The sequence below is a fragment of the Schistocerca cancellata genome, chromosome 6 (assembly GCF_023864275.1).
Source record: "Schistocerca cancellata isolate TAMUIC-IGC-003103 chromosome 6, iqSchCanc2.1, whole genome shotgun sequence".
NCBI lineage: Eukaryota > Metazoa > Arthropoda > Insecta > Orthoptera > Acrididae > Schistocerca > Schistocerca cancellata.
The window spans coordinates 200,597,040-200,741,218 of record NC_064631.1 but is presented as its reverse complement, the minus strand read 5'-3'; the positions used below and the strand labels follow the sequence as shown (position 1 = coordinate 200,741,218).

At 42.9% G+C, this 144,179-nt stretch overlaps 1 protein-coding gene and 1 non-coding gene across 2 annotated transcripts; both read right to left on the bottom strand.

Annotated features, from left to right (window-relative positions):
- Positions 1 to 24,142: 24,142 nt before the first annotated feature.
- Positions 24,143 to 90,722, bottom strand: LOC126191342 (cytochrome P450 6k1-like). Its single transcript, XM_049932177.1, has 8 exons — positions 90,644 to 90,722; positions 84,864 to 85,090; positions 74,026 to 74,264; positions 43,195 to 43,457; positions 39,949 to 40,148; positions 36,065 to 36,286; positions 34,205 to 34,456; positions 24,143 to 24,407 (listed from the first exon to the last, which is right to left on the bottom strand). The coding sequence occupies exons 2-8, from the start codon at positions 85,081 to 85,083 to the stop codon at positions 24,241 to 24,243; spliced, it is 1,563 nt and encodes a 520-aa protein (XP_049788134.1). The 5' UTR covers positions 85,084 to 85,090; positions 90,644 to 90,722; the 3' UTR covers positions 24,143 to 24,240.
- Trnar-ucu (transfer RNA arginine (anticodon UCU)) lies at positions 37,761 to 37,834 on the bottom strand. Its single transcript has one exon. It is a non-coding gene; the product is annotated as a tRNA-Arg (tRNA).
- Positions 90,723 to 144,179: the final 53,457 nt, after the last annotated feature.

The following is a 144,179-nucleotide window of genomic DNA, read 5'->3' as shown; positions in this document are numbered from 1 at the left end:
TTAGCGATGACACTGAAATTGGGAAACATGCTATTGCATCATTGATCACTGTTGAAATTACTGTAAAATTGTTCACACTATCAACTGTGATGCTTATTATTATAGTACTTCGATGGTGTCTTTTCCATCTCATCTGTCCACTGGTGCGCTGTTGGTTACCACATACTGATTGACTGACATCGCTTGTTTGAGATGGAGTAAGAGTTTTGCTGGAGTGGCAGCACAGCTATTCCGCCACTGTAACAGATGTGTTTAAATATAGAGGTTGTGATCACCTTCGGACAGCAGTTTGGAAACGCTCCACAACCCTTCCCAACTCTTCCAGTTTCCTTATGTTGTAATTGTCTTTTATTTAAAATCATCCAGTGTCTGTGTGGTGTGTTACGTTAGCAGTAGCAACAACATGATTTACACTATGCGACGTTTAGTTTTCTGTGAGAAGCAATGGATCGAAACGTGTTAATGTCATTTGAGAACCTGACACAGATCTCAAAGTTGTGGCGGGAAAAAAAACGTATGGCAATCTACAAAGGGTTTCAAACAACAACAGATGGTGACAGTGGGTGTCTCTTGCGACTTATAGTTCGTCGGATATGGTCACCCTCCTACAGTACAGGCGATGCAACTTTACACTGATCTGTATATTGGATCAATACCAGTATATTCAATAGGGTCGTCACATGTGCTTGATACCAGCATGCAGACAGTATTTGTTTTCGATGTTTGGGAGGAGAAAGGTGTGGTAAAAACCTTACCAAGTTCCCTATCGGATGAAGTAAGTGAAATTTTTATAGGTCGTAATTTTTCTTTGTTGGGTGGTACATAATAACGATGATAGCATGTTGGGGTGATAGATATGAATGGGCCCTGAGGGACGTGTATCTGCAACGGACTGCAGTACCTGTATGTAGTTTGGGGACGCACCACAATGCAGTAGCAAAATCCTCGTCCTCCTCCCAGTTCCTGTACTGCCTTTTTTTGTACTACCTCATGTTGCAGGAGCTGGCTTCGTTTGGTGCTGACATTACACATTGTACACTGTTGGCGGAGCTATGACAACATGTTCCCATTTCCACCAAATGGTCAAAACACGGACCTGTCGCACTAAGTCAGGTCATTCTGTTTCTACACAGGTTGCAGGAGGTGGCAGATATAGCTCTTTCCGACTTCTGCTCAGTTCTGACTTAAACTGGAAAGATCTCATGCGCGAAGCTACACGAATGGCAGCAGTTGCAAGAGGCATAGGGACTATCTAAAATTTTACTGTAGCAGATAGGTTCGAAAAGGATGACTCCTTTCGAGATATGGGAGTGCCAAAATATGATTCACTAGTGGCTGTAATCATTAAAAGAATTCTCCATAGGATTCAACGCAGGTATGTAGTGGAATGGAAAGACTTGATTCCATATCGCAGACAGCATTTCTACCTGAAAGTGTAGCACTAGCCGTCTGAAAAGCCTGTATACATTTTACGACCTCAATCAGCACACCATCTGCTGTTTGTGATCATTCTCAATCAACCATCGCCTATAATCCAGTGGATATATTGCAGAACCTCTGACGTGGCACCAAGACAGAATGCATTACAAATACTGGAGGAATATCTAGCAGCGGCATGAGGGAGCTGCAGATACCGTCTTCATACTGCATTCCTTAGCCGAATCACTTTCTAAATTCGGTGATTTTATTACGAGCTTACACAGTCGGCGACTTGTGACCGCACTTTCGGTCTGTTAATATACGCTCCAGCGATCACCATCTATATTCTGTGTAGCGGTATTTGACTGGAAAATCCACTTCATTCGAAGGTAATGCCAAGCCAGTATAGGTTTTACTATGGATACTTGTGTGCACCTACAGAACCAGGAGCGATTGTGATAGTAACATGGTCGTTGCGATCGTGTTTTTTAACATATGGCGGTTTGTAAGACGATTAGGCACCTCTTTCTAAAACACAGTGGTACCACTCGCAGGAAAAACTTATGAGACATGTCCATCCATCGCTGATTTTCGGTCAGTATTATTTCGTATCGCCGGCAATCAGTTACTGGCGAACTATTATACTTAGTAGAAGGGGGTGCGTGATAGGTTTGCCATGAGTATCAGGCTTGTAAAGTATGTGTGTGTTTCCCGACATGTGCAAAGGAAATGACTATGTTCAGTCATAAGGAAGGTATGGATTTAACGTGGAATACTGCGATAGCAAAGTGAAAAGTATGTCAGATCATAAGAATGATACAGATATCTCTATTTCCTGAGCCACAGCCGTCAGCAGGGTGTATTAACGATACTTCACGCATTGTCGAATGTTGTCCAGTTGAGAATGCGATCGTAATATTTAATTGTAAGTCCAGTTATTAAATATGTATGTAGCCAGTTTTTCCTAAGACGATTCTGTCTAGGGGTGTGTGGCGTGCGGCGGCCATGGCCTGCGGCGGGAATGATTCACATTTCCCACTAACAGCAGGAGCCATTCGAATGGAAAGAGCGGTTGTGGTACAGGAATGTAGGTCACCTTACCATGTCATTCTCTATACAGCCGAATAACGAACTAACACTTAGTATGTGTTGGACTGCTTTCGTGATCACATGTAAATTTGAGAAGATTCAGTATGGACTTGTGTTTGCACTGGACCATTATTCCCTCCCATGTAAATTTTCTGGTTGACTGCTTCTGCAAATTTCGCGCTTTTATTTAGTTGAGAGAACACTGATTGTGGCGTGTACACGTAGCAGGTGGTATCAACCCGATGCGTATCCAGCACATTGTTCGCTGATGGCTAGAAATGAGTTGCAGAGACAATTCCCATATCGCTGGATTGGACGTGGAGGAGATGTGTCGTGGCTGGCTCGTTCTCCAGAGTTGACACCACTGGAGTTTTTCTTGGGGGGACCCGTAAAAGACATTGTTTATAAAAACCCTTGGTACACAACTAAGTTTGGAAGGAGAATGTGGGATTTTTACTAATGACTGTAATAAACGAAGTGCATAGAGGTGGGAAGGAGAGAATCAGAAGGAAGAAGTTGAGGGGAGATGTACAAGCTTCGAAAACAAACAGTAAAGTGCAGTCATAGGCAGTCAATGTCTGAGGCGTCTTGCACTCATAGTCGAAAGAGTTCATTCAGAGACACATTCATGCTGCAACAGCTTGTCAAAACAGGCCAGGAAAGTGGGCAGAGATCCAAAGCACATTGTTGTCCTCAGGACGGGAAAATACAGCTATAGACATGAGGATGCAGGAGGCAACGGAAACCACTGCATTAACCACACAACAAATTGGACATTTAAAGATAGAAGTCAGTTTAGAGAATGGCGTTGTAGGACAAGTAGAGCAAAATATGAAACTGGTGGTCAGTCTTGTATAAAACTGGCAACCTTTTAGCTGCACCTGCACAGGTGAGCCACTATGCAAACGTCTCTCACTGGACCCGCAGCTCTGAAAGCTACATGTCAGCCACAGTAAACATGTGCACGGCTAGATCCATCTTGCATGTCCTGTTAGGATCGCTAGGAATAATGCACCCAGTCTTATTATGGGAGGCATTGCAACAGATTTCTATAGTGTGTTCAGAGAGAGCGACATAGCTGTTATTTACGTAGACATGTGACATCAGTGTAACAGTGAGAACCTTACATATTTTAAAACTCACTAGAGGTTCTTGTATATGATGCTCAACACATTTCATTCTGAAACCGCCTGCAGTCGTCTATGTAAATATTTTACCAGTAAATTAAGTTCCTAAGGTTCAGACGTTTCATAGATGTACCTTTGTAAATATGTATGAACTGCACCAGAAAATTCCCACCCTCCTCATATTCATCAGCTAGACTCGACCACTACCCGGACGAACCTCTTTCTCTTAACCTTCATAGACCCCAAATCTTCTCTGAAGGTGATTATTGCCGACTCCCGCTTACTGATCCAAGAAATCCGTACATAAATCTATCTGACCAATCAGACAAGTGCTAATCTTCCGTCTTTCCTTTCGTCTCTTCTCCACAAATATAAACGTTGTTGCATTCCCTTTCACCTCCTACGTATAGCGGCCAAACACTCATAAAGAACTCTTGTTTCCTTCCACCCACAAAATCGGCACAGTACTCCTGCCACCTGCATTACCACGTTAGTACTGAATACAGTTGTTGTCACGTGTCCTTGCTGATCATGCCATTGGCTTTGTGTCATAGAGTTACAATCTATGAGTAGTCCACTTGTGACCATATTTTTTTATGTAGCACTGGTAAATGTTTTTCTCAAACCTATACACAATATCTCCAGAATGTAGGGCTACTTTCTAACCATGGAGACTTTTCCGCACCGTTTGTGCTACTGAGCATTTATTCTCCCTCTTACTGTTCTGTTACCTGAATCATTACACGGGACTAGAAAGTAACAATAATAATACAACTACATATTTTTATTTTGAATTTTAAACGCTTTTCCAATAATCCATATCTTCTATTTCTGAAGATGAGGTTAGATTTGTTTGTTTCTTCATCATAGCATATGTGATATTAACAAATTATAGCTGCATGGGATATGAAATCTGTTTGTTGGATAGGGTAATTTCTTATCGTGCCTCATGTAAATCTCTGCAAATAACTACTGATTAAAAACAGAGTTACTGCAATATATGAGGGTCACTCCAAAAGAAATGCACACTATTTTTTTAAAAATCCGTCTTTTATTTTACATGTTTGAAAGTTTTACAGTGTGTAGCTACATCCTTTAGGAACAATATTTTCATTTCTCCACATAATTTCCATTATTTCATATTTGTTCTTGAATAGTCTTTCAGTTTAGTCGGCACCACTTTTCTTTTACATTTATCCTTTGCAATTTGAGCTGATCAGATTCCATATTCGCGTCAAACTTGTATTTAACTTGATAACTTTTTGAAACAGTCATTAAAATTGTTTTCACTCTGGCTTATGTTCCTGGACAGTTTTATTTCTTTCATTTGTATACACCCTTGTATGGCATAAAAGGTGACGCACGTGTTGCATGTTCGTAATAAGTAAGACATTTAATCGGAGCAGCCATTATGCTGGTATATTTTGAGGTTGTGATACTGTCCATAACTTTCTTCCATTTTGGCTGCTGAATCTTAGTTAGTAATCTGTTGACAGGGGTATCAAAACATACTTTACCTTTTGCTATTCTTTTAATTTTTCATATTTCTGAATAAAAATGATATTGCTTTAATATGTTTCTTTATACTCTCTGCAATATAACAAGTAAGATTCTTAAAATGCACAATATTGTCAGGTGATGTTAAGCAGCTGAGAGAGTTTGCAGCTTGGTACACTATATGATCAAAAGTGTCCGGACACCCCCACAAACATACGTTTTTCATATTAGGTGCAGCGTGTTGCCACCTACAGCCAGGTACTCCGTATCAGCGGCCTCAGTAGTCATTAGACATCGTGAGAGAGCAGAATAGGGCGCTCTGAGGAACTCACCACGGACTTCGAACACAGTCAGGTGATTTGGTGTCACTTGTGTCATACGTCTGCATGCGAGATTTCTACACTCTTAAACGTTCCTAGGTCCACTGTTTCAGATGTGATAGTGAAGTGGACACGTGCAGTACAAAAGCATACACAGGCCGACCTCGTCTCTTGACTGACAGAGACCGCCGGCAGTTGAGGAGGGTAGTAATGTGTAATAGACAGACCTCTATCAATACGATCACACAGAAATTCCAAATTGCATCGGTATCTGTGGTATACACCACTTCTAACAAACACCGAACAACGTGCTCCAGTACGCGGCCGCCAAATACATCGCTGGCCGCACTTCTCTGGGCGGCCCGCTGCTTCCATCGCTGGCCGTCTTCACACGCACGCTCCCTTACGTGGCCGAGAAATACATCGCTGGCCGCACTTCTCCGGGCGGCTCGCGGCTACCATCGCTGGCCGCCTTCGCACGCGCGCATTTGTCAGCACACAGCAATTGGCTACGCCAGGAAACATTGCGATTGGTTTTCCCTGGAAAACAGCGACCCCAGCCGACGGCTCCATTGACTAGCAAGCCTTATATAAACCCGGCCGCCGCCGAAAACGACAGTTCTCATCGGGAAGTGCAGTACGCCGTGTTCCAGCTGCTTGTGGATGACTCGCCGCACCACTCGAGGTTACCTGGCTGCTCGGCGGAAAATCTCGCGACTTCACTTGGAGAGAACGAACTTCACTGGACTTGGGAATAATTACGGGACGTGCACCACACCATGCACGTTCGGACATTGGTATAACCAAACTTTAATTCTGCACTACTTCTGAGTGTGAGCCTGGGTAGACGCTTGGCTAACATAATTGTTAAAAAGTGATTTGTGATTTAATAAACCAGACTGAAGAGGTTATTGTGTTATTCCTGGTTATAACACAATAAAATGGTGACGAGCACGCACCAGGAGACGTTGGAAGCTCTCCTCAAGAAACTCCTCCAGCAGCAGGACGAGATCCACAGGCTGCTACTCAACACCCTCCAGCCACTTATACAAGGGTTCATGCAGACGCAGGTCACGCAGCAAGTACCGCCGTTTCCGTCTTTTCAAGAAACGTTAGAGGACTGGGAAGCCTACGAATCCCGATTGCTGGAACATTTCCATGCTTTCAAGGTAACTGAAGTTGGCCTCATGAAATCTTTGTTTTTGTCTTGGTCTAAACCTGAGATTTATCGGCTCTTGTGCAAACTGGCCCCCTTATCAAAACCTTCGGAGCTAACTTTTGCCGAGATTTGCTCGTTGCTCACTAAATATTACCAGCGCCATACCCATGTTATTTCATCTCGAGTCGCCTTTTACCAATGCAAGAAACAGCCGAATCAGACGCATCGACAGTGGGCAGCGGAATTGCAAGGCTTGGGGCGACGATGTCACTTTGTTACCTCTAAAAATAAGGACTCCTACGCCGAAGAAATGATCCAGGACATGATAATCAGGGGTACGCCAGACAGGGAGTTCCAACATGAGGCCCTTCAGCTCGTCGACCCCTCATTGGATAAAGTCTTGGACTTGGCACAAAGCTTCGAGGTGACCCGCGCAGCAGGCAAGAAACTAGGATCGTGGGTCGACATCGCAGCAGTCAATGTCAACACATCAGAGCCGGCGGCTAAGGCCCGCCCGAGTGATGATTCCGAAATAGCGATAGTGGGGGCAGGCCGCCGGTCCACTCAGCAGACCCGTCCGCCACCTCGCTCCAACCGCTCACACCGGTCGTGGGTGCCGAAACGTTCGCCCTCATGTCCTGATTGTTTTAAAAAACATCAACGAGATGACTGTCCTGATCGATGGGCCTTTTGCTACAAATGTTCTTCCGAGGGCCATTTAGCTTCTGTGTGTCGAAAGTCCCGCCGGCCGCAGCAACCCTCGGATCTTCCGATGGATGTTAATCTGATCGCCACTATTGATCATCAGGAGACCACCAATAGGCTTTTTATTGAAGTCCTGATTGCGGAAAAACCGATTCAATTACAGGTCGACACTGGCGCAGCCGTGAGCATTCTAAATTACGCCACATATTTGAGACTTGGCGCTTCTCCCTTGCACGACACGCAGCGGCGCCTCATGGCGTACGGTAAACATTCCATTCCAGTCCGCGGACAAGTCGACTTGCCGACGACATACCGGAACGTCCCCGCCAGGTCACCTTCATAGTCGTTAACAGGGATTCCTCTGAGAATTTATTTGGGTCGGACGCATTTCGGAAATTTGGTTTTTCAATCGACGATTCTGTGAATTTGGTGTCGGACGAGGTTCCGTACTCGGATCCGGACAGGCTTTGCCAGGATTATGCAGACCTGTTCACCCCCGGCCTCGGTTCCGCAAAGAATTTTGAGGCACACATCACACTGAAACGGAATGCGCGGCCTCGGTATTTTCGTGCCCGTGCCGTTCCTGTAGCTCTCAGAGATCAAGTGAAGAAGGAGTTGGACCGCCTCACGGCAAGTGGCGTTCTTGAGCCTATTCCTTCTAGTCAGTGGGCTACTCCCCTCGTCGTTGTTCGGAAGCCGTCAGGGCAGCGCCGTCTCTGCGGCGACTTTAAAGTAACAGTTAACGCCCAATCAGAGATCGAGACATATCCTATTCCAAAGCCGGAGGAGTTGCTGTCCAAATTGAAGGGTGGAAAATTCTTCTCGAAAATAGACCTCGCTGAAGCATACCTACAACTCACACTTGATGCCGCATCTCAGCAGTTCCTGACCCTCAACATACCGCACGGGTTATATCGTCTGAAACGCCTTATGTTTGGGATAGCCAATGCCCCTGCTATTTTCCAGCGGTTTTTGGAACAATTAGTCCTTAAAGTTGATGGATGCATTAACTATTTGGACGACATCGTGGTGACGGGTCGTACGACGGAGGAACACCTTCACAATCTGCAATCTTTATTCCATGTCTTACGGGAGGCTGGCCTAAAACGTAGGAAAGAAAAATGTTGTTTTTTCCAACCTGAAATTGAGTACCTGGGCCACGTCATTTCCTGTTCGGGTGTTCGTCCTTTAGAGAGACATATAGAAGCCATCATCAAGCTGCCACGACCTACAACGCTGACACAAGTTCGTTCCTTTCTGGGGAAGATTTCATATTACCGAAAATTCTTACCCGCGGCTGCGACGAAAACTGCCCCCTTGTCTCAGTTATGCAAAAAAGGGGTTCCTTTCGAGTGGACGCCAGCATGCGACAGCGCCTTCCGCAGGTTGATATCCCAATTACTGCAGGCCCCGTGCCTCGCACGTTTTGACCCTACTAAGCAAATCGTCATTGCAACGGATGCCTCGGATACAGGCATCGGGGCGGTCCTGGCTCACAGCGAGGCAATGGGTCGGAGCACCCTGTGGCCTATGCATCGAAAACATTAACCGATACGCAACGCCGGTATTCCCAAATTGAAAAAGAGGCGCTGGCCTTCATCTTCGCCTTAAAGAAGTTCCATGGTTTTGTGTATGGTACAAAGTTTCACCTCATTACGGATCATAAACCACTCATATCGTTATTCAACCCTGCAGCAAAGATCCCTGACCGGACTGCTCACCGTCTTCAGCGCTGGGCTTTGTTTTTGGCACGATACCAGTATGAAATCCACTTTCGCAACACAACCGAGCATGCCAACGCTGATGCCCTCTCCCGCCTTCCATGGGGACCGGATTTGGATTTCGACAAAGAGGAAATTCTGTGTTTTCACGTAGACGAAGAAGCACAGGCCGCAGTAGAGGCGTTTCCCATTACCAGCTCTCGGGTAGCGGACGCAACCAGTAACGACGAGGTGCTCCGACAAGTCTGTCGTCACGTGCGTAATGGATGGGCCGAACGACCGCCTCCCACGGCTTCTGCGGCGTTTCGTCAGTTCTTTACTGTCCGCCATCAGCTTCAGTTGGTTGACGGGGTCCTTCTACTTCTTTCGGACGACGGACATCCACGGGTCGTCATTTCGCAGTCTTTACGTCAGCACTTTCTGCACCTGTTACACCAAGGTTATTGGGGGATATCCCGGACGACGCTTTTGGCTCGCCGGTTCACATACTGGCCCGCTTTGACTGAGGAGATTGAACACCTCACGCAGACGTGTCCCTCCTGCCAACGCCGGCAGGCAGCTCCACGACACTCCTTTGCCTCTTGGCCACCACGTGCTCGCTCTTGGGAACGGGTGCACGTTGATTTTGCTGGGCCGGTGTTTAATGCCATGTTTTTTATTGTCGTCACGCATATTCCAGGTTTCCATACACTGTCCGCTGCAACTCCGTTTTCACCTCCACCACTATTGCAGCCTTAGAAAAAATATTTGCCATTGAAGGTCTGCCGGAGGTTCTCGTCTCGGATAACGGTCCGCAGTTCCGCAGTGAGGATTTTCGGGTTTTCTTGGCCCAGCATGGCATTCGCCACATTCCGACGCCCCCCTTCCATCCTCAGTCTAATGGCGAGGCAGAGAGGATGGTCCGCACATTCAAAACGCAGATGAAGAAATACCTCCAGGATCACTCCCTCGACGCTTCTCTTACTTTTTTCTTGAGCAGTTACAGGTCCACCCCCATCGGAGATAAAAGCCCGGCGGAACTTCTTCACGGACGGCAGCCCCGGACCCTCTTGAATCTGCTTCTGCCGACACCTCGGTTGGCTCTGTCGCTGTCTGCTTCTCGTTTCCGCCCAGGTACTCTGGTGTCGGCGAAGGGATTCGGCCGACAACCAGCCTGGATTCCGGCCACCATCATCCAGGGCAGGGGCAGGAAAGTCTTCCGGGTTCAACTTCCCGACCGGGAGGTTCTTCAACATGCCAATCAGCTTCACCCTCGCCTGCCTTCCCAATCGTTTTTCTCCTCCCCCCCCCAGGCATATTCTCCTCCCGACCCCTGCTTCCCCTGATTCCCCCCGCCAACCAGAGAAGGACACGCCAGGGTGGTCCTCACAGTTGGCCCCCGGTCGGCTCACGGACGACGCCTCCCAGTCAGAGCTTCTTTCCCCGGACGTGGACCAGACCCAGCCACAGCCAGCCGGGGACTCCGAGGTCTCCCCCGATCGCCACCCCTAGGTCACTCCGGATGCCGATGAAGACATGCCACTGGCTCCTGCTGCACTGCCTCCTCTGCTGCCGCGGTCCGCACGCTATAACCTTCGCCTCCGGCCGGGGCGTTTTCGCCCGTATCCTCCTGTGCCCAGTCTCACTGCCGACGCCGAGGTTTCGGAGGAGGAGGGCGCCATGGACGTGGCGTTCATTCGCAGCCAATGTTTCCTCGCTTCCCCACGGGGGAAGGGGTGTGGTATACACCACTTCTAACAAACACCGAACAAAGCGCTCCAGTACGCGGCCGCCAAATACATCGCTGGCCGCACTTCTCTGGGCGGCCCGCTGCTTCCATCGCTGGCCGTCTTCACACGCACGCTCCCTTACGTGGCCGAGAAATACATCGCTGGCCGCACTTCTCCGGGCGGCTCGCGGCTACCATCGCTGGCCGCCTTCGCACGCGCGCACTTGTCAGCACACAGCGATTGGCTACGCCAGGAAACATTGCGATTGGTTTTCCCTGGAAAACAGCGACCCCAGCCGACGGCTCCATTAACTAGCAAGCCTTATATAAACCCGGCCACCGCCGCAAACGACAGTTCTCATTGGTAAGTGCAGTACGCCGTGTTCCAGCTGCTTGTGGATGACTCGCCGCACCACTCGAGGTTACCTGGCTGCTCGGCGGAAAATCTTGCGACTTCACTTGGAGAGACTGAAGTTCACTAGACGTGGGAATAATTACAGAACGTGCACCCCACCATTCACATTCGGACATTGTTATAACCAAACTTTAATTCTACACTACTTCTGAGTGTGAGCCTGGGTAAACGCTTGGCTAACATAATTGTTAAAAAGTGATTTGTGATTTAATAAACCAGACTGAAGAGGTTATTGTGTTATTCCTGGTTATAACAGTATCCACTGCAAGTACTATGACAGTTAGGCGGAAGGTGAGAAAACTTGGATTTCTTGGTCGAGCGGCTGCTCATAAGCCACACATCACGCTGGTAAATACCAAACGACGTCTCGCTTGGTGTAATGAGCATAAACTTTGGACGATTGAACAGTGGAAAAGAGTTGTGCGGAGTGACGAATCACGGTACACAGTATGGCCATCCGATGGCAGGGTGTGGGAATGGCGAATGCCCGGTGAACGTCATCTACTAGCGTGTGTAGTGCCAGCAGTAAAATTCTGAGGCAGTGATGTTATGGTTTGGTCGTGTTTTTCATGAAGGGGACTTGCACCCCTTGTTGTTTTGCGTGGCACTATCACAGCACGGGCCTACGTTGATGTTTAAACCCCTTCTTGCTTCCCAGTGTTGAAGATCAATTCTGGGATGGCGACTGGATCTTTCAACACGATCAAGCACCTGTTCGTAATGCACGGCCTGTGGCGGAGTGTTTCTTTTATTCTGGTCATCTGTCTTCTGACTGGTTTGATACGGTCCGCCACGAATTCCTCTCCTGTGTTAAAATCTTCATCTCAGAGAAGCACTCGCAACCTACGTCCTCTCTTATTTGCTGGATGTGTTCCAATCTCCATCTTCCTTTACAATTTTTGCCCTCTACAGCTCCCTCTATTACCATGTCTTAACAGATGTCCTATCATCCTCTCCCTTCTCCTTATCAGTGTTTTCCAAATATATTTTTCCTCTCAGATTCTGCATAGAACCTCCTCATTGTTTACCTTATCAGTCCATCTAATTTTCAACATTCGTCTGCAGCACCACATCTCAAATGCTTCCATTCTCTTCTATTCCGGTTTTCCCACAGTCCATGTTTCACTATCATACTGTGCTGTACTGTCCGCCCACGGCAGCTGAGTGGTCAGCGCGACAGACTGTCAGTCCTAAGGGCCCGGGTTCGATTCCCGGCTGGGTCGGAGATTTTCTCCGCTCAGGGACTGGTGTTGTCCTAATCATCATCATTTCATCCCCATCGACGCGAAAGTCGCCGCAGTGCCGTCAAATCGAAACACTTGCACCCGGCGAACGGTATACACCACGGGAGGCCCTAGTCACATGACATTATTATTAGTATTGGTGCTGTACTCCAGATGTACATGATCAAAAATTTCTTCCTCAAATTAAGGCCGATATTTGATATTAGTAGACGTCTCTTGATCAGGAATGTCTTTTTTGCCATAGCTTTTGATGTCCTCCTTGCTCCGTCCGTCATTGGTTATTTTACTGCCTAGGTAGCAAAATTCTTTAACGTCATCTACTTCGTGACCATCAATCCTGATGTTCAGTTTCTTGCTGTTCTCGTTTTTACTACTTCTTGTTACCTTCGTCATTCTTCGGTTTACTCTCCGTCCATACTGTGTACTCATTAGACGGTTCATTCAGTTCAGTAGATCATGTAATTCTTCTTCACTTTCACTCAGGACAGCAATGCATCAGCGAATCGTATCATTGATATTCTTTCACCTTGAATTGAAATTCCACTCCTGAACCTTTCTTATATTTATATCATTGCTTCCTCGATACACAGATGGAACAGTAAGGGCGAAAGGCTACATCCTTGCCTTACACCCTTTTTAATACGAGCACTTCGTTCTTGGTCGTCCACTCTTATTATTCCCTCTTGGCTGTTGTAGGTATTGTATATGACCCGTCTCTCCCTATAGCTAACTCCTATTTTTCTCAGAATTTCGAACATCTTGCACCATTTTTCATTGTCTAACGCTTTTTCCAGATCGACAAATCCTATGAACGTGTCTTGATTTTTCTTTAGTCTTGCTTCCATTATTAACAGCAACGTCAGAATTGCCTCTCTCGTGCCTCTGCTTTTCCTAAAGCCAAACTGATCGTCATCTAGCGCATCCTCAATTTTCTTTTTAATTCTTTTGTATATTATTGTTGCAAGCAGCTTGGATGCATGAAGTGTTAAACTGATTGTGTGATAATTCTCACACTTGTCAGCTCTTGCGGCCTTCGGAATTGTGTGTATGATGCTTTCCGAAAGTCTGATGATATGTCGCCAGAGTCATACATTCTACACACCAGCGTGAATAGTCGTTTTGTTGCCACTTCCCCCAATGATTTTAGAAATTACGATGGAATTTTATGTATGCCTTCTGCCTTTTTTGACCTTAAGTCCTCCAAAGCTCTTTTAAATTCTGATTCTAATACTGGATCCCCTATTTCTTCTAAATTGACTCCTATTCCTATCACATCAGACAAATCTTCTTCCTCAAAGAGGCTTTTAATCTATTCTTTCCCCCTATCCGCTATCTCCTCTGCATTTAACAGTGGAATTCCCGTTGCATTCTTAATGTTAACACCCTTACTTTTAATGTCACCGAAGGTTGTTTGGACTTTGCTGTATGCTGAGTCAGTCCTTCCGACAATCATTTCTTTTTCGATGTCGTTACATTTTTCCTGCAGCCATTTCGTCTTAGCTTCCCTGCACTTCCCATTTATTTCATTCCTTAGTGACTTGTATTTCTGTAGTCCTGAGTTCCCTGACATATTTTTGTTCTTCCTCCTTTCACCAGTCAACTGAAGTATTTCTTCTCTTACCCACGGTTTCTTCGCAGTTACCTTCTTTGTACCAATGTTTTCCTTCCCAACTTCTGTGATGGCCCTTTTTAGAGATGTCCATTCTTCTTCGTGGTCTAGGGGTAGCGTCTTTGATTCATAATCAAAACGTCTTCGGTCCCGGGTTCGATCCCCGCCACTGCCTAAATTTTGATAAATAATCAGCATTGGCGGCCGAGGACTTCCGGCATAAGAAGTCAGCCTCTTTCTGCCAACGGCCTTGTCAAAGAGGGCGGAGGAGCGGATAGAGGTTCAGGGCACTCTCTTGTCCTAGGGGTGGGAAATTGCCCCTAAAGGCGGAAGAATCAGCAATGATCAACGACATGAGGATGCAGAAGGCAATGGAAACCACTGCATTAAAGACACGTAACGTGTATACACAGGACATGTGGCCTGTAATTGAAGAAATGTCATGACGATCTCTCCATTGACAAAAGATTCCGGAATAGTCCCCCATTCGGATCTCCGGGAGGGGACTGCCAAGGGGGAGGTTACCATGAGAAAAAGATGGAATAATCTACGAAAGGATAACGTTCTACGAGTCGGGGCGGGGAATGTCAGAAGCTTGAACGTGGTAGGGAAACTAGAAAATCTGAAAAGGGAAATGCAAAGGCTCAATCTAGATATAGTAGGAGTCAGTGAAGTGAAGTGGAAGGAACACAAGGATTTCTGGTCAGATGAGTATCGGGTAATTTCAACAGCAGCAGAAAATGGTATAAGTGGTGTAGGATTCGTTATGAATAGGAAGGTAGGGCAGAGGGTGTGTTACTGTGAACAGTTCAGTGATCGGGTTGTTCTAATCAGAATCGACAGCAAACCAACACCGACAGCGATACTTCAGGTATACATGCCGACGTCGCAAGCTGAAGATGAACAGATAGAGAAAGTGTATGAGGATACTGAAAAGGTAATGCAGTATGTAAAGGGGGACGAAAATCTAATAGTCATGGGCGACTGGAATGCAGTTGTAGGGGAAGGAGTAGAAGAAAAGGTTACAGAAGAATATGGGCTTGGGACTAGGAATGAAAGAGGAGAAAGACTAATGGAGTTCTGTAACAAGTTTCAGGTAGTAATAGCGAATACCCTGTTCAAGAATCACAAGAGGAGGAGGTATACTTGGAAAAAGCCGGGAGATACGGGAAGATTTCAATTAGATTACATCATGGTCAGACAGAGATTCCGAAATCAGATACTGGATTGTAAGGCGTACCCAGGAGCAGATATAGACTCAGATAACAATATAGTAGCGATGAAGAGAAGGCTGAAGTTCAAGACATTAGTCAGGAAGAATCAATCGCAAAGAAGTGGGATACGGAAGTACTAAGGAATGACGAGATACGTTTGAAGTTATCTAAGGCTATAGATACAGCAATAAGGAATAGCGCAGTAGGCAGTACAGTTGAAGATGAATGGACATCTCTATAAAGGGTTATCACAGAAATTGGGAAGGAAAACATAGGTACAAAGAAGGTAGCTGCGAAGTAACCATGGGTAACAGAAGAAATACTTCAGTTGATTGATGAAAGGAGGAAGTACAAACATGTTCCGGGAAAATCAGGAATACAGAAATACAAGTCGCTGAGGAATGAAATAAATAGGAAGTGCAGGGAAGCTAAGACGAAATGGCTGCAGGAAAAATGTGAAGACATCGAAAAAGATATGATTGTCGGAAGGACAGACTCAGCATACAGGAAAGTCAAAACAACCTTTGGTGACATTAAAAGCAACGGTGGTAACATTAAGAGTGCAACGGGAATTCCACTGTTAAATGCAGAGGAGAGAGCAGATAGGTGGAAAGAATACATTGAAAGCCTCTATGAGGGTGAAGATTTGTCTGATGTGATAGAAGAAGAAACAGGAGTCGATTTAGAAGAGATAGGGGATCCAGTATTAGAATCGGAATTTAAAAGAGCTTTGGAGGACTTACGGTCAAATAAGGCAGAAGAGATAGAAAACATTCCATCAGAATTTCTAAAATCATTGGGGGAAGTGGCAACAAAACGACTATTCACTTTGGTGTGTAGAATATATGAGTCTGGTGATATACCATCTGACTTTCGGAAAAGCATCATCCAAACAATTCCGAAGACGGCAAGAGCTGACAAGTGCGAGAATTATCGCACAATCAGCTTAACAGCTCATGCATCGAAGCTGCTTACAAGAACAATATACAGAAGAATGGAAAAGAAAATTGAGAATGCGCTAGGTGACGATCAGTTTGGCTGTAGGAAAAGTATAGGGACGAGAGAGGCAATTCTGACGTTACGGCTAATAATGGAAGCGAGGCTAAAGAAAAATCAAGACACTTTCATAGGGTTTGTCGACCTGGAAAAAACGTTCGTCAATATAAAATGGTGCAAGCTGTTCGAGATTCTGAAAAAAGTAGGGGCAAGCTATAGGGAGAGACGGGTCATATACAATATGTACAACAACCAAGAGGGAATAATAAGAGTGGACGATCAAGAACGAATTGCTCGTATTAAGAAGGGTGTAAGACAAGTCTGTAGCCTTTCGCCCCTACTCTTCAATCTGTACATCGAGGAAGCAATGATGGAAATAAAAGAAAGGTTCAGGAGTGGAATTAAAATACAAGGTGGAAGGATATCAATGATACGATTCGCTGATGACATTGCTATCCTGAGTGAAAGTGAAGAAGAATTAAATGAGCTACTGAACGGAATGAACAGTCTAATGAGTACACAGTATGGTTTGAGAGTAAATCGGAGAAAGACGAAGGTAATGACAAGTAGTAGAAATGTCAACAGCGAGAAACTTATCAGGATTGATGGTCACGAAGTCAATGAAGTTAAGGAATTCTGCTACCTAGGCAGTAAAATAACCAATGACGGACGGAGCAAGGAGGACATCAAAAGCAGACTCGCTATGGCAAAAAAGGCATTTCGGGCCAAGAGAAGTCTACTAATGTCAAATGCCGGCCTTAATTTGAGGAAGAAATTTCTGACGATGTACGTCTCGAGTACAGCATTGTATGGTAGTGAAACATGGACTGTGGGAAAACCGGAACAGAAGAGAATCGAAGCATTTGAGATGTGGTGCTATAGACGAATGTTGAAAATTAGGTGGACTGATAAGGTAAGGAATGAGGAGGTTCTACGCAGAATCTGAGAGGAATGGAATATGTGGAAAACACTGATAAGGAGAAGGGACAGGATGATAGGACATCTGCTAAGACATGAGGGAATGACTTCCATGGTACTAGAGGAAGCTGTAGAGGGCAAAAACTGTAGAGGAAGACAGAGACTGGAATACGCCAAGCAAATAATTGAGGACGTAGGTTGCAAGTGCTACTCTGAGATGAAGAGGTTACCACAGGAAAGGAATTCGTGGCGGGCCGCATCAAACCAGTCAGTAGACTGATGACCAAAAAATTCTTCTTCAACTCTACTGCCCACTGAGCTATTTCTTATTGCTGTATCGATAGCCTTAGAGAATTTCAAGCGTATCTTGTCATTCCTTAGCAATTTCATATCCCACTTCTTTGCGTATTGATTCTTCCAGACTAATGCCTTAAACTTCGGCCTACTCTTAATCACTTCTATATTGTGATCTCAGTCTATATCTGCTCCTGGGTACGCCTTACAATCCGGAATCTGATTTCGGAATCTGCGTCTGACCATGATGTAATCTAACTGAACTCTTCGCGTATCGCCTGGCCTTTTCCAAGCGTACCTCCTCCTGTCGTGATTCTTGAACAGGGTATTCTCTGTTACTAGCTGAAACTTGTTACAGAACTCAATTAGTCTTTCTCCTCTCTCATTCCTTCTCGCAAACCAGTATTCTCCTATAACCTTTTCTTCTACTTCTTTCTGTAGAACTACATTCCAGTCCCCCATTTAGCCGGGGTAAAAATTGCTGTTTTGAAGAGCGCGCCACAGCGCGTAGTGTGAAGCAGTCGCCCTCCGTTTCTGGCGGTGGCGCCGCTGTGGCAATCGCAGCTTTGGTGTCTCCCTCTGGTGGGAAAAGGGAAAGGTTGCCTGTTCACGTGCATTGAAGGGGCGCTATGAGCTCGCCAGTAAGTGAGTCTGGGTCAGACTCTCGTCCCCAGCTTGCTAGTCTGTCTCTCGGTCCGCATTTGTTAGGCAGTTAGTGTCTGTCTGTCGTTCGGAGTGCTAGTATGTCTGTCGTTCGTATCAACCTTTAAAGTCGGCAGAATGAGAGTCTTTCCACTCCGCCAGTAAGAGAAGTCAGCGAGTGGTCGCCCGGTCGGGGCTTAGTTCCTGCATCTGAGTCTGTGCGTTAGGCCGCCAGTCTGCTGGAGTTTGTTCAGGCAATGGTCATTGGCGGTTGGATCGATCGGTTGGTCGGTCGTGCACTGGGACGCAAGATGACTTGTCCGTCTTGAGCGTCGGCGCATGTGAGGTCGCCACGTCAGTCCAGCGGGCCGCGGCGTATAGTGAGGGGTAGTGACTTCGCGATCGACACGAGAGCAACAGGAGTCAACCCACGACACCGGTCTGGCCGGTGCGAGCTGCGACGCCGTGAGACGGGAGATCGGCGCGCCTTCCTGCGTCCATTGAAGCGGCTGGCAGTGGACCGTTCGCGAGAGCGATTTGGGGGTACTGCGCCAGGTCTTCTCGAGAATAGCAGTTTATTAGAAGTCAAGTGATTGGTGATATGTTGTTTGATTTGCTCTTGTTAAATTCTACTTGTGTTCAAGTGAGGTCACCAGCCGTTTTGCTTTTGGGTCGTCCCACCATTGTTCTTCGATTGCCCACCCGCGTGAAGGTGGTTGTTTATAAATTCGGTGGTCCGTTTTTCCCTTGTGGAGTAGGGGCGGTTAGAGCAACTTGCAGATCGGGTCGTTCGGTAATCTCCCTATCAATCTACCGTACGTTAGTAGCTGCCTCTGTCATGTTTGTCGGATTTGGTGTGTTAAAATTTATTGCTTGGAGTGTAACGGCCTAATATCTGAAATATGTTTTGATCTTTGAAAACTTTGATATTATTGCCTATGATCTTTAGAGGCGGTATCTGTGTACTGTAGATCATTTTAACTATTGTTTGGCCATCCTAGTAGAATTTCATATAAGATTGCATTTCATGGGCTTTTATTTAAATGATCATTTTAGTATATAAAGTTGCCATCCTTTCACCGTAAGACTTTTCTTAGAAGTTAAAATCAAGTTGCACCTTCGGTGACAAGGTTAATATTTTAATTGTTTGTGTTTTGTACCATTTCCATCCCTACTACGGGGGGTGCATAGTTTGTGTGCTTGTGTAAATTGTTAAAACTCTTAGTTTAAAGTTATGTGGTGTGTTGCAGATTTGCACCAGTGTAGTCTTTCAGAGGCTGTTGTGAATAGTCGTAACTACGGCCGTGTCAAAAGGGAGCGCCAAGGTTCTCTGCCCGAAAGTTCATACAGTCAAAACTTGTTTCTTTGTGCTTCTGAATAAATTGTAACTTTGGAATTTAGAGAGTGCTTTCTGATTATAATTTTAAATCTGTTTCTTTTAAAAAATGCTTTAGGCATTATTAAAGTGAATAAAATTCCCATTTGTTAAAAGGAATTTGGTTATGATTTCATCAGTTACTCCCTGGCAACTACTTCCATGCTTACGTAGTGTGATTAAATGTGTTAATGTTCTTGATGTATCGCTAGTAAATAAAATAAATTCTTAAGAATATTCTTTGAAAAGAAATCACGGTTCACTCATGACTATTATATTTTCATCTCCTTTTACATTATTGCCCTTTCAATATCCTCATACACCTTCTCTATCTCTTCATCTTCAGCTTCCAACGCCGGCATATATACCTGAACTATCGTCGTCGGCGTTGGTTTGCTGTCGATTCTGATAATAACAACCCTGTCACTGAACTGTTCCCAGTAACACACTCCGTGCCGTACCTTTCCATTCATAACGAGTCCTACTCCTGTTATACCACTTTCTGCTGCTGTTGATATTACCCAATACTCATCTGACGAGAAATCCTTGTCTTCTTTCCACTTCACTTCAATGACCCCTTTTATATCTAGATTGATCCTTTGATTTCCCTTTTCCGATTTTCTAGTTTCTTTACTACGTTCAAGTTTCTGACATTCCGCGCCCCAATTCACAGAACGTTATCTTTCCGTTGATTATTCAATCTTTTTCTCATGTTAACCACCCCCTTGGCAGTCCCCCCCCCCCCCCTGGAGATCCGAATGGGGGACTATTCCGGCGGGATCTTTTGCCAATGGAGAGATCGTCATGACACTACTTCAATTACAGGCCACATTTCCTGTGAATACACGTTACGTGTCTTTAATGCAGTGGTTTCGATTGCCTTCTGCATCCTCAACCGTTTATCATTGCTGATTCTTCCGCCTTTAGGGCAGTTTCCCACCCCTAGGACAAGAGAGTGCCCCGAATCTCTATCCGCTCCTCCGCCCTCTTTGACCAGGCCGTTGGCAGAACGAGGGTGACTTCTTACGCCGGAAGTCTTCGGTCGCCAATGCTGATTATTAATCAAAATTTAAGCAGCCGCTGGATTCGAACTCGGGACCGTTTGGATTAATAATCAAAGACGCTACCCCTGGACGAATGGTTACACGACAATAATATCCTTGTAACTGAGTGGGCTGCACGGAGTTCTGATCTGAATCCTGTAGAACACCTTTGAGATGTTTTGGACCGCCAATTTCGTGCCAGGCCTCACCGACCGACATCGATACCTCTCCACAGAGCAGCACTCCGTGAAGAATGGGCGGTAATTCTCGAAGAAACCTTCCAGACCTGATTGAACGTATGCCTGCGAGTGTAGAAGCTGTCATCAAGGCTAAGGGTAGGCCAACACCATACTGAATTCCAGCATTACCGATGGAGGGCGCCATGAACTTGTACGTCATTTACAGGCAGGTATCCGGATACTTTTGATCACATAATGTATGTCTTGAACTGATGATTGACCTTCCTGTAGGGGTTGTGAGTTTTAGGGTGAAACCGGTGAGATCTGTGGATCTACTGATCTGTTTATCACCTACAGAAATAAAATATTTGATAAACAACCTTCGTATTCTCTCTTGAGATTTTGCTGATTTACCTCATTTATCTTTCTTCATATAATAAACATAATTTTCTAAGACGAAACTATTAACTTATCCTCGTCACACATGATCATAACTGATTTCCATTTGTCAGCTATTGATCGTAGCGCCACGCCAACAGTCGGAAATGATATCTCATCTGTTCTGCATTTAATGTCAACCTTGTTGTCTTGCTAGGGTTATTTTAATTGTTATATTGCTGTACTTTCCTCAAACTGGAAGCTCAGCAATCGCTATTCTACTTTCTACACCTCTTTACAGATTTCCCCTTGCTTCTCCTCTGCCCTATGTCAAGCAGGCTATTCATTTCATTCAACTGTTCTTATGTATCTCGCTTTCTTTCAGCGGGGACCTTAGTATTACCATCTGTCCCCACGCACCCTCACTGTCAAATAGGATGTCTGCTACAGTTTCTGATCAGCTGAAATTAATGTTAGCTACAAGCTCAGAAAGCTCTAGACCAAATCAGCACAAAATTTTATTTCATTATCTTACGTACTGTTGCAGTGTTGGAGGCGCTATAAAATCCTTGCAAAAAATAAATTTGACGTTTAGTCTAGGTTTCAAAGAAAGATCAGAAGTATTGCAAGGCCCATTATGTCATAGAAAACAGTCTTCAGTTAATTCTGATCTCTTACCGTAACAAGACAGAATGAGTGTTTAATCACCTGTGATTTATTTTAAAGGTAATGTAAGATCCTACACTTTATCCTGCTTGTGCAGGTTAACGCAAGAGGCACTAGCTTGAAGTACACAAAGTTAATTCACACCAAGGTAGAACCTGTGCCGTGCATGGTACACGGTCCAATTTTTACATCGCTTCTACTGACATCCTGGCATTTGGTGGACTTCGTGCATTTCCGAGGCAAACTGTGTCATTTTGTCAATACTGTTTATTTATTGTAATTTCATCCCTTAGGTCACTGCTGGTAATTGTGCCGTTTGCCACTCTCCAGTAAAATGAATTGTATAAGTAGTAATAGATTTTTTAAACAAATAATAAGACATAAAATTGCAGTATATTTTAACACTGTGTAGGGAAGCAGCCTATTCACGCCATATGGAGTTCATGTGCTTTCCATTGTGTGTTGTGTGCCAGCGTAGTCCATTGTAACTAGCTATGACGTCACAAATGTTGCGCAATACCTTAAAAGTACAGTAAATGATCTGAAAAGTTAACAGCATAACAGGAGTGATGCTAAAATAATAATGTGTTAAGTTCCTAGTTTAGTAACTTAAATAGTTTTCGAAATTTGGACGTTTTACATAAAAATCATTGGCGCAACAGGAAGGAGCTAGAAACTTCAAAATTTATATTCGGATTGCTTTTTCATTGTAATTTAACGGAAACAGCATGCTGGATGTGACAAAGTAAAAATGTCGTTGAAATTCATGATTTTCTGTTTTTGTGTCCTAAGAGTAAGGAAGCAAGATAGATTAAGTAAGTTATTAGATAAAGCTACGATGTTTAGATTTAGGTAGAATGGAGATACGCTGTAATAGCAAATATGTGAGAAGTTTCCAAAAGGTAGCTATAAAACTATAGCTGTAGCGTCTCTCCAAAGGGCAAGTTCAGAGCGCATCTACTGCGTGCAGTGCAACTAAAATAATTATCTCGCCAAAAGTAATTAGCCTAGCCACATCAGAATTTTATTACAGATACTTACCGGTGTGCTGATAGCACAATTAAATTGGGAGCTTCATTGGCCTTCAGCGAATGAAGCAATTAATTATTTAGTAACTTGAAGTGGTGCTTTACGGGCAGAGCGGCTAGGCAGGAAGGTGAATGTTGTCGGCTGCGCCTTCGGCGGTGCCGCAGCGCGGCTATATAAGGGCGCTGCGAGCTAGAGCCAGGCTCCAGTTCTCTTCTAGATTCGCATCGGTGTGCACTCAGTGTTGGAAGCCTCGTCGCGTTGCAAGGAACAGCCTTGGATGCCATATTACGTAACTCGGTATGCACGTAACAATGAATTCACATTGGGGTAAAGTGTTAATTGCGGAACAACTCCAGTGATTTATTCTCAGTTTGCGTGTGTTGTATTTTCACGTGTCGCCGCAGGACAGACCTTCTATAATTACTAGCATGAGGTCTGATGAGTATTAACATCAAATTTTGCCGAGCATTCACTTTGAACATTTACATCGATAACGATTATTGAACAGTTTCGTTATCTAGTGATAATACGATTTGCGCAATAGACTCTGAACAGCTCTGATAGTACAATAGCTGATAGTAGCAGTGCTTGGTAAAACATTTATCTGGAATTTTACGCTTTATCATTTTCAGAATATAGTGAAAATTGTTATAGTGAACTGCATTTACTACGAATCCCAGACATCCTAAATCCTCAGAGTAACGAACTTCAATGATCAATAACTTTATTTCTCCATCAGAGTGGACACAGTGAAATTTAATTACAGGCATCACGTTTTTGCTAATCACTTTCTGGTTGCCAACATTGTAGTTAGAGAGAACGGCAACATATAATACAAAAAAATTAAAATTTTTCACCCGCCGCCCCACAGCTGGTAAAACAACAGTTCAGCACACATCGTACTGAGAACATCAGAAATATTACTGCTTCTTGGAAGTATGAAAATGCGAACTTCAGATCCTACATATTTTAGACAGCAGTTAAGTTATTCAGATTATTTCATTTGTCTGAATGTCTATTTCATAAAATCACCTCAAAATGCTCTTTTACGAAAGCATAGGTCTCTGTCTTCCTGATGTACTATTTCTATACCATAGAGGCATCTCAGCAACGCTATTGTCATCTATGGGATAGGTACTCAACTGGGAGCCAGTTGTATAAAGTAATCATTAGATGGCCACTGTGGTTTCCCTTTTAGAGAATATTACACAGAGCAGTTGCAGTAGCAATCATCGTCTTACAGTTTAAGTGAAATACGTAGTAGTGTGTTTATTTATTAAAAATAAGTGCACAATATGTGCTAAAAGTACAATATTGAATGCCAGTTGTCTGCATCTCACGCAATAGTAATTCAAAGAGTAAAGCCGTTGTGTAAGGATTATCTACGACCTACAATGCTTAATTACATAGACAACACAAAACACAGTAATTACAATTTCAGGCACCAATACTGATCACTTTGCTCGTGAAGATCATTCTTCTTTGTTGTCCTCCTAGAAACGCCTTACAAACTGAAGATGGATTCCACTTTTAGCCATGAGGACTGGAGACCGTGGATGGTAATCCAGGTTTGCTACTGTCTTCTGCGTGGTTCGCACGCTATACTTAGAGAGGATGTTCGTGAGGCCCACTTTGGTTTGCAACAGGCCCATCCGCATACCTGAAACATGTATACAGATCAAATTATAGAGCTGGGGGGAGTGATTTTAAATCAACATAAACTGTGCCTCCTCATTAGAAAGAAACTGCTTTTCTGTATCTTCCTGTCATCAAAAGTATCCGGACACCCCCAAAAACATACGATTTTCATATTAGGTGCATTGTGCTACCACCTACTGCCAGGTACTCCGTATCAGCGACCTCAGTAGTCATTAAACATCGTGAAAGAAAAGAATAGGGCGCTCCACTGAACTCACTGACTTCGAACGTGGTCAAGTGATTGGGTGTCACTTGTGTCATACGTCTGTACGCGAGACTTCCACACTCCTAAACATCCCTAGGTCCACTGTTTCCGATGTGATAGTGAAGTGGAAACATGAAAGGACAAGTACAGCACAAAAGCGTACAGGCCGACCTCGTCTGTTGACTGTCAGAGACCGCTGACAGTTGAAGAGGGTCGTAATGTGTAATAGGCAGACATCTATCCAGACCATCACACAGGAATTCCAAACTGCATCAGGATCCACTGCAAGTACTATGGAAGTTAGGCGGGAGGTGAGAAAACTTTGATTTCATGGTCGAGCGGCTGCTCATAAGCCACACATCACGCTGGTAAATGACAAATGACGTCTCGCTTGGTGTAATGAGCGTAAACATTGGGCGATCGAACAGTGGAGAAGCGTTGTGTGGAGTGACGAATCACTGTGCACAGTGTGGCCATCTGATGGCAGGGTGTGGGTATGGCGAATGCCCGGTAAACGTCATCTGTCAGCGTGTGTAGTGCCAGCAGTAAATTCGAAGGCGGTGGTGTTACGGTGTGGTCGTGTTTTTCATGGAGGGGGCGTGCACCCCTTATTGTTTTGCGTGGCAGTATCACAGCACAGGCCTAGATTGATGTTTTAAGCACCTTCTTGCTCCCCACTGTTTAAGAGCAATTCGGAGATGGCGATTGCATCTTTCAACACGATCGCGTACTTGTTCATAATGCAATGCCTGTGGCGGAGTGGTTACACGACAATAACATCGCTGCAGTGGACTGGCCTGCACAGAGTTCTGACCTGAATTGTATAGAACACCTTTGAGATATTTTGGAACGCCGATTTCGTGTCAGGCCTCACCGACCGAAATCGATACTTTTCCTCAGCGCATTACTCCGTGTAGAATGGGCTGCAGTTCCCCAAGAAAACTTCCAACACCTGATTGAACGTACGCCTGCGTAAGTGGATGCTGTCATTAAAGGCTTAGGGTGGCCTAACACCATACAGAATTCCAGCATTACCGAGGGAGTGCGCCACGAACTTGTAAGTTATTTTCAGTCAGGTGTCCGGATACTTTTGATCACATAGTGTACGTTTCAGACAGGTAAAATGTGGCCATTTGTATACTTTGACACATAGATACATTTACTCGATGAATTCCCTGGACTTGTTATAAACGTAAGCTCTAAACGTTACTGTTGTTTGTCCGCAAGGCATATCAGAATAAGTATCCACGGATAAGGTGTCATGTGCTGGTGCTATGTAGGCATATGCTAGGCTCCGTTTTCCTTCTTTTGGTCTCTCTCTCGTTTTTCCTTTTCTTTCTAACAACATTGGCGATATTTACTGACATCACAGAAGCCAGAGGTATCAGTTTTCGATTTTAAAATGTTTCGAGTTTCAGTATGAAACCAAAATGTTAAATGTCACCTGCTTGCTTCATCTGAGGAACTCAAGGTGACAATCGCGGAAGTAACTGCGGGATAGGATATTATCATGACTTATACATTAATATGCTCGTTCTACAATGTGGCTTTTGCATCAGAGATGGAGGTTTCTCAATCAGTTGAGAAACTATAATTGTGTTAATTGAGAACTGGTGCTGAAATGCACCACCGAGAAACCCGGTATTGGTTTTTAGTGTTTACATGGAATGACTTCAACAGAACGCTGCAGTGGGTCCTTTTTCAACTGGGCTACTGACCAGTGGAGGGTGAAGACAGGCTGGTTCCGAGCTCCCTCTTGGTGGCCCAGGCAGCCCAACACCCCCGGCCAGACCGGAAGCAAAGAGTCACACACCAGCCTGCCAAGACACTTCATCGTGCACGAAGGTAGGTGTGTTCTGTAATGTTCGAGAGTTGTGTGTTTGCGAGTAGAGGAAGTATGTGTAAAAAGTAAAAGAGGCTGCTTTCTTCACAGCATCATAGCTTGGTAATTAACTTGCTATCGTTTAATTGTCAGGCGAGGTTATAATAGTAATTCGAAATGAAGTAGCAATGTTTAACGTAATTCAGAGTTGACACAGTAGGAAAACAATGCTTTCTTTACCTCTAGTCTAGCGTAGCTCGTTCATACCTGCCAATCATTTAATTGATTCAACAGTGGGTTCTTGAAGAAACATTGTGTGTTGCATTAACTAACCGAAAGCCCTTTTTTAGTACACAACTGACCCCAAAATGGCAACCAACCATAGATAAACAAGCCATCCTCTTAATATATGTCCCAAGAAGGCTATGACCAGGGACGTAATACAATAAAAACAATAGCCATAAATACTGAATTTGAAATCAGCATTATTGACAAAATTCTCTACAAAACTTGTAAAAGCAAGCCAGATCACTATAGTACCCAGTGGACACTGTAGATAGACTGCAAAGGATATTTTGTAATTTACCTGTTACAGATAAAATTTCTAGTAGAATGAGCAAAATTTTAAAGGCAAAGGGTTTTTATTTGTCTTTATATATCCCACAGACGCTGGGTAGATGTTTCTTAAATTCAAAAGGGAAACAAAACAGCCTTAACGGGAAAGTGTGGTTTATAAGATCATCTATCAAGAGTGTTAGTCCTCTCGTATACTGGTCAGACTGGAAAGCCAATCCGTACGAGACTGAAAGTACAATATGGAAGCTAGAGATTAAAGAAGCCAGATTCATCCTTTGCCGAACACTGCTTAAACCAAAAACACAAGAATGTGGTAGATGTAGAAGGAGATGTAGAGGGAAAGGGGGTGAAGATTAAAAATATTATAAATTAAAAAAAACAGATGTTTGTATTCCCACATTAACTATTAAATGAGGAAAATAAGTTCAATTATTCAACCCTTTTAGACAATGTTACAAACTCTACGTGCGAGGAGAACCTGGGCGCCTCTTTTATAAAAAGATAATGACAATAAGTCTCATTTCTCTGCACATACCTCCACTTCAGTGTATGTTTATACGTAATTATTGTAAAAGGTGTTCTAAGAATTGTTTTTGGATGCAAATGTAACTATGGCAAAATTGTCAACAGAGGTAATTTTTATACTTTAAGTCAACGATCGGTCGATTAAGAAGTTGACGTGTTTATCTGTGCTTGGTTGCCTTCTCTGTGAACCGAGGATGTAGAATAATAACAACGTTTATCAAACACGACAAAAAAGCGTTTCATGTAGTTAAATGTAGTCAAAATATTGTAATTCTTTCAGAAGTTGTAAGGAAAGCCATGTCTTCTATCACACCCAAAAAACTGATTTACATCCACATCTATAGACATGCTATACAAGCCGCCGCACGATGTACGGAGGAGGGTTCCACGTACCACTTACTAGTCATTTCATTTCTTGTTCCATTCGCAAACAGAGCGAGGGAAAAGGACTGTCTAGAAACCTCCGCTCGAACCCCAATATCTCGCATCTCATCTTCGTGGTCCTTACGCGAAATGTACGTTGGCGGCAGTAGAATCGTTCTGCGATCGGTCTCAACGCCTACTAACTAAGTTTCCCGAATGTTGCATCACGAAAAGTTCGTCGTCTTCCCTCCAGGACTCCCATTTGAGTTCACGAAGCACCTCCGTAACACTTGCGTGCAGATCAAAGCTACCGAAACACATCTAACAGCGTGCCTCTCAATTGCTTCGTCGTCTTTCTTTAATCTGGCCTGGTAGGGGTCCACAACACTCGAACAGTACTGATGAATGGGTCGCAGTAGCTTTCTATACGATATCTCCTTTGTGGATGAGCTACACTTCCCCAAAATTCTCCCAATACAACGAAGTGGAACCTTCGCCTTCCCTACTACCAACCTGACGTGCTCGTTCCATTTGATATCGCTCTGCAACGTTACGGCCACGTATTTAATCGATGTGACTATGTCAAGCAGCGCGCTACTAATGCTTCATTCGAACGTTAGAAGATTATTCTCCCTACGCATCCGAATTAACGTACATCCTTTTTTATGCATTTAGAGCAATGTTCTATTCCTTATACGAATTAGAAATTCTAAGTCATATTGTATGCTCCTACAGTCACTCAACGACTACACCATCTTGTACACCACTGCGTCATCAGCAAACAGCCGTAAATTGCCGCCCACCCAATCCGTCAGATCATTATTCATGTATACAGAGAATAAGAGCAGTCCTATCACGCGTCCCTGGGGCACTCCTCACGCTGCCCTTGTCTGTAGTGAACAGTCGCCTTCAGGGACAACGAACTGGGTTCCATTATTTAAAACGTCTTTGAGCAATTCACGTGTCTGAGAACCTCAACTGTATGCTCCGACCTTCGTCTGCAGTGGGGCGCCGTGTCAGATGCTGCCCGGAAATCTAGGAAAATAGAATCTGCCTGTTGCCATTCATCCATTGTTTGTAGAATATCATGCGAAAAAAAGGGCATGTGGATACCAGCAGGAGCGACGCTCTCTAAAATCACGCTGATTTGTGGCCACATGCTTTTCTGTGTCAAGGAAATTTATTACGTTCTAGCTCGTAATGTGTTCAAGAGTGTTGCAGCAAACCGATGTTAAGGTTATTGGTCTGCAGGTCCGTTCTTTTACCTTTCTTATACACAGAAGTCAGCTGCGTTTTCCTCCATTCGCTTTGGACTTTGCGCTGGGAGGGGGGGGGGGGGGGGGGGAGATTCACGATAGATGGAAGCTTAATAAGGCTCCAGTGCAGTAGAGCACTCATTGTAAAACCGAACTGGGTATCCACCCGGACCTGACGACTTACTCGTTTCCAACAGTCCGCAGCTCGTGGTCGTGCGGTAGCGTTCTCGCTTCCCGCGCCCCGGTTCCCGGGTTCGATTCCCGGCGGGGTCAGGGATTTTCTCTGCCTCGTGATGACTGGGTGTTGTATGATGTCCTTAGGTTAGTTAGGTTTAAGTAGTTCTAAGTTCTAGGGGACTCATGACCATAGATGTTAAGTCCCATAGTGCTCAGAGCCATTTGAACCATTTTGTTTCCAACACTTTCGGCTGCTTCCCTAAGCCACAGATACCTATTTCCATGTCCTCTATGCGGGAGTTTGTAAGTCAAAAGACGTTATGTTTATATGATTCTCTTGCAGGAATGATTGCTTAAACGTGAAATTTAAAACTTCAGCTTCCTTTTTGCTGTTTTCTACACAACCAGACTTGTTGACGAGTGGGTGGACAGAAGCCATCGATCCGCTCAGTGATTTTACGCAGGACCATAATTTTCTCGAGTTCTTGGCATGATCGTTCGCTAAGGTATAATGATGGAAGGTGTATGCTTACCGCACTGATGTTGCTACGGGAGCACGAATTTCTATTAATTTTTGGCTGTCAACATCTGTGCGCACTTTTTTGAACCGAGAGTGCTACAATCTCTGTTTCCTCAGCATTTTCATTATCTGATTAAAACCACAGAGAGTCCTTTTCGTTCTTAATCCACACACGCCAGCATCACCGAGCCGTGTCATGCAGAATAGACTGAATTACGACGCCTCGTATCACATAAATAACTCGTGTTCTCCAGATAAAATTTTTGCTTAAGAGTATTACGCAAAGGACAGATCATTTTGAATCATGGTTAATACTAGAAATTATTTATTCATGGAAATAGAAAAGTTACGATACGATTCTCAACGCAAAATTTTTACAGTATTTGGTACCTTTGCAAATAGAAGAACAGTGACACAGAGAAGCAATTTTTATAGTGCAGTGTTTAGTGAAGTAAAAAAAAAAATGCTACCTCAGTATATCTGGTAGCAAGTTTTAATCCGTAGTGATATAATGACAGTTCCGATTTCTGCCAGTGACGTTGGTGGTAAGGTAACAGAGTTGAATTCTACCCCCCCCCCCCCTTCTCCCCACCTCCCTTCCACCCAGGCTCGATCGTGTTGAAAGATTCAGTCGCCGTCCCTGAATTGCTCTTCAACAGTAGGAAGCAATAAGGTGCTTAAAACATCAACGTAGGTCTGTGCTCTGGTAGTGCCACGCAAAAGACTCTTCCGTGAAAAACACGACCACACCATAACACCACCGCCTCCGAATTTTGCTGTTGGCGCTACACACGCTGGCAGATAACGTTCACCGGGCATTCGCCGTAGTCACACCCTGCTATCGGGTGGCCATACTGTGTATACTCTGTAATAAAGTATGACTGAATAGATGTTCTCTCGCATGGAAACCATGCATTTGCAGACATAAGTTCACTGGCCCTTTTTTGTTCCATATCCTCTCGTCGATCAATCCCTAGAGTTTGTATACGGTGGAAAAAGTCATCCTGTACGTTATATATTATCGCGAAGTTTCATAACGGTTGATACACTGGTGGGTTGATCTTTTCCGGTTTTAGCATCTAGGCTGGTGTGTTCAACGTCTGGATCGGCAGTAAAAGCAAGCTTATTAGCAACTGTGCTAGCTCCAATGGTTCTAAGCACTATGGGACTTAACATTTGAGGTCACCAGTCCCGTAGAACTTAGAACTACTTAAACCTAACTAACCTAAGGACATTACACACATCCATGCCCGAGGCAGGATTGGGACCTGCGACCGCAGCAGCGCGGTTCCGGACTGAAGCACCTAGAAGCGCTCGGCCACTGCGGCCGGCTGCGTCCAGCTAAAAAGTGGGATGATTGGGTGGGGAAGCGGAGGACATTGCACTGGCTGTAAACTTTGAGCCTAGCTATGTCACCTGCCACTTTCATAAATGTATTGCCCAACTGACGTTATTATCTGTCTCATGTGCACTGTAGTCTGATGGAACTCTGGACTCTAAACATGTTATCTGTGTATTACATCTTCTCTCAATATTACCTTATTTCTGTCAGAGGCATCTAAATATCGCGATATTAACATGAAATTGTTCATGATGTATATTACTGACCTTGCAGAAAATATTAACAATAACCTCAGCCTTTTCATATATGATGCAATTATCCATTATAGAGTACTCTCTGAAAAACTTGCACGAGTATTCAGTCAGATATTGGCAAGATTTTCAAGTGGTGCAATGACTGACTGGCAGCTTATTATTAATATAATTAAATGGATTTTAGAAAAGCTGAGTAGTCGCATACAAACAGGTTCTAGTTTTTTTGTGCATATATTCCAGTTGATATTTTTCTGGCTCTGCCCATCATCAGATTTACTGGTGTAAACACTGCAACAAATAATTAGTTATACATTTTTTTAAAACACCAAATGTTAACAAGGAAGCGCAAAATCGAACAAAGTGTTAGGACCAACACATACCATTTCATACCAGAAATAACTTTGACAGATTGTTCCTTAATCATACATTCACGAACCAAAAGGTGTGACATATAATTTAAACCTGTAAAAAGGGAATGTTGGTCGTGAGAAGGACTACGGAATACTGCTACTTCAGTGCGCTTGCAGTTGCTATGGAAACCACTCGGTGCAAGAGCGCACCACCTTACGGCATTGCCGATATGTTTATCAAAAGTCAAAACAGTAACCAATAACAAGTAAAAGTATATCTTATGTGCCTGCACATTGGCAAACACACATTGCAGTAGTACAAAGTACAGTACAAAATTGTAGAAGAAATGTTTTGTCTTGGAAAAGCATGACTTGTCGAAGATTACAAAAGGATTTGTCTAAATTGGAAAAGTACATTACAAAATTGCACAAAAAAGTATTTTGTTTTGGATAGACATGACTTGTCAAAAATTACAAAAAGAAATGTTTAGATTTGTAATTACACTTCTGCACTGTTCGTCAAACGTAAAATGTGAAGACATTTGTCCCACCCTATAATTTATTATTACGGTTGTTCATATGCCAATATGTTTACTGCCCGTTAAAGCAGTAAAATAAAAACGACAAAAACACGTGCACGTAAAAAAAATAGCAAAGGGACGGTGGTTGCCTGCCCACATTTAACCTCAGTAAAAGAAGCATCACTGTAATACCTGGGCACGAGATTGTACCTTTCAACAATTAAAAAATTATTTATCTTCAAAGAATAGCGTTACAAAATTTCAGAAAATTTGTCTTGATTCACTAATCAGAATGGTACATAGGGAAGGGACTGTACATTTGAAGGTTCAATGTTTTTATTCTTTTTAAATATTTTTATTATATTTTTACGTGGTATTTGCTAATCACTGTAGGGCGCAAAGAAAAATAGTAAAGGGAGAAGTGGTTGTCTATATACTCTATTTCAGAAAAGTGGTTAGGAGGGTGATAATAGTTTTTACGTGCCTCTCACAACAAATCGTCAAAATGACTAAAAACCATTCCCTACCACTACTGACTAGTTCTTTGATTAACAGCTCTCGAGCCACTTGACTGAATGCACGTATTTCAAATTCGCCGGCCAGAGTGGCCGAGCGGTTCTAGGCGCTACAGTCTGGAACCGCGCGACCGCTACGGTCGCAGGTTCGAATCCTGCCTCGGGCATGGGTGTGTGTGATGTCCTTAGGTTAGTTAGGTTTACGTAGTTCTAAGTTCTAGGGGACTGATGACCTCAGATGTTAAGTCCCATAGTGCTCCGAGCCATTTCAAATTGCTCCAAGATGTCGCAATTATTCCCCTTCCTCTCTGTGTGTAGGACTGTCATGCTACTTTCTAATTCTGCCTGAGTATGGCTTTTATCGTTCACATGGGGACGTAATGCGCTACTATCGCTAGCATACCCATGTTCTTTAAACCAGGATTTGAACTCTCGCCCTGTTTGTCCCACGTAAAAACATTCACATGATCCGCACTTTATTTTATGTACTCCAGTTTTACAAAACTTATTTTGCACGGATTCCAGACCGTGCCTCAACAGGTTCCCCAAATTGTTAACCGTTTGGAATCCTACCTGAACGTTAAACTTTTTGAGCAATTTTGCAATCTTTTGTGAAAGTAGTCCTAAAAAAGTTAACGCTATGTGTTTTGCTTCTTCTCTACGTTCCATTTTGCCTGCTGCAATCTTAGCAAACACTTTTTCACCTAGTCTCCTAACATTAGCTTCATGTTACTCATTTGACAGACCGATCTGTACAATTGTCCCGATTTCCTTATTTATACCAAAAAACAACTAGTACCTGTTTGTTTGCGACTACCCAGCTTTTCTAAAATCCAGTTAATTATCCCACTTATTAAGTTTCAAGAACTAACTTTAAGTGATCAGTCTGGGGATACATTATAATCCTGTAAAAATTGCTACTGTAAGATTCGTGTAGAATTAGACTAATTTACAGCACTCACAGAACGTTTAAGTAGTCATTCTTACCGCATTCTGTTCGTGGATGAAACAGGAAAAAGCTTTGGAAACTGGTACAGAGTACCGTCTGCCATGCACTTCACAGAGGTTCACAGAGTATGGATGAAGATGTAAGGTAAGGGTAGCTCAGAAAACGGTGTATATAGCAACAAAAGTCTTATTGAGACAGTCCACAAGTTTGGCTCCGGGCAGTGAATCACATCTCTTCTGTGACCATAGAGCGAGCGGCATTACAGAACACAACAGTACACGATCGGCCATACGAAAGCCGGTATAAGATGGTCATACTGGCAGCCTATGGCACCATGAGGTGACAATGTAACTTAATGCAGGAATCAGACGACCAAGTACTCACCTATGCAAATACGTGGACCCTCCCCGAAAGGCAGGTACACATAGGGGTGGCGCTTAGCTTTGGCCTCTTCGGAGAACCTCTCAGGGTCGAAGCGGTCGGGGTCAGGGAAATGCGTAGGATCCTGGTGGAGGCCCAGCACAGACAGCACTACTGGAGTTCCCTTCTCCAGAACGACGTCGCTGTCTGGAATCTTGTAGTCTTGGTTGCACTCTCTGTTCAGTACTGCTGCTGGTGGGTGTTTCCTGAGAGACTCTGGAACCGAAATGAAAAAATTATAAATATTGAAAGGCAGAAATGCGCTGAACTGATTCGAGAAAGTGATCACGAACAATATGACGGCGGTAGGTACTCGAATCGGCTACTTACGAATCGAGTACCACCGGCCTATGCGGAGTTGAGCGTCTGACGGAGAAAGAGCCGAGAGCTCAAGCCTTCAAAGTCAGTGTCGCGTTGGCGAGAGAGACTTATGAATTGCGTCCGATTGTTGCTGGCACTCATTGGCTATCATTATCATTAATTTCGTAGGGTGTTCAATAAGTAGTGCAGCACCCTCTATTTCTGAAATCAGGTTGGTTTTGTTCCCCCACTCCTTTCGCTACGAAACCGTATTTTTCAACATGATCTCCGTATCTCCGTTCAATGCGCCGGCTTCACGCCACCTTACTGTGCGGCGCGGGGGGGGGGGGGGGGGGGGGTGGCTGTATACCCGCATGGTAGGAGCCTGCTGGTCGACGTCAGAACCAACATCTTGCTGCATCAATAACCTCCCCATCATCCACCTACTGCTTCACTGTGTGCGTCCTTCATTGGGAGTCAGAAGGTGCGAGATCCACCAGGAAGCAGAGTCATCCATTTTCATAGTACATATTAACAATCAGAGCACAACAGTACAGAGACTGTAGCTGTACACGATTTTTAAATAAAAATTACTTAGCTAACATATGATTGAAAAAACGTTGATGACTGTTAATACATCAGACTGTCTTAAAGTTTCACTTACAGTGACAGCAATAAGATAAATAATACATAAGTTTGACCAGCTTCCAAGACCGGAACATAAGTGTACGAGAGGTACGGTTGCTGACCAATCATTTTTTTTTACATCAGGTTTATTCTTATGATGAACGAAGTATAGTAATGTTTTAGGTACGCCCGTAAAAATATAACTGAGAACACGACTACATACAACGATTTACAATGTTCTTCCACTTTCCTGAAAAATGTAAATTTTCGAAAAGGTCGGTTTTTGTAGTTGGTACTGTAATTGTAATCGATACGGGATTTTAGCACTGAGCGCTGCGAATCTGTGGATAGAGGCAGAGTACAAATATCGGTCCGGAAGACTCTCAGACTTCCGGATTGCTTCGCAAATTACTGTAATTTTACGCAAAATTTCCGCAGCTTCTTTAGCTGAGCTCTTAGCTGGGTCGAACACAGACTGAATCGTAACCAAATTCGGCAGCTGCTTTAGCTGACTTTCTCAGATGGGTCGAGCACAGTCTCAATCGTAACCACCATTTTCCTTAGATTAACTAAGCCGTAAATTCGAAAATCTCGACAGTTTATTGAAATCAGCTGCTATTGTTTCTCTTAATCCGTTTAATTTGGGGCCGGGATGCTTCCTCGAACAAGAACAAAGGTGAAACCCTTTCTCAAGAATTTCAATCGGAGTTAAAGTTCAGTCTCCAAGGAATTGCATGTTCGCAGAATTTTCATTAGTGATATTTATTCCTTCCTTCTTCCGCCATCTAATAAGTGTGTGGGTGAACCCATTGACTCTTCTAACGTGAATGATGACAGTCCATGATGTGGAAGGTTCGCACAACAAGCCAATTGAAACTGAAGATAGATTTTCCTTACCAGATACAACCTTGTCGAGGTAAGTCATTTTGCCGATGGCGTCGTAGGAAATTTCACCGCCGTTTTCCTCGAGCACGGCGTCAATTTCATCGTGCAGCTTGCTCTGTATGTCAGGGTTGAGCGCCAATTCGTGAAGCGTGAAGCTCGTCGCTGTTGAAGAAGTCTCGAAGCCTGCAGCGAAGAAGACGAATGCCTGCGCTGCCATGTCTTCCACCGACAACTCTATACAAAGATAAAAGAAAGTTAAAAGTCACAAAAGACTAAAACGTGAAATGTGAAAGGGAATATCATTGAATTATATAATAGTTTCATTGTCGAAGACTGTGTACCAAAACAAAAAGGAATGTTTTTGGAGTCTGAAATTATACTCTTCACCATATTTAGTTAACCAAATCAGACATGCTAGCGCTGGCAGCGAGGTAGTAAATGTATCAGTTGTTTCATTATTTCGCATTAGTCCCTTGAAAGTTGCACAATTTCTTTAAAATATGTGTTCAGCCATAAAGAATGGGGTAGTCATTTGGCATTGTTGGCAACGAGACACTAAGTAGTAGCTTCAACTGCCGGATTGTAAAGGCTTTTCTTTCTCTGTATCTACATACTAGGGTCGTTCAATAAGTAATGCCCCACACTTTTTTAAAAAGCCATTAATATGCATACACAGGCGTCCTTGTTGCTGCTTCACTTTTGATGTCTGTGCGCCGAAGTTCTGAACCGTTCTGGCAGGTGGGAGAGCTGTATTACAGCGTCAAAATGACGTCTACATACGACTCACGTGACAAGCAGCGTGCTGTTATTGAATTCTTGTATGCAGAAAAAGAAACCGTGGCGAACATCCAAAGACGTTTGTGCGCTGTGTATGGTGATGCTGCAGTTGATTGGAGTATAGCTGGGCGATGGGTAAAGAGAGGTGCAGACTCAGGAAGTGCAGAGACAGAGCTCCATTATCAGCTGCGCTCGGGACGTCCTGTCACAGCCACTGCTCCAGACATGCTGAATCGTGCGGATGCCATTATTCGCATCGACCGGCACATGTAAACTCGACAATTGTCTCTACACTTTGAAGATCATGAGAATGCCAGTCATGCAGTGAAAACACGGCTATGCCTACGGGACAAGATCTTTTACCAGCAGGGAATACATCTCTTCCACAACGATGGCGTACTGCCATAGAACGTGATGGCGTTTACGTAGAAAAATAGGACATAGACAACACATGTTGATGTATATTATCAACAATTTCTGAATCCTAATAATAAGTATGTTCTGAGAAAAAGAAATGTGGGGCGTTACTTTTTGAACGACCCTCGTACACAGTATGTAAGCTGCGTATGGTGCAGCGCAGAAGGTACTTTCTACCAATGCTTGTCTTTTCCTTTCGTGTTCCACTCGCAAATTGAGCAGGGGAAAATGACTGTCTGTATGCCTCAGTACGAGGTCTCATTTTACTCATTTTTTCTTTGTGGGCCTTGTCCGAGTTGTATGTTGGTGACAGTATAATGATTCTGCAATATATATATATATATATATATATATATATATATATATAAAGGTGGTATCTGATCTTTCGGGCATTTACGAAAGAACAGATACCATGAGTGACCATGCAGCTTGTTAGAACGGAATTACAATGAAATGAATACCGCTAGCTGCATACAGGCGTTGACATAAGTCAAGGGGGTCAGTTGAAAATGCGTGCCCCGACCGGGACTCGAACCCGGGATCTCCTGCTTAGACAGCAGACGCTCTATCCATCTGAGCCACCGAGGACACAGAAGTCTGCGACTGCCGGGTCTTATCTCTGGCACGCCTCCCGTAAGACCCACATTGCCAACTTATTTCCCGCACTATGTTCATAGCGCCCCTGCCCATTGTACTCATTAGTCGCGGCTTTTTGCCGATTCCTGAGCTGAGGCACTGTTTGTGCATCCGCACAGAAGAAGATGGTCAAATGGCCGGTGAGCCTTAACTATTTATATATATCCGAAGATGGTACCTGTTCTTTCGGACATGTCAGAAAGAACAGACACCATATCCATATAAGTATATAGTTCTGGCAATACCGGCCATGACCTCCTTCTTCTGTGCGGATGCTCACATATTCCTTGAACTTTTACGGGACTTGGTAAGAATGCCATCCACGAGTAATGAGAGTGTTCGGATGGGACACTACGAATGTAGTGTACACGGCGAGAATGTGGGTCTCGCGGGAGGCATGCGCGAGATAGTCCCTGCAGTGGCACTATTCTCTGTGCCGTAGGTGGCTCAGATGGATAGAGCGTCTGCCATGTCAGCAGGAGATCCTGGGTTCGCGTCCTGGTTGGGACACACATTTTCATCTGTCCCCATTGATATATATCAACGCCTGTCTGCAGCTGAAGGTATCAATACTAATTTAGATACAAATATATTGGGGAGATTGCAAGGTGCGCAGAGCCATGAGAGAATTAACGACCCATTAACAACAGTTGAGCTGATATTCTGGAATGTCTGCTTATTGCTATAGGAGGATTCCTACAAGTGTTAAACCGAACGCCAACGGCCTTGCCACCGTGGTAACACCGGTTTCCGACAGATCACCGAAGTTAAGCGTTGTCGGGCTGGGCCAGCACTTGGATGGGTGACCATTCGGTCTGCCAAGCGCTATTGGCAAGCGGGGTGCACTCAGCCTTTGTGAGGCAAACTGAGGAGCTACTTAATTGAGAAGTAGTGGCTCTAGTCTCGTAAACTGACATACGGTCGGGAGAGCGGCGTGCTGACCACATACCCTTCCATATCTGCATCCAGTGACGCCTGTGGGCTGAGGATGACACGGTGGCCGGTCGGTAACGTTGGGCCTTCCAAGGCCTGATCGGACGGAGTTTAATTTTAGTTAAACTGAATGCTAAACTGGTTCCATATAGGGAGGGGTCAGCAGAAGGAAGTACTAACCCACAAGAAAGTATGTTGCTTTTCTGCATGTTATATGTCTTGTTAAATTCAAAGTCAAGATCATAAATACAGTGAGACAAAACACTTTATCTAGTAGGCAGTAATTTATGGTGGTACTCATTACTAGCATGTCCTGCATTCGAAACCACAACAGATAACGCAATGACCCTAATTCTTACTAAATTGAGGGTTTAGGGTTATCTCTTTATTTCACTGACCTTTTCATACACACTACAGAATCACCGCTCACAAACAGTAGAAGACGGAATCAGCAGTTATATGATTCGTAGACACACAGAGAATATGATGAAATTACTATCATGTAACGAAGTCTTTGTACTGTTAGGCAGAGAGCACCTGTCCAGATAGCCATGCACGTTATGGCGTTGATACCAGGATAGGAGATTCGACGGCCCCAGATTGTTTCTGCCTGGCGGATTAATGACGAGGGTCGGTGTGCTGGGGAGCCTGGATGGGGATTTTAGGCAGTTTCCCACATTCGTCTTGGTGAATGACGGGCTGGTACCGAATTCCCGCCTCAGTTATACGATTCTCAAACATTTAGAAAACGTTGCTCACTTTAATGACGAGGGTCGGTGTGCTGGGGAGCCTGGATGGGGTTTTTAGGCCGTTTCCCACATTCCTCTTGGTGAATGACGGGCTGGTACCGAATTCCCGCCTCAGTTATACGATTCTCAAACATTTAGAAAACGTTGCTCACTGTTATGTGAACATCACTACAAACAGACAGTTGAGGAGGAAATATTTAGTCTTGGAGGGCTAATGGTATGATGACAGGAAGGGTATGTGGTAATCGCTCTAAATCCGTAAATGGATGTGCCGCCCCTGCGCCGATCGGGACAAAGGCACAAAAAGAAGAAGGCCCTAAGAAAGAGAGGGCGCTATGTGTGTGTAGGTAAACACTAACGAGAAAAAAAAGAAGAGGAACTTACTGTCGGTGGTGCTTACTCCTTTCTGCTGTCCATTCTCCACTGTCTCTCCTTTGTCAGGGTCGACGTATCCCTTGTTTTTGAGCTGAATGAGAAGGTCCATGAAGTCTTTCCTTCTAAAGTTGTTCTTCTCTCTGTAAGCGACAGTGTCTGCAACCATCTGCTGGAAATATTTGCTGACATTCGATCTTCCTCCTTTGATTCTAGAAAAGAAATATAACAGTTATTTATTATTAAAGCAAAAAAAAATTAAAATGGCTGGGAGCACTATGGGACTTAACTTCTGAGGTCATCAGTCCCCTAGAAATTAGAACTACGTAAACCTAACTAACCTAAGGACACCACACACGTCTATGCCCAAGGCAAGATTCGAACCTGCGACCGTAGCGGTCGCGCGGTTCCAGACTGTAGCGCCTAGAACCGCTCGGCCACACCGACCGGCTTAAAGCAAAGATTCTATCAACAATTCCTCCTTTTCCACTGTGGAAGAAGTTTACTTATCTAACATATCCCACATTTTATACACAGTGGCCAATGTAAGAGACAACTTACTTAGTTTGTGAAGATTAACAAGAAGCGAGAAAAGACTGTGAACCATTCGTACTACAGTGGCAGGAAGAACGATGTGTGCTGGCACATGACTGCTAGCAAGCCCATGTCCATTTGTTCCATAGTGTGGTGTCAAGAAAAGTCTAATCGGTAGATGGACGTAATCCAAGCAGATTTCTGTTGATAGTGTTCAGGTAAATCCGATAACAATAAACAAACGTCGGCTGTTTGAGATTTCATGGACGATTATGGTGAAGTCATGTGGCAGTTTTGTTTCCTTTAGCGATCTCTTAATACATTACTGACCACGAAAAGTGCATCACCAGGGAGAATGGCAAACGTACTCAGAGGATGTATATGACTTTAGCGTGTGCATTCTATTGTGAAGGACGCAAAAGGAAAACTAGGCTTTAAAAACCCATTGGCGACGAGACCAGCAGAGACATATAACTACTACATCCGTTGAGCATACTACCCCAGATGAACGTGACTTCATACACGAAAATTATGTAAGGAGGAAGCCTCTATAGCCGTCCATAACTACGAAGGTGTTGCTAGTGAAGGATTTTCTGCACAAACTGACCTCTCCATTATGTCCCATAAACGTTCGATAGGTAGCCATAACATTCGCTCGAACTGTCCATGACGTTCTTCAAACCAATCGCCAACAGTTGTGTCCTGGTGACATGGCACATTATCGTCCATCAAAATTTCTTCGTTGTTTGTTAACTCCGTGAAAGGCTGAAAATGGTCTCCAAGTAGCCGAACATAACCACTGTCAGTCAGTGATTGGATCAGTTGGAGCAGAGGACCCAGTCCATTCCATGTAAACATAGTCCATATCATTACGAAGCCACCGCCAGCCTGCACAGTGCCTTATTGACAGCTTGGGACCATGGCTTTGTGGGGTGTGTGCCACGCTTCAACCCTATCATCAGATTTTAACAACTAACATCGGGACTCATCTGAGAGAGCCACGGTTTGCCAGTCGTCTAGGGTCCAACCGATATGGTCACTGGCCCAGGAGAGGAGCTGCAGGCGATGTCCTGCTGTTAGCAAAGACACTCGCGTCGGTTGTCTGCCGCCACTTTTCGCTGGACTGTCCTAACGGATACGTTCGTCGTACGTCCTACGTTGATTTCTGCGGTTATTTTATGCCATCTTGTTTTATTTCTGTTAGCAGTACAACTCTACGCAAACGCCTCTGTTCTCGGTCGTTAAGTTAATGGCGTCAGCCATGCCTTGTCCGTGGTGAGACAAAATCATCAGAACAGAAAAGCAATTGCTGTAACACCAGGGCGGCTTGAGGACCATGTTCTGTTCATTCACCAGTTACGCCCCAAGACTGCAGCTGTTTGTTTCAATACAGTTTTAGCAGAACCACTGCCGAAGAACAGTTAGTGACTTGCAATCGGAAAGAACGAAATGAAAAAGGTAAATCGTCTCTGATCACGGTAATTGCAAAAACGTAGCACTCCGTCGCGCTGCACATCGGTCGATGCGAGTTTGACAATGCGCCAGAAGATGGATAAGAAAGTACGACACTTTCCAGTCAGAGATGCCCATGGAGGTAATCAAAAATGAAATGTTCAAATGTATGTGAATCTTATGGGACTTAACTGCTAAGGTCATCAGTCCCTAAGCTTACACACTACTTAACCTAAATTATCCTAAGGACAACACACACACACCCATGCCCGAGGGAGGACTCGAACATCCGCCGGGATCAGCCGCACAGTCCATGACTGCAGCGCCTTAAGACCGCTCGGCTAATCCCGCGCGGCGCCATGATGGTAATCGACAGAGATAACTTAATCTCTCGTTTCAAAGAAGTTAGCGCACCAAAGTGACCGACTACATATAGTTGAACAAAGATTTCAAGTGAGGAACCCCACTGAACATCAATACGGTCATATTCTAAGAGCGCACGAAATGGTAAAATGAGTGAAAGTTGCTTGTTTCACTCTCCTGATATATTCAATGACTACATGATGTTAACCACAAAGTATAGAACAGTTGAGTTCTTTGCTTTGTACAAACAAAGATTTGTAGGTTCTCATGTTCCACAGGCTGAGTTATCCCACAACACTTTTTGACTTCATAACTGTCGGCTTGGCTGTTTTTAGAATCTCAAACTGGCAGACTTGCTCTTGGCATCATTCTTGAATGTTTGGATCACTGTAGGCAGCGATACACAGTGAAGTAGTGCAAAGCCCTAAGAATTTACTTTTTCGAGCAAGTCCAGTATCTCCACGATAAGTGTATAGAAGCATTAATAGTACATGAAGACGTCGTGGAATGGACGTAACTTCAGCACATTACTTTTGAGACCCTGAGAAGTGAATTCGGCAGCAACACAATAGAGATGCGCCATGTTTGTGATATGCAGGGTGTTGTCCATCACATCCAAGCTCTGAAAGAGGACGATTAGGATTTAATGTTCTATTGACAAACAAGACACTACAGACGAAACGAAAGCTTGAATTGGGAAGCGATTTCAGACGTGTCTTTCTAAAGGAATCTTTCTGACGTTTGCCCTAAGGGATATAGAGAAACTACAGAAAAGCTAAATCTGCGTAACTGGGTGAGGATTTGAACAGGTACCCTCTGGAGCATGGTACTAGACTCTTATCCATTGCGCCTTGAGGCTCCTCATATCAAAGAGATTCCTCTGGTGGAACGGAGCGTTGCAGGTCTCACCTTAGATACTCCATTAATGTTGGGCTGACGAAGTTCAGAACGAAAGAGATGGCTGCTTGCCATGAAGGCTCAAAAATCTTGCGTCCCCACTGCCGGAACTCGTGGTCTGGGTTCCGCTGGCAGTTGCACTCCTGACCGAAGGCGACGGAGGAGATGACGTCAGTGGTGAACCGTGCTATCAGCTCGCGAACCTCCACCGACTCCCCGCGGTCCACCATCTCACCAATCACGTCCACCATCTCTTGCCCGCAGTCCTGGATCGTCTGTCACAGACACAGATACACTTCGTCAGTGTCCATAATAGAGATGAGTGTTTCAGCAAACTCGCACGTTTTTGTGACTGGATTCAAGATTTTTTTATAAGAAATAACTTAATTCTTTATTGTTAACGGTACAAGATCAACAGTATCGAAGGTTATCTCTGGAGTACCCCTGAAGAATGTTATAGGACCAGTACTGTTAACAATGTACAGACTGATCTTGCTAAGAGGGGACAAACTGCAGGACATAATCCCTGGGAATACAAGGAACAAAAAAAGTAATGTGGGTATAAGGCCGGAAATGCATTCTGAGGGAGGTATATTCACTTGAAGGTGAAGAAGGGATCTCTGACAGTGACCGCGGTATCACGTTCCGGTGGTACTACCAACAGTCTTGTCTCTGCAGCACGGTTTTGTCGTTGGTTCGCTGCACAGGCCACCCATGGTTCTGGAACTTCAATCATCCATCTCTCCCCAACTGAGAATGTTTGGAGCATTATAGGCAAGGCTCTCCAACCATCTCGGGGCTTCGACAGTCTAACGCGCCAATTGGACAAAATTTGGCCTGATATCCATCAGGAGGACACCCAAAAATCCTGTAAACCAGTGCCAAGCTGAACAGCTCCTTGCATAAGGCCCAGAGGCGGACCAATGCGTTATTGACTTGCTCAGTGTGCCCTGTCTCTAGAATAAATCTTCCAATTTTTCTGAAATTATTTGTTTGTCTCTACATGGATCGCCCCGATAGCCGAGTGGTGAGCACGGTGGTCTGTCACGGCAAGGGGCCCGGGTTCGATTCCCGGTTGGGTCGGAGATTTTCTCCACTCAGGGACTGGGTGTTGTGTTGTCATCATTATCATTTCATCATCATCAGTGGAAGGCAACGGGAAACCACCACTGGAATCACTTCCCTAGACGCTCATGCGGTGGACCTCTCTGACGAGGCTTTCCCCTTGACAAGACCTGCCGTAAGGCAGAACACGAAGTTTGTCTCTACATGTGCATCACATCTATTAATTTCCATCCCATGTGGATAATTCCTTCATGGTGCGTCGTTTTTTGCCTCAAAGAGCACATATACATATATCCATGTGTATATTTCTGCAGATACACATCAATACATACATGTAAATGCATTTATATGTGCATGTGTATATGCACCTCCCAAAATAAAAGAAAGACGTGCTTGCAACTTAAGAGTTAAACTGCTAAGGAAACACAGAAATAGTTAAATAGGTAGCTTGCTGTCTGCAGGTGTATAGCAGGAGACAGTTACAGGCTTAAAGTGTAAATTCAGGCTGCCTGTGGCGCAGTTGTTATTCATTTGTTTGTTTTGAAGAGCCAGCAACAGTTTGTTTCAGCCCAGTCAGGTTCCTTCCTACACTCGCCTGCTACATCAAGTTACGTATCTAGCTCTTTCTGCGTTTTCTTAGTAGTGCTGGGATGGAAAGGACGCCAGCATGCTGTGTGTGGATGCAGTAGGAGCTGTCCATAGTGTGTAAACAGCTGAAGCAGCTTTTGGGTACAGTCAGGCATCTTCAGGCTGCTTCCTGAGATGCAGCAATGGCGGAGCATCTGGCATATGACATAGGACACTTCAGGTGTCTCTTGTTTAGCTCACAGGCTCTGCCACTTAGGCATCTCCAAGTGGACCCAATGGGGTGATCCGTCATCGCTGCAGGCTGAGTGGCGGGCTGTAATGCATTCACGTTGCTCCAGGTGGAGGGTCAGTATGGAGGCTCGCCATTTGGCCTCGCCCATTCACCCTGTGACTGGCTCCTTCAGGAGTGTCTGATCAGGCACACGGGGTGATTCGTTTGCCAGTTATTGGGAGCTCCAATGTTGGTGCGTTATGAAGCCTCTTAAGTAAATAACATTCAAGACCGAAAAGAAAGCCAGAGTGCACTCGGTGTGTCTATAGTGAGGCATCATCTGAGTTGCATGCGAGGCCCTGCCTGCGGCTATCGAGAATACAGGACGCTTATGTCAGCACCAGTGAGGTCTGCTGCTTGGGTTCTAAGGCCGTCCTCAGTTCATATGGGCAGCTGGCAGAGGTGGTAAAGGCTGCTAGCCTCACGCATGGTGTGCAAGCACCGTTGTTCTCAGAGTTGGTCGGGGTCTTTTGACTTTGAACTGAGTGGAGGGTCCCAAAAAAAGTCTTCGTCGACTCTGTAACGGTCTTGGCTGTAGATTTCCTGGACCTGCGTTATTGGGTGGAGAGCTTTAGGCTCCTCCTGATAGATCAGGTGTGTGCTACGTAGACGAAGCAGCTACTCGAGTAGCAGAGTACTTATGGAGTGCACATGTGGATTTTTTAGGCTCGGTCGTGATTTGAGGCACTTTGATGAACACTCGCCAGTGGACATTCAGGTAACGAAATTTGACCAGGTTCACGGTAAGGACACGCAACTGTCAAAATTTTATCAGTAAATTGTCGAGGTATTCGTGGAAAGTACACGAATTTACTGATTCCCACACTGTCGGACACTAATTATTATCGGGAATAAGAGTTGGCTGAAACCCAAGGTACAAAGCTCTGAAATTTTTAACGAGTCACGGAAGGTGTATCGCAAAGAGAGATTAGTTGGCATATTAGGATGAGGCTTCATTGCAGTGTACGAAAATATTGTGTCTAATGAGGTCGATTTTGAGTGTGACAGTGAAGTTATTTGGATGCGTGTAACAGATCTAGGTTAAACCAAGTTAGATGTTGCATGTTTTTACCGGTCATACGATTACGCCGTAACAGTTTTAGAGTCATTCAAAGACTGTCTATGCTCAGTATCGCGGAAATACTCAGATCATCCCATATTAGTCGGAGGTGACTTTAACACACCAAATATAGATTGGGGGGACAGGCATTCTTGCGAAATACTTTCGAACACCTTTTGCAAAAACTATCATCAGTAAACCAGTTAATAGCAAGTTCGACAGCTCACACGTAATCGAAACATTTTAGACCCTGTAGCTTCAAAAGGCCTGACCTTATCGACGGTATCAGTATAGAGACAGGGATTAATGACCGTGATGTCATCATAGCGACTGTGGTTACTAAAGTTAATAAATCAGTCAAGATGGTTAAGAGAGTATTTTTGGTAGAAGGAGCTGATAGGCAGTTGCTAGCATCCGTCTTAGACAATGAATGGAGACCATTTAGAACTGATGTCATGAAAGTAGAGGAGGAATTATTGGCAAAGTTTAAACGGTTTTGCAAATCGCGCTCTGGAGATCAATGCCGAGCAAGTGGATTAAGGACGGAAAAATCCACCGTTGTTTAACAACAGCTTTGGAAAATGTTAAGGAACGAAGATCGTTGCAGTCTCGGTTCAAAAGAGAATAAGCGAATGACGACTGGCAATAGTTAATAGAGGTATGCGTGGGTAAAAAGAGCTATGGACGAAGCATACGACAACGATCACCGTCATACATCAGCAAAGGATTTAGCCGAGAACCCAAGAAAACTCTGGTCCTAAGTAAAACGGCTAAGCTGATCGATGGCTTCTACCCAGTCAGCCATTGGTCGATCTGGTGTAACAGTAGAAGATAACAAAAAGAAAGAAATCGTTCATAAGAAGGATCGTACAAACATACCATCGCTAGATAGTCGAACAGACTCTCGTGTGGAGGACACAGAAATAGGCATCTCTAGGGCAGAGAAACAACTGAAAGAGTTGAAAGCAGATACATCGCCCGGTGCGGATGGAATCGCAATTAGATGTTACAGAAATTATTCTGCAGCTTTGGCCCTTTACTTAGCATGCACGTATCGCGAATCTCTCGTCGAGCGCAAAGTCCGAAGCGAGTGGAAAAAATAATTAACGTGAATGCAGATGCTAGCGAAGCCTACAGGTTTCATTGCTGTATTTCACCACTAACAGCACATTTGTAATGTCCCCAACATGTTGCACGTGTCAGTCGTGGCCTGAACAATGTTATGTGTAGTTGTAGGTGCATTATGTTGGAGCTAAGAGAATTCTAAAAGGAAATACATCATCGGATAGATCACATCGTGGATAAAGTGTGTTTAAGTGAACATGACGGAAGGCCGTGAGAAGGATTTTCACGAAAAAGAAGAAGACAACATCTCCAAAAGTCGCTACAAAATTGAATGGCGCACTTGCAAACCCTGTTAGCACAAAAAAAAAAAAAAAAAAATGCGGAAGGAGCTCCATAAGCATGGAATTTATGTGCGAGCTGGAGTTCAAAAATCACTCTTCAGTGAAGCAAATGTGTGTGCTTATGTATGTGTGTGTGTGTTTGAAGTTCAAGGGCACTCAGCGGCGAGTTTATCAGCTTCATTAAAATATTAAAAGAAACGAATGTGAGGAAAATATCTAAAATTGTAAACCTACAAAACGACACTCAATCACTCACTTCTACCTTATTCGTGTTGATCCACACAATCACTCTATCTTACATGCCGTAATATAGTGGAGAAAAGGTAAAAGGTGGTGTACCTCGGATGAAAACACAGATAAAACGAAATGGTTCAAATGGCTCTAAGCACTATTGGACTTAACATCTGAGGTCATCAGTCCCCTAGACTTAGAACTACCTAAAACTAATTAAGGTCATCACACACATCCATGCCTGAGGCTTGATTCGAACATGCGCCTTAGCAGCAGCACGGTTCAGGACTGAAGCACCTAGGTAAAACGACAGAGCAGCAAAATAACAGTATAGAGAACTGTGACTTGCTGACCACATACGAAAAACAATGGTGAGCCAGTTGTAAAATACCTTAAAGATGCTAAAACGGAAAGTAAAACAAAAAATACGAGAGAAGAGATAAAATAACAGCTTAGAGAAATGTTACTACCTGACCACACGAAAACCTGGGTGAGCCATTCACCATTTTAACACTTTAAAAAAAGCTCCCTAAAAGGAAATATAAAATCTCTGACCACATTCGTTTGACTGTCACTTAAAAGAGATGGCAGGTCTGTTGGCATATCTGCCCCTCTCTTCTGGTCTGAAAATAAAACAGAGTCTTGTAAAAAGTGTCTTACAGTGATCTGAACGCCACAAGCATCGTACATTGAAGGGTCCTCTCGCCACAGCAAGAAGCCACGCTTAGAGAGCTGTGTCCTATCGGAAGATGAGTGAGGAAAACCTCATCCCACCTGTGTGGCTGAAAGGAGGATTGCCGTGTCCACGTTGTGGGCTCTACCGGATGCAGCTTCTCGTCTGTCACTCCCAGTCACTCTTCCACACCCTCTTCCACACACCTGTACCTCAACAGCGAGGTAATAGCGCTGTACTGAGTAGTGCACCCGTGGTCTAGAGACCTACACAGCCATACTTCCCATTGACGGGCATAAGTGGATGACATCCTGCTCCTGTCACGTTCACATACAGAAATACAAAATGCCTTTGAATGGATCCAACAGTATGGAAGAACCTCAGGAAACCTCCTCAATGTAGCCAATTCAGCGGTTATGAACACTGGTAGTGGCCTCCAAGACAAAGGGGCACTGTCGTTCCTCACAATGGACAAATTCCATTACCTGGGTATCACATTCACTGGAAATACCTATCGTATGGCGGCGTAGGCCTACCGCCGTTTGCTTCACATAATATGAGCCCACATACAACAGAATCGCCGCTGCAGCTTGAATGAAGTCTAGCCAGTGGCCTACAGCAACACCAGTGTTGTACCCAAGCTAGAACCCGTTACCCAAATCTTCTCTTTGCCAATGGTCCTAGGGCGACAATTTCAGGTGGCCATTGGGTATTTAATATCAGCAGGAACCATCTTTAAGGTCCGTTACGACACTTGCACCCTCCCCACTTCAGCAGAAGGACTCGGTCCTGTCGATGCTAAAGCCAGGAGATCCGCTTTATAATTAACTACTACGATAAGGTGTTGCACAGCTCTTCCAGGTCACCCATACACAACCACATACACGATGCTCTTCCGAACACGAGCGTACCATGGGTGAAACAGTTTTACAAATTGTTTTCGCAATGCATCCCCTCCCCTCTCTGCAATATGTTGGAGAGCCTCCGCCCAGTTATTCATTGGAGAAGAGCGTTGAAGAACATCCATGTACCTTTCCTTCCAGCGGATGCACGAGCCCTATGGTACCGCGTCGTGAACGGTAAAAACCTGACGAACCAGCGACTTCACTGTACTGGGCTGACTAAATGTCCGTTATGTATTCGCTGTCAGAGTGATGATACTGATGAGCATCGTCTCATATGTTCGTCAATGCACGATATATGGCAACCCGTGCAGTGGATACTGGTGATGATGTGCACTCCAAGTTCGACTTTTGGTACCATGTTGTAGTCGCTCACACCGCTCTTGAGCGAACGCCATTTTACCGACGTCAGTTAGCTAACTACTTACACAACGTAATTTACGATCCTCCCCCTCCCCCCGCCCGCCGCACAGTTGGAGTTATCCAACATTCAGCGTGCCTGAAAACTCATGACAACCTTTTCAAGAACGGTAACAGCCCAGTCCCGGGTGCGAGCCGCACATACTCTCCAAGAAGTGTGCGCTACATTTCCCAAGTTATCTTCCTTTATCTTCGATAAGGATGGAAGCCGATGCAATGAATTACAATTTGTGGCACAGCCACGACTTGAACCCAGGTCTGCTGCTTGCTAGGCAGACCTTCGAGCCATTACACCATTGTAGCGTTGCGACTACCACAGCTAGATGGACTACCTAAGTCCAATGCCTTCCCTAACACAAACTTCGTTCAAACCTTCAATCCATTATATTGTTCTCACATCATCACCACTGCTGAGGTTCAGGACGCTATCCTGCTCTTGCGGTAGGAAACTGCCCCTAAAGGTGGAAGAATGAGCAAAGATCAACAACATGCAGGGGGCAATGGAAACCGTTGCATTAAAGACAAATAATGTGTATCCACACATGTGGCCTGTAACTGAAAAACTGTCATGATGATCTCACCATTGGCAAAAGATTTCAGACTAACCCCCCCCCCCCATATAGATCTCCGGGAGGGGACTGCCAAGGGGGAGAAAGAGTAAAGTCAACGTTAATGTCAGAAGGTTTGAACGTGGTAGGGAAACTAGAAAATCGGAAAAGGATAATGCTAAGGCTCAGTGTAGATATAGTGAGTGTCAGGGAAGTGAAATCGAAAGAAGACAAGGATTTATGGTGAGATGAATATCTGGTAGTATCAACAGTATCAGAAAATGGGATTCGTGTGAATAGGGAGGTAGGGCAGAGATGAGTTACTGTGAGCAGTTCAATGATGGGGTTGTTCTGATCAGAATCGACAGCAAACCAAAACCGACAGCGGTAGCTGAGGTATGTATGGCAATGTTACAAGCTGAAGATGAGGAGATAGCGAAAGTATGTAAGGATGCTGAAAATAGGTGATGCAATACATAAAGGGAAATGAAAATCCAGTAGACATGGGCTATTCGAATGCAGCTGCAGTGGAAGGGGTAGAAGGATGGGTTACTGGAGAATATGGGCTTGGTACTAGAAATGGGAGAGGAGAAAGACTAATTGAGTTCTGCAATAAATTTCAGCTAGTAATAACGAATACTCCGTTCAAGAATCACAAGAACAGGAGATACACGTGGAAAAGGCGAGGATATACAGGAAGATTTCAGCTACATTACATCACGGCCAGGCAGAGATTCTGAAATCATATACTGGATTGTGAGGCGTACCTTGAGCAGATAGTGTAGACTCAAATCACAATTTAGTAGTGATGGAGTACGCTGAAGTTTAAGAGATTAGTCAGCAAGAATCGTAAAAAAGTGGGATATGAAAGTACTAAGGAATGTAGAGATATGCTTGAAGTTTTCAGAGGCTATAGATACTGCTATAATGAACATCTCAGGAAGCCGTTTAAACGAAGAGGAACTGACATCTCTTAAAATGGCAGTCACAGGAGTTGGAAAGAAAAACATAGGTACAAAGAAGGTAACTGCGAAGAAACTACGTGTAACAGAAGAAATACTTCAGTTGATCGATGAAAGAAGAAAGGACAAAGGTGTTCAGGGAAATTTTGGAATACAGAAATACAAGTCACCTAGAAATTAAATAAGTAGGAAGTGCAGGGAAGCTAAGGGGAAACGGCCGCATGAGAAACGTGAAGAAATCGAAAAATAAATTATTGACAGAAGGACTGACTCAGCATATAGAAAAGTGCAAAGAATCTTCGATGCAATTAAAAGCAACAGTGATAACATTATCATTGCAATGTGAATTCCACTGGTAAATGTAGAGGAGAGAACTGATTGTTGGAATGAGTAAATTGACGGCCTCTATTGGGAGAGGGGGGGAAGGGGGAATTACCTGATGTGGTGGAAGAGGTGGATGATCCAGTATTGGAATCAGCATTTAACGGAGTTTTGGAAGACTTATGATCGAATAAGCCAAAAGGGATCGATAATTTCTCCATGAGAAATTCTAAAATCATTATCAGAAGTGGCAACAAAACGCCTATTCATGTTGGGTGTACAATGTATGAGTCTGGCCATTGACTTTTGCAAAAATATCATCCACGCACTCCCGAAGAGTGTAAGAACCGGAAAGTGCGAGAATTATCGCACAATCAGCTTAATAGCTCATGCATCCAAGCTGCTGACAAGAATAATATACAGAAGAATAGAAAAGAAAACTTAGCGTGTGTTACATGACGGTCGGTTTGGCTTTAGGAATGCTAAAAGCACCTGGGAAGCCTTTCTGACGTTGTGGTTGATAATGGAAGCAAGACTAAAGAAAAATCAAGACACGTTAAATGGATCTGTCCACCAGGAGAAAGCGTTCGACAATGTAAAATGGTGCAAGATGTTCGCAGTTCTGAGAAAAATAGGGGTAAGATATAGGGTAAGATGGATAATATACAATATGTACAAGAGCCAAGAGATAACAATAAGAGTAGAATATCAAGGACGAAGTACACAGATTAAAAAGTGTGTAAGACAAGGATGTAGTCTTTCACCCCTGCTGTTCAGTCTATACACCAAAGCAGCAGTGAAGGAAATATAAGGAAGTTTCGAGAGTGGAATTAAAATTAAAGGTGAAACGATATCAGTGATAAGATTCGCTGATGACATTGTTATCCTAACTGAAAGTGAAGAAAAATTACATGATCTGCTGAATGGAGTGACAGTCTAATGAATACATAATATGAATTTAGAACATATCGAAGGAAGACGAAAGTAATGAGAAGTAGCAGAAATGGGAACAGTGAGAAACATAACATCAGGAATCGTGATCACAAAGTAGGCGAAGTTAAGGAATTCTGTTACCTAGGCAGCAGAATAACCCACTACGGATGGAGCAAGAGGACATAAAAACCCAACTGGCAAAAATGGCATTCCTCGCCAAGAAAAGTCTGCTTGTAACAAGCTAGACCTTAATATGAGGAAGAAATTCCTGAGACTGTATTTTGGAGCACAGCATTCTCTAGTAGTGAGACATGGACTGTGGGAAAACCGAAAAGAAATGAATGAAAGCATTTGAGATGTGGTGCTACAGAGAAATGTTGAAAATTAGGTAGACTGATGAGGTAGGAAAGAGGAGGTTCTACAGAGAATCGGCGAGGAAAGAAATAGATTGAAAACTTTGGTAAGAAGAAGGGACAGGATGGTAGGACATCCGTTTAGACATCACAGAATAACTTCGATGGTACTGGAGGGACCTGTAGACGGTAAAAACTGAAGGGGGAAACCGAGTTTGGAATACATCTACCAAATAACTGAGGACATGCACTACAAGTGCTTCTCAGAGATGATAAGCTAGGCACAGGCGAGGAATTTGTGGCGGGCCACTTCAAACCAGTCAGAAGCTGCTCCATCTGTCCTTTCATTTCATCGAAATACCCTTGTGCCCTGGAATCCAGCAGAAAGACACCTCTTCCGCCAGCCTTTGTAGCTGGAGGAGGGGGTTTTGAATATTGTCGACTGTCTTATCTGCGTGGTACAAACATTGCAGAGGGTGAAGGGCACTGAGGAATTTAGCACTCTAGACACATCTCATCCGCTCCAGCACCTGCAAGATCGCGCATAATTCCAGGCTGAAAACAGTGATGGGTGCAGGAAGGCGGATCTTGAGGACACGCTCAGAGAAAGCTACAGCGCAAACAATGGAGTTCCCTGTTTAGACCCATTCACAAATACAGCCACATAATTGTGGTGTTGATTTAAAATGTTATAAAAAAATGTATTAAAAACATGAGCACTAGTACAACCTGTCCTGTACTGCAGTAAATCTAGAGTTACTCTATGGACGATTGTTAAAGTGACATTAATAGTTGTACGAGCAACTGTACGGTATGAGCTATCGTCCAAAGTTCCCGGCGCCACACCAAAGTCGGCAACACAAATCGATACCACACACATTTGCGATGTCTCGCTGCAATCGGCAATGACACATGAGAAAGGCTATCGAAGACACGCCCTCTCTCTCAGCACAGCAGTGCCCTTGCACAGAGGTCAATATAGAGCCGACAATGAAAGTGTTCTGCCCAGTTCGTGGCCCTACTTGCAGCAGTCAACATTATCGAGCAGGACTGAAGAGTTATTCAAGTCTCTAATGGAAATGTACTTTTGTAAAGGTTGATCATTGTACTTCAAGAAAACAGTTTATTAATTACTGTACCAAGTGACGCTTTAATAGTTATGACAGTTTTAAGTTATCAAGCCCTCCTGTGGCAAAGGACACTCTCAAGTCGGGAAAAATCTTTTTATCATCCATGTAATAAAGTGAACTAATATTTCAAATGTTGCATTTACAATGAACCCTCTCCCACAGCAGTCAAAGAACCCAGAGTTATGCCACATGATTGCAGCTTCCTCGGAATCTAACAGAGCGTACTGATGCATGGGGAGTAACGACGAATTTATATGGCCGATGCACCATGAGAAGCTGCTGCCAGATTCCAAGTAGCAGCTTATCAGCATCAGCATAGAGACTGGCTATGAGGCTGGTTCTGTAAGTGCCTGCACCCAGCCTCATCCCCTCATAGTGTATAGCATCAATGATCTTCAGGTAAGAAGGCCACTATGACCGACACATAGTGACATAGTGTCGGTCTTCCCAAGACCTGTGGCTAAGACACTTCAATATATTCAGTGCCTTCTGGTCCTCGCCTTCAGGTCGTTGAGGTGTAGTAACCAGGACAGTTTGGAGTACAAAATGCGGCCCAGAAAAATCAGAGAGTCCTTAAAAGGGTGAATTATGAACCACATACGCATTTAACGTAAAATTAAAAAAAGACGACGAGAACGATTAAAATGAACACATACACTTCTCTGTAGAAAATATAAACCAAGTCTCTGCAGCCCATATCTCCAATCTCTTCACCATGAGTGGCAACTGACGACTAGTAGAGGAGCAGAAATCGGAAACTCGTCCACAAATAAGCAGCATTGGGAGGGAACTCTTACTCTAGACGTTACACTGTTAACAGCTGTTGGAAAGAGGGTGACACTTAAAACAGTGCGTTGGGAAAACCATTTTCCTGCACAAAACTGACAGGATCTCACCAACGCTGTACCTAAAAAGTTGTCTTGGGAGGAAGGACTGATTAAAGAGGGAAATTGGCCACAAAAGCACCATTCGTGTAGCTACTGGAAATATTGCGCCTCTAGGTAGTGTCACAGACTTCACTGACATTAAAAAGTACCACTAGACAATGCTGTGTACATAGGAAAGCCTGCTAGATTCCGCCCCTAGCTGGATCAGATTGTCGACCGTTGATTGCGATGTCCTGAATCCACAATGAGAATTGCTAAGGAGTTGCCTGGTCTCTAAAAGACGGTTGACCATGTGCTCTAGCGTCTTTCCTACACAGCTCATTAAGGCGATGCTCTGGTAACTGCTGGTACACGTTTGTTTCTTTCTTGGTTTAAGGAGAGATAAAATTTCCTCTCGCAACGAGTCGGTAAATTGGCATGACAGACATGTGGAATGAAAGTATTATAAGAGGATTTCCTTTGACGACATCTGTAAGTGTTGCAGCACGCTATATTAGATTTGGTGGTGACCAGGTGCTGTATCATAAGCGACAGTCAGTGCTGAATCTACCTTCCACATGGAAAATGCACAGTTGTAGGACTCTGAATTGGTGGACCACAAGTCTAACTCGATCCTTTCAGTGGTGGCACAGTAACAATGGGGCACTGTATTCTAGTTGGTAGTGGCAGTAATCAGTGCAAAATGCTCTGCCACCGTCTGCACAATGCCTCCAGCTTTTGTTTGGAGACACCTCTGTTCCTACAACTGGATATACTCCTGATGGTTCCCCATACTATTTCAGAGCATGTGAACTGTTTAGAAAGTCGATGAAAACCTCTCATACCCTTGTCTTGCTCTCGCTGATGATGCCTCGAGCCTTGGCCTTTGCTAATCGAAATGCTGCGAGGTTTTCTGCCGTTGAGCGGTACTTAAATAGCACAGAGTCACACGTGTGACCTGGATCACTGAAGGGCACTCATAAGTTCATCAAGGGACAGGTTACCTCCTAAGATGACAAAGGACTTCGGAATGGAGAAGTCATCAACACGGCAAATCAAGTAGGTGATTTCATCCTCCCATTCCTGTATTTTGTCACGGCGTTCAAACATAGCTAGCTGGCTGAACAATGTCCAGTTGACTCAGCTGCTCATGCATCATGGCTACATCCCTCCAGTGAGAGCTCCATCCGGCAGATGAATCCAGAGTGGGAAGTGGTCACTTCAATGAAGATCATCAGCAACTTCCCACTGAACAGAGTCCACGAGGACTGTGAAACGTCCCCTTTGAACAATTTTACATGTGAAACGTCCACTTAGAACAATTTTACATGTGAAACGTCCACTTAGAACAATTATACAAGCCTGTGCTTAACCTGACACACAATATTATTTAGCGCAATATTATTAATGCCAATTATATTTGAGGAGAACAGTATTCCTCATCATAGTGAATGTAGCTTAGTATTAGAAGGAAAAATTCTATGAAACTACACAGAGACAGGAAGAAAACAAATACACAAGGGTACACAAACACATAGTGGGATAACACAAAAGGAAAGAACAGGGTTTGTTTTCAGTGTAACATTTGGTACTGCAGTCCACCCCACAACTTCATTCCGTACATCTTTCATCTTATTTCAACCTTTGTTTCCACCAAAAAATTCTATCTAAGCATGCTTTCTGTATTTATGTTCACACATTGCTTACCTCATCATTTATTTCCAAGAAAATCCTACCTATACCTCGTTCCTGTATTGTATTCATATTTCTTTCAAAATAATTATTTCTGATTGTACAATACTCATTGGGCCCAAATCTTTCTTCGCAATGCATTCTTTACCTATTCTCCATGGTCAGTTTCTTATATAGTCTACCCCCTCTTAAGCTAACTTAAATCTACTGAGCTCAGATATATATACCAAGGGACGAGGCAATGCAGCATCACAACAAATCAACACAAACAGAAATGACAAAAAATGCAAATTGGCAAGGCTAGCAGCATAAATTAGCAAAGCAAGTGCAATATTACAACTAATATAAGGCACTGTGCAGGAAACAAGAAAAACTAGCTTAGAAGAGTAACACAAAGTCCAATTCAGTAACACTAAGCCTGACAAACAGCAGCAGCAACTTATATCTAAACATGACATAGCGCAAGCAGAAAAAATATTACACTAAAATGGCCATGTCTAATACCTATGTCACATCTTAACATTAGAGTGATGCATCACAAAAACTTACGCTAGTAGATAAGTTACCAAATCATAAAAAATAATTTATACAATTCCTGTGAAGGGAAATGTCTTTTTTTTGTGCTCCCTCATTTTTTTTGATAGATCATAAAATTATTTACTGGATCTGTAGGCATAAAATATTTATATTAGTACATATATTAAATTTTATTTTAACCAATGCTGCAGTGCAGCTAGAAACTTGATATTAAACAAAATAAGTAAATAAATACATAAAGCAAGCCATATGGCATTTTTCTCAACTAGCAAGACAATAGCTGTGAAATGTTTCGCATCGTTTCATTAGGCATTTCAGTAAATATCATAAATTACGAGCTCCACAGTATGCTTTCAACAAGGAAATGTCAGTGGCGCGTACAATGGCCTTCCCTTTCTGTTTTTTTTTTTTCTACCTGTGCTTCTAACGAGGCACTCAAACTAATGGCTTGTTCTCCAGGTGTCTGACACAGCTGTGTGCCCACGACGCATGTGCAGGTGGTCACTTAACATTCTTACGGAAATATTTACGACAGCAGTTTTCGCTACAGTGACAGTCTCATATAAAAATATTTCACAGGTCAAGAATTTTATTGACATAAACATACCTCAACAGCATAATACACATCGTCGTCATAAAAATTACATCATAACACCTCAGTCAAATCTCAAAATCGTCGTAGCTTCCTCCAATAATTTCAAAACCTAACAAAATTCTCTGCTCATGTCAAAAGTGTCATCTGCCTCCAACGTACTTTAAAATCATACTCCCTTACCAAATACATCATTCAAAGTTCTTATAGTATCACAATGGTTTCAAAAAAATGTGAACAGTGCACAAAGCACAGACAAAATACAATTTCGTAAGTGTGAAGTTACCCAACGGTGCAATTGCGTAAACATCTGTCACTGACGTAGTAAAAAAGATTTGTCTCTCTCAGTTAAATGATCAGATAGCTGTGTAATTTATGTGTTAGAGAAATATGGTACCGATGTGTAAAGTTGTATAAGCAAATACCATATTAGCTAGGGCTCCTTGTGCTTGCCAAACACATGATACACAAAGTAGGCGTGTACCCCCCTGAGGATTATTGTAATTGTATCCTCAGGTATTACAGCTTACAGCAATGAAATGAAATGTGTCACGAAAAACTTTCTTTGTAATTCAAAAATCTCTTTAAAAATAAATGTTTTAAGTACAAAATTAATCACTCAAATACGTGTCCTGTAGCGCTAAATGTGCGTCTTGCTCTAAGATAATCTCTGGGAAGTGTCGTAGTTATTGTCCTCCGAAAGCTAAGTTCTGCAGAAGTCAATGTACTTACCTCATGATACACAAAAGTGAAATGCTTTGCGTATAGATAACTTAGTTATTACGCTTATTGCCGTGATGAAGAAATTACTGTGCTGTAAAGTATTGTTGTCCTACGGAAAAGGCTGTCTCCTTGTAGCAATAGCACAAAAGTCACCACTAAAACATGTTTTACTTTACAGAAGAATTCAGAAAAACTGTGCAGATATCAAACAGATACACCGCAAAAGCAACATTGTAAATTGTCACTCATTAGTAACGTCGTGATATAATCGTGTAGCTGTCACACAAACCAACCACTGTGTCATCTGGCATTTCACAGAAAGCACCTCAAATCCAGAATCCACTCGTAAGCAAACCAAAATGTTGCATGTTAACAGTTTCTTAAGTCTGACAAATTGTACAAGTAGCGTGAAGTGAAAATTGCAAAGACTAAGTTAAAAAGCAAATTATCTGTCAATAAATGGTTTGACATGAGAAATGTGGTGTAAACCTTTACTCTTCCTAGTACGCAGAGTTTCAACTTCAACGCAATTATCATGTGGTATACGTCGGATTCTGTAAGGTCCATTGTAAACTAGAAAGAATTTGTGACTCAAGTGTTTCTTCTTATGTGACAATGAATGAGCTTTAATGAGAACTTTCTGACCAATATATAATTTCTTTGCATTTGCTTTACCGTGTAGTTTTCTCCTTTTCTCTGCTGCAGATTTTAAATTTTTAAGAGCCAAATCAATTATGTCTTTGTGTCGCAGTTTACGTGTATTCGGGAAAGGTACAAGCTCTCTGATTCTGTTCGGTGGTTCTACATTCTTCAGTACAAGAGTAGGTGGTAAAGCAGTGGAATCATGAGGCATTTCATTCAGCACATTTTGAAATAAGTGTAAATATCTGTCCCAATGCTGATGCTTTCTGTGACAATAAAGTCTGCAAAGCTTATTGATTTCTTTCATAATCCGTTCAGACGGGTTACAATGTGGTGAATACAATGAAATAAAAACAGGTTTGATTTTATGATTTCGAAGCATGCGTGACCAAACAGCAGATCTGAATTGCGGTCCGTTATCTGAAATGACTTTACTAACGTGTCCAACTTCACGTAAGAAATTTTTAACAAAGGCGTTGGATACAGACCGTCCAGTGGCTTTACGTAACGGAGTGAAAGAAACAAATTTTGAAGTAAGTTCAACAGCGACTAGAACGTATGCAAATCCATTAGATGTTCTGACAAGCGGTCCCAAGAGATCAACAGCAGCAAATTCTTTTAATTTAGAAGGAATGATAGGAAACAGCGGAGCACGATGTGAGATAGTAGACGGTTTCGCCTTTTGACAAAGTTTACAAATAGACAAGACTCTTCGAATTCGCTTTTCCATATTGTTAAAATAACAAGTCGTTCGAAGAATATGAAAACATTTTCGTGGGCCAAAATGTGCATAGCTGAAATGAATGTACCAAATGAGCTTATTAACAAAATCATCTGGAATGCAAAGTACCCATAGCTTGTCATCAACAGTGCAGCGTTTGAAGAGTATGTTGTTTCTAACCAGGTAATAATGCCGAATCTGAGTGTGTGTCTTTTCATGCCATTTACCTTTGATGTCTTTCCAAATCGGATCTTTATCTTGTTCATGAGCAATGTCCTTTAAAGATGTGGTGATGAAGTTTTCAAAGGCGACTTTCTGAATGTAAAGAATACTGAAATTTTTCTCGAGGTTGCCTTCTGTGTTACTTTTCTCAAGCCCAGCCGGTGCGCGTGACAGTGCGTCCGCAACAATGTTCTCCTTGCCGGGAATGTAGACTATTGTGAAGCGGAATTCTTGCAGAAACAATGCCCAACGTTTTAACCTATCATGATTTAATTTTGAAGACATAAGAAATTGTAATGCACGATGATCACTGTATACTTTTACGTGCTTACCAGAAAGAAAGAAACGGAATTTGTTAAATGCCCAAACGATAGCTAAAGCTTCTAATTCAGTAACGGAATAATTTTTTTCAGATTTTGTTAGCACTCGGCTAGCAAAAGCAATGGTTTTCTGAACAGTAGTGTCATTTTCTATGGCTTCTTGAAATAAATGGGCACCAAGACCAACTTTGGAAGAATCAGTGCTAAGGCAGAAATCTTGTGACAGATCTGGATGAGCTAGTATTGGCGCGTGAAGTAACGCTTCTTTCAAAGAATTGAATTCCAACTGTGCTTGCTCGTCCCAGTTCCAAATACTATTTTTTCCAGTGAGAGAACAAAGTTTTGGTGTAACTAGAATTTGCATATTCAGAAAACGACGGTAAAAATTTACGAGACCTAGAAAACTGCGGACTTGTCTTTTTGTGGATGGAACAGGAATGGCTCTGATTGCTTTCAACTTTTCTGGATCCGGCTGAATGCCTTCAGAAGAAATAATATGTCCCAAAAACTTCACCTTTGACCTACCGAATTCAGACTTTTCCAAGTTAACTGTAATTCCAGATTCTGCAAAAATACGTAACAAACTGTTGAGGATGCGGTTATGTTGTTCCCATGAAGCTTCTGCTATTAGAATATCGTCCACATATAAAGTGATGTGACGTTTTAAGAACTCAGGTAATATGGAATTTAACCCACGAATGAATGCTGCCGAAGAAATGTTCAAACCAAAAGGAAGTTTCCGAAACTGATAACAAACGCCGAAACAAAGGAAAGCTGTGTATTTTCTACATTCTGGATGAAGTTCGATCTGATAAAAGCTGGATCTGAGATCAATGGAAGATAACACTTTTACACCATTAAAATTTTGAAGAAGTTCTTCCATCGTCTGCGGCCTGTCTGTTTCAGGAATAATGATAGTATTGATTTGTCTCGAATCTAAGACAAGTCTGATCGATCCATTTTTCTTCTCAACAACATGTAACGGATTGTTGTATGAGCTTACTGCAGGCTCAATAATGCCCTCGTCAAGCATAGATTGTATTTCTGTTCTAACACGGTCCCTATAATGTGCCGGAATTACGTATGGTCTAACACAAAATTTAGTATGCTCACGAACACGAAATTGGTATTGAAATCCCTTGATTGTTCCTGTCTTGTGAGTAAAAACTGTGGAATGTGCTTGTAAAATCTCAAAAAGGTCCTGCCTATCAGTGTCATTACAATTCTCAATTGTTTGAATTTTATTCTGAATTAACTCATTAATTTCAAATATGCCGTCGATATCATCCCTTTCAGTACTTGCAGAGTGATTGTTGGTGTCTAGTTCCGTAGAAAATTCCGAACTGTTATCTAACAGAAGGTAAAGCCGATTAATTTCCTCATCATGGTTTGAGAGCCAGTCTTCAAATTTCAAAGCTATTGACTTACCTTCTTTCTCTAAACTTATTTCAGCATCGTGAAAGCTTAAGATTGCTTTGTATTCATTCAAAAAGTCTACTCCCAGTATAATTTCCGTCGACAATAATGGAACAATAAGGAAGTTCATAGAGAAGCTGTGGCTTTGACAAAAGAATTCTAAGTTGGTTTGTTGGCGTACATCTACACTTTTTCCAAAGATTGCACCTTGTAATTTAATCTTACGTAACGGAAGTGTGGGGCAATCGTTCGCTTTGTTGCATTTGCTAAAAGCTGTTTCGCTAATTACTGAAATGGGACTGCCAGAGTCAAGTACTGCCGTAAATTTTACGTCATTAACAGTAATATGAATCACAGGATATGCAATGTTGTTATGTTTTACGTCGTGTTCCTGGAGTAAGATGTCCCTAATGTCTTCCATTTTTACGTAATTACTAGCTACGGCAGCTGCGTCGTCAGTTTCATAAGTACGTCTTGTGGCTGCCAGTGGTGTGAGTCATCGCCTATTGTCTCTTTGTTGGCGCGCGTCGTTATTGGGATTTGGAGACCTAACTTCTACAAATTCATCGTGACGAGAGTGCTCTGCTCTGTTTAAATCTCGCCAGTTCTGATGCAATTCAGGTCTGTCGTTACGATCATATCGTCTGTCGTCATGTCGGTAGATTCCATAGTTTCTTTCTTGTCGGTCACGTGGTGGAGAATTTCTCCTTGAATCGTAACTACGCGCTGGACCGTTGCGTCTAAAGTTATTCTGTCTCCCTTGATAATAGTTATTTTGGTTCCCATATTGTCTGTTTCTCTGATTGTCTCTGTGATAGTCATTACTGCGGAGAGGTGATCTTTCCCTGTAATTATTACTACTCTGCCAACGGTTGTCATACGGGTGGTGTCTGTTTTGGTCACGATTTGCGTTGTAAGAATAGACTTGTCGTGTCCAGTTATTATTTCTGTCGTCACGGAATTGTGACGGATGTGACCTGTAGTGATTGATTTCCTGTTTTCGCATCCCACGACTGTCTGTGTCAATTTCCAGTTCTTGTAACAGTCCCTGAAAAGCTTCAATGTCGTCTTTGCAACGTCCTGCCAAAATAATATGTCGTAAATGTTCAGGCAGTTTGATTAAGCAAATGCGGATGAGTTCTGAGGGGCTGTATGGGTTTGACAGGTACTGATTCTTGTGCAACATGTCTTCAAAATATTTCACAAGACTGGAAAATTCAGATTGTTCAAAGTGTTTCATCATCATGATGCTATGTTTTACGCGGTCTTGTGTAGCTTGAGACCAATATGCTGAGAGGAAGGCATGGTAAAATTCTCCTTCACTGTGGCAATCGTGAATGACCGATCGCATTCTTACAGCTGGTTCATTCTCCAAGTAGCCACACATAAATTCTAATCTGTGTTCTAATGACCAGTTGGGAGGAAAACAATGAGAGAATTGATGGAGCCATGCTTGTGGATGAATGTCGTTGCCAGAATTCTTAAATGTTTTGAATTTACGTGTAGTAATGAACAGCTTATAGTCAAAATCATCATGTCGGCGAGTCACATATCGGTCATTGTTACGTCGTGTCGGCGGTTCCATCTCAAAATTCGGTGCACCTTGCCAATTTCTTTCATAATTACCGAAATGCTCTGTGTTATTATATTGTGGCTTTTCCGTATTTCTATGTCCCTCTTCCAGTATTGGGGCGCGAGTGTCCTCTGAAATACGTAATTCTTGTATCACCTGCGTCAACTGATCTTGTACTTCCCGGATTTCTCTTTTATACTGTGTATTAATTTGATTTTGATTTTGTTTGAATTTTCTTATTTGTTCATAGTCTTCTGTGTCAGTGAAGGCTACGGGTCTTGTGTCATTCAGATCATCATCTACCTTTGTAGATAAGTTAGTGACCTGATCCGAAAGTTCAGCTACTTTCTCCGATAGTGAACACATTTCCTCAGTGTGTTTTTCTGAACCAAGTTTCAGAGTGTCCATTTGTGTTGAAATCGAATCTACTGTGTTCTTTAAGTTTTCCTGAGTTTTTGCCAGTTGCGTAACCGAATCGGTAGATGCAACTGAGTCAATTTTAGCCCACAAGGTCTCATGATTTTCATGAACAATGGTTTGCAGTTCTTTTATGGCTGCTTCGTGATTCTGTAATACATTCTCATGACGCGAAAAAATAGGTTGAAAATGCTCACAAATTTGTGTTTTTACATCATTACAGACTTTCTGACATTTCGATTCTATTTTATGTAACTCAGTAGTTAAATCTTCACGTGTTTGTTCAAGCATATGTTCCACTGAGTCTAACTTTTGAAGCTTTTGTTCCATTGTGTCTAACTTTTGAAGCTTTTGCTGTGTTTGTCTCTGATTTTGTTCCATTGTGTCTAACTTTTGAAGATTCTGTTCCATTGTGTCTAACTTTAGAAGATTTTGTCCCATTTGTTGCATTAATTGTAATAACAATGCATTAGTGTCTAGAATCTGTTCCTCTACGCTTTTCGGTAGTGCATTTGCACCAGCAACATTCACATTTTGACAAGCAGAAAATGTGTCTTGACTCATTTGAGAAACCGGTGAGGACCCAAAACCGAAGTCTACAGTATTTGCAGTATTGTGTTCTGTCATTTCGGATTCCTGAGGCGAGCTGTTGCCGACCGATCGATTGATAATGCTTCCCTGTTCACTACCTGTTTCACTGCTTACGCCATTGTTTGACGCCCGCTCCATTTCCCTGTGCACAGTTACCAAATTACTACTTTGAACATTAGTTAACTCATTACATGGTGGGGCCAACACACTGCTTTCGTCTTCACTGTCATTTCTTAGTTTACTTTGGAGCCGAGTGTTACGTTTTTCACACGCCATTATTGTCACAATATTTCACACGATAACACAGAAAAGCACAATTTGAATAGCAAAAATAAGAGAACACATTAACATAGCACTGAAAATAATATCTAGTTAATTGCAGCTGCGAAATACTTGGTGCAAATCTACATGCATGCCACAACTGTTTTACAGTACAACAATGAAAGACTGCAACTACCAAGGAGATTCTCTCTACAATTACGCACTAGCAATAAACAAAATCTACACTAATTACACAAACTACAAGAAAAAAATCAGAAGATTCCAGTGAGGTATCCTAGGCTAAGGGTCGACATATGAAACGTCCCCTTTGAACAATTTTACATGTGAAACGTCCACTTAGAACAATTTTACATGTGAAACGTCCACTTAGAACAATTATACAAGCCTGTGCTTAACCTGACACACAATATTATTTAGCGCAACGCAATCTGACTTTCAATAACCCCTACAAATCAATGGCCCTGACTAACTTTAACCTATACCTTTTACAAATCACTTACCTCACAAAAATCTTCGCTACTCAAGCTACTGCAAAACAGCGAGCGCCACTACTGCCAGCTCAATAAAAGATTCAAACTACTGAAGGTACTAACTACTGATAGGGATAGTTAGCAAATGAAAGATATTAATAGAGAACAAACAATGTATTTACCTTAATATTCATAATTGACATTCAGTCTTACAGATTATCAAAACTCCGCCATCTCTCTCCCCACGTCCACCACTGCTGGCGGCTCACCTCCAACTGCCCAACGCAATCTGCTGTTCACATCCAGCTATAGCAGTTCATGACAACAATGGCAGGCAACAATGCAAACTAGCCACATACTGCACATAGCACAGCCAGTGATTTTCATACAGAGAGCGCTACGTGGCATTACCCATATAAAAATCTAAACAGCCTACTTACAACTGGAGAATAGCAAGAGGGGTTGATGGCTGAGGATGACCCAGTAGCAGCATGGAAATGAGTGGGAGTGCCTGTGTGGAAGATGCATAGTTCGTGAGACGTCATGAGGCTCTCCAAAACCCAAACCTGAGAACAAGCAGAAGTGAAGGCCTACAGTAAATTATGGGCATTGAAGTCTCCCACTAGGAAAAATGGTCGGAGGAATTTTTGTATAAGATCTGTGAAAGACTCAGTATGTGTTGCATCTTGTGAAGATAAATACAGCAAACAAACAGTGATCTTCTGACACACCAAAATTTCAACTGTAACTGCCTGTAGGCCAGCAGCCAAGAGAGGGAAAGGAGTGGTGCATGTTATTGACAAACATAGACCCCTGTCTAATTTCCAAGTAAAGTCATCGTTGCCATGGAGAATATAGCCCTGTAATACAGGGCATGATGCTTTAAAATGCGTTTCCTGTCAACAACCACATGGGAAATTCCTGTGACAGGAGTTTCAACAGAAGTGAGTCGACAAACGCAGTACTAGTGCTGACACTAACAACCTCCCCTTGCATGGCAGCGTTGGTTTTCTGAAAAGGCTTCTTAAGAGCTGAAGCAAAAGAGGTAGCGGGCATGGGGGGCAGCAGGCCTTAGGCATCTTTCGGCCTCACCATATGCGATGCGCTTTATAGTTTTAAACTTTTGTACCTTCTTTTTCTCAAGATATATGCTGCAGTCCCTACTCCAGACAGGGTGAACCCAAAAGCAATTAACCATTTCAAAGGAGAAGAAACTCCTACTTCGTGGGTGGTTCTACCAAGTAGCTTCTCCCATATGGTCCAGTGTAGTGTGCCCAAAGCGCTGGCATTTGAAACAGGGCACTGGCTTGGATAGATAAGGCCGCACATTTACATGAAGAAAACATGCCTTGACACACATTGGTAACTTCATACTACTGAAAGTGAGGCTGAAAGAGTGGATTTGATGAGATCACCATCTATCTTTTGTATGATATTCTGAATGTCACCAATACCTTCTTGGGCCTACTCAGCTTTTAATGTTTCTTTAGCAATGCTCATCAGATCCCTGCATGACACAATAGTTTGCTGTAGTTCAGAGTGGTGTATAGCTCGGTTTCAGTGGCATATTATCCATGGCTTTCCGCGTTCTGCCTATTTTTCAGTTGTTGGAAACTAGAGGTTTCGACCAACAGTGTCCCATTATGGATCCACTTGACAGATTTTAAAGTATCTGCCACACTCTCTAAGCTGGTTTGAGTGAGAAGTTTCTCAAAGCTTCCTTCTCTTCGTTTAAGTATGAAAAACACATTCTGGGCCAAAGCATAGGTTCTGCTACAAAAGACTTGCATACCCTGAAGAAATCTAGAACTTTGGGGCTCACCTAATAAGACCGCTGTAGAGACTGGGTGTTGATAGCTACAAGTGGCCCATCCGTTCTGCTGGGGTGGTGGAGGATAAAATTTCAAGGGTTCCACCTCGGTCACATGAGCAACTAGAATAGTAAGGGTCCTCTCACATAAAGTCCCACTGGCCTGAATAAGCCTTATACAACTGAGATGTGATAGTTCCTCAGTGGTTGCCCACTGACAACCACTCCACCTCAACAGCGTTGCATGTCATCAGCAGAGCGCAGCACACCTTGAGAGTGAGGGTTTTATAGAGGTTTTTACGACTCTCTTGCTGAGGGCGGTCAAGCCAAAATCCCCATTCCCAGTGGCACACAATGTACCATCATGGAGCCATAAGAAATTGGAATTTGTGATGAGGACTATGGTCCCAAACTACTGGGGTCATCAGTCTCTAGGCTTACACACTAATTAAAGTAATTGAACCTAAGTTATACTAAGGGCAATACACACATCCATGCCTGAGGGAAGACTCGAACCTCCTCCAACTTCTGGTCAAGTTTGTGTCCCATGCGTGTTCAGTGATGATTTGAGTAGCCATATCATCCTACTCTATGGGCCCCATGGTTCCTCTGCAAGGTCGAATTACAGGCAAAGAATCTGCTTGCTTATGAGATCCATCCCAAGGTACAATGCTTGTTTCCCAATGATGATGGCGGGTGTTCAGCGATGATTTGAGTAGCCATATCATCCTACTCTATGGGCCCCATGGTTCCTCTGCAAGGTCGCATTACAGGCAAAGAATCTGCTTGCTTATGAGATCCATCCCAAGGTACAATGCTTGTTCCCCAATGATGATGGCGGGTGTTCAGCGATGATTTGAGTAGCCATATCATCCTACTCTATGGGCCCCATGGTTCCTCTGCAAGGTCGCATTACAGGCAAAGAATCTGCTTGCTTATGAGATCCATCCCAAGGTACAATGCTTGTTCCCCAATGATGATGTTGTGCGAGATGATACTGCCCCATTCCCACAGCTTGTATTGGCCAGAACTGGTTTTGTGAGCAGGGGGGTGAATTTCACATCTCCCTGGCCACCACAGTGGCCACATTTCAATAGTATTGAGCCTTTGCTGACTGCTTTCGAGGGAAGAGAGCGTGATCATCGTTACCTGAGCTTGCCAGGGTTTTGTAGGAATAATGGTATAATACTATTTTGTAGAAATAAGGCGAATGAAAGCTATTTCGAATGCCAATGGTTTTCCTACACCTGTAATGTGTTGTGGAGACTCAACCAATGAGCGAGGTCTCTGAGCATGTGGAGAGAGCGAGATCGAAAGTGACACCACAGTATCCACTGGTTAGTTTGAAGCGAGTCTACACCTGTGGCTACACAGAATCCCCATGATACCGTGGTAATAAAAGCAGCAGCACTGGGTCAGCCTCATTGTAAGGATGGCGATTATTGGCGACTGCCTTGTTGGACCTGTGATCCTACATCAACGCTTCACAGGCGAGGTGTACAGAATTCTGCACTTCCTGCGTATGATCCTGCAGGAGGATGTTCTTTTGGTGGTGTGAAGGGCAATGTTGCCACTACGTGATGGTGCTCCACCCCACTGTCCTCTTTAGTGGCGGAGTTCAAACAGCTGTATAGACAAGAAATTCCCACTTGTCTGGTATGTTCTTAGGTGTGCTTTCAATGACTGAAACCTACAGAGTCAAAGATCGTTTAAGATTTCCACTATACCCACGTAATCGTTTTTACTTCCTAATTTCTCACGTATTGTTCGCTACACTTTGTGGCCTTTTAGCATAATCACCCTGAATTTAGTCTTGGGCATGACGTTGGATGTTCCATGAGGCTATTTGCAAACGATGCTGTGGCCTGCAGGCAGATGGTAATGCCGTAAGACTGTAGCGAAATGCAGGAAGATCTGCAGAGGATCAAAGATTGGTGCAGAGACTGGAGATTGAAACTGAATGTAAATAAATGTAGCGTATTGTGCAGAACTAAGTGAAGAGACCCATTGTGGTTCGGCCTATAATGGAATGGCCATAGAAAAGTGATTTTAGGATAAACAGGCACCACGCCTGTGATTTACTGACACTAGCTTAATGAAACGCAATTCAACCACGAAAGTAGGGGTTACAAAACTATTGTTTGACCATTTCTTAGGTATTGTTGATAGGTCTGGGCTGTTACCAAGTAGGATCATCAGAAGAGAGAGAGAGAGATGATCCAAAGAAGAGCAGCACATTTCTCCAGGGGCTCGTTCAGTTGGAGTGTGCATGACATATGTGAGTAGCAGGATAATGTAAGTTCTGGCGCACTCTGTTATTGCAAGGTACATACATTCAGAGACAAACTTGATTGGTTTATGACCATCTCACCGCTCCTTAATCTACTGTTCTTTTAACAGATTTATGACCACCTGTGGATAATCCATCCTTCTGAGAAGCCTCTCCCCTCCCCCTCCACCTTTCCCACCTCTCTGGGAAATCCCCTCACATTACAAGCACACCTTTGATATTAAATTAATGACTAATGATAAATTAATTAACCCTCCCCTATGGGAAATCCCCCATCTCTCACCCCCTCACCCTCTTTGAAACAAGCACACTTTCAGGCCTGAGTTAGTCGAAGAGTCTCATTCTGCTCTATTAAGCTGACTGACTAATGAATTAAATCAATAACCTTTTGTGTGGGACAGTTTCCCTTTGTAGGTACCGCTCCCTTCTGGAAATACTGATTGATTGGCTATTTGGTGGGAAATCAATTGCAATACATGGAATATTGTCTAAACAATTTCTGGCAGACAAGGTGATGTGTTGAATATTATTTATTAAAATAATTTATTGGATACATAGTGAGGTACAGAATATAGTTTATTTATTTAAAGAATTTTGTGGGAAATCATTTACAGCGTATAGAATATTGCTTAAACAGCTTCTGGTAGACAAGGCAATAGATTATATATTGTTTATTTGAAATGTATGAAATATAATTTATTTATTTAAAGAATTTGTCGAGAAATTGACTACACTATGGAATTCTATTTAAACAAATTGTGAGTGACAAGGCAGTGTGGAACATTTAAAAATATATTGCGCTTTTTAAATCTAACTGCACAAGGGATAGTGCCATGAGAGACTCACCACACATAATTACATTGTTACAGATCGCACTAAGCAAATCTGGTGAAAAAAAACTCCTGATCATGTCACTGACTTTCAATGCACCACGCATGCCACTGGTCAGGGACTACCAAAGCTGCTGGACCACACTAATCTTCTGCATATGAAGCATCAGGTAGTGGCACTCCTTTGAAATTTGATACCAGCTTCATTTCCTTCCCCTCTCCCTCTCCATTTCAAGTGGTTATGTCCTGTTTGTGTGAACCAATGTATGAAAACACACAATGACCAAGATGTCCTCCATAACCCTTCTCCCATCCCCCTCCCCTGCCCCCTTCGCCACCTATGGAGACCTGGCACTGGTAATCGGTATATACTCATATCACTCATCCAATTACACACAATCTCTCTAGATGCTTGCATGTTAAGGAGTTTAGCACTACTTTTGGTATATAGTACATGTGAGCCTGATACACTTGAGAGAATTGTGGGGATATAACAGACTATTAAGAAGAAGAAGAAACATATGAATTATGCATGATGGGACTCCAGATGGAAGGAGTTTGAAACATTTGTGTAGATAACTTGTGCCAACAAATCTGTAGAATTTTTGTAGCGTTTGGATTCAATATCAAGAAGCTACTGGGAAGACAGAAATGATCACAGAACATAAAGACAAATGCATAGGAGCATTGTGTAACATGTAAAATTACATGCCATGCTACTCTAAAAACATAAACAGAATACAATCTCTTCAACACCAACAACATCTGACAATCAAATGTGTACACAGAGATTGCAGTAGCTCACAAACCCCTGTCACTAACTTAGAATCACTGCAGTCATGAAACTGAAGACTCGATTTATATCCATGATGTGGCAGAGAAATGGAGTACTTCACGTACATCTTCGTTCATCTAGAGGAGGATGTTGAAAGAGGGTTTCCATCGATGGACATGATTCATCACACATGTGTTGGAAGTCCTCAGTTGACTGTGGTATGGAAAGGTTTGCTGTGAATGACGGCAGGTAGATAGCTCTTTAAGTCACATATAGAACCTGGTATTATATTTGAGCCAAATGCAAGTTATATCTCACAACTAATGCATCCTGAGAGAACAATGGAAAAAAGTAGAGAAATGCATGATAAATGACCTCTCTCCAGAATTCATCGTCAGCCTATCATTAAATCTACCTCATTACAATCCCTCTCAACGGATCACACCATCTACTTTCTATCATCCTTTAATGCAGATCCATCTCAGTTTAGAGGTAGATCATTCTCTTTTCCTTGAAAACATCAAAGACAGTAGTCAACTTGTACATATCCCTGTTACCTCAAAAAACATAGAGCATAGTTTTGCTAAAAAAACAAGCCATACAGAAACTGTTTGTGAGGTTTTTGTTAGCTGACACAGAATAGCTTTGATTGGTGGAGAGTACAGAGAAACACATTATAAATATCGTTTCTTAGAATTGAAAACATCTAAACAGTCTCTGCACGGGGTCAAACATTAATACATTCAGTAGATGTATATAACAGTCCCCCACCAGGTAATACAATGCTCTTTAGCTAACGTCACGTTATAAATATCTATATGCTGGTTGCCAATAACTTTGGGATCACACCTGGCCTTGTGATCCGACATACATAAATTTATTACTCAACATTTCGTGGTCATCCACGTTAAACAATCTATTCCAGCCATCGTATCGCTGTCTACGGAAAATAACTGTTTCTCTGGTTCCCAGTGCTTCCATGTAAACTTTTTCTCTTATTCCTCCTGCTGCCACATTCCTGTTCCTAAGTACAACAATTTTCCAGCATCAAGCAGACATGTAAGTACTCCCTCACTGTCCCTGAATTTCCCCACAGCCGGGCAATGTGGCCGAGAGGTTCTAGGCGCTTCATTCTGGAACTGCGCACACCGTTATGGTCGCAGATTCAAATCCTGCCTCGGGCATGGAAGTGTGTAATGTCCTTAGGTTACTTAGGTTTAAGTATTTCTATGTTCTAGGGGACTGATGAGCTCCAATGTTAAGTCCCATAGTGCTCATAGCCCCGCATTTTGGCGTATTTTCCCTCAATTCATACGTATTTTCCGACAATTTTCGTAATTTTACCGATTTTGTGTCACTTCTGCTCATGTGTTCATGACATCACTTTTCGCCACGTATTCTAAAACTGCTTGTAAATGTAGTACAGTGGTCAGTACCTAGTGCAACTAAGGTATTTGATATCAAAGGTATGCTTCTAGTGTCGAGGGATTTGCGAGAGGGTTGGGGAGGTGGAGGGAGAGGGGAAGCGGTGGAGGGGGTTTCTCAGAATGATGGATGATAACCAGTGGTCATAAATCAATTAACAGAACAATAGGTTAAGGGGAGGGTGAGGGGTCATAAATCAATCGAGTTTGCTCCTGAATGTAAGTAACCTGCACTAGTAAACTGCGCCAGAATATATACTTTGTATCACTGAGAGCATCACTGTTCATATTAAGAAGAGACGGCCGTCATACCTCCTCCCACATACGTCTCATGAAATGACCATAGGGAGAGAAATCGGAGCTCATAAGAGAGTTTATAGTGAGCGATTCTTGACTCGCACTATTTGCGAATGCAAAAGAGAAAGGGAAAAATGACAGGGGTACAAATGGTACTCTCCACCACACAATGTAAGCCGGCTTGAGGAGTATGGATGTAGATGTGACAATAGAGCTGAAATCCTACTTCGGATACTCATTCTCCAACATGCTATAAAAACATCATGTACATTACTTTTCTTGTGCTGAACCTAAAGCTAGTACAAGCATATAAACCAGTTCAAATGTTGCAAAGAGTTGCATGCAAAGGAAGTGACTCTCCATATTCTGTACTAAATTGTCTGCACACTAAATTGCCCTTCAGCCTAAACATACAGTATATAAATAATATTTTGGCAGGCTATCACGTCGTTATTATGACGAGTAGATGGCGTAGTGTTTTGAGCCGGTATCCTGGACTGCAGTTCAGTCCCCATCTCATATCCGTTTCGATTGACTGTTAAGACTTTTTGAGTCTCGTACATGCATAGAATGGGAAAATTACACACTATATGGCAACCTAACTGTGAGGGGACAGAGGGTGAATTTCTGTCGTAATCCTACATAGACTTCCAACGTGTACTGAAACGTTACTGTATAGTTTTATCCGTTGAATGGTGGCTGATCAGCTCCATGTGATCTAATAGCATCACAGAAAATGGGGATCTAGGCTCAAACGCAATTGTGAAATATGGATATGTAAGGGGAACACCCAATATAACTAAACGGTATTATTAAATAACGATGTCTTAATCCTTTCAGACCCATTGGCTTCCATTGTGTACATTAATGTTTACTGTGTCATCGCTGAAAAAGAAGTACTTTCCTCCAATGGAATCCTGAGGCACACATTTGTGAATATTCAGCCCTCTCATTATGGTCGAGCGCTGCCAGCTGTTGGGCATTACTATGAAAATATTAGGATGTCAAAGTAGCAATGTGCACCAGCTCGTCACCACTGGAATACACAGATGTGGTTGGTTCGATGTATTCCACTGTTGTTATTTTGCATGGTTACTACTGAATGGTCATTTTATTTACTACAACAGAGAATCTTTCACAATTAGTTATTTTAGTCCATAAAATGAAGCCAAGTCTACAAAGTATGTTTTGAAAATGGGTACATATTTTTGTAAAAATTTTCCTTCTAAAACCATTAAAAAATCGCCTAAGAGCATTACCACGCAAAGAAAAATTTTCCTTCCTTCAGAAACAATTCAGATCTGAAAGGGTTAAAGGAGCGATGATCGATTCTGAACCTATAGGCTCCAACAATGTTCAAACAGATTGTGCGCTTTGTCAGCATTCCCCACACAAGGAAAAATTCTCAAGCTTTCAAGAAACAGTTTTTTCATCAAGGATTCTTGATCTATAACAGAAAAGGGCTATCCACAGGTCGCACAACAGCTCACCTTAAACATGCCCTTCAGTTTGCCGGATGTGAACGTAGGGCTCAATTTGATTCTCAGCTGGCGCCACTTCTTTCCTGCCAGGAAAAATAGATGTTTGTTGAGAGGTTCTTCATCGTCGATGAACAGTCCCCTGTCGTGGAACGTCCCGAAATCCTTGATAAGGACGTGGCGAATGAGTTCAGGGTCACGGATAAGCAGCAGCGGTCGATGGAATCCGTAAAACCCGACGTACCTCTCTTCTGAAACGAAAACAGAGTACAGTTACGAATTAAATTAACGACAGATATCACCTCTGGGTAGTAACACATACATCCTACTACAATTATTGTCGTATTGACCCTCAGTCTTAAGTAGATCCACAGCTAAGACGACATGACGAGTGCGTGACATTTCTAAATGCAGACGTGCTCTGTGACGAGAGTCCCAGTAAACTTGGCCAGACTATGTTTGGCATGGGTTCGGCAACCCTGGTATCCCGTCAATGGTGGATTATCAGCTCTGCTTCATCTGTTAGGTGGGCAGGCAACGGGAATCTTGGCTTCATCTACATCTTCATCTACATGGATACTCTGCAAATCATATTTAAGTGCCTGGCAGATGGTTCATCGAACCACCTTCACAATTCTCTGTTATTCCAATCTCGTACAGCGCGCGGAAAGAATGAACACCTATATCTTTCCGTACGAGCTCTGATTTCCCTTATTTTACCGTGGAGATCGTTCCTCCCTATGTAGGTCGGTGTCAAAAGACTATTTTCGCATTCCGAGGAGAAAGTTGGTGATTGGAATTTCGTGAGAAGGTTCTGTCGCAACGAAAAAAGCCTTCTTTTATTGATGTCCAGCCCAAATCGTGAATCATTTCTTTGACACTCTCCCATATTTCATGTTAATACAAAACGTGTTGCCTTTCTTTGAACTTTTTCGATGTACACCGTCAGTCCTATGTGGTAAGAACCCCACACCGAGCAGCAGTATTCTAAAAGAGGACGGACAAGCTTAGTGTAGGCAGTCTCCTTAGTAGGTCTGTTACATTTTCAGTGTCCTGCGAATAAAACGCAGTCTTTCTGTAGCCTTCCCCACAACATTTTCTATGTGTTCCTTCCAATTTAAGTTGTTCATAATTATAATACCTGGGTACTTAGTTGAATTTACGGCTTTTAAAAAAAAATTTTAAATGGCTCTGAGCACTATGGGACTTAACATCTGTGGTCATCAGTCCCCTAGAACTTAGAACTACTCAAACCTAACTAACCTAAGGACATCACACACATCCACGCCCGAGGCAGGATTCGAACCTGCGACCGTAGCGGCCGCGCGGTTCCGGACTGAGCGCCTAGAACCGCTAGACCACCGCGGCCGGCTACGGCTTTTAGATTAGACTGATTTATCGTGTAACCGAAGTTTAACGAGTTCCTTTTAGCACTCATGTGGATGACCTCACACTTTTCGTTATTTAGGGTCAACTGCCACTTTTCGCACCATTCAGATATCTTTTCCAAATCGATATAGCGTCAGCACTAGAAATCTTTACAAAGGTAGAAAAAAATCTCAATGAGTGCTAAATGGCAGAGGAGCGGGCGACTGCTGAGGACAAACAGTTGTCATGGAATTCCCTTCGGCCAGTAACCTGATATCTGTTCAAAGAAGCTTACTGTGGTAGTTGGGTGCGCAGTAAGCACTATAACTTCCTCTAAAAAGCCTGTTACAGGTTCGGGTGGCTTGTTGGACAGTGCAACAAACGTAATCTCGTGGGCTGCTTACCGCCAGAAAAATTTTCGCATAATTCAGAAAACAATGATAATGGAAAGTCACCTGTCAAAATGTGTTATACGTTGTGAAACAAGAGCAAAAAAAAACATGTATAAAATTTCGTATCTGTATATATAAATAACATTCAGTACAGCACGAACTGCGAATTCCATGTGGCGATTGTCCTTATAAAAGCTAAATGATTGGAAAATTGCTCTATCGTGATGAAGTTTTTCAGTACCCTAGATTACAACAAAGCAGACACGCCGTGCTAAAAAAAAAAAAAAAAAAAAAAAAGTATGAATAAAGGTAGACAGTGAGCAGCATACGGCAGCATACGGCAGATACCATCCACCTCTTAATACGGACCTACGTTTCCGTCTCGTTAAGATATTTTAAATGCCAAATCTTAGTACAGCAACTGTGGCGTCTAACGATCAAGCTACATGTCATTAATCTAGCAGGCAGCTCCAAAAACAGTGAAGTGATGTTAATCTTCTGCACAATATCTTAAGTACACAGGTAAAGTGAGTAGTTACCCACCTACTCGAAGGAGACAAAGATCTAAGGTCCTGAAAAATACTGCAGCATATTACTTTTTTCGAGCTAGAAAGGCCATCGAAGCTCTGCAGCCGCTATCCATCGCAATTTCTATCACAGAAACGGTCACAAAATGCATGTAAGAAGTTTCTGTATCCACATAAGCACACTGGCAAATGGCGAAGGCAATGCCACATGCTCCTCTAAGTAAAACTGCGAATGGAAAATCAGTTCGTGAAACGTCAGGGTACAGCGTTCCAGAGTCAGTAGGCATGACTGGCAATGTCGAGAGACTCAGGGCGATGTGGAAGGAGAAATTTACTAAGTTTTCGGAATTAAGAACTGGATGGTTTCCGACAGGAATTGAAATTTACCCGAACACCTCTTTTTTCTCATCATTCTATGAAAGTGTGTTCGCCATGCTGCGATGTCCTCCCTCTCAACCAGAAATATTCTATTTTTAATTTTTTTTAATGGAAGCTAACATTTTCGTTTTTCTTCTTGACAGAATTGAGCTACGTTATTTATTGACACTTATTCATCTGAGCAAACTCTTCGATAACGTATATTTACATGATGACTAACCATTTCAGAAGCTCAGAATATGCAGAGTTAGTAACGGAGGATGACTGTACAATGCCGTGTCACGTGCGTTGGTCATGTACTGCGGAGTACTGTCAAACACCTTCTGTCCGGTCTGCACTAAACAAAGCTTGGTCTTGCCTTCTGCCGTCGACTACTGTAAAGCGAGGTTATTACTAACTTGACATGTAGCTAATCTAAAGTAAACCTGATAAAGAGACGAGATGAAGTGAGTAAACAAGCAGACAGATAAAAGAGCAGCGAGACTGGTGCGGCGCTAAGCGCGGTAGGTACCCAAGGGGGGGTGGGGGGCACTGGGAGGACGCCCTCCAGGCCTTCGCCACGGGGAAAAACCGTGCACTTACTTCTATGCTCTGTGATCACGGGTCACCGAGGAGGCGGCGTGTGATGCCGTCCATCTCTCTCAGCAGCAGGCGGCCCCCTGGGCCGTGCTGTTGCTGTTGGTGAATACGCGGGGACTGCGAGGTGAGCCGGCAGTCACGTGGCCAACAACAAGGTGTCTGTAGCGTCACCGCGGGCGATTTTCCCCAGGAGAGTGGACGTTGCAATTCAGTGTGAGGTTGGGGGCGGGGGGTGGGGGTGGGGGGAGGTGGGGGGGGGGGGAAATACTCAAAGACCGCAGGTTACTTCACAGTTGCTGCGCAAGTGTGCGTACTAATAAAGGGTGTGGAACAGGCAGCAGCACCACACGAAAAAGAGAAACGAAACGAGACGAGGAGGTTCGTCTAAACACCCCGTCTGTACACATACAATACATTAGGTACCGACGGTGGAAACTATAGACCTACCAGCTACTTTTAAAAGTTATAACTTCAAAATGGCTTGAGGTGAGCGACAGGGTGACAGTCGAAAAAACTGGACTTTTTTTTATTGCGGTATCAGAAGGTATATAGATTGAAGAATTATTCCCCAAAATATTATGCGCGAACTTTAAAAAGTTACGATTCTGTGAGCGTTCGAAGCCCAGAATTCACTGCAGGCCTCAGCGAAAGAGGTCCGGTTCCACGCGTACACTTCCTATTTATACCGATTTGAGTAAACCTCTTTGGTTGGAGCGTTGTTTGTGCGGTTTTACTCGAAATGTGAACGAAACTTTCAGTAGTCTTATTTGGAGATGCGCTCCAAAAATAACATGAAGCCGAAGCGAAATTGTCAACGTCGCTTCAAATTTGCCCGTATGTCTATTCAGTGTAGGTCCTTCTGCATTAATGCACGTGGTAAATGCCCTTCAAATCAAAACTGGCAAAGGAATTCGCCGATTCTGTAAAGACAGAGACGCCAGCGGCGATGCACTCAGTGACGAAGAGGGCTTTGAGGACGTAAGTGAGGGCTTATTAGGTCAAAGTAGGAGAAAGCGGCCATCCACTAGCCAGGGCGATAGTTATTACTGACGAGGAGTCGATGCTATCCCTTAAGTTTCAAGCTTTTCCCCTTTTTTGTATGATAAATACTTGTCAAACTTCAAAGGCGGTTTTCTCAAGCGGCCATCCACTAGCTGGAGCGATCGTTATTACGGACCAGGAATTGATGATATCCCTTAAGTTTCAAGATTTGTCCGTTTTTTATATGATAAATACTTGTCAAACTTTAAACGCGGTTTTCTAAAAACTACGCCCACGCTACAATTTTCATCCGGTTTAATAATTTTTCGACTCCCTTGAAGCAAACTTAATTTTCTTCACTCCATCGTAGCCATTTTTTTGTAAATTGATATTTAGTATTTTATTCGGTCAAAAAAGAGGGGTCCAAAAATGTCCAAATTTTTTAAAAATATGTATAATTCACCAATTTTTTTTTCGAATCCGTATGATGAACTAAAATTACATCTGTAAGGATCAGGGTCACACAATTTCAGGTTGCAGTTAACCACAACCGGAGTTACAGCAACAACCGTCGATCTGCCTCCTTTCAGAGCTGCCTCTGGAAAATCACCATTACACAGTGAAGACATTAATATTTTTCGTTAAAAAAAATACCCAATAAATTTTCAATTTATGCCGCATTCATTGCAGCAAACCACATTTGTCTACTACATTCCAGTACGCAGAAAAGAATCCTGAATCTGAGCAATGTTTTCGTCCGTCACCCTGTCGTTCCCCTTTAAGGCATCTTAACAAACGAAGTGTCAAACAATGGCGCTTGAAGATCAATATCTGACATTATGTTTACAGTTTATATAAGAGCAGTAAAATGTGAGTTATGGTTCGGAATGTTCATTCAAATTATTAGAAAACGCATTTCAGCTCAAAATAAACTGCAAAAGATGTGTATAGCGCCACTATTGCGTAACAGACTACAACGACTATCTCTATAGTTTAATTCTCTTTAATACTTGTTTCGTAAATAAAACCGCCTTTTCCTGCTGCCAATTAATTTATTTTTCCAAGACACGTTTCGCATTTTTCTTATTCTAAGGCATCATCAGTGAGATCTATAACGATACAGTTTTGTTATTTTTAGATTATCACACAGTTCACGTCGCGATTTTTTAATGTAAAAAGTAATTAGTTACGATTTGTTGTGATCAGCGTTTCCTCTCATCTGGTCTGGAGATTGTGCTACCATTTTGAGTTCCGACCTTTTTCACACTGTTCACTATGGTTCTTCCTCTTTTCTGTGGTGTACTATTGTTATTTTGCCACTCGATATAATTATTTCTTCGGACACTGCGCTTTTAACAACGTAAATATTGCGGCATCATTACGTGTTTCCTCCTCTTTGGTGTGTTTACCTACTTGTTGCCAACCTAACGACGTATATGTTCAAGACCGTAATGTTTATATCGTGTGTGTTTATGAGGGAGAGATAGTCAGGTGAAGAGCTTACCTTTCACTTACTGTCCGTGATCTCCTTCGGTGCCGGCCGAAGTGGCCGAGCGGTTCTAGGCGCTACAGTCTGGAACCGCGTGACCGCTACGGTCGCAGGTTCGAATCCTGCCTCGGGCATGGATGTGTGTGATGTCCTTAGGTTAGTTAGGTTTAAGTAGTTCTAAGTTCTGGGGGACTGATAACCTCAGATGTTAAGTCCCATAGTGCTCAGAGCCATTTGCACCATTTTTTTTTCTCCTTCGGTATACTCTCCTCCACAATTGATACACTGATACACCGCTCCCAGTGCCGTTTCCATTCCGCAAACAGTCTTGGTACGCCTCTTGCTGGATCGCGCGAAGCGCCGTCTGCGAATTTTCTTTTACCTGGTCTATCGTTGAAAATCTTCGTTGTTTCCAGGGGTTTTTAATTTTGGAAATAAAAATAAGTCCACAGGGGCCATGTCTGGAGAGTACGGAGGAGGTGGCACAGTGATTTCGGTTTTTGTGAAAGAGACACGCACCAACAGGGATGAATGTGCGGCTGTGTTATCGTGATGCAAGAGGCGTGAATTCTCTCTCCACATTTCAGGCCGTCTCCTTCTCACAATTTCTCGCAGGTATCGCAACGCGTCCCGACAGTACCATCGATTAACAGTTCGTCCCTGCGGCACGAATTCATGATGAATTAATCCTTCAAAGCCAAAGAAAACTATCAGCATGGCTTTGACATTTGACCTGGCCTGACGAGCTTTTTTTGGTCTCAGAGAACCTTTCCCGACGCACTCTGAAGACTGAACCTCGGTCTCAACATCATAACCGTAGACCCATGTCTCATCACCCGTTATGATCCTCTTAAGGCACATCCTATTCTCATTTGCACGATTCGAAAGCTCTTCACAGGTTGCGAGGAAGAGGTCGTTCAGATCTTGACTCGTGAGCCGTGGGACGAATTTGGCTGCAGCACGATGCATTCGAAGATGCTGTGTCAGGATTTCATGGCATGATCTAACTGAAGTGTTACGTTCTTCTGCAGTCTCTCGGACAGTCAGTCTCCCATTGGAACGCACGATTTCGTGACACTCCTGAAATGAACGTCGTCAGTAGACGTCGAAGGGCGTCTTCAACGAGGGTCATTTTTAACTTCGATCCCCCTTGTGAACAATCTGTAACACCCAGTTCGGCATAATGACTCATCACTGTACGCTTCCTGCATCATTTGGTGAGTCTCTGTAAAGGTTTCCCAAGCTGCACGCAACATTTAATGCAGACGCTTTGCTGCTCTAACTCTGACATGTCGAAATTCCCAAACTGTGCGACACAACGTTCTACTTAGTGATGGGGAGCTCGTGAATGAGTCGTTCAAATGAACGCTTCACTTCAGTGAAGTGTGAACTAACCACTCAATTTCAATGAACTGGTACTTCAAACTCTTCACAGATAGCATACTCCACACTTTTTTCTACTTCACTCACTCTCTTCTCCTCTCCCTCTCCCACTACATCGGCGCTACGTCACTCATTCTCCCTTCACTTCGGTCCTCCCTCTGCTGCCTGTTGACGAATCGCGCGGGGTTTGTGGGGAAAGATAGGTTTACGCGGGGTTGGGGAGGTGAGGGGTGAGGGGAAGGCAGCGTCAGCTGCTAAGTGCAGTGCTGACATTACTCGTGACTATTTGTGTACTTATACTTCGCGTCTACGGGTAGCCTACCGTTGGCAGCGCTTGCAGACAAATGAATATTAAAGATATAAACGAAGGGGCTGGCTGTGTGAGCACGCACAGCCAACATGAAAATAAAAGGTTTGTTAATAACACTGAAAGAGGGATTTTACCTGAAATCGTACCAATGACTACAGGTGACAGTTTACGTTTTGAATCTGGAGGGTTATTATTCTCAACAAAAATAAAATCTACAGGAAAACTTGTGAATAATTACTTAACGTAGGTATATAGACTGTGACAGTGGTAAACATACTCATTCTATTTGGAATTAAATTTTACAAGGAACATAAAATTGGACTGCATTTCGTTGGTAGCCCTATTTTTCAGTTCATGAATGCAACAAATAATATTTCATTTGGCAGATAAAGACTTTTTTGGACGCTTCATGAGAAAATTTCGAGCAAGATTAAATGTAATACCTTCTTTATATGTGACAGGCTTCTCTGTTTATCTTTCCTTTGTCCCCTTCGACCATGCTCTATTTAAGTTAACTCAGACGCTGTAAGAGCGTAAAACGTTGCGTGCACATTACTGCATAGTTCGGCCATCTGTTGGTAAAATTATGAAGTATTACGAAGCTTCATTGTACGAGGCGAAGCGAGCGTAGCAGCGGCTGAGCGGCGAACTGGGCAACTTCGACAGGCTTCCGTACTTCACGAATGAACTACTTCATTTGAACGCTTCACGGCAAAGAGTGAAATGAATGAAGTAGTTCACTGGAATGAACGAGTTCGACCCATCTCTAGTTCTACTCAATACAGTACTCAACAATAACTAACAGACGTACAACAATGAAACTTACGGTAGTTCCAGATTAAAGACAGGCGTATGCAAGTATGCCAACCGCATTTCGCTCCAATACACCACTGGCGCGAAATTACGAATGTAAGTTTTTTAACAACCCTGGTATTGTTCGGCGCTGACAACCGCATATTCCGCATTGCCCACATCCCACTCACGTGTTACACAAAGTGCAGCCAGCTTCATCAGGTTAAGACAGCCACCTCTCCTACACCACACCGTTAATCAGTGCGATGATCAATTCCGTCCGCTGGACTGGGCAACGGGCACCACAAACCGTCATTGTTCCATTTGAAAATGGTTACCAGCTTCTCGTGCCGCTCTCTGTTGTATAAACAAAATCGCATAACCGCCCAAAGTCAAAAAAGTGAGGGGGGCACACAGAAACACTACGCTTCAGATATCAGCCGGAAAGAGCGGAACTTACTGTGAAGTGTTACATACGTCGGCGAGTCCCCATCCAGCTCGCTGATGGCTCCACGTCTCGCTAAGCCGCCCCTTTCTAACTACTTTGTTTGCGTTGGCTAAAGCCCCGTAGTCGCCTTGGAAAGAGCAGAATGAAGAAGGCGGTGCCCATGCACAGCAACTTGCCAGCTCTTCCACAACTTTTTGCAGAGGCCAACAGCTTTATTAGTGACTGATTGCCAGCTACCGAAATCTACATCTACATCTACATTTATACTCCGCAAGCCACCCAACGGTGTGTGGCGGAGGGCACTTTACGTGCCACTGTCATTACCTCCCTTTCCTGTTCCACTCGCGTATGGTTCGCGGGAAGAACGACTGTCTGAAAGCCTCTGTGCGCGCTCTAATCTCTCTAATTTTACATTCGTGATCTCCTCGGGAGGTATAAGTAGGGGGAAGCAATATATTCGATACCTCATCCAGAAACGCACCATCTCGAAACCTGGCGAGCAAGCTACACCGCGATGCAGAGCGCCTCTCTTGCAGAGTCTGCCACTTGAGTTTGTTAAACATCTCCGTAACGCTATCACGGTTACCAAATAACCCTGTGACGAAACGCGCCGCTCTTCTTTGGATCTTCTCCATCTCCTCCGTCAACACGACCTGGTACGGATCCCACACTGATGAGCAATACTCAAGTATAGGTCGAACGAGTGTTTTGTAAGCCACCTCCTTTGTTGATGGACTACATTTTCTAAGGACTCTCCCAATGAATCTCAACCTGGTACCCGCCTTACCAACAATTAATTTTATATGATCATTCCACTTCAAATCGTTCCGCACGCATACTCCCAGATATTTTACAGAAGTAACTGCTACCAGTGTTTGTTCCGCTATCATATAATCATACAATAAAGGATCCTTCTTTCTATGTATTCGCAATACATTACATTTGTCTATGTTAAGGGTCAGTTGCCACTCCCTGCACCAAGTGCCTATCCGCTGCAGATCTTCCTGCATTTCGCTACAATTTTCTAATGCTGCAACTTCTCTGTACACTACAGCATCATCCGCGAAAAGCCGCATGGAACTTCCGACACTATCTACTAGGTCATTTATATATATTGTGAAAAGCAATGGTCCCATAACACTCCCCTGTGGCACGCCAGAGGTTACTTTAATGTCTGTAGACGTCTCTCCGTTGATAACAACATGCTGTGTTCTGTCTGCTAAAAACTCTTCAATCCAGCCACACAGCTGGTCTGATATTCCGTAGGCTCTTACTTTGTTTATCAGGCGACAGTGCGGAACTGTACCGAACGCCTTCCGGAAGTCAAGGAAAATAGCATCTACCTGGGAGCCTGTATCTAATATTTTCTGGGTCTCATGAACAAATAAAGCGAGTTGGGTCTCACACGATCGCTGTTTCCGGAATCCATGTTGATTCCTACATAGTAGATTCTGAGTTTCCAAAAACGACATGATACTCGAGCAAAACACATGTTCTAAAATTCTACAACAGATCGACGTCAGAGATATAGGTCTATAGTTTTGCGCATCTGCTCGACGACCCTTCTTGAAGACTGGGACTACCTGTGCTCTTTTCCAATCATTTGGAACCTTCCGTTCCTCTAGAGACTTGCGGTACACGGCTGTTAGAAGGGGGGCAAGTTCTTTCGCGTATTCTGTGTAGAATCGAATTGGTATCCGTCCGTGAAGGTTCAGTACTCACTACCTGCATGCCACAAGCATTTGCAGTCGACTTTGGTGAGTTCCAGGTAGCTCCACGAAATTATGTAACACTGAGCACTTCCAGCCAGGCAGGGTCAGCAACAGGCGTTTCTTCCTACACGCTAACTTCATTCGCTGCGAGGTGCTGCTGCTTGCCAGGTCTTCCAGAAGGGTTTCCTCAACAGTTTCTGGTGATCACCAGAGCACTGAACAATTCGCCCTTGAGCCAGCCAACTCGGCCTCCACAGCAGCACACTGAGGAGAGAACAGTCCGTCACTCTGAGGCTACCGACCGGCCCAGATATCAGTCTGTGGCGTCCACAGCATCCACGGGAAGAACACGCAGGTGCGGCCAGGAAGTGAAACGTTGGAAACGCACAGAGCACGTCTAAATCATCACATATTATGTCCCAGATTCTCTTGACTAATAATGGATATAATTATAGTATATTTATCGCTGACAAGAATTAAAAATTTCTTACTTGGAAGGTGATTGTATATGTTCTGCATGGTTTGAGCAATACATTCGTGGCCGAAAAAGTTTCTCCAGAAGTTTCCAAACGGAACTATAGGTTCCGCGTACGGCACCCCTCTGTTCCTCCAGTACCTGTAGCTACTGGAGAACCACAGGTAGAGGGCGAGCACGACCGTCGACAAGACGACGACCGATTCGGCGATCCACGAGTCCAGGAGCAGCGCCATCTGCAGTCTGGAAAAAAGAAGAAAGCGGGGAACGGCGTCAACGTCCAGTGGACTTACAACAAGGGACGCACGAAATGGAAACTAATGGTGTGGGTGAGAATAGAGTGGACAAATGGTGCTCTGCTGGAGATGGGTGAAGGTGCAGAAGGAAGCCAAATGTTGTGTAAGTTCTTTGTTTTTAATCCTAAGGAGACGTAGCGCAGTGGCCCAGAGGCGACGGTCGTTGAACGCGGCACCTGGGCGCGCCGGTCTCAGTACTCCACTGTAAGCGCTTCTCGAAGTGGCAGCCCTGTAGTGAGTGGCTTTGGAGCGGCCGGCTGTTGCTGAGTCAGCATCGCTTGAGAGCGTTTGGGGTGAGGTGGCCGGGGTGAAGCAGGCTGGTGGCCGGCCCACAGCGAGGTGGCTGTGACCTCGGGGCGACAGACCCAGGACCGACGGCTGTGGCGCTGCGTCCCATGGCGTCAGACCCCAGCAGCTCAGCGCCGCGAGGTCCTCTGTTTGTACCTCGGACCGTGACGCTACGGCAGGATCCTCGGCGGGGGGTCTCGTGGAGACGGCGAAGGCGGTCTCGTGGCTGGGTCTTTCAGACGACAGTCTCTGGCACGCAGCCTGTCTTGAGTCAGCAGAGTGGCGGGCGGCGCCACGAGACAAGCCCACACACCCGGCAGGTGTCGGTCCGTATCCCTGTAGTGGCTTGCCGATAACCTAGTCAGCTGTCTCGGTGGTGTATATATACGGCCGTGTTTAATTTATAAAATTTTAAGTACAAGAACGCACCTCTTCGACCACACAACACCTCCGGCTCCTCTGCTCCCCCCCCCCCCCCCCTCCGGCCCAATCCCATCACGCCTTCCCACACCCGACGCCTCCCAGACCCCGTTCAGCCTCTGCCGCACCCAGGCCTTAAATATCACAAGTGTCATGTGTCGAAATTATTTCTACAAAACAATGTTCTGAAAGTCAAGTTTTTAAAAAACAACCTCATATAAACAAGCCATCAAAACGACAAGCTTTCATATAAACAAGATTTCGTGAAAGCACATTACACAGATGCTCATGTTCAAACACTCCTTAAGTTACTTATTACATCTGGATTTACATCTACAGATCTGCATCTCCATAGACACTCCGCAAACCACCGTACGGTGCCTGGCGGAGGGTACCCTGTGCCAGTGCTACTCATTTCCTTTCCTGTTGCACTCGCAAACAGAGCTAGGGAGAAACAACTATCTATATGACTCTCTATGAGCCCTAATTTCTCATATCATATCTTAGTGATTCGTTCGGCAATCAGCTTCAAATACCGCTTCTCTCCTCAATAGTGTTTCTCAAAAAGAACTGCGCCTTTCCTCCAGGGATACCCATTTGAGTTGTTCGAACCTACCGGTGACAAATCTAGCAGCCCACCTCTGAATTACTTAGATATCTTCCTCCAATCCGACCTGGTGCGGCTCCCAAACACTCCAGCAGTGTTAAAGGACTGATCGCACCACCGTCCTGTATGCAGCCTCCTTTACAGATGAATCACTCTTTTCTACAGTTCTCCCAATAAACCGAAGTTGACCGTTCGCCCTCCCTACCACAGTTCTCACATGCTGTTTCCACCTCACATCGCTTTGAAACGTTACATCCAGATGTTTAAAATACATGACTGTTTCAAGTAGGACACTAGTACTACTCTATCTGAACATTGCAGGTGTGACCGTACTATTCATCCGCATCAATTTACATTTTTCCACATTTGGGGCCAGCTGCCATTCATCCCACCAACTGAAAATTTTGTCTAAGTCTCTTGTATCTTCCTACAGTCACTCAACTTCGACACCTTACCGTACACCACGGCATCATTAGCGAACAACCGCAGCTCATTGACACACTTGACACAAGACGTCGCCATGCTACCAGATCGCGGATGTTGCTGGCAGTCATAAACGTTGACACGAAGTCTAGCGATTTGAACCAGTCATAACTTTGGAACGAAGCTCAAGTTGTGAACAGCCCCCCCCCTTTCCACACACACACACACACACACACACACACACACACACACACACACACACACTCTATCATGCCTCTTCTCATCCCACCGACGTTCATCACCCTTTGTCACGTTCACTGGTGCCGTACAGCGGCAAATTACAATTACGCTGTGGTTTAATACACGTGTCCTATTTTCAAATTACCGGAGCCAAGCCCGCATCTCGTGGTCGTGCGGTAGCGTTCTCGCTTCCCACGCCCGGGTTCCCGGGTTCGATTCCCGGCGGGGTCAGGGATTTTCTCTGCCTCGTGGTGGCTGGGTGTTGTGTGCTGTCCTTAGGTTAGTTAGGTTTAAGTAGTTCTAAGTTCTAGGGGACTTATGACCACAGCAGTTGAGTCCCATAGTGCTCAGAGCCATTTTTTGAACCGGAGCCAAATTGTTCCAGAGGTTTCAAAAAACAATTACATTCGAGGTGTGTCACGGCCAAAATTAAGCTCTGTATGCGGCCGAAGGAGGTCTTTTAACGTGGATGACAAGTAATGCCTCATACATTAGCCCTTTCGAAAGTCCCTGAAGGCTCTTCATCTCCCGCAGAGCTGGGTCGCTATTGAGCAAGACGTCGGTATGTCAAAACGTACATTGGTTGGCTGTAACCAGAACCGTCACACTGTCAACGGTAAAAAAGATTTAGTCCTCATTTCAGCTTAGACAAGCTTTATATCTGGTGATAAGCTCACCATAAAGCTGTATCACCTGAATCTACGTATGGGCTCTTACGAGCCGGAAAATAAACAGTAGTCAATTACTTGGGTGTTCTGAGATGAACCAACCCTGAAAAAAGTGCTCCCTTATCCAGACTTCCATCAAAATGACTACCTGTGTTCCTTTGGTTACACTAATCATGCCTTCACCGTTCCCTTAGACAGTCGAACAATAGTTAGCGCTAAATGGTATGTACATACTATGATATAGGTGGTGCCTACCATAAATAAATACACAGGGTGTAACGGGTATAAGTATAGACATTTTTACATGTTGCACCTTAATACATACGCAAACAATATGTTGTTTATGTTTCTCTGTGTCAAACATTCGTCCCATAAGCACATTACAAAATTTACGATCTGACGCCTTCTGCACAGCGCAACTCCACCACCTGCTCCTTCAGTATAGACCAACCGTTTTGCGTCAACACGTCGACATTGTAACATCTGACCTGCTGCCCAGAGGAAAATAAGCATTAATAGCTTACTGATGCAACACGTACTCGGAGATACTAGCCAACCTAAAAACATACAACTTGTAATAGCTATAATTTTTAGTCTGCAAATGATGTAAATACTGATGTAATGGTGTTTGCTACACAGTCCTCAGTCACCAATAGAAATGTCTGCACTTATACCTGTTACACACCATATGTAATAACTACAGCGGAAATTTATATAACAATTTAAATGTGGTTAGTTCAAGACATTAAAGCTCTTAAAGTTCTGCACCGATTGCTTCGAAATTATGACGCAACAGTGCATTCGAATTCAGGCATATTTTATACATCTACTTTTAATATATGTCTATTGTGAATAGATAAGTAATATTTGCTCTTCAAAATAATTAGAGAAAAAAGTCTACAAACTTGCGATATGTTAAATATATTTTGACGTAGGGGTTACTTGTGGTCTTACTTCATGGTGCGAGATCTTCGCTTTCACTGTAGACAACAACTAAATTCATTCGCCATGTATTCGCTGTGTTACGCACTACAGTGTTAGGTGACTCCTCAGAAGGAAGTGAGTACCGGTGCACCAGTGTTTTCTAGTGAGGTACACAGATGGTAGATGTCACTTGTGGACGTTGTATTTAACCGGGCGCATAGACTGCGGCATCTGAATTAAGTACATGTTGCAAGGGCGGTCTGTTTGAAGCAAAAAGGATGAACTTTCTGTCATGTTGCTGCAGGTGCCAATGCTCTTAGCGTGTCATCCATAGGTTGTGGACATGGTATAGGGAGAAAGGTCAATGCACAAGGCTATTTGGGTAAGTTTACACACCCGGAAACTTCTCCATTAGGCGTCAAACGTTGTCATCCACAAATTTCTTTGCATAGGAACCACGTGGAACTCAAGAGTCTTGCAAATCAGTGTATCGAGTATACCAAATTTCGGGCATTGCCACTCACCACGTACGAGGCAGTGGTCGATGGCCTTCACTTAGCTACCAAGAGCAGCGGCGTTTGTGTAGAGTTGTCAGTGCCAACAGACAAGCTCAGAAATGACCGCAGAAATAAATGTGGGACATACGAGGTACGTGTCCGTTAAGACAGCGCGGCGAAATTTGGCGTTAATGGGCTATGACAGCAGGCCACGGACGCTAGTACTTTTTCTTACAGTACGACAGCGCCTGCAGCGCCTCACCTCGGTTCGTGACCAAATCAGTGAAACCCTAGACGCCTGGAAAACAGTGGCTTGGGGAGATGCGTCCAGATTTCAGTTGGTAAGAGCTGATGATAAGGATCGAGTGTGGTGCAGATCCCACGAAGCCATGGACACAAGTTATCAACAAGGCACTGCGCAAGCTTGTGGTAGCTCCGTATGGGTGTGGGCGATGTTTACATGGAATGAATTGGGTCCTCTGGTCCAACTGTACCGATCATTGATTGGAAATGATTATGTTATTCTACTTGGAGACCATTTTCAGCCATTCATGGACTTTGTGTTCCCAAACAACGATGGAATTTTTATGGATGACTACGCCCGTGTCCCCAGTCCACAGTTGTTCGCGTTTTGTTTGAAGAACATTCTTGGACAATTTGAGCGAATGATTTGGCCACCCTGATCGCTCTACATGAATCCCATCGAACGCTTATGGCACGTAATGAGAGATCAGCTGGTGCACAAAATCCTGCGTCAGAAACACTTTCGCAATTAATAGACGGCTATAGAAGCCGTATGGCTCAGTATTTTTCTATCAGATTTCCAACAACTTGTTGAGTCAATTCCACCTCCTACTGCTGAACAAAATCGGCCAAAAGGCAGAACGACACGATATTAGGAGCTACCCTACGACTTTTGGCACCTCGGTCTATAATGCCTGTAGTGATCCGTGGTTTTTTACGTGGTTGTTTCATGTCCTTTCTGATTAATTTATAAGGAAAACTTTTTCAAATAATGACATGAATTTACCATGGAATAGATTAAATTTTATGTTAGCATTTCGTTCATTATACATTTTATCCTAGAACATCTCTTGTAAACTGTTCTTAAATGCGTTATCAATTATTCGAACTGGTTTCCACTGACACGTATAAATACTGTAAGTCATTGTCTTATTTATCCTAACTATCTGTGCGTCTTGATGAGAGAGAGCATTTGTTACTGGGTACACACTTACTTTCTTGCTCTGACCTTCACCAAAGTAGACATTATCAGTTAGGGTCCTACTGTCTTCACCCACAATCGCCTTCCGCCTCGACGTCGACGACTTTACTTGTAACGAGAACGTAGAATGAAAAGTGGGAGCACTGGTGTTAAATACTGACATGGTAGATGTACCGCACAGGGTACTGGTAGCCGAACGCACACCGACCTGTAACGGGCAAGCAGCGTCTGGTACCTGGGCCGGCGGTGGCGGCTGCACTGTCCGGGGTCTGAACTGCACCGCAGTTGCCGAGAGGAGACTGTCCTGCCGTCACCGGAAAGCCGCGTTTAAATCTAGGAGGACGCGGCGTGCATCGTGACGCGTCAGACGCCGCCTGCGATAACGGTGGCGGATCCACATCAAGGCCAGAGTACGTTCGCCAGTCACCCACACGGGAAGACACTACGGGGCACGCATTCGATTATACTACGCTCTGCACGTACCTGAAATATCGGTATGAAGCTGATTTTCTTTCATTTATACATACCACACTTCGATGGCATTTGTAATAAATGCAGCGAACAGGGTCAACTCTTCCCTGCTATAAGCTCAGTAACACACTCGACTACGCGATATCAGGCAGCGTTCTCATGACGTCACAATCGTACCGTTGCGCGGATACGTATGGACATATCGGCGTGTTGAGCTTATTTTAAGTCTGAAACTTGTGTCGGACGTTTAGTAGCCTGCGATGATGTCTCCAGCATTAGTAAATAAAAGTTTAATCCGAGAAACGTGCCTTGTTTTAGCTGACTTTTTGGGTTGAGTCATCGATCTTCTGTATGGGTTAATACGCCCCCCACAAATTCCTCTCCTCTGCCAATCTCTTCATCTCAGAGTAGCATTTGTACACAACTTCCTCACTTATTTCTTGAATTTATTCCAATCTGTATCCTCTTCTACATTTTTCCCCTATACAACTCCGTCAAGTATCATGGAAGTCATTCCCCGATTTCTAAACACATCTCATATCAGCCTGTCCCTTTTTTCGTCTCACTGTTCCTCAGATACGCCTCTCCTCTCCAATCCTGCGGACAGCCTCATCATTTCTTACCTAACCAGTCTACTTAATTTTCAACATCCTCCTATAGCATCAGATCACAATCACTTCGATTCTCTTCTTTTCCCCTCTTCTCACAGTTTATGATTGGCTTCCATAAAATTCTGTGTACCAAAGGTACATTCTCGGAAATTTGCTCCTTGAATTAAGGCATTGTTTGACCCTAGTAAATCTCTTTCGACCAGTGCTCTCTGCCTGTGCTAATCCTCTTTTATGTCCTTTCTTTGCCCATCTTGTGTTATTTTGTTTTTAAGAACACGTGAATTCAGTCGACCCCGGACATTTGTTTTACTATGAAGGTGGGAAAGGATGGCTGTCTTCTCTTCCTTGATGTCTTGGTCAGGAGGAAAACGGAAGGTATAGTGGGACATGCCGTTTATAGGAAGCCTACTCACTCTGACTTGTATCTGCAGGCAGACAATTGTCACCATCCGGCTACATGTGAACACAGGGCCCACGTCATCTCGGATCCTGAGACGTTGTCGGCTGAGTTAGCCTATCTCGATGTCGTCTTTCGTCAAAATGTTTATGATGAAAGAGAGCTGAGATGTGTGTTGCGTTGTCGACCAACCGAGCAGCGAGTGTGTGATGATTATTCCGAGGTGGAAGTCTACGGCCATTTTGCCTTACACAGGGAGCATGTCGAACAGCATTTTGCGGAAATGTAATGTGAAGTATGTTTGTCGATCACCAACTACGATTAGAGTGCTTTTAGGTTCCGTAGAGAATGATCCTGGTTTGCATAAGGCGGGTGTCTACCGTTCCTTGCAGTTGTGGCGTGTTATACATAGGCTAGACTATCAGTGCTGTGGAGGACCGGCGTATTGAGCATAAGTGGCACACACGCTTGCAACAACCGAGCAAATCCGCCATTGCACAACATTTTATTGACACTGGTCCCGTCAACCTATATAATGTAGCCGGCCGGAGTGGCCGAGCGGTTCTAGGCGCTACAGTCTGGAACCGCGCGACCGCTACGGTCGCAGGTTCGAGTCCTGCCTTGGGCATGGATGTGTGCGATGTCCTTAGGTTAGTTATGTTTAAGTAGTTCTAAGTTCTAGGGGACTGATGACCTCAGAAGTTAAGTCCCATAGTGCTCAGAGCCATTTGAACCATTTTGTAATGGCACTGCTGTCTCACTAGTTGCAGCACGAACCACTTGTAGCGGCCGATACGTGGATTCTGTTGTCCAAGGGCTACGAATTAGCGCACTCTCCAATATTTGTGCCATGTGCTGAAATTCCTGAAATCTGTGGACCACTTCCTGTCATTATGCTTCCGCGTGTAGGTAGCAGGGATGGACGTCCAGTGGGATGTGACAGATCTTTCTCGACGCCTACTAAGTAGTGATTTACCTCCAGAAGGAGGTTCTTACTCATTGGTCTGAAGATGACCACAGTAGTGGTCGAAACCCGTCACCGTAATAAATAAAATGTGATCAAGACTGTTTTTGATAGTAAATATTTGTAACACATTGATCACTGTTCACTCCCACAATGTATTAAAAAATAAACACTAGGGACATATCTACACTTACAGGCTGCATTCCATTGATGTTTGTTGTTGAGGAGCCCACTGAGGATGACACCAAGATACTTGCCTGTACTCGTCCATTGTACGATTGAGCCAAAGGGGGTGATGTCCATTTCGGCTGGCGGAAGTCTTTTTCTTGAGTAGCAGAGCGTGACTCTTACAAGGGAAACTCCCCATCAAACACCCGTCAGATTTACTGGTAAGATGGCCCGTTAGACAGCGCGTTAAAAACCAGAACACAGATCAAGCATGAAACCAGGATGAATTTGTACTGAACTGTGATAAAAAAAATCAAAATACGAGTATAAACAGCGAACGGTCCGACCTTAACAAGTACAACACTGAGAAACGCGGAAGAGCCAAAGCGTCGTCGTTAAGCGGTCACGGTGTTAGACCGCAAAGTGGACGAACCGTGTCCAAATCTCCCTCGTGTAATTTTTTTAATTTTTTTTTCAAAACATTATGAACTGTCCGTCCAGTCATTGAAATGTTTGTGCTGTTTCTGTAATCTTGCCAGTTGTCACACTATATACCGTTTGTAGAATATGAGTCAGGTAGTAAGAATACTTTACCGTCACAAGTAAACGTGATGAGGTGTAAAGGCAGGCAAGATACCACATAGACGTTTCACAGGAATGAAAACAACACAAACGGGTCTGAACTACATCACAACAAAGGACTGCAAGAGTCAAAACTGAACGCAACTTCAAAAACATGTTCTGGCAGAGCACAAAAAAACTGTGTGATTGTGAAATTATTGCGTTCCTTTGTTGCAGCGTATGTGATAAACTATCATGCTTTCATCATTTACTTGGAAGTGATCGCATTCACATTCATACGAACACCGAAGTCGGGCAAGAAGGTACCCATTCTCACAAGGAAAACACCCCATCACACACCCCTCAGATTTACTGGTAAGGTCCATTGGATGGCGCATCACTCATCCGCGTATAAATTAAGAGCGTCGATAAGAGATTCCTATCACAAGGCACACGTACTGTCACTAATGCCGTGTACGACTTATCAGACGTGTTTTCCGGCGGAGGATCCGGTTCATTTATCGCCTTGTCATCAAACGATTGCAGTTCTCATCCGAAAGCCACTTTATAACGTGCTACTTGCGTAGAAAAATACGAGGTACTTACGTCTGGAGGTCCTTTCCTTAAACCTCACTGTTGCAAACGGACGTTACACCTTGACAGGACAAAAAAATGTCGCTATGGAATTTGAACACGGCTCGCCCCCTTTGCAGTCCCATATCGTGACTACTTAATCATGACGTCATGTATTTTTCAGCTTGTTCTATGTTACACTTCTTGTGCTTTTCTTTTCACCGTTCAGTATACCTTTCTCCTGTTTCTGCTCTTGATCAATGTTCAGTTTTTGACGGGCTGTCTACTAAGCCCTTTTACCGCCAAATCTGATGCGGAGTTTCGCTTGTTAGGTGCGTAGAAGCCAATGCGCCAATCTGCTGTCCACTTCCAGAAATCACTGCAGGCCTCTTGGGGCCGTCTCTGAATCGCTTCGTAGTGGCTGAGACCACAAAGTTTTCTTAAACATGCTCTTCATTTTCTAAGTGACGTGGACTGTTTGAGTAATGACCCATGTGGAATCAGGGAATTTGCAGGCAAATGCCAGACAAGCTGGTACATTGGGTTACTGAGTGACAGTTTAGATTACTTGGCTGGTAGTTCCATTCGCGATACAAAAATGGTTCAAATGGCTCTGAGCACTATGGGACTTAACATCTGTGGTCATCAGTCACCTAGAACTTAGAACTACCTAAACCTAACTAACCTAAGGACATCACACACATCCATGCCCGAGGCAGGATTCGAACCTGCGACCGTAGCAGTCGCGTGGCTCCGGACTAAGCGCCTAGAATCGCTAGACCACCGCGGCCGAGCGATACAAGCCACTGACGCATGTTAGTTCTATCATAATCATACGGAGGAAACAACTGAATCTGATTATGCACCGTTGTTGCAGTGTGAGCGTGTGTGTTAATTAGACACAATTTACAATAGGCACCTGCAAAGAATGCCTGCGAGAGCTGAGGTGGCGAGCGGATAAGCAGCACTTTGCCTCACTCTGGACGCTGGTCTGATTGCAGTCAAAACCACTTCCGGATCCAAGGCACGTGACGTGGCTGTGAGATCCGGCACAGCAATTGCTCTGCCCGTATCTGCCCTATCGGGCGCTAGTCACTGTAGCTGCTGAGATCCTGCAGGGCATTGAAAATGGCTCTCTTGAACTCATCGATTACATATTCCCATGACAGTCGTCGCACCTAGAGCAGCACTAGGAGAAATTACACAGAACATTAGACACCAGTCTACCATGGGAAACATCCTAAAGCTGTCGAATTAAGTCACGCCTGGCAGACGTTTCTGCTTCTTATGCGAGGCATGACACGATTTTCTCTCGAACGAACAACATTCAAGTGCCATTTCTGCATGACAAATCCGCCGCGGAAACTCTCCTTATAAGCAGAATGTAGATTGCGTTACTCATACGTGCAGTAGCGCTGAAAATCCGTGTATCCCAGCACCCCAGTTTGACATTTGTTGCACCCTGGATGCTTTCGTGGTGCCCCAGTTTCAATTGCCGACAGTATTCAGCCTCGAATACGTACATCCTAAAATGTCGAAAGTGGTTTAATGTGAGGGAAATAAACTTAATTTAAAACTGGACAGAAGAGAATTACTGGTGGTTAGCATTCCGCCGACAACGTCGTTATTAATCTCCGCACAAACTCCTATTGAACGATGGCGAAGTATATCCGCTGTGTCCTTATCAAAGAAACCAATCCAGAATTCGACTTCAGTAGTTTAGAGAAAACTACGGAAGAACTACAGAATAGTGTGCTAAGGATTTGAACGTATTTCCTCCAGAAAGCAAGATTCAATCATTGTTTCTAAAAAGTAAAAAGACGTTTGGCGATGGGACTCTGCGTCACACCGTACTGAGTGTCAAGCGAGATCTACTAAGGAATTTTCATGAGGCCATGATGGGTAACTTTATTTTTCAGTAGTTATTCTGCTACTTAAAGTTCAGAAAACAGAAAGGCTAGCTATTACTTTCGTCGTTAGCGAAACAAAGAACAGATTTTCAATTCATATTCTTAGAATGAAGCAACATACAATTTCATTCGAAATTATGGAAAGGAAGAACACATTTTTGTGTCCCATCATCCACAATACCCACTATAGGCGAAAAATTTAGTACAGAATCTCATAGAAAATTTATTATTTTGTATGTGAAACGAAGTCAAGGCAATGCTGCTACCGTTTGTTTACTGATATAGTATCTCTTACAGCCCCGTTTCATATAATGGGCCGGACGTTCTTCGTGAATAGCATAACAACAGCATGATTCGTGACGAATCTTTGAGTGCTTGCTGTGGTGTTCTGTTAGTGATCCAGACCTCCTAGGTGTTGAGGGAATGAGATGGTGAGGTGCTACTGAATCAATCCGAAAACATCAAGCCCCGGTCACCGTTCTTTAACTGACTGGGATCTTATTCCCTATGAATTACTGTTCCTATCAACAGGTATTATGTAGTTTCGCCACAGGTGTAGCCTTTCTTTTATACCAAGACAGAACTCCTTAGACCGAATAGAGTCGTCATCGCTTTTCCCCTACAACCAAACCGTGTACAATCTATTTGAGGACTTTTCAGCTTCTGCATTCGTCTTTTCCGACTGTGGATTGGCCTCCACAGTCTAATGGTGAATCCATATTTCACCTACAGGGTACAGTCCCATGACGATATCAAGAGTGACATTTGCCCTAACTTTTTCAGATTCAGTTTTGAAAAGCCCATCTTCCGGAGTTCTTGATCTGCTGTATGGAAACAAATTATGGCTATCAGTATTACACTCAGATTCTTAACACCCAGAATGCAGTTAATGACAAACGCTAATGAAAAATTTGATACACCGCATACCGGGCTTAACACCCACTTCGTCTCGATGTCGGGAAAGGTGTTCCGATTGTGAAGCGTTCCCCACATTGCCTGCTTCTTTGGTTACAACCGACATGTCACGACTACTGCCCTAGACGATAGTGATGATGATGATGATGATGATGATCACGTTATGATGGTGAGTATAGCATAGCCTCTGGAAAAGAGTAATGTAAATTAAATTATCAAATGGCTCTGAGCACTATGAGACTTAACATCTTAGGTCATCAGTCCCCTAGAACTTAGGACTACTTAAACCTAACTAACCTAAGGACATCACACACATCCATGCCCGAGGCAGGATTCGAACCTGCGACCGTAGCAGTCCCACGGTTCCGGACTGCAGTGCCTAGAATCGCACAGGCCACCGCGGCCGGCATTCAATTATCGATATTCATCAACAATGGAAGCGCTCTCTGCGCCCTTAGATGTTCAATAATTACTATCTCTGTATCGTAGTATACGGGGTGGTCCATTGATAGTGACCTGGCCAAATATCTCACGAAATAAGCGTCAAATGAAGAAACTACAGGGACCGAAACTTGTCTAGCTTGAAGGGGGAAACCAGATGGCGCTATGCCTGGCCCGCTAGATGGCGCTGTCATATGTCAAATGGATTTTTAAATAGGAACCCCCATTATTATTTCATATTCGTGTAGTACTTAAAGAAATATGAATGTTTTAGTTGGACCGCTTTTTTCGCTTTGTGATAGATGGCGCTGTAATAGTCACAAACGTGTAAGTACGTGGTGTCACGTAACATTCCGCCAGTGCTGACGGTATTTGCCTCGTGATACGTTACCCGTGTTAAAATGGACTTTTTACCAATTGCGGAAAAGGTCGATATCGTGTTGACGTATGGCTGTTGTGATCAAAATGCCCAACGGGCGTGTGCTATGTAGGCTGCTCGGTATCCTGGACGACATCATCCAAGTGTGCGGACCGTTCGCCGGATAGTTACGTTATTTAAGAAAACAGGAAGTGTTAAGCCACATGTGAAACGTCAACCACGACCTGCAACAAATGATGATGCCCAAGTAAGTGTTTTAGCTGCTGTCGCGGATAATCCGCACATCAGTAGCAGACAAATTGGGCGAGAATCGGGAATCTCAAAAACGTCGGTGTTGAGAATGCTACAACAACATAGATTGCACCTGTAGATTAGATTAGATTAGATTTACTTTCATTCCAATTGATCCGTAGTGAGGAGGTCCTCCAGGATGTGGAACATGTCAGAAAAACAACAATACATGACAAATATTTACAACTAAAACAAATAAGCTAATGTACCATTCCATAGGTCCCAAGTGGAATGATCGTCATTTTTTAATGAACACTAAGAGTCATTTTACAAATACTAATGCACTGAATTTAAAATAAAAAAGTTTTTTATTTATTTATAAGGTAATAAACATGTAATACAACTACTGAAATACTTATTTACAATGAAAACATTACTGCACTGAAATGGTGCAGAAGTTAGATTATACTTACACACAACCACACACACACACAGACACATAAATTTTCAGTGAACACATTACTGCACTGAAATTGTGCAGAAGTTATGTTGTACTTATATACAAATCAGTTGGTTTTACTAAGAAATTCATCAATGGAGTAGAAGGAGTTGGCCACCAGTAAATCCTTTAGGCTTCTCTTAAACTGAATTTCATTGGTTGTTAAGCTTTTTATGGCTGCTGGCAAGTTATTGAAAATGTGTGTTCCTGAATAATGCACACCTTTTTGTACAAGACTAAGTGACTTTAAATCCTTGTGAAGATTATTCTTATTTCTGGTATTGATTCCATGAATTGAGCTGTTGGTTTGAAAAAGTGATATATTTTTAATGACAAATTTCATTAAGGAATAAATATATTGGGAAGCTGTAGTTAGTATCCCTAGTTCCCTAAACAGGCTTCTGCAGGATGTTCTTGAGTTCACACCACATATAATTCTTACTGCACGTTTTTGTGCCCGGAAAACTTTAGCTTGGCTTGATGAATTACCCCAAAAAATAATCCCATATGACATTATGGAATGAAAGTAAGCATAGTATGCCAGCTTTTTCATTTTTATATCCCCTATGTCTGACAAAATTCGCATTGCAAACAGAGATTTGTTAAGACGCTTCAGCAGTTCTGTGGTGTGCTCCCCCCACTTGAATTTATTATCAAGCTGTAATCCCAAGAATTTAACACTGTCCACTTCTTCTATCTTCTTGTCATCATATGTTAGACATATACTCTTGGGACACCCCTTACAAGTTCTGAACTGCATGTAGTGTGTTTTTTCAAAGTTTAGTGACAAAGAATTGGCTAGGAACCAGTGATTAATGTCCACAAATATTTTATTGGCTGATCTTTCTAAGACTACACTTGATTTGCTATTTATTGCAATGTTTGTATCATCGGCAAACAAAACAAACTTGGCATCTGGTAATGTTACTGATGAAAGGTCATTGATATACACAAGGAAAAGTAAGGGCCCCAAAATGGAACCTTGTGGGACCCCACATGTAATTAGCTCCCAGTTGGATGATGCCTGATAGCTTGATACATGTCTCTTTCCTAATAACACCCTTTGTTTCCTGCCAGAGATATAAGATTTGAACCATTTTGCAGCATTTCCTGTTACACTATAATATTCTAGTTTACTTAAAAGGATATTGTGATTTACACAGTCAAATGTCTTTGACAGATCACAAAATATACCAGTTGCCTGCAATTTTTTGTCTAATGAATTAAGTACATTTTCACTGTAAGTGTAGATAGCCTTCTCAATATCAGAACCTTTTAGAAATCCAAACTGTGACTTTGACAGTATGTTATTTGAGATAAGATGGTTATAAAGACGACTGTACATTACTTTTTCGAAAATTTTTGAGAATGCTGGCAACAGTGAAATTGGACGGAAATTTGATGCTATTTCTTTATCTCCCTTCTTAAACAGTGGCTTAACTTCAGCATATTTCAGCCATTCAGGAAATATTCCACTGATAAACGACTGGTTACACAGATAGCTTAATATGTTACTTAGCTCAGAATCACATTCTTTAATTAACTTTGTTGATATTTCATCATACCCACTAGATGTTTTTGATTTTAAAGATTTTATGATGGACATTATTTCTGTTGGGGTAGTGAGGGTCAAATTCATATTATGGAAGTTACTTGAAATGTCTGGTCTAAGGTAATCCATAGCAGCATCTACCGAACCTGACAACCCCATCTTTTCAGTAACAGTTATAAAATGTTTGTTAAAAAGTTCTGCAACACTATACACATCTGTCACCAATGCATCATTTACTCTTAATGCTATTTGTTCCCCTTCATGTCTGGTTCTACCGGTCTCCTCCTTCACTATATCCCATATTGTCTTTATTTTGTTATCTGATATGACTATCTTTTCCTTGTAATATATTTGCTTTGACATCCGTATTACAGTCTTTAATATTTTGCAGTATTTCTTATAATGTGCTATAGCATCAACATTGGAAATGTTTCGGATTGACAGATACAGTTTTCTTTTGGTTTTACAAGATACCCCTATTCCTCGAGTAATCCATGGCTTCTTTGTAGACTTTGCTCTAACCTTGGTAAGTTTTGGGGGAAAGCAGTGTTCGAATAAGGTAAGCACTTTATTAGCAAAAATGTTATATTTTTCATTCATGCCATGAGCACTGTAAACATCAGTCCAGTGAATGTCTCTGAGGAGTGTCCTAAAATAATCAATTTTTGGCTTACTGATTACCCTTTTGAGCTCAGATTTAACAGATTTTATATCCTGTTCAGTATTAACATTTAACAGAAGGAACTGCATGTCATGGTCTGAGAGGCCATTGACTATTGGTTTTGTAATATAATTTTGTTCATTTGACTTTTCTATAAAGATATTATCAATGGCTGTTTGTGAGCAAGTGGCTATCCTAGTGGGGAACTTTACTGTGGGAATTAAGTTGAATGATAGTGTTACTAACTCAAATAAGTTCTTATTGGGAGAGTCTTTAAGGAAATCTACATTGAAATCACCAGCAACCACTATTTCTTTGTTTTTGGTTGTTAAATGGGCCAGTACAGCTTCAAGGTGGTTTACAAACAGATTAAAGTTACCTGCAGGTGCTCGATATACACTTAATATTATGAAAGATTTTTTGTGAAAATCTAATTCTGTTGCACATGCTTCCATATGCTTTTCTAGGCAAAATTTATGAATGTCTATGTTCTTAAATTTATGACAGTTCCTGATGAATGTGGCAACTCCTCCTTTCTCCATTTCTGATCTACAAAAGTGAGATGCTAACCTAAACCCTGTAACACTTAAAAGTTCTATACCAGTGGTCACATGATGTTCGGAGAGGCAGATTATGTCAGCTGGGTTTGAAGACTCTAATTCATCTATGCAGATAGTTAATTCATTAATTTTATTTCTCAGTCCTCGAATATTTTGATGCAATAAAGATAGCTGACATTTCACATTGACTGAGTTAAAATTGGGTGGAGTTAAAATATCTGCTGACATATTTCTGCTGTACCATATTTCTATGGATCAGGAATTGCATGGCGACGACTTTGAACGTCGTGTACAGTTCTGTTGAAGGTCGTGTACAGTTCTGCAACTGGGTACAAGAGAAATAACGGGAGTATGACAGATTTTTTGCATCCGTTCTATTTAGCGACGAAGCGTCATTCACCAACAGCGGTAACGTAAACCGGCATAATATGCACTATTGGGCAACGGAACATCCACGATGGCTGCGACAAGTGGGACATCAGCGATCTTGTCGGGTTAATGTATGGTGCGGCATTATGGGAGGAAGGATAATTGGCCCCAATTTTATCGATGGCAATCTAAATGGTGCAATGTATGCTGATTTCCTACGTAACGTTCTACCGATGTTACTACAAGATGTTTCACTGCATGACAGAATGGCGATGCACTTCCAACATGATGGATGTCCGGCACATAGCTCACGTGCGGTTGAAGCGGTATTGAATAGCATATTTCATGACAGGTGGATTGGTCGTCGAAGCACGTTCACCGGATCTGACGTCCCCGGATTTCTTTCTGTGGGGAAAGTTGAAGGATATTTGGTATCGTGATCCACCGACAACGCTTGACATGCGTCAGCGTATTGTCAATGCATGTGCGAACATTACGGAAAGCGAACTACTAGCTGTTGAGAGGAACGTCGTAATACTTGCTGCCAATTGGGAATTGCGGTTGACGGATATAATTTTGAGCATTTATTGCATTAATGTGGTATTTACAGGTAATCACGCTGTAACAGCTTGCGTTCTCAGAAATGATACGTTCACAAAGGTACATGTATCACATTGGAACAACCGAAATAAAATGTTCAAACGTACCTACGTTCTGTATTTTACTTTAAAAAGCCTACCTGTTATCAACTGTTCGTCTAAAATTGTGAGTCATATGTTTGTGACTATTAAAGCGCCATCTATCACAAAGTGAAAAAAATGGTCCAACTAAAACATTTATATTTCTTTACGTAGTACACAAATATGTAATAAAAATGGGGGTTCCTATTTTAAAAAACGCAGTTGATATCCGTTTGACCTACGGCAGCGCCATCTAGCGGGCCAACCATAGCGTTTCCCCCCTCAAGCTAGACAAGTTTCGTTCTTTGTAGTTTTTTCGTCTGACGCTTATTTCGCGAGATATTTGGCCCGGTCACGATCAATAGAGCCTCTTGTATAAGAAAAGGACATTTTGTTTGTTTGTCTTCTTCTTTGTTATCCTGGTCTTGTTGATTCTGATGTCCTATCTGACGATCGCATGGAGATCACGGTCTGTAAATAATTAATATAATTATCTGTAGCCTTATCATCAATTTTGTTAAATATATATGCAATGATTTGTGGTAGAATGTGTTTTTTGTTGGTAGCAAAATGTACCTTCTCTGACCCATGATTCATTTACGTAATAATTAAAAGCTGTCCTGGCCATTTTGTGTAAGTTACTTGTTGTAGCGACGACATTAATGATAAAAACGCTTTTAATAGTCACTTCTTACAAGACGTATTAAAGATAATAATCGTAATAAATACAGAACGGCTTCTTGTAACATTTTCCTTTTCATTTTTTAGGCCAAAGGTACAGTTTTACGAATAATAATTTTTATTAATGTGTACGCTGCCACTGCACATAGGCAGCTATACCGTGGCATCAACCCTCACAGAAAATGAAATAATTAAGCTGTTTATTTAGCTGGTTTATCTCGTAACATGAAAGAAAGATTTTTTTTTAATTCATCGTGAATAAGGCGGATGTCTTCACGTTGGAATACGTATGATATTTATGGCGATAGCCCCCTGAGAAACAATTAGCCGTGACTTTTAACCAACATAAAAGAGAATTTTTAGCAATACATTTTCATTTCCAATCATCAGAATAATTTATTTCATTCTCTTTTGAAGAAGGGTTGCGCGATATGAGGACGTACGACACCAAAGTCTTTAGCATCCGTATGAAATTGGTGCGAGACGAGAATCGATAAATTAGTTGACGGTATTATAAAACTACAATGACTATTAAAAAGAATGAAAAATCAGAAAAACATTTAAACGCGCACACAGCAGACACCCAACCCCCCCCCCCTCACACACACACACACACACACACACACACACACACACACACACAGAGCAAGAGAGAGAGAGAGAGAGAGAGAGAGAGAGAAAGAGAAAGAGAGAGAGAGAGAGAAAGAGAGGGAGAGGGAGAGAGAGAGAGAGAGAGAGAGAGAGGGAGAGAGAGAGAGATATTGTAGGGGAACCGTTGATGCGTGCTGTACGATATACAACTTTCTTTACCATGGATGAAATTAGGAAATGCACCCGAAATCTCGCGCTGCTCTTTTTAATGTCCAACAATCGATTATTCGCCGGAAGAAACATCAAATTTATCGATCGACTGATGGAGGAACAGCGAATTTTCAAATCATTGCCCGTATTCACCTGACTAACCACTTCTCATTGTCCTCCTATGTCAAACAAAAATATTTCTGACTTTCATCCTCTCGAAAAGTTATTGATCCTTTAAAAACCGTGCTTTTGTAGAACCAATATTAGAGTTAACAACAAAAAACACAAGAAGAAGTGTAAAAACATTTAAAGGCGGGTATTTTGAGAAACCATAGAACGACCTGTACCAACAAGCTACTAATTGTTTAAGTGTCATGTAAACACTAAACATGGCGTCTTGATATCTTGTACCCGTTCAAATGAGATGCGTAACACCTCATAAGTCTTACAATACTTTCAGTCTGCTCTTACCTATCCCAGCATCGAGCGAGACGGTGCTTAGAGGTCAGACAATGGACACACTTTCTGGAACACAGCGGTTCACATACAGTCCATGGGTCAGTTTCCTGGGATTTCTCTAAATATTTTAAGGCGAATGCTGGAATGGTTCCTTTTAAAACGTACGTATAATTTCCTTCCCATCCTTCCCCAGTCCGTACTTGCGCTCTGTCTCTAATGACGAAACGTCAAACTTGAAACTTCCCGCCATTCTTCCAATACGTTAATATGAATTTTATTGGCAATTTTCTTGGAACTTAACGAAACTGCACAGTTCGTTGGTCCGATTGTAAATTATTTAATCGCTTAATAAACAGTGTACTCTACATTGAAGCATTCGCTCTGCGTAAGATATGAACACGCTTCTGCCCGTGACCTAACACGGCTGCAGATATAGGACAGACTGCAACAGTAAGAGAAACAAAACGGAAGCTATTTTGGCCAGAGAGCCCACTGGCAAAATGCTTCATTCTGGGATCTCAGCTCTGGATTCCACACAAAGAGTCAAGAGCTAAAGCCAGGTAAGTGCGACAGAAAGATTTTTGGGACTCCTGAAGAAATAGGAAAAGGAATGAGGTACGAATATACCACTCGCTACAAATGCTTCAATAGAAAAACTGCCGATGTTCGAGCAGGCTCAGAACCACCATCAGATACCTAGGTCTCAGACATGGTTGCTTCAAAGGATGTCTGCACTGCGTTCGCCACATAACATCCCTGCTGAATGCGTGCCCGTATCTTGATCGATTTCATATATCTGCCTGATTCCACACATGCTCTAGTGGCAGACCTGCTAAAAATGTCCTCTGCCGGCGTTAATGCCGTCCTTATCGGACAATAATTTTTTAATTATGTAGAACTGACATTAACTGAAACCTTCAATCAACAAAGTGTCATCTTCCTGACGTTGGCATCGGGTACGCAACATTCTGTATTACAAAGAATAAAAAAAAGGAACCCAGTACTATCACTGTTCTGTTCTTTTCCCGTTTGGTCATGTACGACATCGCAATATAATAACGTTGAGGGTCGGTCTTACTCCAGATCGGTAGGTGTAACTTAATGTGGTGCGCTTCTGCACTGCAGTGCACGGCTGTTACTGGTCGCTTCTTCGGCGTCTTCAATCAGTCCTGAGGCTGCAAATGCACGCCGTCCACCAAAAGGGCACTCCCCACTGGTGCTGTGCACCGAGTACATTTTAAGCCTCAGGACTGATTGGAAACATAAAAAAGCCACCATTAACAGCTTTCCATTGCAGTGGACATATGCACCACAGGTCTCATGTACTCTATACGTGGCACCTGAGTGCTTCTAAGTAAGCAACGACATTGGCAGCTATAAACTCCTCGTGGTCTCGAAAACACAACGCAATAGTATGGCTCCTAACATCAACAACGATTCCTTTAAGGACCAAAGACCTAGATATTTTGGGCTCTTATAGAATTTTATTGATTTATACGAGGGGCATTTGAAAAGTCCATGCAAAAATAAAAACTACTTACGTGTTTGGGGTAAACCTTTTTTTTATTTTTCGACAGTCTCCTTTTAGACTTATACACTTCGTCCATCGCTGTTCTAATTTGCTGATCCCTTCCCAAAAATAGGAATTGTCCATGTCTGAAAAATAGCTATTAGTTGCTGCAATCACCTCATTTGAATAAATTCTTTGCCCCACCAGCCATTTCTTCAAATTGGGGAACAAATAGTAGTCCGAGGGAGCCAAGTCCGGAGAATAGGGGGGATGTGAAACTAGTTGGAATCGTATTTCCATTAATTTTGCGACCACAACTGCTGAGGTGTGCGCTGGTGCATTGTCGAGATGGAAAAGGACATTTTTGCGGTCCAAACGCCGGCGTTTTCCTCGCAGCTCGGTTTCCAAAACGATCCAATAACGGTGAATAATATTCACCTGTAATAGTTCTACCCTTTTTCAGATAGTAGATGAGGAATATCCCTTGCGAATCTCAAAAGACAGTCGCCATAACCTTTCCAGCCGAAGGAATGATCTTCACCTTTTCTGGTGCGGATTCTCCCGCTGTTTACACTGTTGTTTGGTTTCAGGAGCATAGTAATGTAGCCATGTTGCATCCACAGTGACGAAACGACGCTCAAAGTTCTGCGGATTCTTCCTGAACAGCCGCAAACCATCCTTGCAACACTTCACATGATTACGTTTTTGGTCAAGCGTGTGCAATCGCGGAACCCATCTTGCGGATAGCTTTCTCATGTCCAAATGCTTTTGCAAAATATTATTTACCCGTTCATTCGAGATGCCCACAGCACTAGCTATCTCACGCATCTTAACTCTTCTGTCATCCATCACCACATCATGGATTTTATCAATGATTTCTGATGTCGTAACCTCCACAGAGCGTCCAGAACGTTCAGCATCACTTGTGCCCATACGGCCACTCCGACAATTTTGAAACCACTTATAAACTGTTCTAATTAAAGGTGCAGAGCCACCGTAATGTTTATCGAGCTTCTCATTAGTCTCCTTAAACGTTTTGCCTTTCATAAAGTAATGTTTAATCACCACACGAAATTCTTTTTCATCCACTTTTTGACAATCACTCGACTTCCTTGATTCACACGAATGCCAAGCACAAAGAAATAGACCAATATGGCTGAGACTTGGTGTGCGTTCTTTCCAAAGATGCTACTAACTGCGTTCTTTCCAAAGATGCTACTAACTAAACATAAACTCGATACGCGCCGGTAGTGCCATCTCTCGGACTTCGTACGGACTTTTCAAACGGCCCTCGTATAGAGAGAAGTACAAACATAAATGCCAATATTTATAAAAACTATGCCTGGAAAATGATGGTGGCGTCATCGCTATCCATGTGATGAGGATCAACTAAAGACAAGGGGTAAAATACGATGATACCACCTCCTTGGCCCAACTTACCATCCACCTGACGGGATTGCCACATACATTGATCAGCGAGAACACTATGAGCACCTACCTAATAGCCGATATGTCCACCTTCGCCACGGACAACAGCGGAGAAGCGTCGTGGCTTGGAAGCAATGAGGCCTTGGTAGGTCGCTGGAAGGAACTGTCATCACATCTGCGCACAGAAGTCACTTAATTGCCGTAGATTCCTGTGATGGGGGCGATGAGTTCTGACGCCACGTTCAATCTCATTCCAGATGCGAGTGATCGGGTTCAGAACTAATGAGCTGGGGGCAGGATATCAATTGGAACTCGCCACTGTGTTCCTCGAACCACTCCATCACACTCCTGGACTTGGGACATGGCGCGTTATCTTGATGAAAAACGCCACTGCAGTTGGGAAACATAATCGTCATGAAGGGGTGTGCGTGGTGTGCTGCCAATGTACGATAGTCCTTGTCCTTCACTGTGTCGTGCATGAGTTCCTCTGTACCCACGGGTGCCCAAGGGAATGTTTCTTAGAACATAACGGAGCCCCCGTCAGCTTGTCTCCGTCCTGCAATATAGATGTTAAGGAACTGTTCCACTGGAAGATGATGGATTCACACCGTCATATCGACATGATGAAGAAGGTATCGGGATTCGTCAGACCATGCAACGCTCTGCCACTGCGCCAACATCCTGTGCCGATAGTCATGTGCCGTTTTCAGTCGTAGTTGCCGATATCGTGGTGTTTTGACATTGGCACGTTGCATGGGGGCTAAATTAAAATTAAATATGAATGCAAATATTTTTAGTAGCTGTATGTCCGATTACGCAAGTCTCGTAAACGGCTGGCCCTGACAACTAATTGTTACGCTATCTGACTGCATAGAATGACAACAAAGAATGTAAGAAAATTTCTGTTAACACAATTAACTAATTAAGTCCCCAGCAACTATAAAACCTACGAAACAACAAACACAAGTGTAGCTGTTCTGTATGTGGTAGTATGACTCAACGCACATCTGGCACGGTTCTTCTTCAACAAGACAAGAATTTTTAAATATCATTTATACTGACGTGATAAAAGAAAATTAGAAATACTATAATTGTGCAAGAAACCCAGAATTACGCTCTAATACAAGAACACAAGCCAGATGCTTTGTTGACTGAACCTGTAATGACATTATTCAGGACACACAAATAAATAGACAACATAATATTTGTTACCTTCATATATATTGACGAAAAGCACTCTGACCATTACAATATCTCCATTGGAATAACATCTGCTATCTCTCCCATCACATAGCTGCATAAAACATCGAACAAACACTCACTACTACCCCATCTCATTCCAACTTCAGCTACAAGCAGTGTCCACCACAACTTCTCGGCAAGAACTGCCTGTCGCTGCGTCTCAATAATCACTGCCAGTGGAGGCGGCGGAACAATACTCTCTGGCGCGATTTTTGGCGCTGTGGCTCAGTGTAGCCACCTTTCATATGCCCTTCCTCCACGGGCTAGAATCTGATGGTATTTTTGCCAGCATTGGTGGTGAAAATACCACCAAATTCGTCAAAAAAAATACAGACAAAAATAAAAGATAATATTAATACGTAAATATCATATAACTAGATAAAATTTTGGCTTTGCACTGACCTTTCAATGGCCTAATATACAAAATACACTAAGCAATACAAATTCTTTCATACATGTGACTTTACATAATAGTTTACACAAGTATTATGTGGTTAAACAGTTCAATCAATAGCGTCAGCAATGACGAATATGTACAGGTAAGAGTCTCATAACTTTTCACAAACAGTAATACACAAAAAATCAGTTTATACAAATATTCACATAAAATGTTTACACAACAAGTGGTTGACAGTTCCAGCAGTAGCACCCAGCAATGTTGAGTAGGTGCAGACTCCAACAGGTGACATCATTTCAGTAGAAGCAGTCCATCAGTGGCACCCAGCATTGTGGAATAGGTGCAGACTCCAACAGGTGACATCATTTCAGTAGAAGCAGTCCCTCAGTGGCACCCAGCATTGTGGAACAGGTGCAGACTCCAACAGGTGACATCATTTCAGTAGAAGCAGTCCATCAGTGGCACCCAGCAATGTTGAGCAGGTGCAGACACCAAGAAGTGACATTATTTCAATAGATGCAGTCCATCAGTGGCACCCAGTAATGTTGAACAGGTGCAGACACCAACAAGTGACATCATCTCAGTAGAAACAGTCCATCAGTGGCACCCAACAATGTTGAACAGGTGCTACAGCAACAAGTGACATTATTTCAATAGATGCAGTCATCAGTGGCACCCAGCAATGTTGAGCAGGTGCAGACATCAGTCCATAATATTCACTATCACTAATCACACTGTTGATCAGAGTTTATCAGCAGAAATGAAACATGTCCTAGTGGCACCAATCACGTAGAAAAAGTGCAAGTAACAGTCCATAATATTCACTATCACTCATTAGACAGTTCATCAGCAGTAATTAAACATTTCCAGGTGGCACCCATTATGTTGAACAAGTGCAGGTAACAGTCCACAATATTCACTATCACTAATCAGACAGTTCATCAGCAGAAATTAAACATTTCTAAGTGTCACACATCAATTTGAACAGGTGCAGGTGTGAACAACACTTTGAATGCACACACAATTGCTTTTACAAAATTATTATCAATGCTCTTACACTAAACATACAAATCATAACAAATACACAAATGATGTCAGATAATTGTCATATTAACTATTGCAAGTACACAAACATCAGTAAACCTAAAATACACTCCTGGAAATTGAAATAAGAACACCGTGAATTCATTGTCCCAGGAAGGGGAAACTTTATTGACACATTCCTGGGGTCAGATACATCACATAATCACACTGACAGAACCACAGGCACATAGACACAGGCAACAGAGCATGCACAATGTCGGCACTAGTACAGTGTATATCCACCTTTCGCAGCAATGCAGGCTGCTATTCTCCCATGGAGACGATCGTAGAGATGCTGGAAGTAGTCCTGTGGAACGGCTTGCCATGCCATTTCCACCTGGCGCCTCAGTTGGACCAGCGTTCGTGCTGGACGTGCAGACCGCGTGAGACGACGCTTCATCCAGTCCCAAACATGCTCAATGGGGGACAGATCCGGAGATCTTGCTGGCCAGGTTAGTTGACTTACACCTTCTAGAGCACGTTGGGTGGCACGGGATACGTGCGGACGTGCATTGTCCTGTTGGAACAGCAAGTTCCCTTGCCGGTCTAGGAATGGTAGAACGATGGGTTCGATGACGGTTTGGATGTACCGTGCACTATTCAGTGTCCCCTCGACGATCACCAGTGGTGTACGGCCAGTGTAGGAGATCGCTCCCCACACCATGATTCCGGGTGTTGGCCCTGTGTGCCTCGGTCGTATGCAGTCCTGATTGTGGCGCTCACCTGCACGGCGCCAAACACGCATACGACCATCATTGGCACCAAGGCAGAAGCGACTCTCATCGCTGAAGACGACACGTCTCCATTCGTCCCTCCATTCACGCCTGTCGCGACACCATTGGAGGCGGGCTGCACGATGTTGGGGCGTGAGCGGAAGACGGCCTAACGGTGTGCGGGACCGTAGCCCAGCTTCATGGAGACGGTTGCGAATGGTCCTCGCCGATACCCCAGGAGCAACAGTGTCCCTAATTTGCTGGGAAGTGGCGGTGCGGTCCCCTACGGCACTGCGTAGGATCCTGCGGTCTTGGCGTGCATCCGTGCGTCGCTGCGGTCCGGTCCCAGGTCGATGGGCACGTGCACCTTCCGCCGACCACTGGCGACAACATCGATGTACTGTGGAGACCTCACGCCCCACGTGTTGAGCAATTCGGCGGTACGTCCACCCGGCCTCCCGCATGCCCACTATACGCCCTCGCTCAAAGTCCGTCAACTGCACATACGGTTCACGTCCACGCTGTCGCGGCATGCTACCAGTGTTAAAGACTGCGATGGAGCTCCGTATGCCACGGCAAACTGGCTGACACTGACGGCGGCGGTGCACAAATGCTGCGCAGCTAGCGCCATTCGACGGCCAACACCGCGGTTCCTGGTGTGTCCGCTGTGCCGTGCGTGTGATCATTGCTTGTACAGCCCTCTCGCAGTGTCCGGAGCAAGTATGGTGGGTCTGACACACCGGTGTCAATGTGTTCTTTTTTCCATTTCCAGGAGTGTATTTATGGGTGTCAGTGCAAGCCACTACAAACAAATAAAATAATATTTAGGAGATAGGTGGGTAGGATTAGGAAAGGAAAACACACAAAACACACTCACTCATCTTTCATCCACATTAAGCACTACTGTGTAATTGAATAGTGTTAACTGTGTAATTCAATTGTGTCAAAATTTTATGTTCAACTTGTGTATCAAGTAGTAGTGGCAGCAATGTATAACAGTCAATAATAGTTAAGTCAACGTCATAGTCATCATGTCAAGACCAATGTTTGCCGAGCCAGATCAAAATGTACGGTTGCTGAACAACTGTCAGTGTGCCAGGATATGCAACTTCCTCTCTCCAAAAAAAAAAAGTACATACTGCTTAGTGATTTAACAAAGTGTGTGTAGACAATCTTCCTTCCATTTTAGTGTTCTAGTCTGCTATCTTCATCCTCCTTGTTCCATATAGACCAACAAAAAAAAAATATGCACCTCACTTACTTTACCTCTTATACACCAAAACTCCAATCAACTTCATATAATCTCAATACCTCAATAATACCTCTTCAATACGTCGACACATATAAACTTTATTGCCAGTATCATTTCACTTCCATAACAACTCTTTCCTCTAGTCAGTCTCCTCGAATAAGTACAGATAAAATCCTAATGCAAACCTCCTTATCCCATACAATCCGAAGACACACTGTCAACAAACAACCTCTGTGTAATCCATCTAACCAAAATCTTCTACTCATTATGAATTATAAACAAAGAATGCATACATGACCTCTAACAGACTTAGTTCGAATAACTCTCAGTAATTAAGTACGATTACGGAGTGTGAATGATCCTAATTTTTATCAGTGTGGACACCACTTCAAGAATTATGGCAAACAGAAGCAAACATGTGGAGTATTTCTTGTGTCAAGTGTCACTTCCTATTTCAATTGCTCATGAAAAATGCAGTGTAATAACTGTGTTGGTATGTCATGTCGTTAGCTTCCTTCCTATTGGCATACATTTATACAGCTTTCATAAAACCTCCAGCTCATGTGACTTCTATGAAGTTTCTTGTATTAATGTCGTTCGTCGAATTATAGCAGTTCATTTTCTTATCTTAAAAATATAAGGCACTGAGCGTAAGCAAGGCAAGCAATAGCGAGTAAATATACCAGTAGTGAACAGAATGTCAACAAGTGGATGCAGCACAATTCTTACAACGAGGCTCTGCCAAGCGAACAATCTGTAACTAGTACCATAGTGTAACCTAAACTCTATGTTTGTACACTGTACATCAGCATTGCTATATACCAAATTAAAGTATAGTTATGACAACAAGCAGAAATGTGTAAATGTGCAATCCATACGCATAGCAGTAAACATATATCTTACGTACTAAACAGGTCATTAGCATCGTATCTTAATAAGTAAACATGAAGGCGCAAGCAGATAAATCACAAAGTATAACTTACATACCTAACCACATCAGCACAATTAATCAGGTGACAATTATAATTTAAATAAATAGGCACAGCAGGCACATAATTAAAAATATGACATCAGTGAAAAAGCAGTGCAGCCAAGCGATGCATAACATACACAAGTAACAATCCAGTTCATTAATAATCATTGTCAAAATCAGTTAACGTACGCAAGCACGTCGCTTCACAAGTAATTTCATTGAACATGTAATTAGCACAAAGTATGAATCACGTAATCGCGAGCAGCAAATTACGTCTAAAGTACGTACCTAAGTGGAAATATGTTACCTGAAAAATAAACTCAATTAATAATTACCTTTTTAGTTTATTACTTTCTTCTTCGAAATGACATTTTTCCTGAAATTTTCTCGATAGCAAGTCGTCTTAACATCGGACACGCACAGAATTTACCTGAAGTTCTTAAATATTTTAGAGAACCGTATCCTGAAAAATACTGAATGTTAATAACAGAATTCATCAAGTCACTATAGCTTTATACTGAATTTAGTCAGAGAAATTAGACTGTGTATTTATTTACGGCTGTCAGTGCATTCGCACTGAGCGCTCGATCAGCTGTAGGCGCGTGACGTAGGAAGTGATTGTTTGCGGTCAACGACTGCCTTGTGCGGCGCGCAGACTTGAATGTTGCTTTGAGTATATGCCGCCGCCAAAACACAGCGCGGTATCCTTGTACTCTCCGTGTGTTTACATACAACTGTTAGTTTCTCAAAAGTATTTCATTCTACAAAAATTTTTCAAAAGTATATCATTCCACAAAAATTTTGACGTTAGATATATGATGTATTCCCTTAGAGCGTCGTGATTTAAGAGTTTCTACTTCGACAGTGTTATCATGAATAATTTTGCGAATTCTATATGGACTGTTATAAAGCAGAAAAAATTTCCGACACAAGCCTTTTCCTTTGTGAGACAAATGATGAGCCTTAATTAACACCTTCTGACCAACTGACAAGATTTTTAAACGACCAGGACGCTTAGCTGATCTCTCTCTTCTAGCAGTCGCAGATGCAATATTTTGTAGAGCCAAGTTGACAACTTCAGAATGCCGCAGTTTCCGTGTAAGCGGAAAAGGAACGATTTCAGAAATGCGATTTGTCGGTGCTTTGTTTTTTAATATCAGTATAGGTGGTAAAGAAGTTGAGTCGTTAGGAAGTTCATTCAGAATGTTTTGAAAAATATGAAGATACTGATCCCAAGTTCTGTGATTCTGATGACAATAAAGACGACACAATTTATTGATTTCCTTCATCCATCTCTCTGAAGCGTTAGATTGAGGGTGAAAAAGTGAAATGAAAATTGGTTTAATTTTACGACGCCGTAGAGTACGAAGCCAAATTTTAGAATGAAACTGTGATCCATTATCTGATATAACCTTATCAACATGACCCACTTCTTTAAGAAAATGGTTAATGAAAGCATTAGATACTGAACGAGCTGTTGCTTTGCGTAACGGTGTAAAACACACATATTTTGATGTCAACTCCACTGCTACGAAAATGTACGCAAAACCATTAGTAGATCGAACCACTGGACCGAACAAATCAACTGCAGCCATGTCCTTTAATTTTGCTGGAATGATAGGAAACAACGGTGCTCTGTGAGAAACTGTCGGCGGCTTAGCCTTTTGACATAATTTGCATTTGGCAAGAACAAATCGAATACGTTTTTCCATATTATTGAAGTAGCAATTTTCTCGTAATATATGAAAGCATTTTCTGGGACCAAAGTGTGCATAACTGAAATGCGTATACCAAATCAGCTTATTAACCCACTCATCAGGAATACAAACTAACCAAACAGAGTTGTCGACCGATTTTCGTTTAAAAAGAATGTCATTGCGAACTAAATAATGCTGTCTAATCTCTACGCTTTCCTTTCTCTTCCACTTCTCCTTAATGTCCTTCCAGATTGGATCCTTATTTTGCTCCTTAGCAATGTCCTGGAGCGAAGACGAAATAAAGTTCTCAAACGCAGCACCTTGAATATACATCAAACAATAATTGTTTTCCTTGCAGTCCTCTTCAGCACTTTGTTTCAAACCCATAGGAGCACGTGATAAAGCATCGGCAACAATATTTGAAGAACCCTGTATGTAAACAATACTAAACTCAAATTCCTGTAAGTACAACGCCCATCGTGACAATCTGCCATGAGTTAATTTTGTTGACATAAGAAATTCCAGAGCTCGATGATCGGTCTAAACCTTAGTATGTCTGCCAAACAAGAATGTCCGAAATTTTGTAAAAGCCCAAACAACAGCCAAAGCTTCAAATTCCGTAATCGAATAATTCTTTTCTGATTTAGAGAGAACACGACTTCCAAATGCAATAGTCTTTTGTACTACAACGCCGTTTTCTTCTATCTCTTGAAATAAATGTGCACCTAGTCCTTTGTATGATGAGTCCGTCGCCAAACAAAAATCTTTAGATAAATCCGGGTGTGAAAGAAGTGGAGCAGCAACTAAAGCATCACGGAGTTGTTCAAATTCTGACTGAGCTTCCTCATCCCAACACCAATTAGATTTCTTTCCAGATAGTTCACATAAACGAGGTGTGGCCAAATTGTCCAATCTAACAAAGCGTCTAAGAAAATTACAGACACCAAGGAAACTACGAACATCACGTTTTGTAGTAGGAACAGCATAATTACGAATAGCGTCAAGTTTCTCTGGATCAGGAAGAATACCTTCTGTAGAAATAATGTGACCGAGAAATTTCACCTGTGAACGACCAAATTCAGATTTCTCTAAGTTCACAGTAATGCCAACTCTTGCAAAAATACGTAATAATGAATCCAAAATTTTGTTGTGCTCACTCCAAGAATGTTTAGCAATAAGAATGTCGTCAACATATGAAGTAATATTGTCACGAAGATAAACAGGTAAAATTTCGTTTAAACTACGAATGAATGCTGCTGAAGATACCGTAAGTCCAAACGGTAATTTCCGAAACTGGTAACAGTTACCAAAGGCTAAAAAGGCAGTATATTTTCTACAGTCAGGGTGGAGTTCTATTTGCCAAAAACTTGCGCGCATATCAATCGTGGATAAGACTTTAATTCCATGGAAATGTTGAAGAAGTTCATCTAAATTTTGTGGAAGGTCAGTTTCAGGAATGATGATATTATTTATCTGTCTGGAATCCAGAACCAAACGAATTGATCCATCCTTTTTAAGAACAACGTGTAATGGGCTAGTATAAGGACTGACTGCAGGCTCAATAATGCCCTGATCTAACATGTACTGAAGTTCATTCTTAACCTTGTCTCTGTAAGCCAAAGGAATAGCGTACGTTTTCCCGCGAAATGGTGTGTGTTCTTTTACTTTAAATAAATATTGTAAGCCTTGTATAGTTCCTGTGTGATGACTAAATACTGTAGCATGTGAAGTCAAAATGTGGTGCAGCTCTTCTCTTGCAACGTCATCTGGCACTTCAGCTTTCTTAACCTTTTCATTAATTAATTCTTCGCTATTAATTATATCATCCATCGCGTCTCTGTATCTATTGTCATTGTCATGAATAAACACATTGTCGTCATAATGCTCAACGAAAACATCAGAAGTAAGAAACCTTAAACATTTTGTATCTGACTCAGATCTTGTTAAACACTCGAAAAATTTCAAACTTTTCGGCATTCCGGCAATAGTCAAATTCACACTTCCTTCTTTAAAGTTCAAAATTGCCTTATGTGCGTTAAGAAACTCCATACCTAATATAATTTGTGTACTGAGTAATGGAACAATAATAAAATTAGCAGAAAATTCGTATCCTTGACAATTGAAATTTAGGTTGGTCTGTTGTTTAACTTCTACACCTTTTCCAGATATCGCTCCTCGAATTGTAGTTTTAGAAATAGGTAACACAGGACAGGCAATAGTCCTTTCACATATACGAAAAACTGATTCACTAATGACGTTCAATGGGCTCCCAGAATCTAAAACTGCAGTGAACTTATTCTTACCCACACATACTTCAATAACAGGATGTAAAAATGCGTCTACATTATTTTCCTTTTCGTCTAACAAAATGTCTCATGTCTTCCAGGCGTACGTAGTGTAAAGCCGTAGTGTCATTACTTTCTGAACTGTCTATATTGCTGCCAGAAGCCGAAGCTGCTAGTCATTGTCGATTGTTTGCGTCACGTCTTTGATTATTCGCGTCATTTCGCGGATCCATTTCTACGATTTGCACTTGTCTCTCTGAAGTTCTGTCACGTGGAGGATGCCAATTAGGTCCCTCCTGTCTGTTAGATACAAATTCTTGGTTGTGTCTGTTATTAAAATTTCTGTTTTCCTGTCTCTCTGCATAACTACTTCTTGTGTAATTTCGACTGTCACTTCTGAAATTATTTTGGTATCTACTACCCTGATTATTTCTGTAGTAAGAATTTCTATTACTGTTTGAACAATTTCTGTCTTGATAATACCGATTACTGTTTCCGTATGATTGATCATTCCGGTACGAATTACCGTTATTATAATTGTCTGTGTAATTTCTGTTAGAACGTCTGTTATTGTCATAAGGCTGGTATCTATTGTCCTGTCTGTTACGTCTGTCATTGTCAAAATTACCCATATAACGCCCGTTCCGATCACTATCCCTTTTCTCTGAAAATCTATTGTAATTACTGTTACTGAAAAAGCTACAAGAAGTCCCGTCGTCGTTGTCATACTCAAGTTCTTGCAACAAAGTCTTAAAAGTCTCGATGTCGTCTTTACATCTTCCAGCTAAAGCAATTTGTCTTATGGATTGTGGCAGCTTAGTTAAACAAATGCGAATTAATTCAGTCGGGCTATAAGGGTTGGAAAGGAACTGATTCTTTCGAATCATGTCTTCAAAATATTCTGCTGGCGTGCGGAACTCAGACTGTTTGAAATTACGCTGCATAATAAGACTGTGTTTGACTCTGTCTTGCGTGTTTTCGGACCAATATGCCGATAGAAATGCATGATAAAAATCATTTAGGCTATTACAATCTCTAATGAGTGCGCGCATCCGCGTCGCCGGTTCGTTTTCTAAATATCCACACATAAATTCCAGTTTGTGACTTAATGGCCAATTTGGTGGGAGTGCGTACATAAATTGATCTAACCATGAACATGGATGTATGTCATTCTTAGAATTGCGGAAGATCTTAAATTTCCGAACAGTCAAAAAGTGTTTATAGTCAAAGTTTTCGCCTCGTGGCGACAAAGACCTACCGCGTCTGTTCCAGTCCGAATGTCGATTATTGTCTAGTTCGCGCGCCTGGCGCTCTCTTGTTGCATCCCGTAAATGAAATAAATTACTTTCTTCAAAGCCCTCTGCTACCTGTGATTCTAAATTTCTTCTGCTATATTTTCCTACGATTTCGCCATCAATTTGCTTGACTTGCTTTCGTAATGCCTCAACTTCCCTTTTAACGCGTTCATTAAATTTTCCCTGATTTTCAACATGCTTATTTATGTTCTGGTACTCTTCGGTTTCTGAAAATGGCAATGGAGCTGTGTCATCTGAATCTCTGTCCCCATTTAAACTAAGATTTGTCAATTTATCTGAAATCTCCTCCACTCTTTCCGATAAGTCATCAATTTGTTCTTTCTGTTTATTTACATCTTCCTTAAGTGTCGCGACTCGCGTTTCAGTATTAACGCATTTAGTAGTTAACTGTTCATACTGTTGTGTTAGGTTATTTAGTCTGTCATTTGGTACGGATTCCTCGATTCTCTCAAATATTTCTTCCTTATCTTTTGCACGTTGTAAATTTAACTCTGAAAATTTCTGTACTATCACGCGATCTCTTTCTTCCTGTTCTCTATCCTGTTCCCTTTGTCTAATCTCTACTGCAACTAATCTATTATTGTGAGCATTCAAAATCGGTTGTACTTCTTCTCGAATTTCTTTCTTTAATTCATCTTTCATGTTTTTGAAACATGTCCCTATTCGTGAGTCTAACCGTGTTTCCAAAGTTCCAATCTCTGTTTTAAATTCAGATCCTAACTGTGATCCCAATGAGTCTAACCGTGTTTCCATTGTTTCCCTATCTGTTTTTAATTCAGATCGTAACTGTGATCCCATTGTTCCCATCTCAGTTTTAATTGTTACTATTTGTGAGTCTAACCGTGTTGCCACTGTTTTTAATTCAGATCCCAAATTTAATATTGCACTCATCAACTGCTCCGTGTTAAGTTGTTCGAAATTCTTTTCGCCCCTAACATTTCCCACAAAACTAACTTCCTTCTGCATAGCCATAAAGCTATCTGTATTCGATACTATTCCAGAATCTTCTGTCGTTAATCTCGGGTTCTGTGAATTTTCTGATTGAGAAAAATTTTGAAATGGTTCCGGACTATTTTCCCGACTTATTACATTGTTTTCCACTTCATTATCCATCATACTGTTTTCCTCTGTTGGCGAGTTCGCCATGTTAACAATTTCGTCATTCTCACTATTCATCATTTTTGCCTTTTTCATCGATCGCGTAATCATTTACAAAACATACAAAACTCGTCACTATATGAAAATTACACACAATGACACTTTATCACCAACAATATCAATCACACGAAATGCTTCCTTCAAACACGATTAACGAACAATAGAAGAATGACAATTACCAATCTACACATGCAAAATAGACTACAATTACTAAACTACAAATTACTACTACAATGCTACTGTCTACTATTTTTACAATCAGAAGATTCCAAGGGACGATCCGAAGCAGCGGTCGCCACGTGCATGGGGGCTAAATTAAAATTAAATATGAATGCAAATATTTTTAGTAGCTCTATGTCCGATTACGCAAGTCTCGTAAACGGCTGGCCCTGACAACTAATTGTTACGCTATCTGACTGCATAGAATGACAACAAAGAATGTAAGAAAATTTCTGTTAACACAATTAACTAATTAAGTCCCCAGCAACTATAAAACCTACGAAACAACAAACACAAGTGTAGCTGTTCTGTATGTGGTAGTATGACTCAACGCACATCTGGCACGGTTCTTCTTCAACAAGACAAGAATTTTTAAATATCATTTATACTGACGTGATAAAAGAAAATTAGAAATACTATAATTGTGCAAGAAACCCAGAATTACACTCTAATACAAGAACACAAGCCAGATGCTTTGTTGACTGAACCTGTAATGACACATTATTCAGGACACACAAATAAATAGACAACATAATATTTATTACCTTCATATATATTGACGAAAAGCACTCTGACCATTACAATATCTCCATTGGAATAACATCTGCTATCTCTCCCATCACATAGCTGCATAAAACATCGAACAAACACTCACTACTACCCCATCTCATTCCAACTTCAGCTACAAGCAGTGTCCACCAGCCTGTCGCTGCGTCTCAATAATCACTGCCAGTGGAGGCGGCGGAACAATACTCTCTGGCGCGATTTTTGGCGCTGTGGCTCAGTGTAGCCACCTTTCAACGTACATGGGTCGTCAGCTGCGTACGACCATCGTTAGGCGTATTCGGTGCAGTGTGTGTTCAGGCACACTTGTACTTTGCACATCATTAACGTCTGATGTCAGTTCCGGCAAAGTTCTCCGCCTGTCGTACTGTTCCAGTCTGCTCAGCCTACGACGTTCGACATCTGTAACGAGTGGTCGCGGCCCAATCCCACGACGCCTGGACGTGGTTTCACCTTATTTTCTCTACGCGTTGAAGACAGTCACCACTCCTCGAACACCCGGCAAGTCGTGCAGTTTCCGAAATGCTTGTGCCAAGCCCCTGGGCCATCACAATCTGTTCACAATCGAACTGAAATAGATCGCGCTTCTTCCATTCTATACACGGACAGCACGACCACTGATACTGCATGCTCGGTGCATGTGTTTTACTAGCAGTCGTTCTTCGCCAGATGGTGCTGCTATCACCTGAACTGGTTTATATCGATAGTAGGTCGGTGGTCATAATGTTATAGCTGATCAGTGTGCGTGCGCTATACAGCAGAGAATCTCAACAGAAATGTCTAACGATACCTACGAAATTGTTACAAAAATTGATGATTTAATTATTGTAAACATCTACAAACATCCAGCAGTTCAGTGGCCATCTCATGTTCAAAAAATGGTTCAAATGGCTCTGAACACTTTGGGACTTAACATCTGAGGTCATCAGCCCCTAGAACTTAGAACTACTGAAACCTAACTAACCTAAACACATCACACACATCCATTCCCGAGGCAGGATTCGAACCTGCGACCGTAACAGACGCGCGGTTCCGGACTGAAGCGCTTAGAACAGCTTGGCCATCGCGGCCGGCCATCTCATGTTCTCCGTATACAACTCATCATCATCATCATCATCATCATCATCATCATCATCATCATCATTTAAGACTGATTATGCCTTTCAGCGTTCAGTCTGGAGCATAGCCCCCCTTATACAGTTCCTCCATGATCCCCTATTCAGTGCTAACATTGGTGCCTCTTCTGATGTTAAACCTATTACTTCAAAATCATTCTTAACCGAGTCCAGGTACCTTCTCCTCGGTCTGCCCCGACTCCTCCTACCCTCTACTGCTGAATCCATGAGTCTCTTGGGTAACCTTGCTTCTCCCATGCGTGTAACATGACCCCACCATCTAAGCCTGTTCGCCCTGACTGCTACATCTATAGAGTTCATTCCCAGTTTTTCTTTGATTTCCTCATTGTGGACACCCTCCTGCCATTGTTCCCATCTACTAGTACCTGCAATCATCCTAGCTACTTTCATATCCGTAACCTCAACCTTGTTGATAAGGTAACCTGAATCCACCCAGCTTTCGCTCCCATACAACAAAGTAGGTCGAAAGATTGAACGGTGCACAGATAACTTAGTCTTGGTACTGACTTCCTTCTTGCAGAAGAGAGTAGATCGTAGCTGAGCGCTCACTGCATTAGCTTTGCTACACCTCGCTTCCAGTTCTTTCACTATGTTCCCATCCTGTGAGAATATGCATCCTAAGTACTTGAAACCGTCCACATGTTCTAACTTTGTTCCTCCTATTTGGCACTCAATCCGTTTATATTTCTTTCCCACTGACATTACTTTCGTTTTGGAGATGCTAATCTTCATACCATAGTCCTTACATTTCTGATCTACCTCTGAAATATTGCTTTGCAAACTTTCAATCGAATCTGCCATCACAACTAAGTCATCCGCATATTCAAGACTGCTTATTTTGTGTTCACATATCTTAATCTCACCCAGCCAGTCTATTGTTTCCAACATATGATCCATGAATAATATGAACAACAGTATACAACTATGACCAGATATTTACTTGGGTGACTTAAACAGCCACCTCGAGCAATGGAAGTATAACTTGAATGACTCAAACGCAGAACCTTTAGTTTCATGGGCAGAAAAACGAAATCTCAATCTAATATTTAGATCAGACGCATGGTGTTCACAAGGTTTTCCTTAGGATAGGCTGTAGTTGGAGGTACTCTGATAACGCTTACCAGTCGACACGCAGGCAGCGAATCAGAGCGTGTTCAAAGTAAAGAAACTGCAGCTTTCAAAAAATTTTATCAGTAAGCTGTCGATGTATTCGAGACGAAGTTCCAGAATTTACTGCCTTACATGAAATTTCTCGCGCTCAAATTATTCTCGGTACCAAGAGCTAGTGAAACCCAAACTGAGATATTTAGCGAGTCACAGAACGTAAATCGGAAAGACAGATTAGGTGCCATAGGAGATGGAGTCTTCATTCTAGCTGACAAAAGTATTGTCTCTATCGACGTCGAATCTGAGTGTGACAGTGAAATTATTCAGCCGCGTAGAACAGATGTACGCGAAATCAAGTTAATTGCTGGATAATTTACCAGCCACCAGATTCCGTTGTGACAGTTTTATAGTCATTCAAAGGAAGTCTACGGTCAGGAGCGCGGAAATACCCAGGTTATGCAATACTAGTTGGAGCCGACTTTAACGTACCGAGCATAGAGTGTTACGTCTATGGATTCATTACAGGGGTTACGAGCAGGCAGTCTTACGAAATAGGTTTGAACACGTTTTCCGAAAACTGCCTTGAGCAGCTATTTCGGCAGTCCATGTGCAATGGAATTATTTTAAGCGTTGTAGCTGCAAACAGACCTAACCTTACCGAGGGTGACAGTATAGACACAGGGCTTAGTGATCACGATGTCGTCATAGCGACGACGCTTGCTTAGAGTTGATACAACAATCAAGAAGGCTTGCAGTGTATTTTTGCTGAAAAGAGTAGATAGATAAGCAAACGAAACTTCGTGGCACATTAAAACTGTGTGCCAGACCGAGACACGAACTCGTGACCTTTGCTTTTCGCGGGAAAGTGCTCTGCCATCTTAGCTACCGAACCACGACTCACATTCAACGCCGGTCATCCTTACAGCTTCAATCTTGCCAGTACCTCGTCTCCTACTTTCCAAAGTTCACATAAGCCATTCTGCGAAGTTTCATATCATCGCACACTCCGCTGCAGAGTGAAAATCTCATTCTGGAGTAGATAAGCAGTTGGTAGTATCTCACTTACACAATGAATCGACATTTAGTTCCAGTACGACTGGTGTAGAGAGCCGCGCGGGATTAGCTGAGCGGTTTCGGGCGCTGCAGTCATGGACTGTGCGGCAGGTCCCGGCGGAGGTTCGATTCCTCCCTCGGGCACGGGTGTGTGTGTTTGTCCTTAGGATAATTTAGGTTAGGTTGTGTGTAAGCTCAGGGACTGATGACCTTAGCAGTTAAGTCCAATAAGATTTCACACACTGGCGTAGAGAAATTATGGGCAAAGTTTAAACAGGCGGTAAATCGTGCTCTCGGTGTAAGCGGATTAAGAATGGAAAAGACCCACCGTGCTTTAACAATAACTTTTGGAAAATGTTTAGGAAGCAAAGTCTGTTGCACTCTACTCTCGGTTCACAACATAACACGCGAGTGACTCGTGGCAAAAGTTAGTGCGTCTGTAAAAATGATAGATGCGCGAGAGATACAACAACTGCCACCACCACACTTCCGTAAAAGATCTTGCCGAGAACGCAAGAAAATTCTGCTGCTACGTGGGTCGAAGGCATCTGTCCAGTCACTCCTTGACCAGGCTGGTGTGACAGTAGAAGACAGCAAGTTATTTCACGTTTAGGAAATCGTGTGCGCAAGAGAATACACTACTGGCCATTAAGATTGCTACACCAAGAAGAAACGCAGATGATAAACGGGTATTCATTGGAGAAATGTATTATACTAGAACTGACAGGTGATTATATTTTCACGCAATTTGGGTGCATAGATCCTGAGAAATCAGTGCCCAGAATAACCACCTCTGGCCGTAATAACGATACGCCTGGGCATTGAGTCAAACAGAGCTTGGATGGCGTATACAGGTACAGCTGCACATGCAGCTTCAACACGATACCACAGTTCATCAAGAGCAGTGACTGGCGTATTGTGACGAGCCAGTTGCTCGGCCACCATTGAAAAGACGTATTCAATTGGTGAGAGATCTGGAGAATGTGCTGGCCAGGGCAGCAGTCGAACTTTTTCTGTATCCAGAAAGGCCCGTACAGCACCTGCAACATGCGGTCGTGCATTATCCTGCTGAAATGTAGGGTTTCGCAGGGATCGAATGAAGGGTAAAGCCACGGGTCATAACACATCTGAAATGTGATGTCCACTGTTCAAAGTGCCGTCGATGAGAACAAGAGGTGGCCGAGACGTGTAACCAGTGGCACCCCATACCATCACGCCGGGTGATACGCCAGTAAGGCGATGACGAATACACGCTTCCTATGTGCGTTCACCGCAATGTCGCCAAACACGGATGCGACCATCATGATGCTGTAAACAGAACCTGGATTCATCTGAAAAAATGACGTTTCGCCATTCGTACTGCCAGGTTCGTCGTTGAGTACACCATCGCAGGCGCTCCTGTCTGTGATGCAGCGTCCTGTTGACTCAGGAATCGAGACGTGGCTGCACGATCCGTTACACAGCCGTGCGGATATGATGCCTGTCATCTGGGCTGCTAGCGATCCGAGGCAGTTGAGATCCAGCACGGCGTTCCGTATTACCCTCCTGAACCCACCGATTCCGTATTCTGCTAACAGTCATTGGATCTCGACCAACGCGAGCAGCAATGTCGCGATACGATAAACCGCAATCGCGGAAACGTGATGGTACGCGTTTCTCCTCCTTACACGAGGCATCACGACAACGTTTCATCAGGCAATGCCGGTCAACTGCTGTTGTATGAGAAATCGATTGGAAACTTTCCTCAAGTCAGCACGTTGTAGGTGTCGCCACCGGCACCATCCTAGTGTGAATGCTCTGAAAAGCTAATCATTTCCATATCACAGCATCTTCTTTCTGTCGGTTAAATTTCGCGTCTGTAGCACGTCATCTTCGTGGTGTAGCAGTTTTAATGGCCAGTAGTGTAGCACAAATATACCGTCGTTTAAGTATCGCACAGACTCCCGTACGGAGGACACAGTAATAGGCATCCTGCCATTGAGAAACAACAGAAAGAGGTGAAAACAAATGAGTCACCGGGTCTGAATGAAATCCAAGTTCCTTTTTACAAAGAGCATCCTGCTGCATTGGCCTCTTACTTGCCTTGCATTTACCCGCGACCACTGTTGGCAACATGACATACCCAACTGTCACTGGCTTCAGCACAAAACAGATGCAAATTATAGTACCGATGTGTAACGCCATCTGATTATATACTAGAAGTCCATTGTATTTTGTAACTTATTTTCCCTTCTATGCCGATCTAGGCAACCAGCATAAGCAGTAGGCCTAGAGATATCGGACGACATTATGCGCCTGGAAGTGAAATGTTAAAAACAAAAGATTAAAACGGGGAAAAACTCTCATCTCAAAAACACATAAGCTGACTGAGTTTTTGAACGTTCACAATGATGTTGCTACATCTAAAGAAACTGTAGTAGGAAATATAGAAGTTGCTTCAGCGTAGTATGCACTATTTATAAAGCGATAAAATAATTTATAATTGAAGGAAGGAACTGTGCAGTTTTGTTACATTCCGAGGGAATCGCCAGTGAAATTCACAAATGGTTCAAATGGCTCTGAGTACTATGGGACTTAACTTCTAAGGTCATCAGTCCCCTAGAACTTAGAACTACTTAAAACTAACTAACCTAAGGACATCACACACATTCATGCCTGAGGCAGGATTCGAACCTGCGACCGTAGCGGTTCTACGGCTCCAGACTGTAGCGCTTAGAACCACTCGGCCACCCCGGTCGGCAATGAAATTCACATTGCTGTACTGGGAAAAAGGTAGGATGCTTAAACTTTAACGTTTCGTCGACGACAAGATGGTTAGAGGCAGAGCACAAGTGCGGGCCGGGGAAGGGTGGGAAGGAAATTATACTAACATTTTGAAAGAAAACATATCGGCATTCGCCTTAGCCGATTTAGGGAAATCACGGGAACCCGATATATGGACAGAATATGAACTACTGTGCTCCAGAAAGTGAGTCCATTGCCTGAGCTTAGCACAGTCTCGCCTGCTACTGGGATAGAGAAGAGCTACACGGATAGTTTCCTGAGATTTTTGAGATGTTACGCATCTCATTTGAACGAGTGTGAGATGCGAGAGCGCCCTGTTTAGTGTTTACCCAGACACTTACAAAATAAGCACCTTGTATGGTTTCTCAAAATACTCGCCCTTAACACTGTTTACGCTTCTTCTTGTGCTTTTTTGTTGTTAACTCTAATGTTGGTACTACAAAAGCACGGTTTTTAAAGGATCAGTAACTTCTTGAGATGCTGAAACTCGCAGACATATTTGTTTGACATAAGGGGACAATAAGAATTGGTTTGTCAGGTGAATACGGTCAATGATTTATAAATTCCATCAAACAATCAATTGTCTGATGTGCTGTGTGACAGTGTCATTATGGAGAATAGTGCGGCGGTTTCAGGATGCATTTCCCCACTCCAACCGTTGTAAAGAAATGAAATGATAATTAAATCAACACCCTAAGCTGTCGACAGGTGTTGATGTACATCAACGGGGACATTTGAAAACGTGTGCCCCGAGCGGGACTCGAACCCGGGATCTTCTGCTTACATGCAGACGCTTTTTTTGTGTTTGGTCGTTGCGGACGTCACATGACATCCTTTCAAGTTCGTTGTTGATCCTTTCACTCAGTTTTTTTATTACAGAGACCAACCAGCGCTCTGACCGAACACGCTGAGGTACCGTGCCGGCATCTATCTCAGCCACCGAGGGCACAGAGGAAAGTGCGACTGCAGGGATTTATCCCTTGCACGCTCACTGTGAGACCAACAATCCCAACTTAACGTCCACACACTACACTCGTAGTACCGCTGCCCGTTACACTCATTACTCGCGACAGAAAATCTTACCGAGTTCCGTAAGAGATCGGGCAATGTGTGTGCTTCCAGCACAGAAGAAGATGGTCAATGGCACGTTAGCCTTAACTATATGAAGATGGTATCTGTTCTTTCGGACATCACCCAGCGTGCATTCAACTGTTCTTCTATAAACTAAGGTAGTTATACATAATTTTCGTTATATTGTGATGTCATACATGTGCGAACGGGAAGACAATAAAACAGTGACAATATTCGTTTTTTTATTTATTGTAATAAAGAATGTGGTGTCACATCGATCTGTAGCGTAGCTCGGTGCCAACGTCAGGTAGGAGACACTTGGTTGATTCAATGCTTCAGTTAATCTCAGTTCTGTGTATTTAGTAATTATTGTCCGATAAGAACGCCATTAAAGTAGGCATATACTGCTCCCTCAGTCTGTGTGTGTGTGCGTATATGTGTACATGTTTTGCGGATTTTTCGTTATTTTTAGCTGTAGTTGCAGTTTTATAATTCTGTCAACTGTATTGTATCGACACTCGCCCCGTAACACTTTCGTAGGGATGCCAAAGACCTTGCTATCGTGAGCCCACACCAACTTATCATGACGATCATCATCATCATCGTCATCATTATCATCTAAGGCAATAGTCGTGACAGGTCGGGTGTAACCAAAGAAGCAAGCAATGTGGGGAATGCTTCACAATCGAAACACTTTCCTCCGATTAGCAACACACAACATCGAGACGAAGTGGGTGTTTAGGCTGTGAAGCCGTCCTCGGCATGCGGTGTTACCTAATTTTTCATTAACGTTTCTCATGAAGTGCGTACTGTGTGTGAACAATTTACGTGCAATACTGATAATCATAATTTGTTTCCATGCAGCAGATCAAGAATGCTGAAAGATGGGCGTTTCAAAACTGAATCTGAAGAAGTTAAGGCTCTTGATGTTGTCGTGGGGCTGTACTCTGTGAATGAAATGTGAATTCACTATTAGACTATGGAGACCAATCTACAGTCGGAAAAGAGGAATGCGGAAGCTGAAAAGTCCTCAAATAGAGCATACATCGTTTGGTTGTAGGGGAAAAGCGATGACGACTCTTCTAGGTTTGAAGGAGTTCCATGGATCACTTGGAAAGTGTACTCCTGTGCGAAGCTAAATCAGACCTGTTGGTAGAAATAGTAATTCATCGGAAGTATGATCCCAGTCAGTTAAAGAACGTTAACCAGTGACTGATGGTTTTTGATAGATTCAGTAACGCGTCCTCACCTCATCCCTGCAACGTCTAGGAGGACTGGGTCACTAACAGAACCCCACAGCAAGCACTCGAAGATATGTCACGAATCGTGCTGTTGTTACGCTATTAACCAAGAACGTTCGGTCCATTGTAAGGAAGGAACTATAAGAGGCGCTGTATCAGTAAACAAACGGTGATATCATTACCATGAGTTAGTTTCACATATAAAATGGTAAATTTTCTATGGGATTCTGTACCAAATTTTTTTGCCTCTGGTAGCATTTCTGACGACGGGACACAAAAATGTGTTCTTCCTTTCTATAATTTCGAACGAAATTCTGTGTTGCTTTATTCTCGGAGTGGGAACTGAAAATCTGTTCTACCGCACGTAAGTGCATTAGTTAAGAAAATTGTCTCTGACGTGAAATATTTCTGTGAACTGTAAGCATTTTCTACGAGTTTTTCCATATGTATCTTGACGAAAAAACTGACTTCGTAAAGCCGGCCGAAGTGGCCGTGCGGTTAAAGGCGCTGCAGTCTGGAACCGCAAGACCGCTACGGTCGCAGGTTCGAATTCTGCCTCGGGCATGGATGTTTGTAATGTCCTTAGGTTAGTTAGGTTTAATTAGTTCTAAGTTCTAGGGGACTAATGACCTCAGCAGTTGAGTCCCATAGTGCTCAGAGCCATTTTTTTTTTTTTGACTTCGTGAAACCTAACTTGGATTGTGAGGACCTTCACTATTTTGGTACGACGAAACTAGAATCTCTCGACAAATGTCTTAAAATATTTCTAACTGCAAGACAAACCTGGAACGCTAACAACGAAATTAACAGTTGGCCTTTCTCTTTTCTTTACTTTAAGTTACGGAATAACTACTGCAAAATAATGTTACCCATCCTAGCCTCAGAAAATTCGTTGGTAGATCTTGCTTGACACTCAGCACATTCTGAAACAGAGCCCCATCTCCATTTGCCTTTGGATTGAATGTTTCTCTTGCTTTGGGAGGAAATACCTTCAAATCCCCAGCAGACTAAACTGGTTTACTCCTTCCGTAGTTGTATCTAAATTATCGAAGCCGAATTCTGGGTTGGTTCCTTTGATAAGGACACAGCGGATATAGTTCGCCATCGTCGTTCAACAGCAGTTTGTGCAGGATTTGCAATAACGTTGTTGTCTGCAGAATATTAACCGCCAGTAATTCTCATCTGTCAATTTTTAAAATAAATTTATTTTCCTCGCATTGAACCTCCTTCGAAATTCTGGGATGTGCTTATTCCAGGCTGGGTGAACGTTTATTAGACGTATACTGCTGGCAATTGAAATTGGAGCACCACTAGGGCAGCCATCATACGAGTACAACAAACGTCGGACAGGCGTGCTCAGATACGCGGATTTTCGGCGCTACTGCAGGTACGAGTAACGTCATATACATCCTGCATATAAGCAGAGTTCCGCGCAGCGTTTCTCATTCAGGAAAGGCACTCGAATGTTGGTCGCTCGAGAGAAAATCTTGTTATGCTTCTGGAGCAGAAACGTCTGCCAGGAGTGTCGTAATTCGACAGCGTCAGTATGTTTTCCCGTGGTAGACTTGTGTCCAACGTCCTGTGTAATATCTCCTAGTGCTGCTCTAGGTGCAACGACTGTCATACGAATATGTAATCGATGAGTTCAAAAGGGCCATTTTCAATGCGCTGCAGGATCTCAGCAGCTCTGACGAGTAGCGCCCGAGAGGACATGTACGGTCAGCGCAATTGCCTTGCAGGATCTCACAGCCACGTCACGTGACTTGAGTCAGGAAGTGGTTTTGACTGCAACCAGACCAGCGTGCACAGTGAAGCAAAGTGCTGCTTATCCGCTCTCCACCTCAGCTCTCGCGGGCATTCTTTGCAGGTGCCTTAGTTAATACGCACAGTTTTCAGCTACATTGGACTACTGATCACATTCAGTTGCTTCCTCCGTCGATAAAGATAATATTACATCTCACATTCATCACCCGAATCCAGTCATGGACTTGTAACACTACCGCCCTGTCGGACGTGCGTTAGCTCAATAAAGCCTGTACTGTAATAAGTTCACGGGCTTCACCTTGTAAACAAGGATTTAGTACATAAGTTGACCGCGTGTACCTAATGGAAGCAATTCGGACTTATTCAGTCAGTAACTACAGTGATGCGTCAAGCAAATGTAAAGTATAATTACGCGTTCTCATGGACAAGAAGTACACACAGTAGATACTACCAATGATTAATAATACGGTCGCCAGCCTAATTAGGCATTGAGTGAGTTTTTCCCTGTACAAGTATGTGCATGTACAAGCATAATGACACGTAGTAATGTTGCGTTTTATAGCAAAATTTAGAACCAGAAAGAATCTACTGAACTAAGGTTTTCTTCTTTTGTACTAATTTGAATGAGCTAAACTTACACAACACCACACAGCAATGATTACTACGAGCTGCACTTTGTATATTGATCAGAATGAAATCGGGCATAGATTACCCTAGAATCAGCAATTTTGAAAACACACATACAATGTCACTATTAAAATTGGAAAAAACACTAATATACTTAGGTTTAATATAGAAATTAATTTTACTGTTCAATTCTGATCAGTACACTTCAAAATGTGCAAGAATAAGCAAGAGAATGGGGGGGGGGGGCTGAAACTGTTACGGTCGTTATGCTGAAACTAGTAAGTCCTGAAGGTACATTAACACTCAATATTGTCAATCTGTGGATAACTACTTTATTCCTTTTATTACTGAATCAATTAGTTATTATTCTTTCAGTCTCAAATTAATTAACTAACATTGCTAGCTCAATTCAAATTTTATCTTTCAATTTAATCGCACTGTTGTTCTTTACTAACATTTACATTTGCACTCCTAACTTTCAAACTGCTTTATAGCATAGATCGATCTGCAGATAATTTAATACTGACTGTAGACTTTCAGTTCGGGATACTCGGGTTGCACAATATATGGTAAGGACCCTGTCTAGGTCAATGATAAGGATAAGTGATGGCTAAGGCAATTCTGGTAGAAGTCACGTTATTATTGAACAGTTAGAACAGTTTCAACACTGGTCCACACAGATACACTTCTAAAGATGAAATAAATGTTTGACCTGTGCACGTAGTTGCGGCGGATGGCGGGCAGCGAGATAGCGGGCAGCACGGCACACATTCAAGCACGGCCAAGGCTCTCACAGCATCGGCACCTTCATTCTTCCTAGCGTCGCAATCCTTCCAATTTCTGTGCCTGAGGAAATAGCCATGCCAAGTAGTCGTCGGAATCGGCCCATCCGAGGCTCAATGGAATCCACTTTTCCTAGATAGCCTCCTCGGTACAGTACTTGTTCCTCTGACCGATGCCCAACTCCGACTGTAAGACTGAGCCCGTTGTGTCGATCCGCGCCAGTGTGCGTTTTCCCGCACTCGCCAGCATCCACCTTTTCCCGCGCCCCTACAGGTAGGGTATTCACCACAGGTTTTCTACTACACATATTCTAATGCATTACCTACGTATGGACCAAGTGTTTAAATTACAATTTACACATTTTACAATAGTTTTAACATTAAATACATTTTCCTTTGGTTATCAAATTGCTTAAAATCTAACATAAGTAATGACATTCATTTCAAAAGTTGTGTACAGTTTCTTTAACATGACACGAAAAGAAAAAAAATCTAAAATAATATTTACATTATTTCACATAAATTCAGAAAGGAACATTTATCTAAATGCATAAAGAAAAAAATTATTATAGGTACATTATTGTTACACATGCCCCTGTTTCCAGAAAATTTTCTTAAGTCCAAATTTTATGGGAACACTAAATTTAACAATAATACGCTGGTTCTGAATCTTTACGTAAAAGTTCAAGAAGATTTACACTACATATTTCCTTCCACTCACTGTATATAGGTTCATACTATTTTAATATATTAAGACCAATATCTTGTTATTTACTTAAGTGCCTTTTGTACAGTCCAACTTCCCTTCATAACATTACTAAAATAGCAATTTAATAATTTTTTTTCCAAATTTCTTAAAGAAATAATTTAAAATTCTGGAATACACACATTTAACTACAAAAAGAAATGCATATTTCGTATACACTATAGGATAATTTGTCGCTGCTTGCTTTGAATAGCAGTCCAGTTCTTAATTTATTAAACAAAACACACCCACAAAATTTTCAGAAATTATTTACACATATTTGCTGCCTATTATGTGGATTTGGGCAGTCCATTTCACTTCATATTGTCACATCCTCTGGATTACATTTACTATTTACCATCAACTATTTATCTGCCCTCATTGGTATTTGGCAGTCCTTCCTATTCTGGTTCATACACTGCCCATTTTCATTTTTGACAGTTCCACCTGTTATCTGTCTGAAAGCATTTACCCTTTCCTTTCAGTCCTTTCCTCCATACATTTTTATAGTTACAGTACAATTGGTAATCTGAAACTCACATAACTACATTAGTAAACTTTCAATGGTATACAGACATTTACAAAGAATAGTTACATTCGAAACAATTTGTGTTCAGCATAAGATACAGCACAATTACTCGTTTCTGGGAACATACAGTTTCAGATTCACTATATTTCTTACACCTAAAGGTCTTTTGGATTTTGGGTAGATTAGGTAGTAAGCATTTTCGTGTGGAATATTCTGTATTATATATGGTCCGTTATAAATACATTTAAATTTTGAAATTTCATGGTTTAGTTCACTAGATTTCTCGTGGGTTTTTAGAAGAACATAATCTCCAATTTTGAATTTTGAAACCTTTAGATTTTTATCGTGTCTTCTAGATCTAGATTCGGCTTTTTGCTTTGCCCTTTTTATAACCAATTCTTTCTTTTGATTCACTCCCAAACTTGTACAAGGTGGAAACTCTAATTTTTCTTCAATTAAACTTTTACTACTTCTACCTAACAAAATTTCTTCCGGTGGGAACCCTGTAGTTTCATGATGTAATTTGTTCATGACATTCTCAAAATCCGATATGAATCTGCCCCAGGTTCTAATTCAACAAAACAATAATTCAATTTCAGATAACACTGAGCTATAGTAACAATCAAGTAATGCATAATATTAATAATATCTACAAATACAGCATCCTGCCCCTGCTCGTCTCTTTATTAACAAGGCAGTCTTTTATGGTTCATAAAACAGTCACTCAAGTCTGGTGGCTTCTTAGGCCTCTGGAGTTCAAAGTCTTTGCTCACTTGAACTCTTCGCAAATTAAACACTGAGTCGTCAGGCGGCTCTTTCTTTCTTTGTTCAGTCACAACATCTGGATTCTGTTTTGACACTTCGTCATTGTTAGGTACAATATCGTACTTAACTGCATCCCCTTTGATTTCACTGATTTTCTCATACCCTCTTTCTGTAAAAGTATATTCACTTTCTTTTACCCCGAAAAATTCATCTTCACTAGAGTCATCACTACTTTCTTCCTCCACATCAGATTCATTTAAGTACGCTACTTTGGCACAACAGGGAAAGCTAGTATATTCAATTTTGTCGGTATTTACGTATATTTCATCATCTGAACTATCGTCGGAATCCGACCATTCCGGATCGCTATCAGGTTCTAACATAAAGGCTTTTCTGAGACAGGCACTAAGTTCCTCCTCGGTATTGTCATCAGGCTTAGATTTTAATTCAATCTCCTCTTTTGGCGAAACGGTCTCATCATCAGCTTTATTTACATCTACTGTGGCTTCATATTCGGTGTAATCCTCGTGGACTTTAATTACTTTCATGTAATCATCTACCCCTTCTCCACGGTGCCTCTCGGTAGCAGCTCGCATTATTGGCGGATTGTTAGCAGAAGTTATTTCTTCGTCAATGCTGAGGAATTCATCCTCCAAATCCTTCCTATCATTAACCTTCCCCTTATCGGCAGCACGCGTACTTTTCGCGGCGCTATTTATTCTCCCTTCTTCAACTTTGGGCCACGTCACTATATTGACGCCCCTATCATTTCCCTTTTTATTAACTAATTTCTTCGCCTCATATTCTTTCTTAACATCCTCCCACTCTATCATCTTTAGGCCCTTGTACAGGTCGTCGATCTGCACACGCCAATCAGTTACTTCTGCTAATTCATTATCGCCCTTTTCCTCATTGCGAACACTGCTAACCGCACCTCTCTGAGCACTCACAATTTCATTTATTGTTTCTTTCGCCACGGAATTATCACTCGTAAAATTTTCATTATCTCTTACGGCTACGTTCGCACCTACTGCTGCCGGATTGCTATCGGCTTCTCTCTGAACAGATGTTCCGCTAGGCTGGGCCGTTGCCCTCTGATGCTCCACTCGCCCGTTAATCTGGAGTATTCTGTGCGGCCTATATGACTCATGCTGGCTCGCACCTGACGCTTGTCTCGCCACTACACATTGCGTCGCTTCGCGCCTGTCTCTAGCCTGTCTCATTACATTACGGTCGGACCGGTATCTTTTCTTAATTCGGGGCCGGTATGTATTGTCCGCTTCCGTTTGGCCCGCAACGTTCGCGGAAATTAGTTTCCCGCGTCGTTATTATTTTGCGCGGCATACCCTCTACCGCGACCTTGATAATTTCCTCTGCCTCTTCCTCTGCCTCTTCCTCTCTGTATCATATTGACGCGAAATCCATCGCCGTCATTTCTTTCGTCATTGTGTCGGTTATTATGGTTACCAAAATTTTGATAATTGGCACGACTTGCGCGCCAATGGTCTTCGTCTTCGACCCTTTCCAGAAAGGCTTGGAAGCTACGATGGTTGCTTCCTACATACCTCTTGGAATCTTCTGGGAGCTTTTTATACAGTTCCCAGATAATTTCTGAATCTGATCTTCGGCCTTTTAAATGTGTCAATTTTCGGTACCAATATTCGCAGAAATCTTTCAAAGGATTCCTGCCCCTGTTATCATGCAGTTTGGCCATGATAAACTCGCGCCATAAATGGTCCTGCTTTTGTTCAGACCAATATTCTTCTGTAAATCTTTGCCTGAATTCTTCGAACGTCATTCGTTCGGTATCTAAATTTATTCCCCAGCGCTTAGCGTCACCTGCTAAGGCGCTAATTACTCCATTTATCTTTTCCTGATCAGACAAGTGCTCAGGAAATACTCTCTCGCAATTTTTGATAAAATCTAACGGATGCCACCCGTTATGTTTCTTGTCTGGATCAAAGCGTTCCTCGCCTTCTAACAGCTTCGTAATTGGTGCGCCATTACAGACCACACCAGGCCTATCTTTAATTTTGCTCTCTAGATCGAAAATTTTGCCTTGAATTTTCGTACAATTTTGAACACATCCGGTTACTTTTTCACCTAATTCTTTTTCAGTGTCTACAACTACCTTTTTCAACTGAGATATTCCGTATTGACATTCGTTTACGATCTCAGTTTTAAGACCGAAAACTTTTTCGTCTACCTTAGTTACAACCAGAGGTTCTACTTTCTCTTGGATGTTGAGAATTTCAACATCGAATCTACTATTAATGTTACCAATTTCCTCCTGCATAGTATCCATATTTTTGTTAATAGTATCAATTTCAAATTTCAGAGTATTTACCACAGAACTTAAATTACCCATTTTTTGTTCTACTTGTTCTATTTGTTTACTAATTTTAATTCCCTGTCCTTCAACCTGTGCTTTAATCTGATCACTCTGTGTTTTGAGCTGCTCATCAACGTGTGTTTTGAGCTGTTTAACCTGATTGCCGACTTGTTTTTGAAGTTGCTCATTCTGTCCTACAATTTGTTTGGTTAATTGTTCAAATAAGTCATTCATGCTTAAAATTTTTACACTGTTTTGTTCTACGGAATCCGTGTGTTCCGGTCCTACTTCATAAGTTTCTTTCGGTTATTTCTTTATTTGTGGTGAATCAAATATGTCAGTGGATTCGTTCACGTACCCACTATCATCTACAAAATCACCCTCTACTTCCTGTTTTGTCCCTTGCTGTGTTCGAGACAATCTCGACATTTCAATCTGTTCGTTGACGTGTTCATGGTATTGTATGTACGCCAATTGTCTTCCGCTAACGCCATCTGTTATCTGGCCGCGTAAACTCCTGCTACTGCTAGCCGCATTCTCCATTTCGCTTGGCACATCTATCCTGTCCCCGTTCCTGTCCATATTAAATGCCAATTACACCACACTATTGTACTTGACTCACACTGCAGTTTATCTTACTGAACTTTATTGCTATTCGTGCCACTGAACATCCACTGTTCGGTATTTAGTTTATAACCGACAACAACTGGATGTCCTGTCACGGTCGCCACGTGTAACACTACCGCCCTGTCGGACGTGCGTTAGCTCAATAAAGCCTGTACTGTAATAAGTTCACGGGCTTCACCTTGTAAACAAGGATTTAGTACATAAGTTGACCGCGTGTACCTAATGGAAGCAATTCGGACTTATTCAGTCAGTAACTACAGTGATGCGTCAAGCAAATGTAAAGTATAATTACGCGTTCTCATGGACAAGAAGTACACACAGTAGATACTACCAATGATTAATAATACGGTCGCCAGCCTAATTAGGCATTGAGTGAGTTTTTCCCTGTACAAGTATGTGCATGTACAAGCATAATGACACGTAGTAATGTTGCGTTTTATAGCAAAATTTAGAACCAGAAAGAATCTACTGAACTAAGGTTTTCTTCTTTTGTACTAATTTGAATGAGCTAAACTTACACAACACCACACAGCAATGATTACTACGAGCTGCACTTTGTATATTGATCAGAATGAAATCGGGCATAGATTACCCTAGAATCAGCAATTTTGAAAACACACATACAATGTCACTATTAAAATTGGAAAAAACACTAATATACTTAGGTTTAATATAGAAATTAATTTTACTGTTCAATTCTGATCAGTACACTTCAAAATGTGCAAGAATAAGCAAGAGAATGGGGGGGGGGGGGGGGGGGGCTGAAACTGTTACGGTCGTTATGCTGAAACTAGTAAGTCCTGAAGGTACATTAACACTCAATATTGTCAATCTGTGGATAACTACTTTATTCCTTTTATTACTGAATCAATTAGTTATTATTCTTTCAGTCTCAAATTAATTAACTAACATTGCTAGCTCAATTCAAATTTTATCTTTCAATTTAATCGCACTGTTGTTCTTTACTAACATTTACATTTGCACTCCTAACTTTCAAACTGCTTTATAGCATAGATCGATCTGCAGATAATTTAATACTGACTGTAGACTTTCAGTTCGGGATACTCGGGTTGCACAATATATGGTAAGGACCCTGTCTAGGTCAATGATAAGGATAAGTGATGGCTAAGGCAATTCTGGTAGAAGTCACGTTATTATTGAACAGTTAGAACAGTTTCAACACTGGTCCACACAGATACACTTCTAAAGATGAAATAAATGTTTGACCTGTGCACGTAGTTGCGGCGGATGGCGGGCAGCGAGATAGCGGGCAGCACGGCACACATTCAAGCACGGCCAAGGCTCTCACAGCATCGGCACCTTCATTCTTCCTAGCGTCGCAATCCTTCCAATTTCTGTGCCTGAGGAAATAGCCATGCCAAGTAGTCGTCGGAATCGGCCCATCCGAGGCTCAATGGAATCCACTTTTCCTAGATAGCCTCCTCGGTACAGTACTTGTTCCTCTGACCGATGCCCAACTCCGACTGTAAGACTGAGCCCGTTGTGTCGATCCGCGCCAGTGTGCGTTTTCCCGCACTCGCCAGCATCCACCTTTTCCCGCGCCCCTACAGGTAGGGTATTCACCACAGGTTTTCTACTACACATATTCTAATGCATTACCTACGTATGGACCAAGTGTTTAAATTACAATTTACACATTTTACAATAGTTTTAACATTAAATACATTTTCCTTTGGTTATCAAATTGCTTAAAATCTAACATAAGTAATGACATTCATTTCAAAAGTTGTGTACAGTTTCTTTAACATGACACGAAAAGAAAAAAAATCTAAAATAATATTTACATTATTTCACATAAATTCAGAAAGGAACATTTATCTAAATGCATAAAGAAAAAAATTATTATAGGTACATTATTGTTACAGACTTCGCGAGGCTTCCATGATTTCACATAGGTCATTACTCACGTTAAAGACAAAGTTACATCCTACATACCGTCACTCTAATTCAATCATGGATTTCGCGAGGCTTCCATGATTCCACATGGGTCATTACTCAAACAGCCCACCTTACATAGGTTACATAGAAAAAGAGAAGTATCTTTAAGAAAACTTTGTAGTCTCCGACACTACGAAGCTATTCAGAGACGCCTTCAAGAAGAATGTAGCAATTTCTAAAAGTGAACAGCAGATTACCGTATTTTCACCATCGCACCTCCATCAGAATTGGCGCTAAGAGGTTTCAGTGGACAGCTTGTCAGAAACCGAACACAGATCAAGCATGAAAACAGAAAGAAAAGCAAAATAGAAACAGCGAACGCTCTAAGCACAAGAAGTAGTCTGCTACATTGAGCAGGTTGGAAACAACACGGCGTATTGGGTAAGTGGTCACGGTATTGGACTGCAAAGGGTGCGAGCTGTGTTCAAATTTTTCTTGCGCTAATTTGTTCTTTTTTTCCTAGTTATATTCAAAATTGTGTATGATTACGACAACCTCCAGATTACGTACCTCGTATTTGTTTTACACAGCCAGCACGTTCTCAAGTAGTTTTCGAATGAGAACTGCAAACGTTTGATGAACGCAACAGTCTCACAACACACAGTTTCTCTGTGCTGTGCCAAACGTTTTTGAAGTGGCGTTCCGTATTGGATGTACTGACACTTTAATTCCTTTGTTGTAATAGAGTTCACATCCGCGTATTTGTTCGTTTCATTTCTGTTCAAATGTGTGTGAATTCCTAAGGGACCAAACTGCTGAGGTCATCAGTCCCTCGACTTACACACTACTTAAACTAACTTACGCTTAGAACAAGACATACACCCATGCCAAGGGTGGACTCGAAGCTCCAACGGGTGGGGTCGCACGATCCGTGATATGGCGCCTCCAACCTCGCGGCCACACCGAAAGGCTTCATTTCTGTGAGACGTCTATGTGGTATTTCGCCTGCTCTCACTCTTCATCACATTTCCATGCGACAGTAATGTATTCTTACCACATGACTCATATTCTATAAACAATGACAAATGCCAAGATTACGGAAGAGAGCAAACATTCCAGTGACCGGACGGACAGTTCATAATGTTGTGAAAAAAGAAAGTAAACTAGTGATACGAGGGAGGTTTAAACACGGTCCGTGCAGTTTGCAGTCTAACACCGTGACCACTTAACCACGACGGCTTGGCTCTTCTGCGTTCCTCAATGTTGTAATTGTTGAGCTTGGACCATTCACTGTTTCTATTTTGATTTTATTTTTCACAGTTCAGTGCACCTTCTTCCTGTTTTCATGCTTTATCTGTGTTCAGTTTTTGACGCGCCATTTAATGGGCCATCTTACCAGTAAATCTGAGGGGTATTTGATGGGGAGTCTCTGTTGTAAGAGTCATGCTCTGCTACTCTAGAAAAGACTTCCGCCAGCCACAATGGACATCACCCTCTTTGGCTCAACAGTACAATGGACGAGTACAGCTAAGTATCTTGGTGTCATTCGCAGTGGGCTGCTCAACAACAAACATCCGAGGGACGCAGCATGTAAGTGTAGATATTTCTGTAGTGATTCCTACAGCAGCAGAAGAAGGCGTTGAGAAAGATTTCACATCCCGATACACGTCTACCCCTGCTGCCTACACGCGGAAGCATAATGACGGGAAGTGGTCCACAGATTTCAGGAGCAAGCCAAGGAACTTCAGCACACGACACAAATATTGGAGAGTGAGCTAATTCGCAGCCTTTGGCAACAGAATCCGCGTATCGACCGCTACAAGTGGTCCGTGCTGCTACTAGTGAGACAGCAGTGCCATTACACTATGACCTGGTAGTTACGAAAGACAAAGAACGAAGTACCCCTTAGAGAAATGCAGCCGGTTGTCGTCGTCGACAACCGCCGATATTCGACAGGAGTACGCCCTGCCACTTTCAAGGCAGGACTGTAGCGAGTAACCTCTCTGCAAGAAATTTTATGGTCTAGAGTAAATATAACACTCACACACACACACACATACATACAAACACACACACACACTAACCACTGTAAACACTAGCGCCATCAAAAACCAAAGATGACCGACGTCAGAAGTTACCGTTAGTGAAATTAATAATCGAATGGGGAGTTAGCATAAACTGTGTAGTGTTGCTGGAGGAGGCCGAAATGCACGCGCTTAGCTCACGCAGGCTTGCGTGAGGTCTGGAACATTACAATGTAATTAATATATCAAATAAAGTACGTAGTTGATGTAATACTTAACTTTATTCCATAATTGGTGAACATCGGTCTGACGGTACAGGCTTTATGAGATAACCAGCAAAAGATAAATGGCGCCTTGCTAGGTCGTAGCAATTGACGTAGCTGAAGGCTATGCTAACTATCGTCTCGGCAAATGAGAGCGTATTTGTCAGTGTAGCTTCGCTAGCAAAGTCGGCTGTACAACTGGGACGAGTGCTAGGACGTTTCACTAGACCTGCCGTGTGGCGGCGCTCGGTCTGCAATCACTCACAGTGCCGACACGCGGGTCCGGCGTATACTACCGGACCGCGGCCGATTTAAAGGCTACCACCTAGCAAGTGTGGTGTCTGGCGGTGACACCACAAACTGTATCCTCCTGTTTCTTGACAAGGGAGAGAGCAGGATTCCACGCAGAATTTAAACAAAACCCACCATCCCTATGTATATGGTTACTTTCTACTTTAATTTCAACAGCTCCCTTAATAGTCCGCCGCTCGTGGTCTCGCGGTAGCGTTCTCGCTTCCCGAGCACGGGGTCCCGGGTTCGATTCCCGGCGGGGTCAGGGATTTTCACCTGCCTCGAGATGACTGGGTGTTTGTGTTGTCCTCCTCATTTCATCATCATCCAGGAGAGTGGCGAAATTGGACTGAGCAAAGATTGGGTAATTGTACGGGCGCTGATAACCACGCAGTTGAGCGCCCCACAAACCAAACATCATCATCATCCAGCTCCCTTAATAAGGAAACTCATCCCAATAGATAGAAGTGCTTGCCACAATCTTCGTGTTGCTATATTCCATAGGATGACCGCTGTCAAGACAATCTTCTGCAATGGCGGATTTGCTCGGTTGTTGTAAGCCGGTCCTCCACAGCACCCATATATGACGTGCCACAACTGCAAGGAATACGGTAGACACCCACCTTACCCAAATCAGGATCATCCTCTACGGAACCTAAAGGCACCCTGATCTTAGTTGGTGATCGAAAAACATACTTCACATTATATTTTCGCAAAATGCTGTTTGAAATGCCTCCTGCGAAAGGCAAAAAGGCCGTAGACTTTTATGTAGCCTCGGTATTAACAACACTCACCCGGCGCACAGTTGGTCGACAGCGCAACGCACGTCTGATCTTCCTTTCACTATAACCGTTCTGACGAAAGGTGATTTCGAGGTGGCGTGACTCAGCCGACAAACTCTGAGGGTTCTGGATGACGTGGGCACTGTGAACCGAGGTACGAAGTACCCCTTCACGTTGAGCCGGATGGTGCCAACTATCAGCCTGCAGATATTAGTCCGTGTGAGTAGGCCTCCTATAAACGGCATGTGCCACCGTACTATCCACCTTCCTCCTGACCTTACACCAAGGAAGAGAAGACAACCATACTTTTCCACCTCCATCGTGAAACAAGTATTGGAGTGGACTGAATTCACTTGTTCTAAAAAGCAAAATGACACATGGTGGGCGAAGTAAGGACATAAAAACGGATTAGCCCTTCGTTTTTCTATCTGCTGTGGCTATCAGGTCATACCGTAATGGCACTCCTGTCTCACTGGTAGCAGCAAGGAGCACTTGTAGCGGTCGATACGTGGATTCTGTCGCCCAAGGCTGCGAATTAACGCACTCTCCAAAATTTGTTCCGCGTGCTGAAGTTCCTTATCTTGCTCCTGAAATCTTTGGAGCACTTCCTGTCATTATGCTTCCGCGTATAGGCAGCGGAATGGCCGTCCGGCGCGGAGTGACGGATCCTTCTCAACGCCTTCTTCTGCTACTGTAGCAATGACTAGAGACATATATACACTTATAGGCTGCGTTCCATGGATGTTTGTTGTTGAGCAGCCGATCGAGGATGATATCAATAAACTTAGCTGTGAGTGTCCATTGTACTGATGTGCCAAACACGGTGATGTTAGGGTTGGCTGGCGCAAGTCTTTCCTGTCGTAGCAGAGCATGATTTAGAAGGGAAATTCCACATCGCATACCCCTCAGATTGGCAAGATTGCCCGTTGGACATTCCATCAAAACTTGAACACAGATCTCGCATGAAAACAGCAAGAAGGTGCAATGAACTGTGAAAAAATAATCAAAACAGTAACTCTGAAGGGTCCAAGCTTAACAAGTACAACATCGAAGAACTCGGAAGAGCCACAGCGTCGTAATTAAGTGGTCACGGTGTTCCACTGCAAAGTAGACGAGCCTGGTTCAAACATCCTTCGTTTCATTTACTGATTTTCATTTTTCGCAACACTACGAATCTGTAATCTTGGGAGTTGTCACTGTGGTGTCACCGCCAGACACCACACTTGCTAGGTGGTAGCTTTAAATCGGCCGCGGTCCATTAGTACATGTCGGACCCGCGTGTCGCCACTGTCAGTAATTGCAGACCGAGCGCCACCACACGGCAGGTCCAGAGAGACGTACTAGCACTCGCCCAGTTGTACGACCACTTTTCTAGCGACTACACTGACGAAGCCTTTCTCTCATTTGCCGAGAGATAGTTAGAATAGCCTTCAGCTAAGTCCATGGCTACGACCTAGCAAGGCGCCATTAACCATTTCTAGAGAGAGTCTCACTTGTATCATCAAGAATGCTGTATACAAATGATGGATTAAAGTTAAGTATTGCAGCAGCTACGTACTTTTCTTTATAGCATTCATTACGTATCCTGTTTCAGACCTAGCGCCACCTGCGTGAGTTGACGCGTGCATTTCGGCCTCCTCTTGCAACACAGTGTTGGCTCTTCTGCCAATACTACAGTCACACTATACATTGTTTACAGAATATGAGTCATGTGGTAAGAATAAAAATGGTTCAAATGGCTCTGAGCACTTTGGGACTTAACACCTGTGGTCATCAGTCCCCTAGAACTTAGAACTACTTAAACCTAACTAACCCAAGGACATGACACACATTCATGCCCGAGGCAGGATTCGAACCTGCGACCGTAGCGGTCACGCGGTTCCAGACTGAAGCGCCTAATAAGAATACTTTGCCGTCGCAAGTAAACGTGACGAGGTGTGAGAGTAGGCGATATACCACATAGACGTCTCACAGAAATGAAAACAACACATAAATGTGTCTGAACTATATTACAACAAAGAATTGCAAGAGTCGAAACTTCGAAAACGGAACGGAACTTCAAAAACCTTAAAAATATGTTTTGGCAAAGCACAGAGAAAGTGTGTGATTGTGAAACTGTTGCGTTCATTTGTTACAGTTTAGCTGATAAACTATTCTGTTTTCTTCACTCCCTTGGAAGTGATCACATTCTCATTCATTCGA

What these genes read in the sequence shown, in the direction of transcription:
- LOC126191342 (XM_049932177.1), bottom strand. Translation starts at nt 85,083, where the DNA reads ATGGCGCTGCTCCTGGACTCGTGGATCGCCGAATCGGTCGTCGTCTTG. An exon ending in CATATACAATCACCTTCCAA is followed by an intron (nt 74,265 to 84,863) that starts GTAAGAAATTTT and finishes TTTTCGTTTCAG; the next exon opens with AAGAGAGGTACGTCGGGTTT. An exon ending in GGGTCCACGTATTTGCATAG is followed by an intron (nt 24,408 to 34,204) that starts GTGAGTACTTGG and finishes TACATGTTTCAG; the next exon opens with GTATGCGGATGGGCCTGTTG.